We start from the raw sequence: 144,179 nt of genomic DNA, 5'->3' as shown, positions 1-144,179 counted from the left end.
TTTACTCTGCTAAGTCATTGGCTGAAACATGTTCTTTATTAACCAATAACAATAAAACATATTCACAGCATACACAGGGGATTCCATGTCCTCTCCCCTTTTTTAAAATTTAACATAGTAAAATTATATAAAAAAATAGGTTCTTTAGATGCATAGAGATTGTATTCTGCATAAATATACAATCTTCAAACACTTCAAAAAAACTGTAGAATATGGCATTTAAGTAGTTTAAGAAACTGTTGACATGAGTCACAAGGGCTGCTTGCAGCATCAATATAGTTCTGAGAAAATGTTGCTTAAGAAAGACATTCCACTTGGAGCTTGTTTTATTCTTGGCAAAATTGACCTTTGGGCAAAGAACTGCCCATGCCTCGATCACTGACAAAATACACAATGTTCAGACTGGAAAAGCAGGACAAAAGCAAAAAGACTGCCAAAACATGCCACAACAGAGTAGATGGTTTTTCAAATTTTTGGCTCAGAAAATGGTCTGACACTTACTCTAGGCCTTAGCCAAAGCTGGTGGACCCAATATTGCAAATGAGACTTTGGGTGATTGCACAGGTATCCCGTTGTCTCTGTCATTTCTTTTACCTTCTGGAAGTTGCTTGATTACACTTCCTTTTAACTCAAGTAGTATTATTTATATTCTCAGATTTTTGATGGGGTTGAAGAATAGATATTCATAGTTACTTTCCTTTCATGACTTTGCCAAACCATTTTTAATATAAATCTTAAACTCCTTAGGATAGGATAACTATTGAAACATTTAGCATGTTTCTTGTTTGATGTTGTTCATGATTGTTGTAACTCTAATTTTTATGTATGATTTTTTCTTTTCTTTTCCTGAACAATATTTGATATGTGTTCTTATTGTATATAGTTTTTATTAGGCTTAAAACTCTCTTATTTAGACAAAAGGGGGAGGTTCTGTGGGAACTCCTTCAGGGAATAGCCTTTAAGATACCAGCCCACTTTGGATGAGGCCTAATGTTCTATAAATGCAGATGAAAGGCAAGTATGAGCCTCTTCGCTACTGGATTTGGTTCCTGTTCCCAGTGCACACAGAGTACTGTTGATTGCTACTATTTCTGTGTGTTTATCCCCCAATAAATAAACATTTGTTATACTCCATTCAGGGCTATTTTGGAACTATTTTCTATGCCAACATTTTATTAGCAAATCAATTGAATTTTATTTAGATGTTTAAAATAAGGATCATGTGATTAGTCAAAGTGAATGTATTCGAAGCGAACTTCACAATATACAAGGCTTGAATCTTATAATATATTTATAAATATTTTGTTTAAAGATTGTCATATTGTCAATGACTTTTAGCTTAGAAGCAGGCAGCATTTCAAACCATTAGATTGAGTGTCCTAATGCTCTCTGCAGAGGAGGTTGTTTTTATACACAAAGAGTGCTTCCTATTTAACTCAAAGCAAAAGGTCTTGATTTTTCATCTGTCATACATTTCTGCCATAATAATATTCAGTATTGATCCTTTTCATTAAATGACAGGTGGTGAATACTCTCAATATGCATTTCACTCTAGAGTCCTAATACCAAAGGAATACTGACAAACCATGAGACAAGATGGTTAAACAGTTAATACAGCTTAACAACTGTTCATTCTGTGAAGGCCAAGTTACTCGCTAAGAACATTTGGTTGTCTTATATTAAACTTAAAACTAGGAATGAAAGCTAACAAAACCAATCTTTAGAGCATTTGGTATTTTAGAAATTGTTTTACATTTATTATTGGTAACCACGAGCTAATTTTCTTTCTGCTCTTATATTAGCTATATCAAGACCAGCATCATGGATTTGGAGCCTCAGTAAGAATCCTTAAGGCTACTCATGCTAATGTGGATGATGATCCTTTCTATAAAACTCGTGTGCTTAAAGCAAAGCAATTATGTGAATGGTGGATAATCAGGGTACCTCTTTCTGGATGAGGCCAAACTATAGATCAAACATTTAGCTGTTTCCCTATGTGTACATTTTTCTATTTGTCACAAGCTCTGACCTGGCTAGACCTATGTGACTTTTATGAATACATTTTCCAATATTATTTTCTATATACAATAAGAATGCCTGGAAAGAAGTTGTATCTGTATTAACTTATTGACTGATTATAGCTTCAATGATGTCAAGAGGTTAGAATGTTGCATGTCCAAAAACAAATTATCTTTGGGCATTTTTAGTAGTAGCTGTTGAATATGATTTTCTGTATACGACCTAACATCTCTGGTGACCAATAAGTAAATCATTTGAAATATAGAACTAGACCCCTAGTTACTCCTATCCAAAGACAAAGCATACTGTCATGTATCACCTAAGAGGTATAGCATAGTTTTCTCTGTTTGTTTGCTACCTCCCTACCTAATAAACCCAGCATATATAGGGAAAATGTGTTATTTTGTGACTTTTTTATTGTTGTTATAAAATGTTTGTGATGGGGGCCGGAGACTTGGGATATTGTTTAAGAGTTAATAGAGGATCCAAGTTCACTTCCTAAAACCCACATTGGACAACTCATAAGCACCTATAACTCTAACTCCAGTAAAATCCTATATTTCCTGGGCAACAACACTAATGTGTACATACCTACACAGAGACACACCTTTACCCTAACACATATATAATCAAAAACAGTAAATCTTTCAAAAGAAGTTTATGAAATGACTACTTTCTTGGAACACAGTATTTAGGTAAAACTAAATTTGTGCTTTTGGACCATGGCCACTCACATATGGCTCCAGAATAATGTATCTCTTTTATTACTTTGAAATGAGAGCTGTTTCTTTCAAAAGCCACTGAAAATGCTATGTATTGTTGCCTTGAAATCTTATTTAACAATGACCTCTTCATAGAATTCTCCTTTCCCAGAGAACTAATTGATTATTTCTTCATGTCTTTTCTGTCATTGATGAAACGTGTAATGCTTAAAATGGTCCTAAAAATCCTATATAAAATTATAGTTCATGTCTTCCTGATCATACCTCCAACTTTTGAATTCCATTACCCTTTCTATAATTGATATTATACATCCCCAAACTTCATCCATTATATTTAGTATTTGTCATTTTACATTGCATAGTGTAAGATATTGGCATTAATATTTATTGCTACACACATAGTATATAGAGCCATGCGTACTCAACACAGAGTAAGTAATCAATTATGTGTTAAACTAAGATAAATAACAGTGATATTTTTCAAGAAATAATACAATGAACAGATTATAATTAAAGACTTTTATATGGCACAAAATAATTTGTTTACAAATGAATCTCAAACACAATTTAAATATTATTAAATTAATGACATTCTGTTGTCCTCTCTGAGGTCAAGAATAATTGTTCATGGTTACACCAAGAGCTAGCCAGAAGTTTTATGTTGAAGATGAAAACATCTCCTTATGTAGTATACACTTTTTTTTTCTATTTTCAGTTTCCATAAATATGTCCTGTTACTTTAAGTGTCTTTCCCAATGAGAGAAAACCTTATGGCAAAAGTTCTAAGATGCAGCAATAAATTTACCAAAAAAAAAAAAAAAAATACTTAAAAGCTGTTTTCTTCATATGACTACTAGTCACAAAGATTTAATCAAAAGTCTTTTACAATCACTTTTTTTTGTTCCACAAGTACACTTCTTTTGGTTTTCTGAGGCAGTTATTTCTTACAGCAAGTTGTCATTTAATATGGTTGACTTCAGTAGGAAATACACTGTGAAGGAGAAGAGCCTTGCAACTATGGAGTTAATGACATGAATACTCTTACTTTGTTTTCTCTATCTTGTGAAGAAGACTGATTATATTTGCAAAAGGTAGTAAACAACTGCTGGAAGGAAAAAGGGAAAAATCAATTCTGACTCTCTCTAAAGAGGAAAGTAAATCTGAAAAACAAATGTTCATTCTGGGTTCCTAACCCAAAGAGGACACATGAGGGGAGTCCCAGTCAGTTACTTCCAGAGATATCAAGCCCACATAGTGAGAAATTCAAGCAGACAAGATTGAAAAGTATCTATCTACGTAAATTTCACAGTGAACAATGAAAAGAATGTTTGCTTTGAACTGCTTATTTGAAAGGAGACTTGTAAGTACTAATTCTATAAATACAAGAATGATCAAATGAAAGGTTAAAGGCTAGAAGGGCAAGAAATTGTCTGCAACTCCACAGTATTATAGAGACTATAATGTATTCCCCCTTCCTACTTTCCAAAGCCTTAATCTGAAAATTATCAGATAATATTATGATTAGTACAGAATCATTCAATGTGATATGCAAGAAATGAGACTCAGTTAGAAGAAGTCAAGCTACACAGAAAACTGTTTGGATTTCTACGAAGGATATTAGCAGTTTGCATGATTATGAAAAGAAAGTGGAGAACTAACTGTTTTTTTTTGTTTTGTTTTGCTTTGATTTGCATTTTTTAAGGAGAAAAAGACTTAAGGAGGTAAGAAGATAGGCAGCCTGTCTTTTATGTGTCAGTTTGCCCTCAAATATTCTGATTCAATGATTGTGTGGGTGATCTCTCTTACTTAAAACCAACTTGAGCCTTTTGAGGGTGAAATTGTAATGAAAATGAATGTGCCAGCAGTCATTATTTAATAGAATTACTTCTGTTCCACACCAGTAGTCTGGATTTTTATTACACCTATTTAGAGCCAGTATTTTCTGTGAAATCTTGCTCCTCTCTCTTTCACTGCATTATTTCAAAACATAGTTATTGTGGAATATTGATATGTTTAGAGAATAAGAAGATAGAAACACGTATCTACAGACTAGTTTCTTCCACAAGGGAGGTTAAATTGAAAAGGAGATAAAGAAAATAAACTAAACTAGTGAACATACCAACAAGCAAAATAAAGAGTGTAAAGGGTATACCCATGTTGTGTATTTGTAGATTTGGTCTAAAATTAAAAAAGCATCTTTGAGAAATTCATCTTGGGAGTAGAGGTGGAGACCTTAATGGTAAACAGGAAGTAGTCTTCTAAAGATAAAAAAGAATGAGGGGAAACAGCATGTTTACAGACCAGTAGTTAACTTGTATATAGTCTGCAATCCTAAACTTTGTTTTTTCCATTAATGTATTCTTATGTAGTCTAAAAACAAAATACTGATAACAAGAATATAAAGCATGACATTTACTCTAAATGGTATTCAATCAACTCAAACCAAAACTCATACTGGCTGTTAAGAATTTATTTTATATCAAGTCAAACATTCACAAGGATTTGTTAATCGTCTCAGATCACATTTCTCAGGCAGAAAACACTGGGCATAGGTGTGATGATTCATTTTTTCTTTCTGATTTGACCAAGGAATGATAATTGGATGTAATATGAGACATTTCACTTAGAGGTTAAGAGTCAGTACACTCGTATCTGGCTGACTATATTTGAATCTTGATGATACCACTTATCATATCTGTGACTCTGAAAAACTTAAACCTCTCTGATTATTAACGTTCTCATCTTTAATCTATGAAATATACCAGTTTCACTTTAGAGAGTCCTTGAAATGATTAAACTTTTTATATTTACAAAGCAAACAGAGTAACACACAACAGACACAACATGTTAAGTGAATTTGTTTAAAAAAAGTAAAATAAACTTGATGGTTATTATAGATAACTAAACTAAGTGTAAATATGACTAAAATATATTCATAATGCTTGCTTTGTTTCTGGAGACTTTGTACATCATTGATTATGTCTTTTTTATTACAAATCTATAACATCATTTAGTGATTATATCTTTGTTATTGCAAATCTAAAATATCTTTGTATAGACTGAAAAACATTTTTGGCATTTCACAGGAAGGATATGCTAATTATTAGCATAAAAATTGATTGTATATATTAAAATTTTGTAAGCATATTATGGTTTTTCCAAGTGGTTATAAAAGTTTGTAGATGCCTTGTGATATATTAAGAATTAGTTTTATTAATGCATATAATCTATTGAAATCATTCTATCAAATTTTACTTTATAGTAATACATAAAGACATTATGTAAGCATAAGATACATTTGTATGTATGTATGCATCTATGTATACATATACTATATACATGCCTTCCAGTATAACTTTGTTCCTTTTTCTATGTATTCTATTCTCATCATATTTTCATCTTCTATATAAAAAAATCACAAAATATCCCACATTATATAATTTCTATGTATTTTCAAAATAATATCCAGAATTTTTCAATCTATCTTTGTCCTTCTATTTTAGTCCCATACCGAAAAAAAAGACATATATTTGTCACCAATGTATGAAGCTAATTTATTATCTCCATATCTCACTTTCACACCCTGGTGTCACTGTCAGTTATCAGAGGACATTTGAGCATCTCGTACTGCAATATATCCTACATGAAAAACGGGAAATAAAAAATAAGGTGTTATTTAACAAAAACACTAAGTTAAATTACCTTGAGTATCTCTCTGTTTTTATGATATCATCTCATGCAACAATCATCATCATTACTGACCTTTCTTTCAGTAGTACTTTATATTCTTGAAGCACGATACTGAAAAGATTAAGAAGGCATATAATAACTCTTTCTTTCTATTATAGAGAAAGGATAGTATGATAGCTTCAGAGTAATTTATCCATACTTGTTTCTGTTATATCAGACATTCAAAGGAAGAGACAAAAATAAATAATAACTACAAGCTAATAAATATTTGTAATTCAATATAAAGGATATTGTTTGAAAACTAAAAGAAAAACCTATCAGATATTATAATGGAGTAGTAGAAAAGAGGAAAGTGGAGGTCTTGAATCTGCATAAGTGCTAAAAAGAATCAGACTTAATATCCTCCTACAAATTGTCAAAGCACTCTTACCAGTTTGTTTCTGAAATACAGTCTATGATATTTTAAATAAACCCATGGGCTTTTATTTCCAGGTCTCCAAATTATTGACAGGGCCCTTCACCCACATTCACACTTAGAGTTTAATCCCATAATTTCTCATACCTTCTAGGTTTTAACTGCATTGTAACTTTTCCTTTTGTTATTCCTCAACTAGAAGACAGGTACGTCTTTATTAAGCTTTCTTAACACTCCCATATGTTTATTTCATAACATATTGTTGCTATAATTTCATTTCATTTTATTTTGTATTTTATATATATTTTTCTCAATTAGAAACTCAATGAATTCAGAAGCCATTATATAGTCATGACATATCAAAAAAGGCTTGTATTTTGGGGATTTATTTAATCTAATTATATTAATAATTGACTCAAATTAATTTAAATTGTTATGTCAAAATTTTATAAGCATTCTTAGTGCTTGATAAACAGTTGACAGTTTGATTTTGGAGTCTGCTGTATGATTCAAAATTTTTGACAGGGACAGATATTTTACCAATTGCCTTTAGAATTATTGCATTTTAAACTGGATTATATTATTTATTTTATTTGACTTAATATATTTAAAATATCTTTGAAGGCAGATCCACTGGTTTTTAATTTGGGTTAAAATATATCATGTATTTTGTGTATTCATAATTTTACATAATATTAAGATTGGCTAAATTCAACTATCATCAACAGCTAGCATTGGTGGTCTCCTTTAGTGGAAAAGGTATCAGTCTTTCTAAATAGTGGTATGTATATTCAGTGTATCTGAAATTACTTTATTTAACATGACATACTATGACTCATCAAACTGTTTCATTTTTTAATATTTATTTATTTATTTATTTTTATTTTTATTATTCTTTTTTAATTAAAATTTACACCTGCTCCCCGTTTCCCATTTCCCTCCCCTCCTCCCAAATATTGCCCCTCCCCCCACTCCCCTCTCCCTATCCCCACTCCTCTTCTCCTCCCCCCACACCATTCCCCCTCCCTCTCGATACTGAAGAGCAGTCCAAATTCCCTGCCCTGCGGGAAGACCAAGGTCTTCTATCTACGTCCAGGAAGGTGAGCATCTAAACAGGCTAAGCTCCCACAAAGCCAGTTCATGTATTAGGATCGAAACCTAATGCCATTGTTCTTGGCTTCTCATCAGGCTTCATTGTATAGCTTGTTCTTCTTGTGGGAATCCTAACAGTGAGAACAGGGGCTCTTTAATTCATTTACTAGTTTTCAGCAATGTATTTTTCAAATTTGCTTTGCTCAGCCTTAATACAACGGGAGGAAATTAGTCCTACTGCAACTTGATATGTTGTGTTTTGTTGATATTCATGGAAGGCCTGCTCTATTGTGAATAGAAATAGAGGAGAAGTATATTGGGATGGAGGAGGCAAAGGAGAGGTGGGAGAGGGAATAGAAAGACAGGAATAAGAAGAAGCTGCAGTTGGGATGTATAATAAGTAAGTAAATAAATAAATCACTTACTGGATGCTTATTAGGAAGAGCTCTTCCTGTTCTCAAAAAAAAAAAAAAACTATACCTTGGTTTTGAACGTGAAGCCCTCCCCCAACATGATTTTCAACAGTTGTTAACAGTTGTTCCCTAGCTTGTGGTACTATTTAAAAATAACAACAAAAATGCAAAAAATATTTTAGACATAGTGACTAACTGACATTGGACATAGATATTGAGGGTTATAGAGTAGCTCCTCTTCTGGCTTGTTCTCTCATCTTTTTGGTTCAGCTGCCATCATGTTTCTGGTATAGAGATGAACCAATCCTATTGATATCTATTTCCCACTATGGTGGACTACTTGCCTTTAAAAGATGAGCTAAGAGTACTTAAGAACACTTAAGAACACTTGCTGGTTGTCCAGAGGACATGAGTTTGATTCCTGATAGCCATGTGAGACAACTTTCAACCCCCTATAAATGCAGCTCTAAATGTATGTTGTTTTCTTCTGTCCTATACACACAAACACACACACTCACGTTATTTTTTTAATGAGAAAAGATATCTTCTCCTCTCTTAAATTTTGTCTTTATTATATAACAGTCAAGAGAAAGTTACCTAAGATATCTGTTATTATATGAGATTGCAGTTTGTTCTCCCTATTGATGATGTAACTTATTTGAATCAGATTAACTGATAATAAAAGCTTAGCTCAACAAGTCTGTCAAGTTGTATATGTTAGAATAACAGAATGTTCCTGTGGTGGTTGTGTAAGTTCCCAGAATTTGTGTTAAATTGAAGTTACAAATTTAGCATATTTTTTCGTGGTTATATATAATATTTCTTGTGATTGGAAAGGCTCACTCTCCCATTTTAATTGTTTGGTGTGCTGTATAGTTCAGTGGAACTGCCAGCTAGATGTTATTGTCATGTCAACCATGGACTAATTCTTGCCATTAGGTGGGGCTCATGATCAGTTCCCATAGTAGAACTGATCACAGGTCATACTTTGCTGTTCTAAGCATTTCCTTTATCCAAAATGGCTACAAACTATGATGTACAGTTTGGTGAATTGCTTGCTTGTGTGTGTGGCCAGATCAAACTAAAGCCAAGATTTCTAGCCAGTCTGAACTGCTGAACATGGTACTTGGCCATAGAGGATCGCCAGCTTGGATCTGCAGGAATTTGGAGCCATTGGCTGGCCTCTCTTATTGGACAAAGCTTCCAGCAGGGATAGAGCACCACTGCCAATACATGCATGCGGCTTTCTGTGAATTCTGATTTCTTTTCATGGTAGTAATTAATTACAAATATTTTGCCTTGTGTAATACTCTAACATTTAGAGTGAGGTGAAATAGAAATGCTACTCTTGAACTGATAATGCTGGAGAATCTGGGAATGAGTTCCAGGTTATTTGTTAATGGCTAGTGGACTCAGGGACTAATGTAGTGTCTTATATGAGGAAGAGCAAAGTCAAAGTAAGAGTGATACAATTACCATATAAATTATTGGTGGGGGTCAAAGTCAGTTCTCTTATGACCACAGGGCCAACTCTCCCACCTGCCCCCAGCATTGATGGGTGGCAGGGTGGAAGGGCATCACTCCCCAGGCCATATCACTATGTGATAATGAGGGTTGGGTCTATGATATGGGAGTCTTCTGTTTTGTGTTGATTTCATTGGTTAAATTAGGTAGGTGGAGTAAACAGAACAGAATGCTGGGAGAAAGAAGCCGAGTCAGGCAGTCGCCATGATTCTCCCACTCCAGACAGATGCAGGTTAAGATCTTTCCTGGTAAGCCACCTTGTGGTGTTACACAGATTATTAGAAATAGGTTAGATCAATATGTAAGAACTAGCCAATAAGAGGCTGGAACTAATGGGCCAGGCAGTGTTTAAAAGAATACAGTTTCCGTGTAATTATATCGAGTAAAGCTAGCTGTGTGGAGCTGGGCAGGAATGCAGCCCACGGCAGCTCCTATTACAACAGGTCTAGGTCTCTTCTGTTCACATTCTGTGCTTTCATCAGTAGGGTCATCTCTGTTGTGCTGGGCTAAGTGCAATACTAAGTGCAGGGCTCACTTTCCTGTGCATTGTCACTGGCCAAGGGTTCAGATCTGTCACCATCTCAGTCTGTTCCGGAACTTCTCTCATCTCTAAAGATGTGCCTCTACCTACATTACCTGAACCATTTTGCCTCTGTCTCAGTCTCTGCCTCTCTCTCCCATAAGACATCATACCAATACTGTACTTCTGCTCACTCTAATAGAGGTGTTCTGTCTGGTGCTGCAGGATATCAGGTGGGTCCGTGCTTTCTCTTTGGAGCTTGGAATGGGCAGCCCCAGGCCCGCAGGTGGGTCTCTATGATACTGAGCTATGGTTCCTCATCCACCACAAAGAAATCTTTATAGTGCCCAAACGTCCCACACATAGGTGCCTAACAGGTTCTTGGTTGATGCGTCCTCACCAACATCCAACCCATCTATGATCTGCTAGAGCACGTAAGGGGGCCAGACCCACAGACCCAAAGCTGCAGGATCTCTACAACATGATAGCAGCAGGATGTCCAGAAAAAGACCTAGTGGGCTCCAGCATCAAACATGTATTAGAGACTAGATATCTTAAATAAGACCAATGACGTTTTGCAATGAAAACTTAAAAGTGGAGATTTATGGACCAAGGAGTATACAGTGTGACTTGTTAGGTCACACTGCATCTTCCATGCCAAGACTTTTAAATTCCTTTCCTTTTCTTTTTTATTTTTCTCATTTTGTTTTCTTAAATTTTCTCTGGAATTTTGTTTCATTCTGTGGGTGGGGGTGCATGGGTGGAGGGCAGATGTGAAGGTACAATGAAGGAATGAGATCAAGTCACATGACTTGAAAAATGCATGGAATAAATAAATTTTATTTAAAAAGAAATGACTTATAGATTTGTTTTGTTGGTGTTTTGTTTTTCTTTTGTTTGTTTTTGCATTGTCATACCAAAAAGGTGCTTTAGTACAACTTCCAGGTTCTTAGATTTTCACTAAACATTCTAGACTGTTAGTCGATTCTAATTAGTATTTCTATGAGTAGTCAGGAGCCTGAGGCTTCCTTTTTGTTTACTTGCTGATTTTACTCACTTAAGACAAAAGTTTTCTTATACAATAGAAATATAGAAATCCTTAGCATGAGTTATAAGATTCAATTTTCTCTGCATGGTATGAAAGTTTCGTGAAATTTTCTGGATCTCTATTTTCAGATTTTTTTGGAAACCTTAGGAAAATCGCACATGGGTATCTGTTATGTTTTGTAACTTCATATGTGAGTTTTACCTGTGTTTTAAATGCTATTTTTATTTTAATGGTATTCTTTGGTTGTTAAATTCATAAAAAAATTTTCCATGGTCATAGAATTTATTGTCAATCAGTTACATTTTCAGTAGAGTACTATAATGAATAATTCTTAATGAATATACAGAGAAAACACATTAACATGAACAGCTCTGTGTTTTTACCATTTATCAAAACTCAACATTAGAAACATATTCAGTTATGAGGGAAGACTCTCCTTATTTGTTCATCATGCCCAGCAAGATGATGAATGCAGAATTACTGAAAATGACTATTCCTTGAATTAAACCTATAAATAATCACCACTAAAAGATTAATGACTCTCACGATGTAAATGAATAATCCTACAAGTGACAGTTTCTCAAAAAGTGATTTAAAATTTTCATTCTTCTCAAAATGATAGAGAGTTTGATTACTTTTATGTCTTTCATTATCATTTTTGGGGAATGAAATTTTGTTAGCAGATTCCACCTGATCAAATAAAGTTATAGAACCATTTTGGGACAAAACATATTGAAGAAGGAAAATATATATTCTGGATTACTCTCAAGGTTAGAGACTCTAATAGAGAGAAAATGCACCAATAAAAGGGTGAGCAGCTAATGCCCTCATGTATAGCCCTGAATGCTAGCAAACAACTACTTTCTAGAATTTTTATCTTAAAATTTTGTTTCCTGTCCTTTAATGTTTCCTTTCACCAATCATTCTTTTCTAGAAGTTTTATTATGTGGCAAATTTGAACCTACATTTAGGTGTTCCTGTAAAATAGTTGTTAAAAAAGGCTATTAAGTAGAATATCTTTTCAAAGTTAAATCAGAATAAGTATACATTCAAGTCTAAATAAAAGCAGTAACAGAAAGACCTTAGGGGAGGAGTCTAGTAGAGCATAGACAATATGTAAGGGAGAGAGAGGAATAATGAAGATTGATATTTAAGTGGGGACAGGTATGGAATGGATGAAAAGAGAAGGAGGTTGAGGGAGGGAAGCTACAACTAAGGACTATTATGAATTCATATGAAAATCTATTTTATGAGCTATGTCTCAGATATACAATTTAATTTTAGCTGTCTAGCACAAGTGGTTATTGCTAATGACACTATGTACATTGGTCACAGGACATGGAAAAATGAAATTGACAAAGATAAGGAAATTTCCTCTCTACTTGCTAGATCTCATGATTTGGGAAGCTTCTATATAGTCTCTCAGAAATAAAATATTTAGCAGTCTTACCCAGCTATGATCTTGTAAACTATAATCATGACCAAATTGACAAAATAAATTCATGATTATAATAGTGACATGAATATTATGAATTGTAAACACCCAGACCTGAAAAATCACACAGAAACTATATTAATGACAACACTGTTTGGTCTTTTAGCTCAGGATTCTTATTAACCTATTCTTACATCTTAAGTTAACCCATTTTTATTAACCTATTTATCACCATGATGTTGTGGTCTGCCAGAAAGGTTCCAACGTCCTTCTCCTTCAGCAGTTGCATAGCATCTTCTTGACTCCTACTCTTTCTATATATCTCTTCTTATCTGGCTATATTCTGCCCTGCCATAGGCCAAAGCAGTTTTATTCATTAACCAAAAAAGCAATATATACACAGAAGGACATCCCACATCAAAGGATGTAAAGGAGCATCATCAGATTGGACTGAAGGCATAATCTACATGAGGAAAGATGCTTAGTACTATAAATCTGGTCTAGGACCCAAAGTTAGGTAGTCTTTAGGCCCGAAGGTTGAACCTACTATTTTTATTCTGCCAAATCAATGTAGTTTCATACTTCTAATTTCACTCCTCTCTAACTCTCTACTTATATATTAGAATCAGTCCCAGACCTTATATGAGAAATCATTGGCAGTGGTTGGTGGTTAATGCAGCAACTCACAGTTGATCATTAGGCAGAGAATATATGTCAGTGGACTACTGAGTTACAAGTTGGGAATCTATATCACATTATCTTCCCAAAGCTTGGGAATCATGATAAAAGAGGGAACAGAAAGATGCAAGGGTCAGAGACAGGGAAACACTGAAGTAAAACTGTATGTAACTTGAAAAATCTCTTTACTCATGAAGTCCCAGAACCATGAGTAAAGAGTAAAACTGCAAAAATAAAGTCAGTTGACATTCTAGCATAGGGTAGGAAAGGGTTCATGAGACATCATACCTAATAAGCTATATACAGAGTTCTTGATTTCTTAGAGGAGAGTCAACATTTTAATGTTGTAATCCCTAGTCATTTGACCATGCTTTACTGAATGCCTATATACCCATAAATATATGAGTAACACAAATTACATTTGATGAATTATTTTTCAAAAATAAAATAAAGTTGGGTGATTAGACAGAAGGCTAAATTTAAAGAACAGACTGCCATAAGTCATGTTTGTTTACATGTTCACATTTATGTTATATGAAAATCGTTTTTATAATAATGAACCTAGAAATTAATTTACTTACTTTGAGAAAGTCAGCTTCCTTCTTGTGTAGCAGCTATCAAATCAGTGCTTGAAGACATTCCCTGTGATCTAAGAATATACTCTAACTGACAAAAAAATAAGTCAAAAACCCATTGCCATTGTTCTTGAGTTCTCAGTAGTCCTCATTGTCCATTATTTTCAGCAAGTCCGGTTTTATCCCATGCTTTTTCAGACCCAGGCCAGCTGGCCTTGGTGAGTTCCTGATAGAACATCCCCATTGTCTCAATGCGTGGGTGCACCCCTCGCGGTCCTGAGTTCCTTGCTCGTGCTCTGTCTCCTGTTCTTGATTTGGACCTTGAGATTTCAGTCCGGTGCTCCAATGTGGGTCTCTGTCTCTGTCTCCTTTCATCGCCTAAATGTTTTTCTTTGGGTTCACCTTCTTAATTAGCTTCTCTAGGACCACGCATAATAGGCTCAACGTCCCCTATTAATGGCTAGAAACCAAATATGAGTGAGTACATCCCATGTTCCTCTTTTTCGGTCTGGCTCACCTCACTCAGGATAGTGTTTTCTATTTCCGTCCATTTGCCTGCAAAATTCAGGAAGTCATTGTTTTTTACTGCTGAGTAGTACTCTAATATGTATATATTCCATACTTTCTTCCATTGAAGGGCATCTAGGTTGTTTCCAGGTTCTGGCTATTACAAACAATGCTGCTATGAACATAGTTGAGCATATACTTTTGTTGTATGATAGGGCATTTCTTGGGTATATTCCCAAGAGTGGTATTGCTGGGTCCAGGGGTAGGTGGATGCCGAAATTCCTGAGAAACCACCACACTGCTTTCCAAAGTGGTTGGTTAGAGATGTACACATCAACCAACGCCCATATCCACAATCATGTATTACCTATGAGTATAACAATATACAAACTAGCAAAGATAACATATGTTATGCCATAATCTTATCTCTTTATGTGGGAAATGCTATGTCTTTATTCATCTAGAATTCATAAATGAGCACAAATACTTTCATATTTGAAACATACACATATTAGAATCCACCAAGTTAAGTTCATTAAATAAGTCTTATTTAAATTTATACATGGAAAGTTCTACTAATGACTTATCTCTACTCAGGTAGGCTTATGTGAAGAATAACAGCATGTGTTACTTACAATAACTAATCAACAATGTAGAAGGAAACTGCTCATTCATTTCCTGCATTCTCAGATGCTAACAATCACACAGGAACTATTTTAATTACAACACTGTTTGGCCAATGACTCTAGCATATTCCTAGCAAGCTCTTATATCTTAAATTAACCCATTTCTATCAATCTTCATATCGCCACAAGTCTGTATCCTACCAGCAAGGTTCTAGCATGTTCTTCTCCTTTGGAAGCATCTCCTTGACACCCCCTCCTTCTTTCTATATCTCTGTTTGGACTTCCTGCCTAGCTTTTCTCTATCTGCTAAGTCATTGGCCAAAACGGCTTTATTCCTTAACCAATGGTAATAAAATATATTCACAGCATAAGAGGGGAATCCCTCATTGCAATAATACTGCAATGCCCCTTATCCAGGGCTATGTATATAGGTTATATATCCACATACTCATAACACAGGATTTCACAAATTGAAACATACAACAAAATATGTTTATACCAGCTTAAGTATGATTTTGATATTTTATTCAGGCAGAACTGTGAACATAAGTATTTTATAAGCAGAATACTTGCAGGAAATAACTGTATATTTTTTGAGAAGTTACAAGGACCATGCACATCTCTTGGTCAGATCATCCTAGGTTCTAAATCCTGGAACAGAGGAATGAAAATATGTGTTATGTTTTGAGAGATTATGAGTAACAAAATGCTAACATACAATGCTATAAGAGTCAATGCAGATATTGAGTCAATAATTTCATCTTTTTGCATAGGATTCAAAGAGAAGTATCAGAACTGAAAGAAAGATGATAGTGGTTGTCATAACATTAAGATTGAATATTACATTCATGAAGAGTTTGTGTTGCTCTTTTGTTAGAGGGAAACCCCTTGTTTGTTTCCCAGCTGCCAAGACTCCCAAAAGAAACTGTTTTAATTAAATAACTGCTTGGCCTATTAGCATTAGATTCTTATTTGGTAACTCTTACATATTAATTTTACCCATTTCTATTAATCTGTGTATCACCACGTGGCTGTGACTTACCAGCTAAAGAAAGTTTCAGCATCTGTCCCGGGCAGGGCTACATGGCTTCTCTGACTCCATCCATCTTTTTCCAGCATTCACTTTAGTTTTCCCCACCTACCTCTATTACCCTTTAGCTCTGCTATAGGCCCAAAGCAGTTCCTTTACTAAAAATGGTATTCACAGCATACAGAGGAGACTCCCACATCACTCTTTTAGAAGACTCAGATTCAATTGCTAGAACCCACATGGCAGTTTACAATCACCTGCAACTCCAGCTCTAGGAAATACAATGCCTTTCCCTGGTGTCCATGAACACTAGGCACACATGTGGAGTATAGACATTAATGGATGTAAAATGAATAAAGCAAAAATAAATAAACAATGAGACTGGAGTTTGCTTTTGGAGACAAGAAGACCACAAAAGTAAAAGGAATGGCAACTGTGAATAGTGAATAATCAGAGCTCTCTTTAAGGTATACAGTGATTAAACTGGTAGAAAGTTGGAACATTTGGAGACCCGAAGCCTAAATTCTCCTTAAGCCTTCTGAAATAAAGCAAATAGCTTTTTATTTCTGGTCCTATTAATTTATTAATCTATCTCTGTTTAGCAACTTTTATGTTATAATCAAATTTCAAGTTTCCTCTTATTACTGGCAAGTTTTAGTAATAATTTACTATAATTGTTTCAATAGCACTATTTATAATTTTTGCTTATTTATGACTTTCTGAGTTCTGGAAATCATACTGATGATTATTTTAATTTATCATTTTCTCTTATCTCTGCAACCATATTGATAAGATTTTAGTATATTTCTGATTTTCAGCAGAGAAAATTGAGGCAGTTACTTAACTTACCTGGATAACATGGAGGAGACATATGTGGCAAAAAATTATCCTTAAAACCGTGGCTGTTTTGCTTTGGAATTGAGATTTTATCAATGTATCTATAGTTATCATGCTAAATTTTTTTCTTGAGCCCAGGTGTCCTTCACATCTTTATTTTGACCATCTTTGTATTCACAGAACAAGCACAATGTATAACACATAGCAATTATCCTAAACATTTTAGAATAATGTGCTACTTTTATTTTTACCTTTAAATTGTGAAATATTTCATATTTTCTATTCTATTACACATTTAAAAAATAATTTACAACTTAGGGTAATAGAGATGCACTAATGCTACACAAATAAAAACAACAGTGATTTGTAGAGCAAAACAACCAAACTCATGGTCAAAAATGAACCCAGTTTTCATTTTTCTTGGGTTTGTTCAACCCATCACAATTTCTGTTCTTCCTTTGTATTTTGACTACTAGATCTTAAGTCACTATTTAATTATCTTGTAGAGTGATTAATAATTCATGTTTGTCAAATGGGTTCACATTGTTAGATTCCATGTATTCATTTTACACAAATATTACAAAACCCTGTTATAATTTTTTCACAAGCAGGGACAGTACAAGTATATTCTATATTAATGATGACTTTAATTGCATAAGTAATACCTGACAACAAATTCCAAATCATGAAATATATGTTAAACATAAAAATATTTATGTTCTTAATCAATTTAAGAATACATTTTAGAATGTAGTATATATTTACCTTTTTAACAATTTTTTTCTAAGCACCAATCTTCATACGGTATTAGATACTTGAAAGATGTGTTTTATAGTGAGAATTGACAAAGAATGAAACACTTTCAAAATCTTAGTCATCACAAAATTAAAATTGAATTTTTTGCTTGTCAAATAAAAATATTCAGAGAATTAAAGTTTTTAGAGTTTTTGGTATATCTATTTTGACACAGAGGTACCTCATTAAGAGTATAAATTTGTCAGTACAGTCCATGTTTATACTACCTCAATCTCTGTGAGTTCATATGTGCATCAGTCATGTTGATTTAGAGAGCCTTATTTTATTGGTGTTCTCTATCCCCTCTTGATCTTACAATCTTTCTCACTCTTTTTATACTGGATTCCTGGAGATCTGAGGAGAGGAAACTGGGATGATTATAGGGAGGAAATAATCATAAATCATATTCAGAATATATTATGTAAAAAATATTTTTCCAATAAAAAAATAAGAATGGAAATTTAGATAGGAATAGAAAAGAATGCTAGTATTTGCAATGAAACTTTATGTGTTATTTTATTTTATATTTGTCTAAGGAAAGTTTGAAATTCTCCTACTCCACTAAAAAGTTGTGTACACAGGCACTGGTTTTGACTTGAAATATCTCTTGAATTTTATTGTGGTTTCCTACTTCATAAAAGATCACCATAAAATCAAGATGATTTAGTTACAACAAAAACTGGGGAATTAAACAATCTGCATTTTTGGATTGGAACACACATGACTCATTAAAGTTTAAAATAGTTATTTGGAGCACCACTAAGGCAATTATTATTTTTCTTATATTAACTAAATAAGGAAATCTAAGAAGGATTTTATCATAAGAAGAGCAGCAGTCTTGAGCACATATTAATATATATATATATATATATGCATGCATGACAGAACTATTTCATATAGGATAGTGATTGAGTTCATATAGGAAGTTCTGATCCCAAACCTGACATCATAGTATGTTAACTGTGAGTTATCTGTGAATGCTTTTCACATCCTCTTTTTATTCATGTGTACAGCAGGGGTGATTACAATATCTTTTTCCTAGGTGGTTTTGAGTGTTGAATGAGTTCATAGATACATAGTAGTTATAAACATCAATAATATTTGTTAGTACTTCTGGAAGCATGATGGCTATTCTTGGTTGTCAACACTACTATATCTAGAATGAGCTGCAATCCAGAAATGTAGGGTACACCTGCAATCTACATCTTGAGAATGCAATACACAGGCTTTTGATTCAACACTTGAGGTGAGAATATATACATCTCTGATCCAGATTTTCAGGTTAGATGACACATCATTAATCTGGACCACATCGTCTTCTGGAAGAACATATAAGGACAATGGAAGAGGGAAGGTTTTCTTCTTTATCTCTTTGACCTCACATTGCCAGTGCATTCATTCCTTCACTGGAATTAGAGTCAACTTCTTTGGTTTCCAGCCTATACAGAAGACTAACTAAGACACCCAACCTTGCTTGTAGGACTGAAAAACTACTAGAATTTTGGACTCTCTATTCATAGCTATACATTGTTGGACTGCAGCCTGTAAGTCATTCCAATAAATTCACACACACACACAGAGACACAGAGACACAGAGACACACATATATGGAGAGAGAGAGAGAGAGAGAGAGAGAGAGAGAGAGAAGGACAGAGGGACAGAGAAGAGCAGGTACTCATTCCATAAGTTCTATGACTCTAGAAAACTCTGACTAATACAGAAGACAAAATTAAAGAAACTCTACACATATATGTGTGTCTACGTGTGGAAATCAGATGGTTCGACAAGATGAGTAGAGATTTAGAAGCATGATGAAATCTTGATAAATATTTAAAATGAGTTATTTTTCAAGGGACAAGGAGAAAGTATTCTAAACAGAAGCTGCTTTGTGACAATATTAGCCTCCGTGGTTTGACTATAGTGAAGTACAGTTTTTTTTTTTTTTTTTTTTTTTTTTTTTTTTTTTTTTTTTTTTTTTAAGATGCATTCTGGTAGTGTGGGCATAGTTAGCTTTGATGAACATCTCATGTCCTTGTCTTAGATTATTCCAGTTGCTGGGGCTATTCAAGAATGAAAGGAAAACTTGAAGGGTATTTTAAAGGCACTCTTCTTGGAGTTTATATAGTAGGATCTGATATACGAGATGGCTAAAACAAAATCAGTTTTAAGATAAAGATCTACCTATATTTTAGTGCTATACTAATCAAACCTTGGTCATGGGTGAGAAAGGTACTTCAAAAGTCATAACTATGACTGTCATTGAAGTTTATTCCCGAGCATCTGAGCTTCTTATCTGTGATAATAATAATCCAACCTCAAGTTTTTGGCCTGTCCAGAAATGTGCAAATAAATAGGTACACACTTCCATGGTAAGGTACCAAACAATTGAATACAATTTCTAAAGGAATCAGATATTGCTTTTCATTCCAGATTTATGAAGGAATTCTATGCAGATCATTTGGATGGCTGTCTTCCTTACACAGCAGAAAATGCTTTTGCCATAGATGCCAAAGTTTCAAATAGCTATTTGTATAAAAAGAAGCAAAGCAGACCATTATGTAATTGATGTTCATAAATTATGGTAGATGGGAGAGTCAATGTAAATGTTCATAGTGCTGAACTGTCCTTTGGATGGTACTCAATTCTAGATTTGGATTATACTCTGTAAAAAATAGAGTGAAAAATAGAATGCCTAGATTCCTTTACTATAATAAGCATTTACACACCCCCCCTTGAATGATTTGCACATACACAGTTTCTGAAAGCAAAACTGTGGACCCTCTACTAATTTCCCTTTATAATCTATTCTTTTCTTTATAGTCTATTTTAAATAAATGAAATGCACCATAACATTTTAAGATAAATTAGAGCTTTCTTGGGAGTGGTGTCCCATGCTTTTAATTTTAGTGCTCACTTGGGAGGCAGAAGCAGATGGATTTATGTGTGTTCAAAAACAGCCTGATCTACAAAGTGAGTTCTCTGACATCCAGGGATATACAAAGAAACCCTCTTTCTAAAAGCAAAGCAATAGTAATAATAATAACAATAATAATAATAATGAGTAAATGATAGATGATAGATACATAAATTACAGATGGCACATAATCATATAATTATTCTGTACATATCTCTTAGCACAAACAAACTTTCTCCCTAGTAAGAGATCGCTTTGTTTCCTTGGGTTTAATTTGTCTAGAAAATTGAATAGTCAGTCTTATCTCAGGTTCCTTGTGCCTCAGTATCTTGAATACTTTTGATTGATATCCAGAAAAGATTTAATGTATCCTTGGTATGCCATTAATATGAGTAGACTTGAGGATAGAGACATTTGTAAGAAGAATATGGATTTTTAAAGTATCATTGTTTCCTTTTAAAAATATATTGGTTGTTGTTTCCTGGATGCCTGCTCCTTTCTGAAGGGAAACAGAGGGAAAGTTGACCTGGGAGAGAGGGGATATGCTGGGAGGAGTGGAGGAAAGAAAACTATGGTCAGAATATATTGTATTAGAGAAGAGTCTATCTTCAACAACAACAATGAAAAGAAAGTAAAATCAGGGTCATCAGGCAGTAAAGAAATGCAGTGTAAGCAAATAAGTCCCACACAGTTGTCTATATACAGAATGCCCAGATTAGTTTACAAATAACACTTCATATTCAGGGTTAACACCCAATGAAAGGTTTCTTAACACCTAAGCAAAACATTTGGCACTTAGCGAACAAATTACACTAATCATTTTCTCACAATCATGTTACATTTTATTAAGTAACATCTATTAAATAAAATTGGAAAACTGCTGTGTTTGGTCAGGAAGGATCACTCCTAAAAGCTTGTGTGTACAAAGCTTGGTTTTCAATGTGGGGCTTTTGGAAAGAGTATGAGATCATGAGTTCTCTGATTTCATCAACGGATAAGGGCAATGATAGATTTATAATTTGACTATATTACTAAAAGGTCATAGAAATGTTAGGAGGTAAGGTCAAATTGATAGAAACAAAATACCATGGTGTGTCATTGAAAATTATACTTCTACTTGTCCTCTTCATTTCTGTGCCTCCTTGTTGTTTCTTACCTGCCATGAAGTGAACTGCTCTGATCTAGAGTGTCTCCCACTGCCTGGCCATAGATATAAAAGCATTAAATTCACTGGTATGTGAAACTTCTGGGACATGAAGCAGGATAAATTTCTATTTCTTTTACTTATTTATTTTTATTTCTTAGAATGTATATGTGGTAAGTGTATATGTGGATGTGTTTGTGCAAGTGTTTGCTTGTACATGTTTCTATGATCAAGTGGTGTATTTGCGTGTGTATAGTGTATATATGCCTGAATACTTATTTGTGAATATATCTTTGAAGGCCACAGAACTTCAAGAGGAAAGTAGAAATAAAAACAAATCATATTATTAATATTACTAAATTTTTCTAGTTTTATATGCATTTAAAATATGTTTTAAACAGATTCCCTATTAAATGTCAAGGGTTATTTGAAGTGTCATTCATGTTTATATACTTACTTGTACATATACCTATGGGGACAATAGAATTTTATTAAATAAGTAGACATAAAAACAAATAAATTATTTTATCACATAAATAAATTCACCCATTTAAGGGGTACAGCTGGCCAGTTGGATTTTAATACTTGTGTAGCTATCATCATTATCTAATTGCTAAAATATTATCATCAACCTCAAGATAAGATATTCTTTAACCCAATTAGTATATCTCTATCCTGGGGAAATTGAACTGCTACTTTATTTTCATAACAGTTTTTGAGGTATCTAATTGATGGATCATATTTTTTATTGTTACTAGAATTGTACAACTATTACTAATACCTAACTTCAAAACTGAGAGGATCACAGAAGTGAAGGCAGAAAAAAAGACAAAAATATCTCCAATTTAACAAAATTCAAGGATTGTCTTGATTAAAATTTCCTCAGATTTTTGTCTAACCTTGGATAATTTCTAGAAGTCACAAAATTATTTGAAAATTTTTCTCATATATTTGTAGAAACATGGAGGGCATTTTGAGATTCGCATACTCCATTATTTGGTAACATTTTGTACAAATAAAACTACAACTGTTCTCTGATGTTCCAGGTTCAATTTTAAACTACAGGCTATATCATTTTCAAGGTAATAGCCTTCCCTAGATCAATTTCTTAGTTTAAAAACAAATATACCATACTATTTTACACTATATACTGTATTAGGAATTTTTTTGTTAGGCACATTGTTCCTATCACACACACACACACACACACACACACACACACACACACACACATATATATATATATATTGAACATTGACTATGTATTAGGATTGTATTTATATTGGGGTAAAAAATTACATTAGAGAGGCCTAGGCAGCGGAGGCACCGGCGTGCAGGCAGGCCCAGGCGACGGAGGCACCGGCAGGCAGGCCCAGGCGGCGGAGGCAACAGCAGGCAGGCCCAGGCGGCAGAAGCACCGGCAGGCAGGCGGGCCCAGGCAGCGGAGGCACTGGATGCGGGATAGTGCAGGCAAGAAACAGTGAAGCCGCACTGAGAGCAGATTGCCCCGCTACAATTAAATCAAACCCATTAGACATCATCGATAAAAGGAGATGGGCAGACGCCAAGGCAAGAATTCACCCAACAATCTGAAAAACAACATGAAAACACCAGAACCCAATGATCTTACAACACAAGGACTTGAACAACCTAACACAGGAGAAGAGGAAAAAACTGACTTTTTGAAAGCAATAGAGTCCCTTAAACAACATGTAAAAAATGCCCTCATAGAAATGGATGAGAAGTATAACAAAAAGTTTGAAGAAATGAGTAAATACGTAAATGATACCCTGGGAAGCCAAGAAAAAACGATCAAACAGGTAATGGAAACAGTCCAAGAATTGAAAACTGAAATGGAAGCAAGGAAGAAAACACAAACTGAGGACCAGTTGGATATGGCAAATATAGGTCAACGAGCAGAGACTACAGAAACAAGCATAATCAATAGAATACAAGAGACAGAAGAAAGAATCTCAAATTCTGAAGACACCATAGAGAAGATAAAAGGACTGATCAAAGAAAACACCAAAACCAACAAATTCTCATCACAAAACATTCAGGAAATATGGGACACAATAAAAAGACCAAACCTAAGAATAATAGGGATAGAAGAAGGGGAAGAGGCACAGCTCAAAGGTCCAGAAAATATTTTTAACAAAATTATGGAAGAAAACTTTCCCAACATAAAGAAAGATATTCCTTTGAATATTCAAGAAGCATACAGAATCCCAAACAGACTGGATCAAAAAAAAAAAAAAAAAACCGTCCCCTCACCATAAAATAATCAAAAAACAAAATATACAGATTAAAGAAAGAATATTAAGAGCTGCAAAGGAAAACGGCCAAGTAACTTCTAAAGGTAAACCGATCAGACTTACACCTGACTTCTCTATGGAAACCATGAAAGCCAGAAGGTGCTGGATAGAGGTACTACAGAAACTAAGAGACCATGGATGCAAACCCAAACTACTATACCCAGCCAAGCTATCGTTCACTATCAATGGAGAAAACAAGACATTCCAGGATAAGAACAAATTTAAACAATACGTTGCCACAAATCCAGCCCTACAGAAAGTAATAGAAGGAAAATCACAACCAAAGGAATCCAACATTGCCAACACTGCCTACAATAACCCAGGCATCTAGTGACCCTTCAACAGCACAACTCAAAGAAGGGAGACACACAAACTCTTCTACCAAAAGCAATAAGAATAACCGGAGTAAACAACCACTGGTCATTAATATCACTTAATATTAATGGTCTCAATTCACCTATAAAAAGGCACAGGCTAAGAGATTGGATACGAAAACAGGATCCAACAGTCTGCTGTTTGCAAGAAACTCATCTCAACCACAAAGACAGGCATCTACTCAGAGTAAAGGGTTGGGAAAAGGTTTTTCAAGCAAATGGTCCTAAGAAAAAAGCAGGTGTGGCCATACTAATTTCTAACAAAACTGACTTCAAACTAAAATCAATCAGAAGAGATTGAGAGGGACATTTTATACTCATAACAAAAACAATTCAGCAGGATGAAGTCTCAATCCTGAATATATATGCCCCTAATATAAAAACACCCACTTATGTAAAAGAAATATTGCTAAAACTCAAGGCAGACATCAAATCACACACACTAGTAGGAGGAGAATTCAACACACCTCTCTCACCAATGGACAGGTCAATCAGACAGAAAACTAATAGAGAATTAAGAGAATTGTTGGAGGTAATGAATCAAATGGACTTAACAGACATCTATAGAACACTCCACCCAAATAGGAAAGAAGAAACCTTCTTCTCTGCCGCTCATGGAACCTTCTCGAAAATTGACCACATACTTGGAAACAAAGGAAACCTCCACAAATACAAAAAATATCAGTGTCCACCTGTGTCTTATCAGATCACCATGGATTAAAGTCAGAAGGCACCAACAATGCTACCCCCAGAAAGCTGACAAACTCATGGAAACTGAACAGTCAACTACTGAACCACACCTGGGTCAAGGAAGAAATTAAGAAAGAAATTAAAGTCTTCCTTGAATTTAATGAAAACAAAGAGACAACATATTCAAACCTATGGGACACGATGAAAGCAGTGCTAAGAGGAAAGTTCATAGCACTAAGTGCCCACTTAAAGAAAACGGAGAAAGCATACATTGGGGACTTAACAGCACACCTGAAAGCTCTAGAAAAAAAAGAAGCAGACGCGCCCAGGAGGAGTAGAAGACTGGAAATAATCAAACTGAGGGCAAAAATCAACAAAATAGAAACACAGAAAACAGTCCAAAGAATTAATGAAACAAAAAGTTGGTTTTTGGAGAAAATCAACAAGATTGACAAACCCCTATCCAAACTAATGAAATGACAGAGAGAGAACACACAAATAAATAAGATCAGAAATGAAAAGGGGAACATAACCACAGACACAGGAAATTCAGAGAATCATTAGATCTTACTAGAAAAGCCTGTATGCCACAAAACTGGAAAATGCAAAAGTAATGGACACTTTTTTAGATAAGTACCATATAGCAAACCTAAACCAAGACCAGGTGAATGATCTAAATAGACCTGTTAGTCGCGAAGAATTAGAAACAGTTATCAAAAATCTCCTTTCTAAAAAAAGCCCAGGACCAGATGGTTTCAATGTGGAATTCTACCAGAACTTCCAAGAAGACCTAATACCTATACTCCTTAATGTATTTCACAATATAGAAACAGAAGAGTCATTGCCAAATTCTTTTTATGAAGCTACAGTTACCCTTATACCAAAACCACACAAAGACCCAATCAAGAAAGAGAATTACAGGCCTATCTCACTCATGAACATCGACGCAAAAATTCTCCATAAAATACTGGCAAACCGAATCCAAGAACACATTAGAAAAGTTATCCATTATGATCAGTAGGCTTCATTCCAGAGATGCAGGGCTGGTTCAACATACGCAAATCTATCAATGTAATCAACCATATAAATAAACTGAAAGAAAAAAACATATGATCATTTCATTAGGTGCTGAAAAAGCATTCGACAAAATTCAACACCCCTTTATGATAAAGGTCTTGGAGAGATTAGGGATACAAGGGGCATACCTAAATATAATAAAGGCTATTTACAACAAGCCGACAGCTAACATTAAATTAAACGGAGAAAAACTCAAAGCCATCCCACTAAAATCAGGAACACGACAAGGATGTCCACTCTCTCCATACGTCTTCAATATAGTGCTTGAAGTTCCAGCAATAGCAATAAGACAACATAAGGGGATCAAGGGGATCCATATTGGAAAGGAAGAAGTTAAGCTTTCGTTATTTGCAGATGATATGATAGTATACATAAGGGACCCAAAAAATTCTACCAAAGAACTCCTACAGCTGATAAACACCTTTGGTAATGTGGCAGGTTACAAAATCAACTCCAAAAAATCAGTTGCCTTCCTATACACTAAGGATAAGGAAGCAGAGAGGGAAATCAGAGAAGCATCACTTTTCACGATAGCCACAAATAGCATAAAATATCTGGGGGTAACTCTGACCAAGGAAATGAAAGATCTATTTGGCAAGAACTTTAAGTCTTTGAAGAAAGAAATTGAAGAGGACACCAGAAAATGGAAGGATCTCCCTTGCTCTTGGATTGGGAGGATCAACATAGTAAAAGTGGCAATTCTACCAAAAGCAATCTATAGATTCAATGCAATCCCCATCAAAATCCCATCAAAATTCTTCACAGATCTGGAGAAGACAATAATCAACTTTATATGGAAAAACAAAAAACCCAGGATAGCCAAAACAATCTTATACAATAAAGGATCGTCTGGAGGCATTACCATCCCTGACTTCAAACACTATTACAGAGCTACAGTATTGAAAACAGCTTGGTATTGGCATAAAAACAGAGAAGTCGACCAATGGAATCGAATAGAAGACCCTGACTTTAGACCACAAACCTATGAACACCTGATTTTTGATAAAGGAGCTAAAAGTATACAATGGACAAAAAGAGAGCATCTTCAACAAATTGTGCTGGCAAAACTGGATGTCAATCTGTAGAACAATGAAAATAGATCCATATCTATCACTATGCACAAAACTAAAGTCCAAATGGATTAAAGACCTCAATATCAGTCCAAACACACTGAACCTGATAGAAGAGAAAGTGGGAAGTACTCTACAACACATGGGCACGGGAGAAAACTTCCTACGTATAACCCCAGCAGCACAAACACTAAGGACATCCTTGAATAAATGGGACCTCCTGAGACTGAGAAGCTTCTGTAAAGCAAAGGACACTGTCACTAAGACAGAAAGGCAACCCACTGACTGGGAGAAGATCTTCACCAACCCCGCAACTGACAAAGGTCTGATCTCCAAAATATATAAAGAACTCAAGAAATTAGACCATAAAAGGTTAATCAACCCAATTATAAAATGGGGCACTGAGCTGAACAGAAAATTCTCAACAGAAGAAGTTCAAATGGCCAAAAGACACTTAAGATTGTGCTCAACTTCCTTAGCAATCAGGGAAATGCAATCAAGACAACATTAAGATACCATCTTACACATGTCAGAATGGCTAAAATCAAAAACACCAATGATAGCCTCTGCTGGAGAGGTTGTGGAGAAAGGGGCACACTCATCCATTGCTGGTGGGAATGCAAACTTGTGCAACCACTTTGGAAAGCAGTGTGGCGGTTTCTCAGGAAAGTCGGGTTCAACCTACCTCTCGACCCAGCAATACCACTATTGGGAATATACCCAAGAGATGCCCTAACATACAACAAAAGTATATGCCCAGCTATGTTCATAGCAGCATTGTTTGTAATAGCCAAAACCTTGAAACAACCTAGATGCCATTCAATGGAAGAATGTATGAAGAAAGTATGGAATATATACATATTAGAGTACTACTCAGCAGTAAAAAACAATGACTTCTTGAATTTTGCATACAAATGGACGGAAATTGAAAACACTATCCTGAGTTTGTTAAGCCAGACCCAAAACGAGGAACATGGGATGTACTCACTCATATTTGGTTTCTAGCCATAAATAAAGGACATTGAGACTATAATTCGTGATCCTAGAGAAGCTAAATAAGAAGGTGAACCCAAAGAAAAACATATAAGCATCCTCCTGAATATTAACCTTCATCAGGCGATGAAAGAAGACAGAGACAGAGACCCTCATTGGAGCACCAGACTGAAATCTCAAGGTCCAAATCAGGAGCAGAAGGAGAGAGAGCACGAGCAAGGAACTCAGGACCGCGAGGGGTGCACCCACACACTGAGGCAATGGGGATGTTCTATTGGGAACTCACCAAGGCCAGCTGGCCGGGGTCTGAAAACGCATGGGACAAAACCGGACTCGCTGAACATAGTGGACAATGAGGACTACTGAGAACTGAAGAACAATGGCAATGGGTTTTTGATCCTATTGCACATAATGGCTTTGTGGGAGCCTAGGTAGTTTGGATGCTCACCTTAATAGACCTGGATGGAGCTGGGTGGTCCTTGGACTTCCCACAGGGCAGGGAAACCTGATTGCTCTTTGGGCTGAGGAGGGAGGAAGACTTGATTGGGGGAGGGGGGAATGGGAGGTGGTGGCGGGGAAGATGCAGAAATCTTTAATAATTAAATAAATAATAAAAAACATAAAAGAATAAAAAAAATTCCAATAGAATAAATCTTTTTATTCTCTTGGATTTTAAAATATTTGGGGTCGACATTAAATCAAATATACAAAAATCCTGTATTAACAGGTACAAGAGAAACAAAAATAAATAATACATAATATACGTATGTTAAAATGTGAAAGCTTGAGATTCATAGAAGGTGGAAATGTTATAAATCATGATATTGAAAGACCCAAGAATGAAGAAAACAAAGATATGAGAGACGAAAACAAAATGTAACAATTGGAAGGAGTAAATAAATGAAAAAATGATGGTGAATGACTCAGCAAGCAAGAGAGCAAGTGAGAGAGGTATGGGAAGAATGGAATAGGGAAAGAGTGCAGGGAAGGGGAGGAGAAGAGAGAGGAGAAAGTGTGGGTAAGCCAAGAGGAAATCAAATGATGGAAGAAGAGAATCGTTCTTTCTTAGACCTATTTTTCACCCTTTGGTCTCCTACCATCAACAAATTGGATGGTTTTCCACCACGTTGATAAAAGATAATTTAGTCTGCCAATTTAAATATTAATATTTAAAATATTCAAACACATGCATCTAGGTTTATATGCGTTACCATATTTCCATATTTCTAGGGACCTCATATATATATATGCATAGAATTACTGGGTAGTAAGATAAAGAAACTGGTACTTTTCATTTAAGCACCAATGGCATTGTAAATCTGTACTCATTCATCCAACAGTATATTGTATGTGTTCTACTACACTGAATTCTTAAAAGGCATCACCAAATAAATCTGGCATTGTCTTTGAATTAATGAAGCATATAAGTAAAGACAATTCACGGAAGTACCCAAAACATCTGATATTAGGTAATATATTAATTTATCACAGTTAAGAAAATTTGGCAGTTTTTAAGAAGAAATATTACAAATATAAAATATTGGGATATGTGAGAGTCATATAAGAAGCCTTGCTTTAGGATGTAAACTGTGATTATCAAGAAGGGAATGGTCATCCCAGCTTGCCTAAACCTTCTTAGTAACACTTATTTTTAAGAAAACATTTTATATATTCTAGGCTGGCCTCCAGTTCGCTATGTTGTTGAGTGTTACCTTTAAGTTCTGATCATCCTTCTTCTACTTCCCTATATGCTGAGATTTCAGGCATGTGTAACATCATACATGAATTATGTAATGTTGTGGATCAAATGTATAACCTTCTTTATATATGCTAGGCAAGCTTTATTTACCATCATATCTTCCATTATAGATTCATTGTATAGAATTATAATTTTAGTGTGATATTTTTATTCATGTGCAAAAATTACTTGTCTGTACTAGCCCTTCTCTCCTCTTGACCCTCCTACATCTCCTCTCTTCTTCCATCTATTACTCCTCCATTTCCATTTAGAAAAGGTCCACCCCCCTGGAATATCAATATCAAGCTTCAGTAAGAGTAGGTTCCCAAATAATAAGACTGGACAAGGCAACTGAGTAGGAGTATGATCCCAAAAGCAGTTAGCAGAGTCAGAGACATCCATGCTCCCACTGTTAAGAGTCCCACAAGAAAACCAAGTTAAACAGCTCTAGCATATATAGAGAGAGGTATATATATTTTTAAGAAGTTCAGCATTAAAAAATGTTCAGAATTTTCTTTCTTTAATCTGGAGCTGCTATTTAAAAAAGACCTCTGTAGTACTGAACATATTAATAGCAACATAGTGCTCATAGAGGTAAAGTATAATAAAAGCAAGGGGGCAGAAATTAACTTCAAATATTAAACAGCCACATTTAGCACAACAATTAGAAAATTTGCAAGAGTACCCTAAAGGGGAGTTATAGAGATTTTGGAAGATTGTATAACTGAAAGCAAAATATATGTTGACATTAAGGGTATTGATTAATATCTAAAGCTACAGAAAAAGGAGTTAGATAAAGGATACGCGAGTCACCCATCTGATGTAGGATTCCCATCTGTATATTATGAATATGTTTTATTACCATTGGTTTTGAAAGAAACTGTTTCAGCCAATGGTTTGGTGGAGTAAAGCCAGGCAGGAAATCCAAACAGAGATATAGTCAGTAGGCAGAGAGAGACACCAATGGCCACCCAGAAACTTACTGGTAGGCCACAGCCTCATGGAAATAGACAGATTAATAGAAATAGATCAATTAAAATATAAGAGTTAGTTAATAAGACGCCTGAGATAATAGGACAAACGGTGTTGTAATTAATATAGTTTCTGTGTTGTTATTTGGGTTGAGGCAGCTGGAAAACAAATGAGCAGTCTCCATCTACACCCATCTTAGCTAGTAACCAGGCTGTGCACAATGTAACTGCAGACAATTAAATTTCCTGGTACACATTGGGAAGCTGCCCACCGTGTTTGTTAATTAATATTTGTAGTATCATGAATAGACAGATTCAAGAGTGTGGTGTTTGGCTCCTAAACATGTCAACATATTTATAATTACATAAAATTATTGAATAACAAAATATCTGTTTGATTGAATTACAAATTCAGCATTGTGAGGTCAAGTCCCTTGTACTAAAAATATATAAATATATATTCATCAAAGTTGTTCTGGTGTATCTCTTCAACTCTGCTACATTTGAAATCATGCTTCCTAGAATCATTCCTTCTGTTAAAGACGCTATTGCCTAAAACTGAACCATGTCAACTGAGATACAAAAATGTAGCACTTGCTATTATATTCTGAAGGATTTAAATATTCAGATGTGGTAAGAAAAGGATGAGATTCTGACTAATTTATTTTACATCTGTCATTTTCATTCTACTCCTTTTCTGATAACCAAATTTTCTGGACAAGAAGCAAAAGAGGCTGACCACAGGAGATTTTCTGGGAATATTGAGCCATTAGGAACAAAGGGTAAACAATTTACATAAATTTCAGTATTGGATACTTTTACCAGGTAAATCTAGATTTTTTTAAGAAACTCTTTTCTTCTATGTTCTGACAAGTTAGTGACTTCATTCTGATATTTTGAGTCCCCATTCCAGGTGAACACATTCACTCAATCTTTACCCAAGGTTACACATTGTCTATTTCTTTAATGAAATAATTCACTAAATTAAACAAAATGGATTATATGAATTCAAGATCTGAAAGCTCATTCTTGTGCAAAATGATGTTTCTGCTTTATTTTTAAATTGACATGCTTTTGATTCACATATAAGTTTGGAATTGTTCAAGGTAATTATCATATCTGTGACCTTAAACTTTTGTAATTTATTGTGAGTACAATTAAATTTGTGTCTTCTAACTTGTTTAAGATGAATAATGCTCCATTTTTTACTATATTCACACTATTTTGTCAGAGAGCACTAATAATTGTTTCAATGCTACTCACTCTTTCCAGGTACCTTAATATCCATCACCCTGGAACCACTGAGGTATACTTTATTACTAATTAAACCTGCTCTAATCTTTCCTTTTAATAATAGTGTTATGCATCTTCATTTTACCTTGCCTTCCCCCAACACCACTATCAGCTAAACCACAAGCCTAGTTCCAGACCATGACCCAAACCATTTTTATGCCTGAGTCACTTTTGCTAGGTAAGTTGACTCTTCCCTTTTCTGTCCCCTACTTAACCTCCAAATGTGGCCACTTGTACACCCACAGACCTAATTCCATATACATGTTCTGCTTTGTTCAAGAGCTACCTTTATTGATGAGATGCTCTTTGACTCTCTATAACCTCCCTTTGACTACTGCCATCTCTGCATACAGAAGCCTAGATCCAGACCTTTCATTTAGGCATCATCATTGTTGCTGAGATTTTTTTTGTACTCTTAGTGTTTTGGGGGGTAGACAATCCAGCTCCCAAATAAATACATAGACTTATTCCTACTTTAAAATGCATGAACTTAGCTTAGCTTGTTTCTAGCCATCTTTTCTTGACTTAAATTTTCATGTTGCCTTTTGTCTCTCAGATTTTACCTATCTCTATTGTATATATCTTTCCTTCTTACTCTGTTGCTGGCTTTGTGACTTGGTGGCTAGCCTCTGGTGTCCTCCTCTTTTCTCCTTCTTTCACTCCTCCATCTTCTCATTCTTCTTGCTATTTATTCTCTCTGCCTGACATACCCACCTATCCCCTTCCTATCTAGCTATTGGTTGTTCAGTTCTTTATTAGACCAGTCAGTTTTTTTTTTATTGAAAAAAAAATTTTCCGCCTCCTCCCCGCCTCCCATTTCCCTCCCCCTCCTCCCGCCCTTCTCCCCCTCCCCCCACTCCTCTTCTCCTCCCTCTCCAGTCCCAGGAGCAGTCAGGGTTCCCTGCCCTGTGGAAAGTCCAAGGTCCTCCCCCCTCCATCCAAATCTAGGAAGTTGAACATAAAAAACTGTCTAGGCTCCCACAAAGCCAGAACCTGAAGTAGGATCAACACCCCATGCCATTGTCCTTGGCCTCTTGTCAGCTCTCATTGTCCACCATGTTCAGAGAGTCCGGTTTTATCCCATGCTTTTTCAGTCACAGTCCAGCTGGCCTTGGTGAGCTCCCCATAGATCGGTCCGACTGTCTCAGTGGGTGGGTGCACCCCTCGTGGTCCTGACTTCGTTGTAAATGTTCTCCCTCCTTCTGCTCCTCATTAGGACCTTGGGAGCTCAGTCCGGTGCTCCAGTGTGGGTCTCTGTCTCTATCTCCATCCATCGCTAGATGAAGGTTCTATGGTGATATGCAAGATATTCATCAGTATGGCTATAGGATAGGATCATTTCAGGTTCCCTATCCTCAGGTGCCCAAGGAACTAACTGGGGACATTGCCCTGGGCATCTGGTAGTCACCCCAAGTTCAAGTCTCTTGCCAACCCTTAGGTGGTTCCATTAACTAAGATATGAGTTTCCCTGCTCCCCTATCCAACCTTCCTATATCCCCAATCATCCCGTTTCCCCAAGTTCCCCTCATCTTCTCCTTCATACTTTTCTTTCTCCATCTCCCCTTACCCCCATCCCACCCTACCCCCAAGATTCCAATTTTTTGCCCGGCACTCTTGTCTACTTCCCATAGCCAGGAGGATAACTATATGTTTTTCCTTGGGTTTGCCCTCTTGTTTAGCTTCTTTCGGACCACATATTATAGACTCAGAGGCCCCCTATCCATAGCTAGAAACCAATTATGAGTGAGTACATCCCATGATCTTCTTTTTGGGTCTGGGTTACCTCACTCAGGATAGTATTTTCTATTTCCATCCATTTGCATGCAAAATTCGAGAAGTCATTGTTTTTTACTGCAGAATAGTACTCTAATGTGTATATATTCCACACTTTCTTCATCCATTCTTCCATTGAAGGACACCTAGGATGCTTCCAGGTTCTGGCTATTACAAATAATGCTGCTATGAACATAGTTGAACAAATGCTTTTGTCATATGATAAGGAATCTCTTGGGTATATTCCCAGGAGTGGTATTGCTGGGTCCAGGGGTAGGTTGATCCCAATTTTTCTGAGAAACCGCCACACTGATTTCCAAAGTGGTTGCACAAGTTTACAGTCCCACCATCAATGGATGAGGGTACCCTTTCTCCACAACCTCTCCAGCAAAGGCTATCTTTGGTGTTTTTGATTTTAGCCATTCTGACAGGTGTAAGATGATATTTCAAAGTTGTTTTGATTTGCATTTCTCTGATGGCTAAGGAGGTTGAGCATGACCTTAAGTATCTTTTGGCCATTTGAACTTCTTCTGTTGAGAATTCTCTGTTCAGTTCAGTGCCCCATTTTTTAATTGGGTTAATTATCATTTTAACGTCTAGTTTCTTGAGTTCTTTATATATTTTGGAGATCAGACCTTTGTCTGTAGCGGGGTTGGTGAAGATCTTCTCCCAGTCAGTAGGGTGCCTTTTTGTCTTAGTGACAGTGTCCTTTGCTTTACAGAAGCTTCTCAGTTTCAGGAGGTCCCATTTATTCAATGTTGCCCTTAATGTCTGTGCTGCTGGGGTTATACATAGGAAGCGATCTCCTGTGCCCATATCTTGTAGGGTACTTCCCATTTTCTCTTCTATCAGGTTGAGTGTGTTCAGATTGATATTGAGGTCTTTGATCCATTTGGACTTGAGTTTTGTGCATGGTGATAGATATGGGTCTATTTTCATTCTTCTACAGGTTGACATCCAGTTGTGCCAGCACCATTTGTTGAAGATGCTTTCTTTCTTCCATTGTCCACTTTTAGCTCCTTTATCGAAAATGAGGTGTTCATAGGTTTGTGGGTTAAAATCCGGGTCTTCTATACGATTCCATTTGTCGACTTCTCTGTTTTTATGCCAGTACCACGCTGTTTTCATTACTGTAGCTCTGTAATAGAGTTTGAAGTCAGGGATGGTAATGCCTCCAGAAGTGTTCCTTTATTGTATAAGATTGTTTTCGCTATCCTGGGTTTTTTGTTTTTCCATATAAAGTTGATTATTGTCCTCTCAAGATCTGTGAAGAATTTTGATGGGACCTTGATGGGGATTGCATTGAATCTTGGTAGATTGCATTGAATCTTTGGTAGAATTGCCATTTTTATTATGTTGATCCTCCCGATCCAAGAACAAGGGAGATCCTGCTATTTTCTGGTGTCCTCTTCAATTTCTTTCTTCAAAGACTTAAAGTTCTTGTCAAATAGATCTTTCATTTCCTTGGTTAGAGTTACCCCAAGATATTTTATGCTGTTTGTGGCTATCGTGAAAGGTGATGATTCTCTTATTTCCCTCTCTGCTTCCATATCCTTTGTGTATAAGAGGGCAACTGATTTTTTGGAGTTGATCTTGTATCCTGCCACATTACTAAAAGTATTTATCAGCTGTAGAAGTTCTTTGGTGGAGTTTTTGGGGTCGCTTAAGTACACTATCCTATCATCTGCAAATAACGCAAGTTTAACTTCTTCCTTTCCAATTCGAATCCCCTTGATCCCCTTATGTTGTCTTATTGCTATTGCTAAGACTTCAAGAATATATTGAAGAGGTATGGGGAGAGTGGACAGCCTTGGCGTGTTCCTGATTTTAGTGGGATGGCTTTAAGTTTCTGTCCATTTAATTTGATGTTAGCTGTCGGCTTGCTGTAAATAGCTTTAATTATATTTAGGTATGGCCCTTGTATCCCTAATCTCTCCAAGACTTTTATCATAAAGTGATGTTGAATTTTGTCAAATGCTTTTTCAGCATCTAATGAAACTATCATATGTTTTTTTTCTTTCAGTTTATTTATATGATGGATTACATTGATAGATTTGCGTATGTTAAACCAGCCCTCCATCTCTGGGACGAAGCCTACTTGATCATAATGGATAATTTTTCTAATGTGTTCTTGGATTCGGTTTGCCAGTATTTTGTTGAGGATTTTTGCGTCGATGTTCATGAGTGAGATTGGCCTGTAATTCTCTTTCTTGGTTGAGTCTTTGTGTGGTTTTGGTATCAGAGTTACTGTAGCTTCATAAATGGAATTTGGCAATGACTCTTCTGTTTCTATATTGTGAAATACATTTAGGTGTATAGGTATTAGGTCTTCTTGGAAGATCTGGTAGAATTCCGCATTGAAACCATCTGGTCCTGGACTTTTTTTGGAAGGGAGGTTTTTGATAACCGCTTCTAATTCTTCACGACTCACAGGTCTATTTAGGTTGTTTACCTGGTCCTGGTTTAACTTTGGTATATGGTATTCATCTAAAAAAGTGTCCATTTCTTTAACATTTTCCAGTTTTGTGGCATACAGGCTTTTGTAGTAAGATCTAATGATTGTCTGAATTTTCTCTGTGTCTGTGGTTATGTCCCCCTTTTCATTTCTGATTTTATTAATTTGCAAATTCTCTCTCTGCCGTTTGATTAGTTTGGATAGGGGTTTATCAATCTTGTTGATTTTCTCCAGGAACCAGCTTTTTGTTTCATTGATTCTTTCAATTGTTTTCTGTATTTCTATTTTGTTGATTTCAGCCCTTAGTTTGATTATTTCCAGTCTTCTACTCCTTCTAGGTGAGTCTGCTTCTTTTTTTTCTAGAGCTTTCAGGTGGGCTGTTAAGTCTCCAATGTGTACTTTCTCTGTTTTCTTTAAGTGGGCACTTAGTGCTATGAACTTTCCTCTCAGGACTGCTTCAATAGTGTCCCATAGGTTTGAGTATGTTGTTTCTTTATTTTCATTGAATTCAAAGAAGACTTTAATTTCTTTCTTTATTTCTTCCTTAATCCAGGTATGGTTCAGTAGTTGACTGTTCAGTTTCCATGAGTTTGTAGGCTTTCTGGGGGTATCTTTGTTGTTGAATTCTAGCTTTAATCCATGGTGATCTGATAAGATACAGGTGGTTACAGATATTTTTTTGTAACTGTGGATGTTTGCTTTGTTACCAAGTATGTGGTCAATTTTCGAGAAGGTTCCATGAGCAGCAGAGAAGAAGGTATATTCTTTCCTATTTGGGTGGAATATTCTATAGATGTCTGTTAAGTCCATTTGATTCATTACCCCCAATAATTCCCTTATTTCTCTGTTAGGTTTCTGTCTAATTGACCTGTCCATTGGTGAGAGAGGAGTGTTAAAGTCTCCTACTATTAATGTGTGTGGTTTGATTGCTGCCCTGAGTTTTAGCAATGTTTCTTTTATGTACGTGGGTGCTTTTATATTAGGGGCATAGATATTCAGGATTGAGACTTCATCCTGATGAATTGTTCCTGTTATGAGTAGAAAATGTCCCTTTCCATCTCTTCTGATTGTTTTAAGTTTGAAGTCAACTTTGTTAGAAATTAGTATGGCCACACCTGCTTGTTTCTTAGGTCCATTAACTTGATACGGCTTATCCCAACCCTTTACTCTGAGTAGGTGTCTGTCTTTGTAGTTGAGGTGTGTTTCTTGTAAACAGCAGAATGTTGGATCCTGTTTTCGTATCCAATCTCTTAGTCTGTGCCTTTTTATAGGTGAGTTGAGTCCATTGACATTAAGTGATATTAATGACCAGTGGTTGTTAACTCCGGTCATTTTTTTAGTAGTAAATTTTGTGTGTTTCCCTTCTTTGTGTTGCGCTGGTGAAGGGTCTCTAGTTGTCTGAGATATTGTGGTCATTGTTGGACTCCTTGGTTAGTGATTTTCCTTCTATTACTTTCTGTAAGGCTGGATTTGTAGCTACGTATTGTTTAAATTTGTTTTTATCCTGGAAAATTTTGTTTTCTCCATTTATAGTGAACGAAAGTTTGGCTGGGTATAGTAGTCTGGGCTTGCATCCACAGTCTCTTAGTTTCTGCAGTACATCTATCCAGGACCTTCTGGCTATCATTGTTTCCATAGAGAAGTCAGGTGTAAGTCTGATAGGTTTACCTTTATAAGTAACTTGGCCTTTTTCCTTTGCAGCTCTTAATATTCTTTCTTTGTTCTGTATGCTTTGTGTTTTGATTATTATATGGCGAGGGGATTTTTTTTTTTTTGATCCAGCCTATTCGGTGTTCTGTATGCTTCTTGAACCTTCATAGGTATATCTTTCTTTAGGTTGGGAAAGTTTTCTTCTATAATTTTATTAAGTATATTTTCTGGACCGTTGAGATGCGCTTCTTCCCCTTCTTCTACTCCTATTATTCTTAGGTTTGGTCTTTTTATTGTGTCCCATATTTCCTGAATGTTTTGTGATGAGAGTTTGTTGTCCTTGCTGTTTTCTTTGATCAGCGTGTTTATTTTCTCTATGGTATCTTCAGAATCTGAGATTCTTTCTTCTATCTCTTGTATTCTGTTGGTTATGCTTTTTTCTGTAGACTCTATTCGTTTACATAGATTTTCCATGTCCAGCCAGCCTTCTGTTTGTGTTTTCTTCTTTGCCTCCAATTCAGTTTTCAAGACTTGAACTGTTTCCGTTATCTGTTTGATTGTTTTTCCTTGGTTTCCTAGGGTATCATTCACTGATTTACTCAATTCTTCAAACTTTCTGTTATACTTCTCATCCATTTCTATAAGGGCATTTTTTACATGCTGTTTAAGGGCGTCAATTACTTTCATAAAGTCAATTTTTTCTACTTCTTCATGATTAAAGTGTTCATGTCTTCCTGATGTGAGGTCGCTGGGTTCTGGTGGTTTCCTATTATTTTTCAGATTGTTGGGTGAATTCTTGCATTGGTGCCTGCCCATCTCTTCCTCCGAATGCTGTCCTATGGATCTTCTTTTACAGGATCAGGTCTCCTTGCCTATTGATGTACCTTCCCAGTGATGGCACTCCCCAGTGATGGCTCTCCTGGTGCTCCAGTGATGTCTCTCCTGGTGACAATATCAGATCTCCATGCCCAATGATGGCTCTCCTGGTGCCAAGATCCGCTCTCCTTGCTGGTTGGGTAGTTTGTAAACAAAGCGCCTACCTTGCTTGGTGCAGGCAGGCCAGTGAAACAAAGGAACTCCCGTCTGCCTGTTTGCCCTGAGGATTCGCCCTCAGCACCCAGACAGGCCAGTGAAACAAAGGAACTCCCGCCTGCCTGTTTGCCCTGAGAATTCACCCCCAGCGCCCAGACAGGCTGAGCTAGGTGGTGTTATGTGCCCAAAGAAGGAAGGGGGCAGAAGGAAGAAGGGTTCTGGATGCAAGCTGGGTGGGATAGGAACAGAGAGGCAGTCTGCATGGAGTAGAGTCTCTTCAGGGAGCCCAGGAGGGATGGGGGTGGGTGAGGAACTTCTGAGTTCCCTGTCTGGGGCTGCTGCCGCGTCACAAACTCACCCCAATGATGTCTCTCCTGGTACCGAGCTCAGATCTCCATGCTGGTTGGGTAGTTCGTAAACAAAGCACCTACCTTGCTTGGTGCAGGCAGGCCAGTGAAACAAAGGAACTCCCGCCCTTCTGTTTGCCCTGAGGATTCACCCCCAGTGCCCAGACAGGCTGAGCTAGGTGGTGTTATGTGCCCAAAGAAGGAAGGGGGCAGAAGGAAGAAGGTTTCTGGATGCAAGCTGGGTGGGATAGGATCAGAGAGGCAGTCTGCAGGGAGTAGAGTCTCTTCAGGGAGCCCAGGAGTGATGGGGGTGGGTGAGGAACTTCTGAGTTCCCTGTCCGGGGCTGCTGCCGCGTCACAAACTCACCCCAATGATGTCTCTCCTGGTACCGAGCCCAGATCTCCAGTCAGTTGTTTTAAACAGACAAGGTAACACAACTTTTCAGAGTTAAACAAATGCAATATAAAAGAATGCAACATGTGCTGGTGATGGTGGTGCACAACTTTAGTCTCAGTACTTGGGAGACAGATTCAAGCAGATCTCTGTGAGTTTGAAGGATAACCTGGTGTGGAAAGTGAGTTCAATGAGAGTCAGAAATATTACACAAGCCGGGCGGTGGTGGCACACACCTTTAATCCCAGCACTTGGGAGGCAGAGGCAGGTGAATCTCTGTGAGTTCGAGACCAGCCTGGTTTACAAGAGCTAGTTCCAGGACAGGCTCCAAAACCACAGAGAAACCCTGTCTCGAAAAACAAAAAAAAAAAAAAAAAAAAAAAAAAAAAACAAAAAAAAAGAAAAGAAATATTACACAGAAAAAAATACAGACCCCAAAAAAGAACAAAAAATCAACATAACACATCTTTGTATCATTAAATAATTATACAGCATCAACAAATATTACACATCTTAAACTAATATTCCACATTGTTACCTAATTCTATTAAAAGTCTCAAACCAAAGCTTTCTCTGGCTTAGATAAGGTCATGATTCTGCACTGATTAAAACTAAAGAAGTTCAAACTGATGTGATAATCACATCATATTATCAAATCAAGCATATGATCTAAGAAAAAATTCTGGGTAAAATCATAAAAACATAAACAACATTAATGTTTTTCTTCAAACATACTAGTTCTATGGAAGTTCTCTCTAATGAGAATTAGCTAAATGGATCTCAGGATACAGAATTTAAAAGGATTTTTTTATACATTTTATCAAATAAGTCAAGAAATTTAAAGAAAACATGCACAAACACTTCATTGAACTACAAGAGACTAACAAAACCATCTGAATGATGCCCAAGAAAATCGAAACAGAACGCTGATAGAAATGATAAAGACAATCCAGGACTTGAGATCAGAATTCAATAAAGAAATAGAAACATTGAAGAGAACTCAAGCTGAAAAGATGATGAAACTGACATATAAACTAACAAACCAACTAGAAACACCAAAAGAAAACTTTACAAGTAGCACAAATCAAGCAGAACATAGAATATTGTGACCCAAACATTAAAGAAAAAATCTAGATAAAATAAGTAAATAATATGAAAAAAAAACTAAAAGCACAAGAAAGGAAAAGGTAGGAAATGTGGGACACCAACGAAGATCAAATCCTTCACTTGTAGGCATAGATTAGAAAACAGAATCACAAATTAATATCAGAAATCAAGCCTATAAGAAGATATTAGAAAAGAAATACCCCAAACCAAGGGAAATCACAATCATACAAATTCAAGAAATATATAAACCCTAACTGTAGTAAAGAGAGGAATAATGTTAGCAAAAAACACTTTAGAAAGAAAACAAATGAAGTTATAACATAAATAAATGTAAAGCACAACTCAACAAAAACCAGGACAAAATAATTACAGTTTATATTCATTTGAAATTTATCCTTTTCCAAACCATTCAAAATCTCTGTCATCTCTAATGCCTTCCTGTTTGGGTCAACCATCATTCTACTTTATAGATTCATTTATCAATAACTGAACATTTGACATAAGAATTGGCTGGGTGTCATTTATTTTATTGTGCTTAGCTCATTTTAGTTGGTATATTTCTTGGATTTTATATGTTCTTATAAATAATATCCTTTCTTATATTTTATGGAAAATGATAAAATTTTGTGTACACATATTTTCATTACCAATTTATCTATGAAGTCACATTTAGATTGATTCTATATGCTTGGTATTATTAACTGAAGTGCAGTATTCTTATTTCATTTTTTGTATAAGTCTCTAGTAGAGACATTGCTAGGTAATATAATAGTTTTACTTTTTATTTTTTGGGGAACCATATTTACCATGATTTTTTACTAGCTCAAATATTTATTCCAACACTGTTTAAACAATTTCCCTTTATATATGCATCAGTATGCTACTTTTGACATTTAAAGATATAACACATAGCGATTTTTATTTACATTTCATAATAATTATTGATACTGGGGAAGTTGAATGATTGTGGAAATAATCTTTCCCTCAATTCATACAAACTAACAAAACTGAATCATAAATTTGAAAACTTGAGCATATCAAGAAGGACCAAATCAGTGAAACAAATTCCTGTCAGAGAGAAACAGAAATTTGATTTGTTTACTACTGTGTTCTGTGAAATATTTAAAGAACTTATAACAATTCAATGAGGTTTTGATTAGATCCTGTATCTTGTCTGCTTGTCAATCACTAAATATTAGTTCTGGATTTTATGTTTTGCATTAGGATGTTGTTTATCCAACCTCTGACATATGTAGCAATATGTCATACACTTTCATTTCTTTCATCTTTTTGACTAATAGTCTTAAATACAATTATTATAATTATAACATTATTTAATCACACATTAGCTACTAGAAAGGCTAATAAGCACTTTACATGTGTAACTTCTTAATTCTTCCTAATACACCGATTATGTATGTGTATTGATAATTCTTTAAAGGTGTTAATTTAAATATTCTGAGATTTTAGACAATTGGCTCAAAGTTATCTAACTAAGCAGTCTTAGGGCAAGAATCAAAACTCATGGATTTAGCATAATCAAAACATTCATTGTAAAATATGCACATAGTTGCAGACTGTTGTTTCTCTCTACAATAGAAGCTCATTGTGCATTCAAACACATTGTGGATACAAAACACTTCTTTGTGGCTTTTATATGACTATTTAGTACTTGATGGCCCTCTGTCCAAGATACTGGAAGTTTTAAGACTGTGTCACCACTATCAGGAGAAAGTAGAGGCTTGTCATGTGGTGATGGTTACTTTGGTTTCCAGCTGGAGTTGTTTGCTTCCTGATATTCCAAGACATGAAAAGTTATTTACTCATGCTTCTGCCACTGTGAACAAAGCAATACTTGAACCTGTGCCTTACCTACCATGATAAACTCTCACTTGAAACCATGAGCCACACTAAACCTTTCCTCATTTAAGTTGTCTTGGTCATACATTTCTGTCGTGGTGTAAATGAACGGCAGAAGGAAATTATAATAAAATATTCAGCTTTAATTAGGGAAAGACTCACAGAACCGAAGTTCCAGCGGAGAACAGGAAAACAGAAGGGGCGGCTGGGAGCATGCCCTCAATCTTTATAAGTAAAAAATATCCTCGGGGGACCCCGCCCCCTGCTAGCAAGGTGATTGGCTGGGTCTCCCCTACACATTTCTATACAACACAGAGGTAAATAAGTAATAAAGTTGGATGGTGTGTTAAAACCTAATTTTTACATTAAAGAAAATTCTACACAATACATATGGTATGAATGAGGCTTATTTATAAACTAACACTAAGGAGAATATTGCTACAATAAAAGTGGATGTCTGGGTTAGGTAAGTTGTCATATATGGTGAGGTATACTCTGATTTCTCTTCAGATCGTATAAATCTTTACCTTTTACCCATTGTGAGCTACCCTTAAGATGTTTTTCTTAATGTATATTTCATGCCACATTATTATTCCAAGTATTTCAAATACTCCTAAGAACTGTCATTCTTAAACTTAGAATCTATCATTCACTATCACTTCATCTACATTTTGCCTATGAACTTTGGCAAACAACCAAACTTTACTGCATAATCATCAGCTGCTCAATGAGAGAAAACAGGGATGAAGCTAAGAAGTTGTTATCTTGAAGTTGTTTTTTTAATAAGAAAATACAATGAAAAGACAGCTAAGACAACTTCCCGCTCTGGCTATTTGTTATATAGTGGCATGTATATGATTGTTGTTACTTGGCAGATGCCATTTTGATAGGTTTATGGAATTCTTTTGTATGCACCAGATTAACATTTTCTGACATTTCTTTGAATTATTTTTAGTGGCCTCACCAGTGCTTTAGATAAGACCTCACTTGGCAGAATAACCTATATATGTAAGCCCGTCTTAATCTTGAATACTTTGTTTTTGTGTTGGATAACACCAAATTTCTGAAGAATTCTGAAAATATCAAACAAACTATAGGTGACCCAACCTTAAAAGAAGATTTCAGTCCAGTGGCTATTGTGAAAATAATCACTTTGTAACTCCATCATCAGCTAAGTAGAGTTGGTTTTTCATTTCACAGTATGAATAACCTAGTGCTATAGCCACCTGATAGGATGCATATCAAGATGGGAATATTGGTAATAAACAGTTAATGTTGCTCTGTCTAGCATAGGATTATTTTTGTCTTGGATAGGAATTTCCAGAGACTGACATGTTGGTCAAAGATAATTACCAAATTTATTGTTTACTCCATCACCATATTGTTGTCATTGGCATTTGATACCCCTAGAGTACCAGAGACTTTATAGTAAGTACTTCCCTGCTCAGGAAATGCTTTAGTTTAGACTGATTTTTATTCCTTATCTGTGACCAAGAATTCCTTGATATGACTCAGGATTTAGTTAATTTGATTTTATTAAAGATAGATATATCAACCACTACTAATTAATTTGTGAGAGTTAACATTATATATGTAATTTATCATGATCTCTTCTTTTGCTTTATATAATGTGATTAAGTGTCTACTGTGAGAGAAAAAAGAATTCAAAGCACAAATTAAATTAAATTGTCATTTGACTCTAAAATATCATAGAAAAAATGTATCATACTGGTCAGATGTTAGTTAATAAACTTATATGAAAAAAAAGAGACAACCCCTGGGTAAATGTTTACTTTAGCACTTTTTGATGTCACAATACTATGAAATTGGTACACATTTAAAAAAAAACATAATTTGAATTTTGGTTATTTCCCCAGATATATCTTTTTCTATGTATCTATAAATATACATAGAAATTTATAGATACATAGATATATGCTTGTACTTGTTTTCATTGCTGGACAATTATAGTGAGTTACAACCCCAGTCAGCCACACAACCATGATGACTGTGCATATAAGTTGCTAAATTGTTTTTGGTCAGTTAGGTATGTTAAATATATTTTAATTTCTAATATTTTAAACATAAAATTGTGGTAATCAAAACAATGCAGTCATAAATTGAGGAACATCAGTGTATAAAACTTTAAAGAAATAAATTAAGGAATATGGAACTATCAAAGTTGTCCATTCTGGGATTGTAAAATAGCTTGTGGATAAATGCACAATTGCTTTCTTACTTGGAAGTTTTATGTAATGAAAAAATAACGAGGTCAGTGGCAATATGTCACTTTTTTATTTACTTTTGTGAGGTAAAAAAAAAGAATAGCAGGGTTGAATCACTGATGGAAGCCTTCAAAATATAGCTCACTCCCATCTTGATTCCTACAGATGGGTCATGCTAGTTGGCAGGTGTAGTTTGTAAAGCAACAGTATAAGAAGACATTCGTATGAAAGTCCAACAGAACTTTAACTCTTCTTTTCAATTCCTTGTGAACCCAGGGGTGGGTAAAATATTTTTGGAATGTGCCACAGGCATCCAGGCAGGATGGTGATTTTATTCCAGTCCATATCTGTTCTCAAATAATGAAAGGAGCAGCAAGAAATTGTAGCTGTCAAATTTGTCAGAGAGTAAAAGCAAGAGGATATCATTTTGACAGTTTTCAGCATCCATTCTGCTGATCATCTATGTACTCTGTCACTATGTTCCTATGGAAGTGATCAGTGAGCAGAGAATTGTGTGTTTTAGAATTAACTCAAAAGGATTTTTCAAATGTATTTGTTATATTTTGACAAGTGTTAGAGGACTGAATTTATATCTTTGAAATGTTTGTATTTGAAAAAGAGAAAGAAAGCGAAAGATGATTAATATATATTTGGTATTTAAAGAGCAAACAATGTGATTGTATTCTTTCTAGTCTCTCAGTTAATGTTTCTTCCTGAGAGTTTTACTTACAAATGGAAATTATGACAAAAATATGGAGTTGGAACACACTTGATTCCTTTCATATTTCAGTGTAGGGAAAACAAAGTGAAACAAATAATATTGGACAAATGGAAAACAAGTGTTTCATCCAAAATGAAATTATGGATATGCAAAGATTTCTTAAGAGGGGTATTTGCTGTTCTCCATATTAAATTTATCTATTTATTATTTAGAAATTTGTCTTAGTATTTTTTTAATTAATTAATTTTTTATTGAAAAAATTTCTGCCTCCTCCCCTCCCCCCACTCCTCTCCCTCTCCTCCCACTCCACCAGATCTCTCTCTTCCAGTGATATTAGGACCAAAGGTTGTTATCAGATCAGGTTTCCAATTTATGGGAAATTAATTAGTATCTTAAAATTAGTATTCTGTGAAAACAATTATATAAAACTACATTTACACTCATAATTTTCAGTGAGTAATATAAATATTATTTCAAAGGGGAAAGTTTTAAAATATAAATATATTAGTTCCTTAGAACATTCTTTCCAATGCATATTTTCTGCCTTATTATTGTGTCACTTAAGCTCTGTTTACAAGATAGGTTAACCTGAGTAGGAAATATATCTCTTAATTATATACTTTCTAATTGGTACATGAAGACTTCAACTTGAAAAAGTTATCCAACTTGAGAATAAGGCATGTTAATTAATATCATATTTTAAATGTAGTCCTATTATTTTAATCAAATAATTTTATTGATTGATGATTAGAAATATAAACTGTGAATTAATTATTAAAGATATTTACAAAATATGTCCAAGACTCCATACTCTAGACAAAGGTTAGAACAAATTTTATGCCTCAAAAAATGAGACTTTATGAGGTCTGACCAAGAAATTATAAATAGAACTAAGTTGTCATAACTCCTAACTCCAGGAATCCTTCTAACTGAGGTGAGATCCATGCCAAAAAATACAGAACATATTTAATGTGTGCGTTTTATGAATCCTTCTAATTGAGGTTAGATTTATGCAGAAAAAATGCAGAACATATTTAATGTATACAATCCAGTATGAGGCAAGCATATATCATCACATTTCCACCTGTAGGTATGTTCATTGGCTTCAAAAATCCCATCCTGATAAGAGTAGATTATTAGAATAATTTAATTTATTTTATACTTATAAAAGGCTAAGAAGTATTTATAAATTAAAAAGCAACCAAAATTATGTTATGTTATACAAAAAATATATATAGTGAGCTATTATTAAAATGTCTGAAAGCTAATTTCTCTAGGTCCTAAAGGATGCAAATTATACTAATACTAGAAATGTATATTTGTGGTAAAGATCTTTTAAATATTTATAGCAGTAATATGTGATACCACTAAAGTTAATCAAATAGCAATAGCATTTGAGAATTGTTTTATTAATACAATCAGAGCATAATAGAGCCTGTGCAGATAATTACAATGTTTTTTGTCTTTCAAGACAGACTTTTTGATAAAAGCTATACATATACATGCATTTGAAGTTTAATTTTGAATTATAAATTTTATTCTTTTTCAGATCAGTGATATGTTATACAATGTTCTCTTGAAAGTATGGACAACAATATTCAATCATACACTTGCAAATGATAACAGCCAATACTCCACAATGCACTGTTTTGCCAAGCTCAAATGTTTGGTAATTAAGGAAGATTAAATGCCTTTTTCACTGATGACATTGTCAACTGTCAGACATGTACTAATCACAATTCACTGAACACATTCAAAACAGATCTCCAAATGCCCTTAAAATATTAATACAGCCACTATTGAAATCATAGTGGAGATTCCTCAATATACCGAAAACAGATCTACCATATAACTCAACTATATACCATTACTTGTTATTTATCTGACGTGCTCTAAGTCAATGTACCAACCACAGCAACGTTTATTTAATAAAGCAGTATTCACAATTGCAAAGTTATGAAATCAGCCTAAGTATCCAAGAAAAGATCAATAAAGAAAACATGGCATGTATATACAATAAAATTGTTGCCACTCACAAAGAATTAAATTAAGTTGTTCACAGATTAGTGAATATAACTGGAGATAATGATTATATTTATTAAGTCAGACTAAGAGAGACAATGCCTTATGTAGTATCTCAAATGTACACCCTAAAATATATATTATTATATTTAGATCTATTGGGGACTAATAGGAGAAGATAGGGAAAGGGGAGGACAACAGGGTATGATGTTGAACATAGTGAATGTGTATTATATACATGTATGAAAATGTCTGTTTGAAACTCAGTACAATTCAAAATTTATATTTGCAAATAAAAATGAAAATATTTTTATAACCCAGTAGAAGAACAGAAAGAAGTGTATGTTGATCATAAATACATGAAGATATAACATCAACTCTCTTTATTCACAAAACATTAAAAATATAATTGCTTTATTTTGGGGGGTTTCAATTGCTGTGATTAAATATTACTAAAAGAAATTTTAGGAGACAATGCATCATTTGACTTGCATATCTTCAGTCACAGTCCACTGAAGGAATCCAAGGCAGGTACTCAAGGTTGTAATGCAAGCAGCAGCTGATTCAGAGGCCATAGGTAATTTTTCCTTACTGGCTTGCATCCTAGTCCAGGATGTTTATTGCTGTGAAGACACTATATGACAATGCAACTCTTATAAGGAAAATATTTAATTGAGGGTGGTTCACTTATAGTTTTAGAGGGTCAGTCCATTAATATCATTTCTGGGAGCATGGCAGCAAGCAGACAGTAACGATGCTAGACTAATAGCTGAGAATCCTACATCTAGCAGACAACAATAAGTCAACTGACAAACATGGCAGCATCTTGAGCATAACAAACTTCAAAACCTGCCCGTACTGTTACACACTTCCTCCAACAAGGCCATATCCACTCCAACAAAACCACACCTCCTAGTAGAGTCACTCCCTATCAGATTATAGGGGTCAATTACATTCAAACTACCATAAATCCGGGTACCCATAAGCATGTAACAATATCATAATGTCAAATGCATTTAGTCCAACTACAAAAGTCCCCATAGTGTATAACAGTCTAAAAATATTTAGGAGTCCAAAGTCTCTTCTGAGATTCATGAAATCTCTGAGTAGTTAAAAATATATATTACGTGCCTTGTAGTATTTTTAGGTTTATTTCTTTATGCCTGTAACCAGGTATTTCAGGCAGTATTCCTAAATCAAATCTTTTTTCCTTCTACCATAAATAATTCCACAGTTTTTTATTTTCTGTAGGATCAAAAGCATAACCTCTTCCCAAAAGTAACACATCTACTGAGGTACATTCTGAAGTCAAGACATACTTAAAATATATTGGTTTGTTTAATCCCACAGTCTTCATAATCCAATATCATTTAGCACCTATTATTCATTTCCTAGCAATCACAAAAACAAAATATGGGATCCAAGCTCCCCTTGCTCTTTCCATTTACATAGCTTTTTGAGTTTATATTATTTTACACTCTTTTACAAACTTTATTTTAAAACTATTATATTTCTATTACTATACTCTCTTATTTTTATTCTCCGAAGCCTATGTACATTTTAAAAGAAACTAACTTGTTTATAGATTTTTTCTATCTGGATCTCTCTTTACTGTGTATCTCTACTCTTTTCTGTCGGCATTAGCAAAATATTAAGATGTTGTGCAGCTTAGTTCATGGAGTGCTGGCAACCAACATCTTCTCCCTTGGTTCCCTGAGAGCATAGTCTTATCATAGAATGGGAATCATGTTAACTTCTAGTTCTTGAAAGTTTTTGGTTTTAGGCTACTGTAGGTGTTTCTACCTAGTTTCATGCCATTGAGTAATATGCTGCCTGCTGCTCATAAACCCCATAAAAGTGCTTGGTAGCATGACATCTTAAATGGCCTTTCTTTGCCACTAGAACTCAACCTACCTGGGAGAAGGTGATTACCTGGAAGCCATGTGTTCCAAATTTTTTTTTTAAAAAAAAAAAACTTTCTCAGTCTTTATGTGGATATATGTGCCAGATGTTGGGTTGTTTAAGACTCAGGTGCCAATTTGTTGTAGTGAGCTGTTTGTTTGTTTCCTAGCCACCCAGCAGCTCAGACCCAAAGTAATCACACAAAAATCATATTATTTAAAACACTTCTGGGTTAAAAACTCTAGCATATTTCTGGCCAACTCATATCTTAATTTAACACATTTCTATTGATTAGTGTATCATCACATGGCTGTGATTTCAACATGTCTGTCTCTGGCAGTGGCTCCATTGCTTCTCCAGCTTCTTTTCCCCATCATTCAGTTTAGTATTTTCCACCTATCTCTATTCTGTTACATCCCACATCACTGGATAATATTTTTAGGTGAAATTTTTCTTCAAGAATGCTAGCTCACCAAATAACCACAGCCAAGACTTTTTATTAATTGTAAATAATCAGCCAATAGCTTAGGCTTATTATTAATTAGCTCTTTCTACTTAACCCATATTTCTTATCTATATTCTTCTTAATGGTCATACTTTTTTCGGTATGGCTGATTCATCTTCTGCTTCCTCTGAATCTGGGTGAGAAATCTGCCCTTCTTCATCCCAGCATTCTCTCATTCTGGTTCTCCCACCAAACCACTTTTTGCCTAGCTATGGGACAATACGTACTTTATTAAATCAATGAGAACAAAACATCTTCACAGTATACAAAAGGATTATTCCACAGCAACTAGGTATGATGACACAAACCTGTAATCTTAGGAGGTGGAGGCATAGAGATGTGCATTATAATATTATTCTCAGATACATGTTGAGTTTGAGTACAGCCTAGACTACATGAATTCTTTTCTGCATAAATAAGAGTGTAATTCTGCTTAAGAGAAATAAACGTAAGTCAAAAAATATAGTCAAGAGAAGAAATACATAAGCTGCTCTGCCACAGCTTCAAAATACTTCTTAACATCTGAGTTCCTATGCAGAGTTAGCTGGACAAGGCATTGCCAGAGCCACCTGTTAATGACTATAACTATTGCTAATAATAATAATAATAATAATAGTAATAATAATAATAATTAGTGTTAACACTGATACCAAAAGCAAACTCTGAGAGTAGAGTGGAGTAGGCTAACAATTAGAGTGGATTGCAGAAGTATAGTCCAGGATCTTAATCTGAAGCAATTACTGATATAATATGGCAATAAGTACTTCATATTAGCAGGAGTGAGCTACAAGGGATTTTAGAAAGTATGCTGTGGAACCCAATGTTGGCACAAAAGGATTGAGTCTTTCACAAACCTTTAGAGCCTATGTAAGAGAAAGCCCTGCCTATGAAAAACTTCATCTCTAGTTTTCTACGGACAATGTTGTCAACTTAATGGAGATAAAGAAGAGGATATTATTGGAGAAACTTCTCTGCTCCCACACAAATCTTTCTTATATGGAAGGGCATACTGACTTACCTCCTTTGAATTACTGAGATTAGCAACCCCTCCCCATTATAACTAAAGAGCTCATATATATGACAAGTAAAGGGAGGCATAAAACAGTATAATATCACTGACAATAAAGAACTTGAGTGAATGACATATGTCTTATACTTCATGTTATTGTCTCTTTTTACATGTATTCTTTTAAATTTTTTTCTATTTTTATTTTCAAATTTATACATTAATTATTAAGCTACCAAGTTTTATCTAATACTTAAATGTCTCTTTCTTGTACATACAAAAAACTTTTTTACATTTCTATTTTCTCAGTAGCCTCTCTACTTCCTCTGATAGTTACAAAATATGTTCTTTCTGGATTCTAATTATCCACTCTCTCCCTCCTTTCTCAATTTCTTGATTACTTCCAAAATATTGTTATACTTATCTCTAAAAATAATATGCAACCTACATTTTTTCCAACAAACTTCCTGGTATTGCTAATTTTTGTACTTTATTGGGTATGCAAGTTAAGTGTACTGGTATGTTTTTCTGCATATCAATGCTCAAACTGCTGGTAAAACATTGTGGGGCAGTGATACAGTTGACTTCTCTTTAAATAGAGGCAGAAATCATAGTTATTTACAAATACAATCTTCTATGAATACACTTCCAAAAAAGAAAGGGTGGCAAATGAAGCACATACATCCCAACAAATGTCATATAAAAACAAGGAAGCAACATAAACAACAGATAACAGTGAATCATGGCACATCAGCAACTTTACAATTCTCAACTAACAGAATCTAAAGATATTGTGATAGTCAAAATGCTATAAAAATATTCAGATGCCTTAAAAAATATCAGCAATCATATAGAGCAATTATATTGCAATATAACGAAGTAATGGAATTGAAAATATAAAAGGAAAGGTTACCAAAGTAAGTGAAATTGTCAGTGGCTGGGAGGAGAGATTAAAAGAAAAAAATGACAAAAAATAACTGAACAAAACAGCTGCAAATAAAAAGGGACCAATAAAAATTCTGCAAAGGATAGAATTAAAAGTAAGCATTTAAGTAAATTTACATGGAATAAGAAAATTGTATTGTGGGAGTCTGTATGTGTGTAACATCAGTGAAAATAAAAGACCCGAATATAGTGCCTTGTCTCATTGATCACCTGAACAGGACTCTGGTGTTTAATGTTCTCATTTCTTTCAAGTGTGTATTAACTCAACAAATGGACTCCAAAAATTTCTGACAGAGAAGTAATTGGTGATTCTTCATTAGTAAATATAGCAAGGAAGATTTTCTGGCCAGCCAGCGGGGAGTGTTCCTGCTGCTGAATATTCCCCAGCCCAGCCTACCCCCAAGCCTGCCTTTTCCTTGGAACCCTGAAACATAGCCTTCTCCAGCGTTGAGTGTACTAGAGTGGTGAGTCAGCAGCCATAGGGACAGACAGCTGAACTTGCCACTCTCCGCGACCTTCCGAGTGGGACAGAACCTGCAGTAGTGTTCCTGCTGCTGGGCCTTCCCCCAAAATACCCTGTCCCAAAGCCTGCCTTTTTACCTGCAATGTCCTTGGAACCCTGCAACAGAGCTTGTTGCAATACTGAGGGGTTCTAAGAGAGGGCAGAGCAAGAAAAACTCCCAAGTACTCAGAGAGCCACAGCAAAGATCGAACCAAGATGCCAAGACACTGCTGGCTTCATTTAAAGGAAAAGATGGGTAGGCACCAATGCAAAAAATCCTCCAACATCCTAAAAAGCAAAATGGTGACATCAGAATCCAGTGGACCCACAACAGGAAGACTTGATCATCCTAACCCAGAAGAAATAGAAGAAAACGACTTTAAATGTAACTTTATGAAATTGATGGATCCATTTAAAGAGGAAATGAAAAACTCCCTTAAAGAAATGAAAGAGAAGACAAACAAAAAGGTGGGAGAAAATCAATAAATCCCTCAATGATACCCAAGAAAATCAAAAAAAGAAAAGAGGTGAAGGAAAGAGTTCAGGACTTGAAGACCGAAATGGAGGTAATAAAGAAAACATAAACCAAGGGAAGGTTGGATATGGAAAATCTGGGTAGACAAACAGGAACTACAGAGACAAGTATAACCAACAGAATACAAGAGATAGAAAAAGGAATCTCAGACACAGAACATATTATAAAAGAAATACAGTCATTGGTCAAAGAAAACAATAAATCCAAAAAATTCTCAACCACAAACATCCAGGAAATCTGGGACACCATGGAAAGATCAAACAAAATAATAATAGGAGCAGAAGAGGGGGAAGAACTCCAGCTCAAAGTCACAGATAATGTATTCAACAAAATCATAGAAGAAAATTTTCACAATCTAAAGAAGGATATCCCTATGAAGATACAAGAAGCTTACAGAATGCCAAATAGACTGGATCAAAAAAAAATCCCTTTGCCATATAATAATCAAAACATGAAATATCCAGAATAAAGAAAGAATATTGAGAGCTTCAAAGGAAAAAGGTCAAGTAACATATAAAGGAAAACATATCAGAATTACACCCAACTTCTCAATGGAAACCATGAAAGCCAGAACGTCTTAGATACATGTGCTGCAGACACTAAGAGACCACGGATGCAAGCCCAGCTACTGTATCCAACAAAACTTTCTTTCACAATCAAGGAGAAAACAAGATATTCCATGGCAAAAACCGATTTAATTATTACATATCCACAAACTCAGTCTTACAGAAAATGTTAGAAGGAAAATCCCAACCCAAGGAAGCTAAGAACACCCACAGTAACACAGACATTTGATAACTCTCCACTGATGGGGGAGAGTCTTCTGTTTTGAATTAATTTCATTGGTTAAATAAAGTGATGGAGGTGGGTCATCTTTCTATCTGTTGTTTCATTGGTTAAGTAATAAAGAAACTGTCTTGGCCCCTTTAATAGGACAGAAAATTAGGTAGGCGGAGTAGACAGAACAGAATGCTGGGAGAAAGAAGCCGAGTCAGGAGTCGCCATGATTCTCCCACTCCAGACAGATGCAGGTTAAGATCTTCTCTGGTAAGCCAACTCGTTGTGCTACACAGAATATTAGAAATGGGTTAGATAAATATGTAAGAGCTAGCCAATAAGAGACTGGAACTAATGGGCCAGGCAGTGATTAAAAGAATACAGTTTCCGTGTAATTATTTCGGGGCATAAGCTAGCCATGCGGGTGGCTGGGTGCCGGGGACGCAGCCCCACCGCTCATAGTACAACAATAAAGAAACTGCCTTGGCCTTTTAATAGGACAGAAAATTAGGCAGGCAGAGTTGACAGTATAGAATGCTGGGAGAAAGAAGCCGAGTCAGTCAGTCGCCATGATTCTCCCACTCCAGACAGACGCAAGATAAGATCTTTCCTGGTAAGCCAGCTCGTGGTGCTACACAGAATATTAGAAATGGGTTAGATCAATATGTAAGAGCTAGCCAATAAGAGGCTAAAACTAATGGGCAAGGCAGTGTTTAAAAGAATACAGTTTCCGTGTAATTATTTTGGGTAAAGCTAGCCGGGTGGCGGGCCGCAGCCTGCTGCTCCATACAAAACCTCCACCAACACAACCCAAAGAAGTGAAACACACAAGCACTACCACCCAAAAACAACCGGAGTTAACAACCACTGGTCACTAATATCACTTAATACCAATGGACTCAATTCACCTTTAAAACGACACAGGTTAAGAGAATGGATACAAAAACAGAATCCAGCATTCTGCTGTTAAAAGAGGAACACACCTCAACCTCAAAGGCCGACAGTACTTCAGAGTAAAAGGTTGGGAAAAGGTTTTCCAATCAAATGGACCTAAGAAACAAATGGGTGTGGCTATCTTAATATCTAAAAAAAATGATTACAAACTAAAATCAATCAGAAGAGATGGAGAAGGACACTTTATACTCATAACAGGAACAGTTTATCAAGATGAAGTTTCAATCCTTAATATCTATGAACCTCATATAAGAGTATCCATATACGTAAAAGAAACATTACTAAAATTTAAATCACACATCAAACCCCACACACTAATAATAGGCAATTTTAACCCTCCTCTCTCACTGATGGACATGCCAACCAGACAGAAACTTAACAGAGAAATAAGAGAACTAACAGATGTAATGATTCAAATGCATGTATCAGACATCTATAGAACATTCCACCTAAACAGAAAAGAATATACCTTCTTCTCAGCATCTCATGGAATCGTCTCAAAAATTGATCACATGCTTGGTAACAAAACCAGCATCTGCAGATACAAAAAAATTTGAGTAACCCAACTGTCTTATCAGATGACCATGGAGTAAGGTTAGAATTTAACAACAATGTTACTCCCAGAAAGCCTACATACTCATGTAAACTGAACAGTCAACTACTGAACTACCACTGGGTCAAGGAAGAAATAAAGAAAAAAAAATAAAGTCTTCCTTGAATTCAACAAAAATGAAGGCTCATCATACCCAAACATATGGGACACTATGAAATCAGTGCTAAGAGGAAAGTTCATAGCACTATGTGCCCACATAAAGAAAACAGAGAAACCTCACATTAGTGACTCAATAGCACAGCTAAAAGCTCTAGAAAAAAAAGAATCAGATGCACACAGGAGGAGTAGAAGACTGAAAATAATCAAATTGAGGGCTGAAATTAACAAAATAGAAACAGAAAATAATACAAAGAATCAATGAAACAAAGAGCTGTTTTTTTTTCTTGAGAAAATCAACAAGACTGACAAACCCTTTTCGAAACTAATCAAAAGGCAGAGAGAGAACATCCAAATTAACAAATTCAGAAATAAAAAGGAGGACATAACAACCAACACTGAGGAAACTCAGAGAATTATTAGGTCTTACTACAAAAGTCTGTACTCCACAAAATTGCAAAATGTAAAAGAAATGGACAATTCCTAGATAGGTACCATATACCAAAATGAAATCAAGATCAGGTGAGAAATTTAAATAAACCTATAAGTTGGGAGGACATAGAAGCTGTCATCAATAAAACCTCCCAGCCAATAAAATCCCAGGGCCTAATTGTTTTAGTGCAGAATTCTATGAGAACTTCCAAGAAGAGCTAATACCTATAAGCCTCAGAGGGTTTCACATAATAGAAACAGAAGGGTCTTTTCCAAACTCTTTATGAAGCTATAGTTACACTGATACCAAAACCACACAAAGACTCTCAACCAAGAAATATAATTACAGACCAATCTCACTCATGAACATCAATGAAAAAATTCTCAATAAAATAAATACAAGCAAACCGAATCCAAGAGCACATCAAAAAAAAATCCATTATGATCAGAGAGTCTTCATCCCAGAGATGCAGGGTTGGTTCAACATATGAAAATTTATCAATGTAATCTATCATATAAATAAACTGAAAGAAAAAAAAAACATATGATTATTTCATTAGATGCCAAAAGAGCAATTGACAAAATTCAACATCCCTTCATGATAAAGGTATTAGAGAGATTAGGGATAAAAGAATCATCTAAATATAATAAAAGCAATATAAAGCAATCTGACAGCTATCATCAAATTGAATGAAGAGAAACTCAAAGCAATTCCACTAAAATCAGGAACAAGACAAGGCTGTCCACTCTCTCCATATCTCTTCAACATTGCACTCGAATTTCTTGCAATAGCAATAAGACAACATAAGGAGATCAAGAGAATTCAAATTGGAAAGAAAGAAGTCAAACTTTCTTTATTTACAGATGATATGATATTGTACATAAGCTATCCCAGAAACTCTGCCAGAGAACTCCTACAGCTAATAAATACCTTCAGTGATGTGGCAGGATACAAGATCAACTAAAAAAAAAATCAGTAGCCCTCCTATACACAAATTATAAAGAAGCTGAGAGGGAAATCAGAGATACATCACCTTTCACAATAGCCATAAATTTCATAAAGTTTCTTGGGGTAACACTAACCAAGGAAATGAAAGACCTATTTGACAAGAACTTTAAGTCTTTGAAGTAAGAAATTGAATAAGATACAAAAAACTGGAAGAATCCCCCATGCTCTTGGATAGGTAGGATCAACATAGTAAAAATGGCAATCCTACCAAAAGCATTCTATAGGTTCAATGCAATCTCCATCATAATCCCAACACAATTCTTCACAGACCTTGAGAGAAAAATAATCAACTACATATGGAAAAACAAAGAACCCAGGGTAGTCAAAACAATCCTATATGATAAAGGAACTTCAAGAGGCATTACCATCCCTGACATCAAGCCCTATTAGAGAGCTACAATAAAGAAAACAACTTGGCATAAAAACAGAGATGTTGACCAATGGTATCAAATTAAAGACGTAGATATTAATCCATACCTGAGTTTTGACAAAGAAGTTAAAAATTTACATTGGAAAAATATGTAGCATCTTCAACAAATGGTGCTGGCCTAACTGGATGTCAACATGTAGAAGAATGAAAATAGATCCATATCTATCACCATGCACAAAACTCAAGTCTAAGTGAATTAAATACCTCAGTATAAATCTGACCACACTGAACTTGACAGAGGAGAAAGTGGGAAGTAGCATTCAGTGCATGGGCACAGGAGACCACTTCCTAAGTATAACCCCAGTAGCACAGACACTAAGAGCAACAATGAATAAATGGAACCTCCTGGAACTGAGAAGCTTCTGTAAAAGAAACAACACAGTGAATAGGACAAAACAGGCAGCCTACTGAATGGAATAAGATCTTCACCAACCCCACATCAGGCAAAGGACTGATCTCCAAAATATATAAATAACTCAAGAAATTAGACATTAAAATTCTAAATTATCGAATTAAAAAATTATCTACTGAAATAAACAGATTTCTTAACAGAAGACTTTCAAATGATCAAAAGATACTTAAGGACATGTTCAACTTTATTAGATATCAGGGAAACACAAATCAAAACAATGTTGAGTTAAAATCTTACACCTGTTAGAATGGCTAAGATCAAAAACTCTAAATGATAGCTTATGCTGGAGAGGATGTGGAGTAAGGGAAACATTCATCCATTGCTGGTAGAAATGCAAACTTGTGCAATCACTTTGGAAATCAGTATGATGGTTTCTCAGAAAATTAGGAGGCAACCTACATCAAGATCCAGCAATACCACTCTTGGTAATATACCTAAAAGATGCTCAATCACACTACAAAAGCCTTTGTTCAACTATGTTCATAGCAGCATTATTTGTAATATCCAGAACCTGGAAAAAAAACCTAGATGCCCCTCAATGGAAGAATGGATAAAATGTGGCACATCTACACATTAGAGTACTACCCAGTGGTAAAAAAAATGAGATCTTGAAATTTGCATGCAAATGGATGGAATGAGAAAAAAAAACTATTCTGAGTGAGATAACCCAGACACAAAAATATGAATATGGTATGTACTCACTCCTTAGTGGATACTGGCCATAAACAAAGGACATTGAGCCTAGTTCATGACCCTAGAGAAGCTAAGTAATGAGGTGAATCTAAAGAAAGACATATATAGATCCTCCTGGAAATTGGAAGCAGACAAGATCTCCTGAAAAAATTTTGGAGCCTGGGGGCAGGGGGTAGAAGGAAGGGGAGAAGTGGAAAAGGAGGGGGAATGGGATAGTTAAGATGGAGGAAGTACAGATATGAGAACAAAGAGATATCTTGATTGAGGTAGCCATTTTGTGGTTAGCAAGAAACCTGGCTCTAGAAAAAGTCCCAGGAATCCACAATGATGACCCCAGTTAAGACCCTAAGCAATAGAGGAGAGGGTGCCTGAACTGGTCTTGCCCTGTAGTCAGACTGATGATTATCTTAAATGTCACCATAGAACCTTCATCCAACAACAGATGGAAACAGAGGCAGAGACCCACATCTGAGCACTGGACTGAGCTCCCAAGGTCCAGTTGAAGAGAGGAAGGAGGTATAGCATGGGCAAGGAAGTCAAGACCATGAGGGGCTCACCCACTGAGAAAGTGTGCCAGAGCTAATAGGAACTCATAAACTCCAGCTGGACTGGGAATGAACCAGAATGGGAAAAAAAAAACTAGTCCCTCTTAATGTGGTTGAGAAATTGGAAAGACTAAGGGGCCAATGACAACGGCACTGGGATTTGTCTCTACTACATGTACTGGCTGTTGGGGAATCCTATTCTCTTTGGATATATATCTTACTCAACCTGGATGTAGTGGGGAGGGTTTTAGACTTTCCACGGGGCAGGGTGACTTGCCCTCTTTTAAGATTGAGGGGTTTGAGGGGAAAGGTGCGTGAAGGGAGTGGGGAGAGGAGTTGGAGGAGAGAAGAAAGTGGGAATTTGGAGGAATAAAATAAAATAACAACAACAACAATAATAATAATAAAGAATATGATGAATAAACCTTTTATATCATCTCTGAATAAAGAGACATAAAAATAAATCTCTTTTAAAAGAATAAATAAATTTAGCAAGGAATATTATTAAACTCATCGATAGCAATTAAAATCTAGTGCTTACATTACTTGGTTCAATTATTTAACATTTTTGAAGCACAATTTTCTTATACTTTCTTATATAATACTCTGTTTCCTTGACAATTAAAAGAAAATTAATGTGTAAAGTTATCAGCATTATTAGTATGTTGGTGTATTAAGTAAATATTTATGTTTTCTTATGACTTGTACTTTTTCTTCTATACTTATAGAGTCATTGTCATTAAATAAATAGGGCTTTAGAGGTATAATGTATGACAGCACATGTCAATAATTTACTTAATAGATTATATCAAAACTGTGGCTTTGAAAGTACAGAAAGATAGTCTGTGGTAGGGTCTTGATTATTCAATTATAATATGTGGGAGAATTCAAAGCATTTGAGGGGGAGTGAAAAGTGAGAATGAAAATCAAGCTCTTGAAGGATTGTTTGGGATACTTTGAGTGCTAAACAAATTGTGTACTTTTATAAGTTGTAACATTCACTTCAGTTTTGTAGTGAATAAAATCAATGTGAAATGATTGTTTAAAGAACTGGATAAGGTGTGGAATATTGTGTTAATTTATAAATATGACTGTGTTCCCTGGTGGTTACTCTTTTTTTTTCAAAACTGTTCTTAAAATTGTCTCTAGATTTTATTATCTAAAGAAAGAACAAACATTTCCAGAAAAATAGAAAATGTGATAATTCATTCAATATGATAAAATTTATTTAAAACTTTATAGATAGAATCATAATTGTTAAAAACAAGAATCATTCCCACTAACATCAACAATAAATCAAAGATGTATATTCTATCAATCTTTCTAAATATTACTTTGGAGATCCTAGCTACAGGCAATAAAAGGATACTGATATAAATAATACTGGTTAAACAGAAGAAACAACAATATATTGGTATACCTAAAATATACATGTCTGTGTTTAAAATCCGAAAACAAGAATTTAAAAAATGAATTATTTTAATCAATGAGTAATGATATTGAGGTTTTGAGATATATTGTTTAATATATAGGAATAAATTTATTTCCTATATACCAGCAATGAACAGGTACAATTAAAATTTAAAAAACCTATTTTTTCTAATCCACATGACCTTATTCTGCAATGCACAAATCCAGCAGAGTTTGGACCTGACAGATGTTGCCCCAATGTGTGACGACAACAGATGTGTTCCATGTGTGTGGCCAGTGGCAATAGGGGACATGTGGTGCATACTGCACCTGAATAAGACACTGCTGGTGTAAAATTAAAAGGTGAATACTCAAATAGATATAGATAATTAATGTAGAAAGACAGTAAAAAGATATCTGGAGTAAAAGATTTGTAATTAAATAATTGCAGATATGGGAAAAATACAAGACAACTATTTATACATTTGCTTGAGTATATTCTGAAAGCAGAGGAACTGGAGTGGAAAAGAAACAAATGCAGAGATTTTTAGAGTTTGTAGATAGTGTAAATATTCTACTTCTTCCCTCATGCTGGTGGCATAGCCAAAACCACCTGTGGACTGCTCCAGAACTTGGAAAATCCAAAGTGCAGCCCAGCCTCTGCTCTCTGCAAGCTCCTAGTAAATTGGTCTAGGAACTGCAGCCTCTGACTTTACTGAGCACACTGGGGTGCACAACCTAGCAAAGGCTATAGGCCTGTGCACGAAGATGGTTGCCACCTGTGCACACACATTGTAGCCAGTTGAGCCTGGGTTTAGGTCCTGAGGTGGGGAAGGAGCATTGGTGTGAGGAAATTCAGTAGTGACCTATCACCAGATGAGTTTCACCCAAGTGGCTGCCTCCAGATAGCTCAAGTTGTCTTTATAGTTCAAAAACAATTACATTTTCCCACATGAACTAACATGTTTTTCCCATCCTCCAATGGTTACCTCAAACAAAACTAAATACACCAACTATGGGGCTTTTTTCTTACAGCTTTTACATAAAAGCATCTTTTAAACTAAAGCAATATTTATTATTTTGCTAGCTTGGCCAAATATCAAGCCAGGTACATCCTGTCATTACAAAACTAAAATGTGATAAGCAATGTCACACATTTTCAATAACAGTAGTATCATTTAAAACTTAAAAAAAAACACACATATCTACAGAGATAGGGGTGAATTGCCTCTGCTCCTGTAATCACTGAAACAGAACAGCTCCCATGTTCTGGAGTGACAGCTGGCATCCCTAGACAAGAAACCTGAAAAGCATCATCTCTCAAGGAACTTTAGGGGAAAATGTTGTAGAAAAAATGGGGTTTCTGGGAAGGAACACATCCATCTCATGCATGACTGAAAAAGTGACACTAAAATTCACCAAGAGAATTATCAATATTATGAGAAAGAAGAGAATTTGCTGGTCATACTGTTTCAGCAGTAATCTGCCTTGTCGCAAAGCTCACTGATTCTTGCCAAATGAAAATATCCCTGCTTTCTTTGTCTCATGGAAATCTGTTGTACAAGCACCATATATTGGTCTGAAACTAAGCTTTGCGGATCCCAATAAAATGTGGTGATATTGCATATATATTCATAGTGTGCAGGTAGAGACTGCTTGTTTGTTTCCCAACTTCTCAGACCCAAATAATGACAGAGAAACTGTACTAATTACAACAGTGTTGGGGTAGAGATTCAGATGTATTTCTAGATAGCACTTACATCTTGAATTAACCTATTTTTATTAATCTGTGTACTGCTGAGAGGCTGTGGCATACCAGAAAGTTTCCTAGTCTTTCTCCTTCAGCACCTGCATGATATCTCCTAGAATCTACCTATGCTGTCTATATATTTCTGTTTGGATTTCCTCCCTGGCATTGCTCTGCTGAGCCATGGGCAAAACGAGCTTTATTCATTAACCAATGGTAATAAAACATATCTATAGCATACAGAGGGGAATCCCACATCAATAGGTTATACAAAGTCTTACCACCTTGATTCAAAGACTTAATATAATATCTATTAAAAGTTGACAATGTGAGTTTTTGGTCATTGACAACTTGAATCTATACATTTTATGGATAATAAAAGATCTAAAATATCTGACACAAAAAGAAAAGTTAAGAACTGTTGTAGGAGGTTCTTCTGTTCATGTGTTGCTTTCATTGGTTAATGAATAAACTGCTTTGGGCTTAATAGGGCAGAAGTTAGGTAGGTAGAGAAGACAAAACTGAATGCTGGGAGGAAGAAAGCAGAGTAAGAGAGAAGCCATGGGTCCTCCACCTCAGGCAGATGCTGGTTAGAAACTTGCTGGTAAGCCACAGCCACATGGCAATACATAGATTAATGGAGATTAGTTAAACTAGTATGTAAGATTTAGCCAATAAGAAGTTAGAGCTAATGGCCAAACAGTGTTTTAATTAATACAGTTTCTGTGTGGTTATTTTGGGGCTAAGCAAGCTGGATGGCAGGAATAAGCAAGGGGCCCCACTCATTGTAACAAAGAAGAAATGATGCTACGTGACTTTGTGTTATTAAGAAATCATACTATTCAGCATAGTGCATTATTGGAATATAATATTCAAAGAGATCAATGGAACAGATTTCAGAGCCAAGAAATTAATAGATCCTCAAAAATACAATCAGCATATATTTTAGCAAAACTACAAAGGCAGTAAAGTAAATAAACTAAAATAATTTAACAAATGATGCTAGAAGAATTGGACAGTGTATGCAGCAGTATGAAATCTTGACACAGAGAGCATAATTTACAATCCCCTAAGTATTAATCATGAATCTAAATATATCAAACAGGAATATAAACTAATAGAAGACATTAAAGAAAATTTGCTTGTAATTGGGTATGATAATAACTTTTTATGTATAATAACAAATGCAAAATCCATTCAGAGAGAATGATTATACTTCACTTAAAGTAAAACCTGCAAAATTACAGTGCAATCTGTAGCACATATACGCATACATACTTACAAATAACCATACATACTTTAAAAAATACAAGAAAAATGTAACAAATACCTATGAGATTAATGACTCATCCAATATATATATATATATTATAGGTGTGTATATAACATATGACCTGTATAATCATGTGAAGTTCAAAAATGACAGTAAAATTCAATTCAAAAGAGGCAAAACACATTAGTAGCTACATCAACAAGGAAATATGAAGACAATAAATAAGGGTATAAAATTATATCTTTGTCCATGATTTGTAAAATGATCATTCTTTTTTTTTTAACATCCCAGGTCTTAGCATTTTTTTAATTAATTTATTTATTTATTAAAGATTTCTGCCTCCTCCCCGCCACCACCTCCCATTTCCATCCCCCTCCCCCAATGAAGTCCCCCTCCATCGTCAGCCTGAAGAGCAATCAGGGTTCCCTGCCCTGTGGGAAGTCCCAGGACCACCCACCTCCATTTCGGTCTAGTAAGGTGAGCATCCAAACGGCCTAGGCTCCCACAAAGCCAGTACGTGCAGTGGGATCAAAAACACATTGCCATTGTTCTTGAGTTCTCAGTAGTCCTCATTGTCCGCTATGTTCAGCGAGTCTGGTTTTATCCCATGCTTTTTCAGACCCAGGCCAGCTGGCCTTGGTGAGTTCCTGATAGAACATCCCCATTGTCTCATTGTGTGGGTGCACCCCTCGCGGTCCTGAGTTTCTTGCTCGTGCTCTCTCTCCTTCTGCTCCTGATTTGGACCTTGAGATTTCAGCCTGGTGTTCCAATGTGGATCTCTGTCTCTGTCTCTTTTCATCACCTGATGAAGTCTAATATTCAGGAGGATGCCTATATGTTATTCTTTGGGTTCACCTTCTTATTTAGCTTCTCTAGGATCACAACTTATAGACTCAATGTCCTTTATTTATGGCTAGAAACCAAATATGAGTGAGTACATCCCATGTTCCTCTTTTTGGGTCTGGCTTACCTCACTCAGAATAGTGTTTTCTATTTCCGTCCATTTGCATGGAAAATTCAAGAAGTCATTGTTTTTTACTGCTGAGTAGTACTCTAATATGTATATATTCCATACTTTCTTCATCCATTCTTCCACTTAAGGGCATCTAGGTTGTTTCCAGGTTCTGGTTATTACAAACAATGCTGCTATGAACATAGTTGATCATATACTTTTTTTGTATGATAAGGCATCTCTTGGGTATATTCCCAAGAGTGGTATTGCTGGCTCCAGGGGTAGGTTGATCCCAAATTTCCTGAGAAACCGCCACACTGCTTTCCAAAGGGGTTGCACAAGTTTGCATTCCCACCAGCAATGGATGAGTGTACCCCTTTCTCCCCAACCTCTCCAGCAAAGGCTATCATTGGTTTTTTTTATTTTAGCCATTCTGACAGGTGTAAGATGGTATCTTAAAGTTGTCTTGATTTGCATTTCCGATTGCTAAGGAAGTTGAGCATGACCTTAAGTGTCTTTTGGCCATTTGAACTTCTTCTGTTGAGAATTTTCTGTTCATCTCAGTGCCCCATTTTATAATTGGGTTGATTAGCCTTTTACGGTCTAGTTTCTTGAGTTCTTTATATATTTTGGAGATCAGACCTTTGTCAGTTGCAGGGTTGGTGAAGATCTTCTCCCAGTCAGTGGGTTGCCTTTTTGTCTTAGTGACAGTGTCCTTTGCTTTACAGAAGCTTCTCAGTCTCAGGAGGTCCCATTTATTCAATGATGCCCTTAATGTCTGTGCTGCTGGGGTTATACGTAGGAAGTGGTCTCCTGTGCCCATGAGTTGTAGAGTACTTCCCACTTTCTCTCAAAGCCAACAAATTCTCATCATATAATAAAATGATTATTCTGTAGCCTCTTCCAAAGGTAGCGTGGTAACTTGGGAATTAAAACAACCATTAATTGTATAATACCAAGAAAATATCCATTCTTTTTAAATGTTGAATGTGTATTGTGTGATGGAGGAAGGTCATTGGCTAATAAAGAAACTGCCTTGGCCCATCTGATAGGGCAGAATTTAGATAGGTGGAGTAAACAGAACAGAATGCTGTGAGGAAGAGGAAGTGAGCTCAGATGCAGGGCAACTCCTCTCAGAGAGAGACGCGATGAAGCAAGCCACCAGGTCAGACATGCTGAATCTTTCCCGGTAAGACTGGTGCTACACAGATTATTAGAGATGGGTTGATCGGGATATGAGAATTAGCCAGTAAGGGCTAGAGCTAATGGGCCAAGCAGTGTTTAAAAGAATACAGTTTCCGTGTAATTATTTCGGGTATAAAGCTAGCCGTGCAGGCGGCCAGAAGCCGGGCAGGATGAAAAGCAGGCCCGCAGCTCCCACTACAGAATGGCGCCCAAGTGGATAACTGCATCCACAAAAAGCCTGAGAAAGCTTGGGAAAGAATAAAGTAAAGCATGTTTTCTAGGTAGCAGCAATTTCTTGGGTCTGCTCTTCTTGCTTGAGGCAAACAAGTGCTCTCATCTAAGAGAGGCTTCCTGACTCAGCTTTAACTGCAAAACCCTGCACCTCATTAAGAGGTCCTGCCACGAAACACTTAAATGGTATTGATAAAAGCTGACTGAATGCTTGTTTGTTTTCAGCCGTAGCAGGAAAAAAGTTGTGCTGTTTTAAAATGCTGGCATTCTGGTCCATCCTGCCAGGGCAAACTCTGACTCTGAGGCAGGAGGTCAGCTACAGAGAGAGCATTTGAGTGTTGTAGCTTGTTTGCTGGCAAGGACCTTGAAACGCCACAGAGTTGTGGTGATAAACATGGCTACAGCCGGTACCTCAGCCATGAGGCTGGAAAGCTAAGGAATGGGTGGATCTAGCCATCAAAGTCACAGCTTTAAACCTACCCATATTGCTCAGTAATTTCAAGGCTCGTGTGGTCAGAAAAAGAGATATACAATAAAAGAAAGATTCAATGTCAAAGAAAATGTTTAAATGATTAACAGTGATTAAAAATATATGCAGGCTGAAAGTTAAAGTTCTTAAAAGGTAAAAAAAAACAAAAATAAGGAAGTAGTCGGGTGTGGTAGTACACACCTTTAATCCCAACACTTGGGAGGCAGAGGGAGATTGACCTCTTTGACTTCAAGGTGTGGCAGTACACACCTTTAATCCCAATGCCTGGGTTGCAGAGACAGATAGAACTCTGAGAGTTCAAGGACAGTTTGGTCTACAGAGTTATTCCAGGACAAATATATACAGAGAATATAAAACAAAAGTAAAATAAACAAAATAGAGTTAAAATAAAGCTGCACAAAGATAGAAAATACACAGAGAATCTTGATACTGTATGCTATTATGCTCTCTTTGAATCGTTTGAATGCTGAGGAAGGAGCAACAGATGCTAAAAGATATTTGTTTATAAATGCTGCTGAACTAATCCAAGATAGATATTTTCAAAATACCTTGACTTCAGAATTTGGATCTAAGGATATGATACTTTGGAAAAGAGTTTCTTCTTTTGTCTTCACAGAGGATGAGACCCTGTGGATTTCTTCTATTTCAATATGGTATGATATACCACGCCCTCCTGAAAGGTTGCTGTGAACACCTTCAGAAAATTACTTTGCTCAACTGCCGACTGAGATGAACCTAGCAGACAGGTTATCCCATAAAAGACCCGAATAACAGCGCCCCCATTCAGCAGGAAGCAGTTTGGAGAGAAATAACTATGTCCATATTCCCAAATATTGTTTATAAATGTTCTTTTACATTTAAAGGGGGAGATGATATAGGTATGAATAATTTGCATTGTTATAGATTTCAAGGTCAATTTTGTTATAGGTATATGTATTTCTGACCTTGATTAAGGTATTGTGATTGTGTAGTTCATTTAAAAATGTAATGTATGTAAGTTGTTAATGGATAATTATCAATAATAATCAAGCTTGTAGTCATGTTAGTTAGATTTTCTAGATGTACATAGATATATTTTACATAGGCATTCTTCATATCTTTCAAAGATTATAAAATATGGCATTTTAAGTGTTTTAATAACTTAGGGTTTTTCATGACAATGAGACATGTCTGCTCCTGGCAGCACCAATCTACTTCAAGAAGAAAGAAAATGGGCATCGAAGAGGTACCTTATGGAATTTGATAGCCATTTGGGCAAGAAACTGCTCTTGCCTGGACTGTTGCATAAACTGGACACAGAGATCCCACAGAGAGAGGACAGCTGAACTTGCCTAAAGGTGAGATGATCTTTCGGGGTTCCTGATTCATGAAGGAGTCTGCGAGACATTCTGCAGGACACAGAAGATAGTGACTGAACTGCCTTTGAAATTTCCCGCTTCATGGAAAGGTCTCTGGATACTATGGACCTGTAGGCCGAAGATGGATGCCCCAATGGTACAGAGAAACTTTGGGTTACTGTCAAGGCAGCGAGATGTCTCTGTCATTTCTAGAGTTTGAAAGTTTCTTATTTATTGTTTGCTTAGGTAATATTATATCCTTCTGGAGTCTTTGATGGAGTTGAAGAATAGATAGATAGTTATAGTTTTTCTTAGTTATGATAAAGATAAAATAGATGTAAATATTGTAACTGTAATTCTTACTTGATAACTGTTTTGCTATATGTAATTTTGCTATGTTAAAGCCTTTCCTTTTTGTTTAAACAGAAAAAGGGGAAATGATGGAGGAAGGTCATTGGCTAATAAAGAAACTGCCTTGGCCCATCTGATAGGGCAGAATTTAGATAGGCGGAATAAACAGAACAGAATGCTGGGAGTAAGAGGAAGTGAGCTCAGGTGCAGGGCAGCTCCTCTCAGAGAGAGATGCGATGAAGCAAGCCACCAGGTTAGACATGCTGAATCTTTCCCGGTAAGACTGGTGCTACACAGATTATTAGAGATGGGTTGATCGGGATATGAGAATTAGCCAGTAAGGGCCAGAGCTAATGGGCCAAGCAGTGTTTAAAAGAATACAGTTTCCGTGTAATTATTTCGGGTATAAAGCTAGCTGTGCAGGTGATCAGGAGCCAGGCAGGACGAAAAGCAGGCCCGCAGCTCCCACTACAATTGTGAATGATAAAATGTGGAGACCCAGTTTTGAACTACACAGAAACTCTGTGCAAGGGTGACTTCAGGTAGTATTCTTGTTGATATGCTTGGCAAACCAAGTCAGGAGGAGGCAAGAATAGAGTGCCTTGCAAATTGTCAGTCCTTGAGAACACAGATGTGCACTGTAGTTCAAAGGCTATGATTAGGTTGTCTTCTGATGAGGTGTTTTTACGTATTATATAACAGCAAAAGTTATTCCCATAACACCAGGCTTTTTGTTTAGATTAGCTAGGGCACAAAGCTCTTAAAATTATTTGCAGCAAAGTTATTAGTTTATGTAACTATTTTCAAGTACTATGGGAACCTAGTTTGAATTGTGATTTGAGTATAATAAAAGAGCACTGGCTTTGCAATAAAATATGCAGTTGTATCTCCTACTCTGCATCCCCTGTGTCCTGATTTCTGTGGCATTACCCAGGGTCATCCATAACCCAGGTAGTCGGGGAAGGGTCCCCAGCAATAAATGATTCTCATCATGATTCAAAACATTGTAATTTTGGATGTTTTAGAAATTGATATTTTCTAATTTCCTTGAGTTTATTTTTTCATTGTTTAATTAGAAATGAGAATCCTGTGTGTGATAATTGACCAGAACCAGCACAGGACTTGCAGTAAGAAGAGCAAATAGTTCTAACACAATTTAAGGTCTCTTCCTTGAAATGGTAAGATGATTCCTTCTAGTTTCTGGCTTGCAAACGTAAATGGGGTATAGAAATCAATGCTTTGCAAGGCATAATTTATGTGATAAGTTTGCTATTCTGTAAAATAAAGAGTATTAAAAATGTTTTATGTTAATAAATACAACTTAGCTCAAAACCTGAATTAATTTTAATAGAAATTAGGAAACATTGACATCAATTCATATGCTTGTTTCTTTTCAAAAATTCTTTTCTCAAACATTACATCATAATAATAACTTCCTCTCCCTTCACTCCTCCCAGCCACACACACAACCTCTCTCCCCCAGATATACTCTTTTTCTGTTGTGCTTCAGAAAAAAAAGCAGGACTTCCAGAAATATTAACTGAACACAGTATAATAAGTTACAATAAGACAAAGCACAGAGGCCTAGGCGGCGGAAGCACCGGCGCGCAGGCAGGCCCCGGAGGCGGAGGCACCGGCAGGCAGGCCCGGGCGGCGGAAGCACCGGCCCGCAGGCAGGCCCGGGCGGCGGAGGTACCGGCACGCAGGCAAGTCCGGGCGGCAGAGGCACCGGCGTGCAGGCAGGCCCGGGTGGCGGAGGCACCAACAGTCAGGCCCGGCAGGCAGGCCTAGGCGGCGGAAGCACCGGCGCGCAGGCAGGCCCAGGTGGCGGAAGCACCGGCAGGCAGGCCTAGGCGGCGGAAGCACCGGCGCACAGACAGTTCCGGGCGGCGGAGGCACCGGCAGGCAGGCCTGGGCGGCGGAGGCACTGGATGCAGGATAGTGCGGGCAAGAAACAGTGAAGCCTGCACTGAGAGCAGATTGCCCCGCTGCAATTAAATCAAACCCAATAGATAGCATCGGTAAGAGGAGATGGGCAGACGCCAAGGCAAGAATTCACCCAACAATCTGAAAAACAACATGAAAACACCAGAACCCAATGATCTTACAACACAAGGACTTGAACACCCTAACACAGGAGAAGAGGAAAAAACTGACTTTTTGAAAGCAATAGAGTCCCTTAAACAACATGTAAAAAACGCCCTCATAGAAATGGATGAGAAGTATAACAAAAAGTTTGAAGAAATGAGTAAATACGTAAATGATACCCTGGGAAGCCAAGAAAAAACGATCAAACAGGTAATGGAAACAGTCCAAGAATTGAAAACTGAAATGGAAGCAAGGAAGAAAACACAAACTGAGGACCAGCTGGATATGGCAAATATAGGTCAACGAGCAGAGACTACAGAAACAAGCATAATCAATAGAATACAAGAGATAGAAGAAAGAATCTCAGATTCTGAAGACAACATAGAGAAAATAAACGGACTGATCAAAGAAAACACCAAAACCAACAAATTCTCATCACAAAACATTCAGGAAATATGGGACACAATAAAAAGACCAAACCTAAGAATAATAGGGATAGAAGAAGGAGAAGAGGCACAGCTCAAAGGTCCAGAAAACATTTTTAACAAAATTATGGAAGAAAACTTCCCCAACATAAAGAAAGATATTCCTTTGAATATTCAAGAAGCATACAGAACACCAAACAGACTGGATCAAAAAAAAACGTCCCCTCGCCATATAATAATCAAAACACAAAATATACAGATTAAAGAAAGAATATTAAGAGCTGCAAAGGAAAAAGGCCAAGTAACTTCTAAAGGTAAACCGATCAGACTTACACCTGACTTCTCTATGGAAACCATGAAATCCAGAAGGTCCTGGATAGAGGTACTACAGAAACTAAGAGACCATGGATGCAAACCCAAACTACTATACCCAGCCAAGCTATCGTTCACTATCAATGGAGAAAACAAGACATTCCAGGATAAGAACAAATTTAAACAATACGTTGCCACAAATCCAGCCCTACAGAAAGTAATAGAAGGAAAATCACAACCCAAGGAATCCAACATTGCCAACACTGCCTACAATAACCCAGGCATCTAGCGACCCTTCAACAGCACAACTCAAAGAAGGGAGACACACAAACTCTTCTACCAAAAGCAGTAAGAATAACCGGAGTTAACAACCACTGGTCATTAATATCACTTAATATTAATGGTCTCAATTCACCAATAAAAAGGCACAGGCTAAGAGATTGGATACGAAAACAGGATCCAACAGTCTGCTGTTTGCAAGAAACTCATCTCAACCACAAAGACAGGCATCTACTCAGAGTAAAGGGTTGGGAAAAGGTTTTTCAAGCAAATGGTCCTAAGAAAAAAGCAGGTGTGGCCATACTAATTTCTAACAAAACTGACTTCAAACTAAAATCAATCAGAAGAGATCGACAGGGACACTTTATACTCATAACAGGAACGATTCAGCAGGATGAAGTCTCAATCCTGAATATCTATGCCCCTAATATAAAAGCACCCACTTATGTAAAAGAAATATTGCTAAAACTCAAGGCAGACATCAAATCACACACACTAGTAGTAGGAGACTTCAACACACCTCTCTCACCAATGGACAGGTCAATCAGACAGAAAACTAATAGAGAATTAAGAGAATTGTTGGAGGTAATGAATCAAATGGACTTAACAGACATCTATAGAACACTCCACCCAAATAGGAAAGAATACACCTTCTTCTCTGCAGCTCATGGAACCTTCTCGAAAATTGACCACATACTTGGAAACAAAGGAAACCTCCACAGATACAAAAAAATATCAGTGTCCACCTGTGTCTTATCAGATCACCACGGATTAAAGTTAGAAGCCACCAACAATGCTACCCCCAGAAAGCTGACAAACTCATGGAAACTGAACAGTCAACTACTGAACCACACCTGGGTCAAGGAAGAAATTAAGAAAGAAATTAAAGTCTTCCTTGAATTTAATGAAAACAAAGAGACAACATACTCAAACCTATGGGACACGATGAAAGCAGTACTAAGAGGAAAGTTCATAGCACTAAGTGCCCACTTAAAGAAAACGGAGAAAGCATACATTGGGGACTTAACAGCCCACCTGAAAGCTCTAGAAAAAAAAGAAGCAGACGCGCCCAGGAGGAGTAGAAGACTGGAAATAATCAAACTGAGGGCAGAAATCAACAAAATAGAAACACAGAAAACAGTCCAAAGAATCAATGAAACAAAAAGTTGGTTCTTGGAGAAAATCAACAAGATTGACAAACCCCTATCCAAACTAATTAAACGACAGAGAGAGAACACGCAAATAAATAAGATCAGAAATGAAAAGGGGGACATAACCACAGACACAGAGGAAATTCAGAGAATCATTAGATCTTACTAGAAAAGCCTGTATGCCACAAAACTGGAAAATGCAAAAGAAATGGACACATTTTTAGATAAGTACCATATACCAAACCTAAACCAAGACCAGGTGAACGATCTAAATAGACCTGTTAGTCGCGAAGAATTAGAAACAGTTATCAAAAATCTCCCTTCCAAAAAAAGCCCAGGGCCAGATGGTTTCAATGCAGAATTCTACCAGAACTTCCAAGAAGAGCTAATACCTATACTTCTTAACGTATTTCACAGTATAGAAACAGAAGAGTCATTGCCAAATTCCTTTTATGAAGCTACAGTTACCCTGATACCAAAACCACACAAAGACCCAACCAAGAAAGAGAATTACAGGCCTATCTCACTCATGAACATCGACGCAAAAATTCTCAATAAAATACTGGCAAACCGAATCCAAGAACACATTAGAAAAGTTATCCATTATGATCAAGTAGGCTTCATTCCAGAGATGCAGGGCTGGTTCAACATACGCAAATCTATCAATGTAATCAACCATATAAATAAACTGAAAGAAAAAAACCATATGATCATTTCATTAGATGCTGAAAAAGCATTCGACAAAATTCAACACTCCTTTATGATAAAGGTCTTGGAGAGATTAGGGATCCAGGGGTCATACCTAAATATAATAAAAGCTATTTACAGCAAGCCGACAGCTAATATTAAATTAAATGGAGAAAAACTCAAAGCCATCCCACTAAAATCAGGAACACGACAAGGATGTCCACTCTCTCCATACCTCTTCAACATAGTGCTTGAAGTTCTAGCAATAGCAATAAGACAACATAAGGGGATAAAGGGGATCCATATTGGAAAGGAAGAAGTTAAGCTTTCATTATTTGCAGATGATATGATAGTATACATAAGCGACCCCAAAAACTCTACCAAAGAACTCCTACAGCTGATAAACACCTTTGGTAATGTGGCAGGATACAAAATCAACTCCAAAAAATCAGTTGCCTTCCTATACACTAAGGATAAGGAAGCAGAGAGGGAAATCAGAGAAGCATCACCTTTCACGATAGCCACAAATAGCATAAAATACCTTGGGGTAACTCTGACCAAGGAAGTGAAAGATCTATTTGGCAAGAACTTTAAGTCTTTGAAGAAAGAAATTGAAGAGGACACCAGAAAATGGAAGGACCTCCCTTGCTCTTGGATTGGGAGGATCAACATAGTAAAAATGGCAATTCTACCAAAAGCAATCTATAGATTCAACGCAATCCCCATCAAAATCCCATCAAAATTCTTCACAGATCTGGAGAAGACAATAATCAACTTTATATGGAAAAACAAAAAACCCAGGATAGCCAAAACAATCTTATACAATAAAGGATCGCCTGGAGGCATTACCATCCCTGACTTCAAACTCTATTACAGAGCTGTAGTACTGAAATCGGCTTGGTACTGGCATAAAAACAGAGAAGTCGACCAATGGAATAGAATAGAAGACCCTGACTTTAGCCCACAAACCTATGAACACCTGATTTTCGATAAAGGAGCTAAAAGTATACAATGGAAAAAAGAGAGCATCTTCAACAAATTGTGCTGGCAAAACTGGAAGTCAATCTGTAGAAGAATGAAAATAGATCCATATCTATCACCATGCACAAAACTCAAGTCCAAATGGATTAAAGACCTCAATATCAGTCCAAACACACTGAACCTGATAGAAGAGAAAGTGGGAAGTACTCTACAACACATGGGCACAGGAGACCACTTCCTACGTATAACCCCAGCAGCACAAACACTAAGGACATCATTGAATAAATGGGACCTCCTGAGACTGAGAAGCTTCTGTAAAGCAAAGGACACTGTCACTAAGACAGAAAGGCAACCAACTGACTGGGAGAAGATCTTCACCAACCCCGCAACTGACAAAGGTCTGATATCCAAAATATACAAAGAACTCAAGAAATTAGACCGTAAAAGGTTAATCAATCCAATTATAAAATGGGGCACTGAGCTGAACAGAGACTTTTCAACAGAAGAAGTTCAAATGGCCAAAAGACACTTAAGATCGTGCTCAACTTCCTTAGCAATCAGGGAAATGCAAATCAAGACAACATTAAGATACCATCTTACACCGGTCAGAATGGCTAAAATCAAAAACACCAATGATAGCCTCTGCTGGAGAGGTTGTGGAGAAAGGGGCACTCTCATCCATTGCTGGTGGGAATGCAAACTTGTGCAACCACTTTGGAAAGCAGTGTGGCGGTTTCTCAGGAAAGTCGGGTTCAACCTACCTCTCGACCCAGCAATACCACTATTGGGAATATACCCAAGAGATGCCCAAACATACAACAAAAGCATATGCTCAACTATGTTCATAGCAGCATTGTTCGTAATAGCCAGAACCTGGAAACAACCTAGATGTCCTTCAATGGAAGAATGGATGAAGAAAGTATGGAATATATACATATTAGAGTACTACTCAGCAGTAAAAAACAATGACTTCTTGAATTTTGCATACAAATGGACGGAAATTGAAAACACTATCCTGAGTGAGGTAAGCCAGACCCAAAAAGAGGAACATGGGATGTACTCACTCATATTTGGTTTCTAGCCATAAATAAAGGACATTGAGACTATAATTCATGATTCTAGAGAAGCTAAATAAGAAGGTGAACCCAAAGAAAAACATATAAGCATCCCCCTGAATATTAACCTTCATCAGGCGATGAAAGAAGACAGAGACAGAGACCAACATTGGAGCACTGGACTGAAGTCTCATGATCCAAAGGAGGAGCAGAAGGAGAGTGAGCACGAGCAAGGAACTCAGGACCGCGAGGGGTGCACCCACACACTGAGGCAATGGGGATGTTCTATCGGGAACTCACCAAGGCCAGCTGGCCGGGGACTGAAAAAGCATGGGACAAAACCGGTCTCGCTGAACATAATGGACAATGAGGACTACTGAGAACTGAAGAACAATGGCAATGGGTTCTTGATCCTATTGCACGTAATGGCTTTGTGGGAGCCCAGGTAGTTTGGATGCTCACCTTAATAGACCTGGATGGAGGTGGGTGGTCCTTGGACCTCCCACAGGACAGAGAAACCTGCTTGCTCTTTGGGCTGAGGAGGAAGGAAGACTTGATTGGGGGAGGGGGAGGGAATGGGAGGTGGTGGCGGGGAAGAGGCAGAAATCTTTAATAATTAAATAAATTAATTAAAAAAAATTAAAAAAAAAAGAATGTTAAAAAATAAAAAAAAAAAAAAAAAAAAAAGACAAAGCACAGACCTTAATAACATGATGGATGAGAAAACTAGACAACTAACTTAGTAGGAGGAAAGGGGTCCCTGGAACTGATGAAAGAGTTAGATATACTTCCACTACTCCCAGATGGTTAAGTCATTTAAAATCAGGCTCACAGCCAAAAATTATTGTATTTTTACACACACACACACACACACACACACACACACACTGAAGTTATCCATTCAAATTGAAGTCCCAAACAAAAGAGAAAAAATGTCTCACAAACACAGGAAATAAATACTAAAGTTCATCAGTACTAAATCATAGTGCCTAATAATTGGTGAGCAGGACATTACTGAAAATTCTCCAAAGTGGAGGGGATCATTCTCCTTTCTCTTTTTGAAAAGATTTTATTTCTTGATAAGCCTCTAAACTAATGCAATAATCCAAATCAGACCAAATCAAACTGAATTAGAAAAAGCCCAGGTTTAATGGATACCAGTCCTCCTGAGTAGCCTTCCAGGGCCCCTGGTGAGGAAGATCTGGAAACCACTGAGAGGGGAAAGGGAGATCAGGAAGAAGACAATGTGTTCATTCTCTGGGGGGTAGTTTAAATAGCCTGTATGTGTGGTCTTGATCCTCTCTGGAGAGGAGTCATCATTTGTTGAGCTTTCTTGGAGGTGGAGTCTGGACTGAGGTAACTCCCAGGGGAGGGGGCTTGAAATGGAAATTTCCACCCAGACATTCCAAAATGGATGCCAGGGGCTGGGGTGAAGTCCCACCCAAATACTTTCCTTTTTTTTTTCCTTTTCTACTTTCCTTCCATCCTCTCCCTTTGCCTCTCTCTTCATCTGTCATTCATGTATAAGGCAAAATATTTCAGTTAAAATTGTCAGTAAAATTTTACTTTCCATTTTAATTTCAAATCAGGCCTTTTTGTCCAAACTTTTTATTTGAAGTTCTTTTCCTTTGCTATATTATATTGTAGCTTCTAGCACTGTTATTTACACATCTATTCATTGGGAAATTCCTTTCATAAGTGTTGAAATATAATCGTCTATAGTTATGTTCAGTGAAGGTTTTACTAGCTAACTCTGATGACAGACAGTTTTCATCTGACTCCTTTTTTGTAATTTTAGAAATTAATAGTTATTTTTTTGAAGAGTTTGAGACAAGGTTTTATTGTGTAGCCATATCTGTCCTGGAATTCACTCTGTTATTCAGATTGGCCTTGAAGACACAGAGATCCACCTGTCTCTGCTTCCCAAGTGCTGGGATTAAAGGCAGGTACCACGACTGCCCAGCTTAATCAATAGTCCTAATGTCACCACTTATTTTGTTTTCAGTTATATAATAATGGATAAATCTCTATAGGTCTTTACAAAGCAAGTTCTTTAAGCTGTTCTACCAAATTTGTTGATCAGTGCAATAAATATACCCAATTGATACCTAGTAGTTAATTTCTTTCACCTTGGTTCAATATACTATGGCTCTATGAGTATCATGTACCCATTAATGAGCTCAGTACTGTGGCTGCCTTTCAACTAAAATTAAAAAAGAAAGGAATCTGGGTATGGTATCGGAGATCAGCTTTGACAAAAATACCACTTACTAGGGTAGAGGCTTGGAAATTAGAAAGCTTAGTAAAATATACCAAGACATAAGTAAAAATAATAAAAAAGAAAACAAAGGACAGAGTTTCAGTGAATACTGAACTCTGCTTGTATTTAATGTTCCATACACTTTTATACCCCAATACAACAAGGGGAAGAAGACGAAAGATTGTTTTAATATGATAAAAAGGATAACTGGAACAGTTATTTGCTTCACAATACTTTGAGCCATCAATCCATAAGTATTCTGTTGCTCAGGCAGTGAAACCACCCTAGACCAAGTATCCTAAAGGAACCACTCCCAAGGTCAAACCTCCTATTTCAAAAGAAGGAGCAGAAGTAAACTTGAATATCTTGATCATTGGTCAGGGTAGAATGGATTTACCTGTAATGGGCTATCTTAATGTCAAAAGGACCAAGTAACTACACACTGGGTCAGGATGTGTAGCCACACTTTTTGTCAACAATTTTTAGTAATCTAAAACTTTCTGACCTTTAGGCAAGGTGGAAAATGGGTTCACATTTTTGACCTCCACAGTATAATGGTACATAAGGTTACACAGAGAAACCTGGTTTCAGGAAATAAAACAGAGCAATTGCTAACATTTCACATTTTATTTTAATATATGCATGCATAATTTATATAAAATTAGAATTCATGTTTTTCGGTGTGATATTTTCCTATATATACAACATGTATTTGTTTATATTAGTGCTTCTGTGTTCTTTCTTTCAGTTTCCTGTTGGTAACCTTATTTTCACCCAATATTCCCTCTTATATTTATATCTTATGATATACAATTTTTTAGATTATTTTATTTTATAGAATCTATCAATGAAAGAAAACAAATTCATCTCTCAGAGGATTTTAATTAATTCAATCTAATGATTCTATCTATACCTATTTTTCCAGTAAAATATATAATTTTATTTTTCTCCTTGATTATGTATGCATACAGAAAAATATATATTCTGTATATTTTATTTCTTTTATTAATTCATCATTTTATAAGACTATTTATTTTATAAGACTATATATTCTGTAGAGTTCTTGCTAGGTTTCATGCATTGAAAAATGTAATCAAATCAGTATTGTGGCTGTGGTTCTGTTGGTGGAATGCTTACCTAGCATATATAAGGATGGCAATGAATTTGACACCCAACACTAAATAATCCAAATATGGTGTCATATGCTTGCAATCTTATCATACAGATAGATAGATGTATAATAATCAGAAATTAAAGGTCATCCTCAGCAACATGATCAATTGGAGGTCAGCCTAGAATACATGAGATCCTGTCTCAAAATTTATTGTAAACCAAACAAAACAATCTTCATCTCACCAAGTAGTCTTAAAACACAAACCTGATGAATGTCCCTGCTTCCAAATGGCATATCACATATAATTACTATAATTTTATCTACACAACCATTTGATTTTCTTATCTATATCATTTTTTCCCACACTCATACTATGCGGGACTTAATTACAGTTATATGTTTTATAGCCAAGAAAATAATGAGTGGCATATACTAAAGATGATTCTTCTGTATTTTGGGACAAAGGATTTTATAATTTCAAGAATAACAGGAGACAGTCAACCCACAACATTACATGGTATTTCATCTACATTGGCCCTAGTATATTTATTTATTTGTGGTGTTTGAGAATACCGTAAGGTAAGTATCCTCCTGAGAGCCACCTAGATACAGTCTTTCAATTTTTCAGACTACTAAACTATTTTCTTCTAGGGTCATGACTTCCTCATAGAATAGCTGTGTTGGAGTCTATTGGGTTCTACAACTCTCACCCTGACTTCTTTACTCTGCTGTTTGATTGTGTCTGGCCTCTTGTTATAGGTAATTAGGGTCTTTTTATATTCTACTATTGACACCCTCCAGCTTATTCACTAATATTCACTAAGCTATTAACTAATTGTTGACAAGTTCAACTCTCATTAACCATATGCACTGTGTCAAAACAACCTAACAGGAAACAGCCAACTTTTCTGTATTTTCATATATCCTTTCCTATATATTTTCTAAATGACTGCCTCCTTGTGTGTGTTATAGAATTCTATCACAAATAAATTTTCCAAGGATGCCAAAGATAAAATATTTAATGATGTGTAATTATTGTGTGCTAATTACTGTCCGTGATACCATCATGATTGTGTCAATTTCATTTTGAGATTGAAGTAGTAGAGATGGAAGAGTGAGTAGATTCATTTGAAATTTTATTTTCAACAATTTTGAGGATTGTTTTTTAGTTATAGTTCCTCTAATAAGCAGAATTTAAAATAAGATTTAATGTGTCAGTTAATGTAAATACATTTATACAATCTGATACAGCTGTCTATTCTTTATGTACATATCACCCAGAGAGATGAAAAACAGTTAGGTATAAACAATTTGCAATCTGGCAAATGCTAATAGAAAATGATGGGACAAAAAGAGATGTCTGGAAGCAAACAACTAACGTCCTTATCACTACCATCTCCAGATATATAATTGTGTCTCACATGACCCCAATTATAGATGAAAAGCTAATGGTAATTTTTGAGCTCGGAGGGAGAAGTGCTCTGTTCCACGAATGTGCTCCCTAAGAAGTTATTCAGTAAAAAATTGTCATCTCCAAAATCAGCATATAAGCAATACAAAATGGACTCTATATGTTGTATTTCTATATTTATCCATTTATATTTGCATATACTTGTACCAAGAATAATTAAATAATAAGAAATAATGGCTTTGAAATAAGTTTGGGGACACATGAAGAGTTGAGGTGAGAGAAGAAATTATATAAATATATTACCAATATATGAAATTCACAATAAATAAAGTATAAATTCCAAAGTGATAAGTATTCAAATGACACTTCTCTTAAGAACATTTTGTAGCCATTTGCATCGCATACACTGTCTAATAATACTATACTTTGCATTCAAAACATTTTTATACTTTTAGCACTCTATTTTTTTATATTCTTCTCTAGTTTTTATTCTTTCCAGACACCTCTCAGTATGTATTAATTCATCAGTCAATATACATTTAACTTAAAATCAAAATTATACCTGATTGTCTGTCATTTAAAAGTGTTTTCTCTTTCTTTTAGCCATTGAAGTTCTTTTTTTTTTCACAAAAGAAAGGAATCTGTATTTTCAGTGTGAATAGGGCAGCCAGCCACTGTTTGCAGGAAATTTCCATTGTCTGTGTCCAACAGGAAGGGCCCTGCTACATGCTGTCTCCTCAGGGATATTTAGATGAGTCCCTTCCCTACATTTGAAAATGCTCCATCTTTCTGCTTTAAAATCCAGACTCTCCTGAGCTGACTTAAAAGTTAAGAGCATTGGCTACTCTTCCAAAGGACCTGGATTTGATTCTCAGCTCCCACGGGGTGACTCACAACTCCCCCGGAAACTAGTCCCAGGAGATCTTAACACCCTCTTCTGGCCTCCCTGGGCAGCAGGCACACATGATGCATAGACACACCTGCAGGCAAAACACCCATATGCATAAAATAAAATGAAATTTATTTAGAAATTTCTGGTGCTGGGCCTCCTGCCTTGAAGAAGAGAGAAGATCATTTCCATGTCTTACCTTTGACCAAAGGGAAGTCAAGGGCAACTATGGTCTCTCTCCTGCTGTTGTTTGTAGTGCATGTCCCCCATAACAGGTCAGCAAACAGGTGAACAGATGTCACTGTGCCAAACAAAGAAACAAAAGGCTGACTCCCTCTTAGCGCATCCTACGGCAACGTTTTTTCCTGGATGTGTGTTGTGTCATCAGCAGTGTTTGTCCTAAAAGTTGTTCCTGATCATTTGATGCTTGAGATGAGGGGGTTAATCCCTCTTGCCAGCAGGCTCTGGGAAGAAACTTTCATGTACTGTGTGGTGGTTTGGGCGTGTGCTCCAGTGTGAATGTTGCAGGTATGCCCTCCCATGTCCGTGATCACCTGGGGTATTTGGTTTTTATTTATTTATATTTTTATATTTATTTTTATTATTTAATTAAAAATTTCCACCTCCTCCCATTTCCTTCCAGCTCCCCCCATCCCCCTTCCCCTCCCTCTCCAGTCCAAAGAGCAGTTGGGATTCCCTGCCCTGTGGGAAGTCCAAGGTCCTCCCCCCTCCATCCAGGACTAGGAAGGTGAGCATCCAAACAGACTAGGCTCTCACAAAGTCATTACATGCAGTAGGATCAAAACCCAGTGCCATTGTCCTTGGCTTCTCAGTCAGCCCTCCTTGTCAGCCATGATCAGGGAGTACAGTTTGATCACATGCTCCATCATCCAGCTGGCCTTGGTGAGCTCCCATTAGATCAGCCCCACAGTCTCAGTGGGTGGGCGCACCCCTCACTGTCCTAACTTCCTTGCTCATGTTCTTCCTCCTTCTGCTCCTCATTTGGACCTTAGGAGCTCTATACAGTGCTCCAATGTGGGTCTCTGTCTCTAGCTTCATCCATCGCCAGATAAAGTTTCTATGGTGATATGCAAGTTATTCATCAATATGGTTATAGGATAGGGCCATTTCAGGCTCCCTTTCCTCAGCTGCCCAAGGATCTAACTGGGGACATCTCCATGGACACCTGGGAACACCTCTAGAGTCAAGTCTCTCGCCGACCCTAAAATGGCTCCCTTAATTAAGATATATACTTCCCTATTCCCATATCTACCCTGCCTCCATCCCAACCATCCCATTCCCCCAAGCTCTCCCCATCCTCTCCTTCTCACTTTTTTCTCCCCATTTCCCCTTACTCCCACCCCATACCCTCCCCCAAGTTTCCAATTTTTGCCTGGCAATCTTGTCTCCTTCCAATATCAGGAGGATGACTATATGTTTTTCTTTGGGTTCACCTTCTTATTTAGCTTCTCTAGGATCTCATATTATAGGCTCAATGTCCTTTATGTATGGCTAGAATCCACTTATGAGTGAATACATACCATATTCATCTTTTTGGGTCTGGGTTACCTCACACAGTATAGTGTTTTCTATTTCCATCCATTTGCATGCAAAATTCAAGATGTCATTGTTTTTTTAACCGCTGAGTAGTACTCTCATGCGTATATATTCCACACTTTCTTTATCCATTCTTCCATTGAGGGGCATCTAGGTTGTTTCTAGGCTCTGGCTATTACAAATAATGCTGCTAGGAACATAGTTGAACAAATGCTTTTGTAGTATGATAGAGCATCTCTTGGGTATATTCCCAAGAGTGGTATTGCTGGATCCTGGGGTAGGTTGATCCTGAATTTCCTGAGAAACTGCCACACTGATTTTTAAAGTGGTTGCACAAGTTTGCATTCCCACCAGCAATGAATAAATGCTCCTCTTACTCCACATCCTCTCCAGCAAAGGCTCTCATTGATGTTTTTGATTCTAGCCATTCTGACAGGTGTAAGATGGTATCTCAAAGTTGTTTTGATTTGCATTTCCCTGATTGCTAAGGAAGTTGAGCATGACCTTAAGTGTCTTTTGGCCATTTGAACTTCTTCAGTTGAGAATTCTCTGTTCAGATCTGTACCCAATTTTTTAATTGGGTTAATTAGCATTTTAAAGTCTAGTTTCTGGTGTTCTTTATATATTTTGGAGATCAGACCTTTGTCTGTTGCGGGGTTGTTCTCCCTGTCAGTAGGTTGCCTTTTTGTCTTCGTGACAGTGTCCTTTGCACTGAAACAGGGATGCTGGGTAGCCCAAGGACATCACGCACAAAAGGGCGAACGTGGGGGGCAGGGCAGGGTCGAGTAGAACACAGGATACCCTGTAGCACAAACTGAAGGTGCCCATACTCCCTTGCAGGGAACTTCAGGCCTACCCAGCAGGCAGACACACACCCCTCTGGGTGGGTAGCCTTAGTGCAGGAGCAGGAAACTGTTCCTGAGCCAAGGACCTTGCAGAAAACAGGGCAGGCTTAGGGGAGGCTGGGTTTTGTGTAACAAAGACACTCCTGAAGCAGGAGCTGGGGGAGGGGGGGTTGTGCTCTCCTCCGGCACAGGCCGCCCAGGGATAGCACACACTCACCCATCCAGATGGAACTCCTCAACACTGAAACAGGGACGCCTGGTAGCCCAAGGACACCATGGACAAAAGGGCTAATGTGGGGCGCAGGGTGGGGACAAGCAGGACACAGGAGACCCTGCAGTACAAGCTGAAGGTGTCCGCAATCCCTTGCAGGGACCTTCAGTCCTGCCTGGCAGGCAGACACTCACCCCTCTGGGTGGGTAACCTTAGTGCAGGCGCCATTGAAGTTCTTTGTCCTCTTTGCTCTTTATTCACATACTGAAACATGTCATCTCTGATTCTACTAAATTATTAAAATTTAACATTTATAACTTTATATTTAATAATGCTGGTGAAGGCTATGCTTCAATGCACATCTTCATCACTATAAATTCATAACCTCTAAAATCATCTCTAACATCAGCATAGTTCCTGATTCACTAAGAAAAGAATTTAGTGAGTGAGAATATCTCATAATATCTCAGATGCTTTCAACATGTCACTTGTAACTATCCACAATCCCTTTCCTTTACCCTCAAAGGACATTTACCTTTCTTCTGTACAGTTGCAAATGCCATTTTTAGCACAATTTTTCTCCTTCCTTTTATTCACTGTTATGTTCCACAAAACATTAAATTTTTAGAAACATCAGTTTATACATTCAGTTTCTCTTGCTTTGTCTTCATATTAATTTCTAATTCAGTAGAAGATAGTCCTCCACTCCATCAGTCCACTAGTATTATTTCAATAATTTCAAAGCATATCTTTAGTTTCTAACATCAAAAGAAATTGTTTACTCTCAAATCTTTGATTTGTGCTAATGGGGTATATAGATTGTACTTGCTAACAAACTAGAAAAAAATGATTTTTTCTAAACTTAAATTTCAAGAGGCATTGGCATTCCTGTTGTGGTCTTTTTTGCACATTGTAACAGTTTGGATGAACTTGAACTAACTTCCTCAAAAAGTCATGAAGAGACAGAAGCTAGACAACCATTCAGACCCGGGTGCTTGAATGCCCACTAGGGGTTAAAGGAAAGTAGCTGAGAGCGTGCCTGTTGCTCAGCACCCCTGCCAGGGAAAGAAGCTGGATTGGGTCTCCTAGGTGTGCAAAGGCAGGATAGCATGACAGATTCCCGCTGCCATACACTGAAACATTTCCAGGCTGCATGGCAGATTTAGCTTTTATTCAGACAAAAAGGATTTATATGCTTCATCATAATTCCCAGAGTTGAGGCTGTGAGTATGGCTCGCACTCAGCGGTATCAGTACTGCGGGTAAATGTATATCTGAAAAGAGAGGTGGAGCCAGCATCCAGGGATGCTGCATCACACTCCTAACCATTTTAAAATGCTCCTTTTCAGAAAGGGGTTTCAGATACACAATTGGACATATTTACATATAAAAGACCTCTAAATGAGATTCAGTGTGTTTATAAAATGTATGTAGTCTTGGAAGAGAGATGAAAAAAGTATAGACAGCTATAAAAATGAGTAAATGTTTTAAAAATAAGGAAAGTCTTTAAAGAGAGTAAAAGTAATATAAAATAATACAGTAATAGATTAAAGGGTTAAAGAAAAATAAGCCACTTAAAATGGAAAATACACAGAGTGTTGATTATACATTGTATTCTGTTTTCTTTGAACACAGAAAGACATTTGTTTCTCGGGGTTGCTAAGCTAAACAAACATAAAGGTATCTTGACTTCAAAATTTGAGTCTAAGGATATGTTACCTTGGAAAAAAGGTTCTGCTTTTGTTTAGACAGGAAATGAGAGTCTGTGGATTCCTTCCAGGCTAATGCGTTTTGATGGACCAAGACCCTTGCAAGATTTCAATGAACTCTAAAAATACTTTACCCAACAAACAGGAGGAAGCCTTTTGTAGAAAATGATGCCCAAATTCTCAAAATGATAGTTTATAATTTTTAAAAAAAAATTTAAAATAGGCTATGATATAGAAATGAATACTTTGCATTGGTGTGGGCTTTGGTTTATTAATACAAATTTAAGGATAATTTTGTTATGTGTCTATTTCTACTCTTGTTTAAGGTATTATATGTTTGTTCAGCTCATTTAAAAATGTAATGTATAATTTAAAATTTTGTATTAATAGTTTCTGGCTTCTTTGAGCCTCTAGTTGCTAGGTGTCGACTGCCTTGACAGGTTACTCTGTCTAGGGTCTGTAACCCGCCTGGCTGGTCAGTTATTCCAGGGTCATGGAGAGGTACCACCTGAAAGACATGGGCCAAGAAGAGGAATGAGGCTAAGCATATTTGTCAAAGCCTCTTTTTATTAGAGTCATGGTTACAGCTTATATAACCCCTGGATGAGGAGCTTGGGGACTGGGGCATGGGATCTTGCCACGTGGTCCACGCCCATCACATAGGCCAAGAGGTTACGATTGGTCAGGTCACGATTCCTTGGTCAGGAAGTCACAAGTTGACACACCTAGTTCTCTAGATAGTTTGGAATGTGAGGCGGGTTCCATTAACAGATAGCTCTCTATTAACAGTTAATTTGGGTGTGGGATAGGCTTTGTCAATAAGACTATTCTCAATACAATTGGGAAGTGGGGCTCTCTGCAAAACTCCTCACGGCGGTGATTCCTATAATAATTTGGGGGGGACATGGCTCCTGACTGCTAGGCTTCTCAAGCCTCTGTATTCCCCTAGTCATTGCTAGGTTTCCTTATTCTCCAGGGAAATGTGAGTGTGCTATCTGCCCATTCCACAACCCCATGATGCAGGACATCAGAAGCAATAGGGAGTTGATTCAAGCAGGAACTCAGTTTATTACTGTGAGTGTCAGCTTATATAGCTTAAGTGACATGTTGTGATGTGGGGGTAACTTTATCCAATTAGAGTCAGCCAAACCTACCTTATGGCTGGAGGGACATCTACCTAATTTTCACTGTCTCACCCTCCCTCAAACTCAAGCCAGGCTTTTCTCTGTTCTATAGGCCTTGAAGTACTCAAGCCAGGCTTTTTTTCTGTCCTATAGGCCTTGAGGTACAGGTCCTGACATAATTTTGGCCCAAAAATAGTCATCTATTAAAGTCAAACTGTAGTCATGTTAGTTAAGTTTTCTAGATGTGTAGAGATATATTTTAGATTGATAGGTATTTTTCAACCCTTTCAAAAACCTACAAAATATGGTATTTTGAAATTTTAAGAAATTATATTTTAATGGACAATGAGACATGTCTGCTTCTGACAGAACCAATTACGTCAAGAGGATGATGAGTATCAAAAAAGCTTCTTATGGAGTTTGTTAGCCATTTAAGCAAGAAACTGCTCTTACCTGGAGTGCTGGTGGTATGTTGTATGAACTGGACATGCAAGACCCACAAAAAAGTGACTGCTAAACATTCTAAAATATATAATGGTCCTTCAGTGTTCATGCTTCACAGACGAAATTTCCAGAAATAAGCAACTGATGAACTTTGACAGTACAAGGCAGAACAGATCTTCAAGTTTCCTGCTTGATAGAAAAGTCTGTCAGATACTATAGGCCTATAGGCTGAAGATGGATGCCCTGACATTACAGAAGAACTTTGGGTGACTGTCCAGGAAGCGAGATGTCTCTGCCATTTCTAGAACTTTGGAAGTTGCTTACAATGTACTTCCTGTTTAATTAAGCAATATCCTTCTGGGTCTTTGGAGAGTAGAAGACATATAGTTAAATTTTTCCATAGAGATGATAAAAAATAAATTATATATAAAGCTTTAGACTAACAAAGGTAGGACAGATGATAGAGTATTTTTCTTAATTTTCCAAATGTAAATGGACCAAATATTATAACTATAATTCTTGTTTAATAAATAACTCTTTTGTATATATAATTTTATTATATTAAAGTTAAAACCTTCCTTTTTAATTAGACAGAAAAGGAAAGACTACATGGGATGTCCTTCTGTATTATATGTTGCTTCTAATGGTTGATGAATAAAGTTGTTTCAGCCAATGGCTTAGCAGAATAAAGCCTGATGGGAAATCTGAACAATGATACATATAGAGAGTAGGCAGAGTCAAGGGGATGCTATGAGGCTGCCAAAGGAGACAGACTCTGGCATCTTATCTATAAGCTACAGCCTTGTAGCAATACACAGATTAATAAAAATGTGTTAATTAAATATATAAGCGGTAGATAGAAATACACCTAAACTATTGGCCAAACAAAGTTGGAAGTAATATAGTTTCCGTATGATTATTTAGATCTCGGTGGCCATGAAACAAACTAGCAGTCTCTGTTTATAAAGATCCATGAAGCCTCATAAACAAGCACTAAACATTTGACTGCAACTAAAATGAAAGACACAAGCAAACTCAGGAGAATAATCATGCATATAAGCCACCCCAAGGTATTTCCAACATTTCTTTAATGGTTTTTATTTTAAGCAATTAACTTTTAGAATGGTTCATTTCACGGCTAAATTCAATTGAAATAAGCACTAATGGTATATCCTGCAACATATTAAATATAATATTTTACTGAAACATTAAAATAATTATGAACAATTGTACTATTTTCTTTGCTTTTAGAGATAAATTAATGAAGCATAAAGTAGTGATATAAGTTGAATAATGTACACAGTTATCATGGAGGAGCCAGGATTTTTCATGAAGTTTCACATGTAACCTCACTAAATTTCTGACCACTTTACTTTTATTTAAAGATATTACTGTTGTGATGAATTTATTCTATTCTCTTCAAACTGATATTGCTGTAAACCACACAGATAATTCAACCTTTTTCTTTGCCTTCTATAAAGCATATAGGAATCTATAGTTATCTAAAATCCAATTGAATGGCCAAGCAATTACCCCAGTCTCCACTATGTCTTACCAATATTAACCAGGTTTGAGTTGAAGTGAATTTATAATAGGTTTTTGAGAAATAAATAGAATTATATTGTATTCTACTGTATGTTTTTGAGCACCAAGTCAATGTTAAATAAAATTGATTGATACATGTGTTTACACAAAAGAATGTTGGTCTATAGTGCTAATAAATAGCTTGGAATACCTTAATAACTGGCTAAGTTTTGTTTTTGATTTTGTTTTTAGTTTAAGCTAGCAATCAGAAATTGTAGACACCTGGAGAACAGAGAAGGTAAGAGTTCCAGTAGATTTTACTGTTTTATAACATTTTGTCATGCCTGATTGAAAATTTGCATCTAAAATATTTAATCTTTGCTGCATTTTCTTGAAGACAAAAGAGTACAAAACAATTGAGTTTTCTATGGTAGCATAATCAGTACAGTTATAAAAAATTTTAACTAACTATACTTGCTTTTCATGTTTGAATTTATTCAGTTTTTAATCTTAGTTCAGTGAAAAATGCCATGGGAGAAGTAAAGAATCAATTATTTCAACTTATAATCTGGAGTATATACTTTAGAATATCTTTTTATTCTCTACTTGAAAGGACTAATTTAGTAGAAATCATGCCTCAGACACTTGCTCCCTCTGGTTCCTGCAATTTTTCTTCCCCCTCTTAAATGATGATTCCTGAACATTAACTACAAGAGAATGCATAATGAAGATGTTCCATTTAGAGCTGAGCATTATACAGTCTCTAATTTTACTCATGTTTACTGGTTATAGGTGTCTATGTTAATAGCTATCTACTCCAAAAATTTATGAAGATCAAAAGATTCAATAATATATGTGTACAAAGACAAGAACTTCCTAAACTCATTGAGGAGAATAATGAAACAAGGATCTCACATAGTACTTGTAATCTAATAAGCCACGAGTTTTTGGTCCAGTTACCAGTTTCATCCTTGGATTCTATCTTATGAAGTGGACTTTAAACAAGAGAAAAAAAGTGGTTGGTGACTCCCATAACATTCGTGCCAGCATCACAACAGTGAACATATTCTGGCATGCCAATCATTATCATATCTCACAGGGTTTATGGGATGGTTAAGACTTGATGACTCTTATCTCCTGGTAGCATGAATTGAAACTTCAAGCACTATGAAAGCTATCACAGATGAAGCTTTCATGTTTCTATCAGCTTAAAGTTCTTATGACCTATTATTCACATACATAGTATTTTCAGCAATAGTTTATTATCAACAGATCTCTGAGAGTTCCAAGAGCAAAGAAAATATAATATTTGGGTCTCATTTTCATACCGAGATCTAAAACCTCAGAAGAAATAACTCATATCTGGCACTGGGCTTTTTATTCGATATTTTGTGTTATTTAAGAATTGTTCCTGTGTAACAGGGTAATTCAATTCAAACATTTTTTCTACAAATGTATATTTTAAGAAATTTCTATAGTAGCAATTGCATATGTCATTTTCAAAAGTCTTCAGTGTACTGTGAATACTTCAATTTAACTTATATACATATATCTAAAAGTTTTTACCCAGCATCATCATATGGGAAAGAAAAAGGACATTTGTTTTTCTGGGTCTGGTTTTCTCACATGATGTAATTATTTAGATCTACCCATTAACCTGTCAATTTCCTAATTTTAATTTTATTTGCAGCTGAAATCTATTACATACACACACACACACACACACACACACACTCACACATATATATGGGCATTAAAATCAAATTTTCAGTTCTTTGGGTTTACTCTTTTAAGAAATCTCTATGTAGTTAAATCCTTCAATTATTAACTATTTTTAAGTTGGGTGGGTGTTTAGTTTTTAAATGTTTTCATATGATCTAGAAACCAATTATTTGTCAGATGTTTAGATAGTGTCCTTTAAGTTTTATTTTTTTTTCTATTCTGTAGACTTTCATTTTGCCAGATTGATAGTTTTATTTGCTGCCCAAAGCATTTTAGTTTCATGAAGCTTTATCCTCATATTTTGTTCTTAATGTCCATGCTACCAGAGGCTCTGTTCATCATATCGTTTTCTTTGTCAGTGCATTGAAGTACTTCCTATATTCTCTTCAAAAGGGTCAGGGTATTAATTCCTAAATTGTGGTTCTTAATCTATTTGGAGTTAAGCATTGTTCAGAATAGCAGGAAAGTATTGGTTTACTTTTTCCACATGTAGCTATTCAGTTTAGTCACCATCATTTGTTGACGACGTCATTATTTTCTAAATAGTGTATTGTTGGCTTCTTTGACAAAAATAAGGTTGCAGTATGAGCATAATTGTATATTTGGGTCCTCAGGTCTAGTTTATTGATTAATGCATTTGTTTTTATGCAAACACCATATTGTTTTTATTACTATAACTGCATAGAATACCTTGAAATCAGATTCGGTGATACCTCCAGCCCTGTTTTTATTCTTAGAAATTGCTTTGGCTGTCCTGGACCATTTGAGTTTCCATATGAATTTGGAGATTGTTTTCTCAGTTGCCATGAAGTGGGTTGGGCATTTCATGGGATTGCACTGAATTTCTTAATTTATTTGGGAGGATGGCCATTTTCACAATATCAATCCTACCAATAGAGGAGCATGGGAGGTGTTTTCATCTTTGGATATTTTCTTCAATTACTTCATTCAATGTTTTAGAGTTTTCATTGCAGAAGTTTTTCATTTTCTTTCTTAGATATATAATATGATATTTCAGTTTTGAAGGTATTGTGACTGCAATTATTTCTGTGACATCTTTCTCAGTATTCTTTTTGATAGTATATGGTAAAGCTAATGACTTTTATGTGTAAATTGTGTCATCATGATACTTAGCTGAATGTGTTCATAAGTTTTAGGAGAATTTTGGTGGTGACTTTAGAATCTTTTATATATAGAATCACATTATATATTTCTAAGGGTATTTTTATTTCTCCCATTCTTATTTGCATTTTATTCATGTCCTGATGGTTCAGCCAAGAGTTCAAGAACTATGTTTAAATGGATGGAGAAAGTAGACATACTTGATTTATTTCAAAATATAGTAAGAAATTCTTCATGCTTCCTTCTATTTAGCATAATGCTGACTCTGAGCTTACTGTTTATTGCTTTTATCACATTGAGATTTGTCTACTGTATTTCTAGATTCTCTAAAAAAGATTACATGGAGGGATGTTTAATTTTATGAAACTACTCAGTTTTATCAAAACCCTGGTTTTATTTGCATATAATGAGGTTATCATATGGTTTCAGTTGTCTACATCAAAATGTATTGTCAACCATTGACCAAATCATTTTAAGGTGGTCAGTAATGGTATTTGTATCAGAGGATGCCATGAATTTGTATTCATAAGTCACAAAGGGTAATGCAGACATGGGAGGGACCTACTGTTGGAGTTAAAAAAGATCTTATCATCCATGAATCATGCCTCTTTCAGTATAGGAAACTGGCATAAACTATGCATTATGTCCCAAATAGTGCCTCAGGAGCAACTGACTGAATTAGTCTTTTTTGTTGTTGTTGTTTGTTTGTTTGTTTCTTTCTTTCTGTCTAGCATTCTCTACCACTATCACAATGAGAAAAAAGATTCGAAATTAGGAACTGGAAGCATTTCAAAATCATTCATAAAATGATTTTCCTTATAGTGATTAGTATATACCAGGAAAATCTAGGGGAGATGAAGTATAATGTATGATGGAATTAGAGAGCAAGGAACATGTTTCTTTGTTGTTTGCACACTGCTTTGAGAGGGCGTTCCTCTCTATTTCTTCTCCTATTTATTCTCTCTGCTGCCAGCCCCACCTATCCCTCTCCTGCCTAGTTACTAGACATTCAGCTTATTTTGTTTTATTTTTTTAAAAAATCTTTTTCTTTTTTATATTGCATAGCTATCCCAGTTCCCTTACTCTCCCTTCTTTCCACTCCCCTTACCTTCCTCCCATCGCACTCTCCATTCACTCCTTAGAAACAGTGAGGTCTCCCATGGAAAGTCAACAAGGTCTGTCACATTACACTGAGGTATGACCAAGACCATACCCGTATCTGTATCTAGCCTGAGCAAGGTATCACATATAGGCAATGGGCTCCAAAAAGCCAGTTCACACATTAGGGAAAAATGCTGGTCCCACTGCCAGTTGCCCAGCAGACTGCTTGAATGATACAATTGTCACCCACATTCAGAGGGTCTAGTTCATTCCTATTTAGGTTCCCCAGCTATCAGTCCATTGTCAGTGGGACTGAGCTCCAGGAGTCCAGTCTTAAGACTTGGAGAAATGATAATAAGAGTAAAGGAGACACGAAAATGATAGTGAAACCCAAAGAAACAACTTACCTGAACTAGTCTGAGATCACTGACTTTGGACTGACAGATGGGGAGTCATTCAGTTTTTTATTAGACCAATCAGATTTCTTAGCCAGGCAAGGTCAAACAAATGCAACACATCTTTACATAATTAAGCACACATCCTTACGTCATTAAACAAATGCAGCATAAACAAATGTAACACACCATTACACAGTTAAAGTAAATATAACACCTCTTTGCCTAGTTAAAATAATACTCCAAAACAATTTGGTAGATACCATTAAGGACCCACGATAGATTCGTAGTTATGGATGGGAAATGAAAACAGCACAGTTGTGGGGGCTTTATAGAGCTAACCTATGCTATATTGGTATAAGTGAAAACTATGAGACAATTTATTATAATTACATCGAATCTCTTCAGGAGAGTAAAAATGAATTGGACAAGCCGGGCGATGGTGGCGCACGTCTTTCATCCCAGCACTCGGGAGGCAGAGGCAGGACTATCTCTGTGAGTTCGAGACCAGCCTGGTCTACAGAGCTAGTTCCAGGACAGGCTCCAAAGCCACAGAGAAACCCTGTCTCGAAAAACCAAAATAAATAAATAAATAAATAAATAAATAAATAAATAAATAAAATGAATTGGACAAACAATTGAGAATATATGGGAAAGGGATGGTACATGATAAAAACACATGAAACTTTTACTTGAAGGAATTAATGGATCCCGAACTTTTGAATTTAAAGAAATAAAATTTATTAACCTAATAAATTGCTAACTGCTAGAACTAAATAGACCTTTACAGTCTGGTTTAAAAAATGAATACATGGAATTTGGCTATGTGAGTCCATCTAATCTATAATTTTATTGCGCAGCATATTGACAAATACTAATATTATATTTCTAGGAATTGAGCATGATATGCTGATATGTCTGTCAAATGGGATGATTGAGTTATCTTCCTAAAAATTCATAAATATCTTTATTTAAAGATAATTTCACAATCTGTACAAGAGAATATTATTTAGTTAACATGTAATTAGCATTTTGTTAAACTTATCAATTCCAATGGTATTACACTATTTCTAATGCTTTATTAAGTTAATTGTTGGCTAAATGAATATTTTATCAATTTAAAAATTACAAAAATTATATTTGCAATGCAACTAATTAAATTATAAATATAATTATTCATATATTAACTTAAGAATCTATAATAATTAATGATAATAATAGGATAACTAATCATACATTGAGATGCCTAATCTATGTGAATCAAATATTTACATTTATTTCACATTGGAAAGTTCTAGGGCAATGATTCTACTGCTAGGCCAAGTATAGAGAGTTAGAGCTAGAGACAAAGCATTCATGATTGTCCATGCCATTGTGCACAGAAGTTAAAAGCAACTTCTTTGAGTCTGTTCTTTTCTTCCACCTTTATATGTACAGGCATTGAAATAAGGTACTAGTAATTTCCCATCAACTGTCTTTACCAACTAAGTTATCACATCAACAGTATATTGGTGATTTTAATGTTATTATATACTATATTTGTTTGTATTTCTTCTTGGTTAATATTATAGAGAAATATAAGTGATTTCTGAGTTTTATGAACTGCCAATTCACATTTCTGTATAGTTATTAAAAATAAAGTTTTCAGTTTTCTACAATTAGTGAATGATATTAGCCACCTAATTATAATTATATAAATTATGATTTATATAATACTTTAAAATTAAAATTATATATTGTATAATTATAAATTATATATTTACAATATATAATTATATAAATGGCATACACTATGTTGAAATACTTTCCTAAGTAATATTTGTTCAGTTTTTTAATATTTAAAGGATATTGAATGTTTTCAAATGTACTTTTTGCTCTCATTAAGACAATAAAGTGATTTTCTCTTATACTTTTGGTAGGATTGCCATTTTTACTATGTTGATCCTTCCTATCCAAAAGCAAGGAAGATATTTCCATTTTCTGGTATCTTCAATTTCTTTATTCAAAGACTTAAAGTTCTTGTCAAGTAGGTCTTTAACTTCTTTGCTTAGTGTTACCCCAAGATATTTTATGTTTTTTGTGGCTATCATGAAAGGTGATGTTTCTCTGATTTCCTTCTCATCTTCTTTATCATTTATTTATAATAGTTTCTATTTATATTTTTGAGTTGATCTTATATCCTGCCACATCACTGAAGGTATTTATCAGCTGTAGGATTTCTCTGGTAGAGTTTTTGTGGTCATTTATGTACACTATCATATCATCTGCAAATAGAAAGTTTGACTTCTTCCTTTCCAATTTGAATCCCCTTGATCTCCTTTTATTTTCTGATTTCTATTGCTAAAACTTCAAGAAATATGTTGAAGACATAAGGAGAGAGAATGGACAGCCTTGTCTTCTTCCAGATTTTAGTGGAATTATTTTGAGTTTCTCTCCATTTTATTTGATATTAGCTGTCAGCTTGCTATATATTGCTTTTATTATATTTAGATATGCTCATTGTATTCCTGATCTCTCCAATACCTTTATCATGAAGGGGTGTTAGATTATGTCAAATGCTTTTTCATCATCTTATGAAATAATCATTTGGTTGGTTCCTTTCAGTTTATTTATATGATGAATTACATTGATAGATTTTAATATGTTGAACCAACCCTGCAGAAATGAAGCTGACTTGATCATGGTGTTTTTTTTTTTTTGTGTGTGTGTGTGTGTGTGTTCTTGGATTCAGTTTGCCAGTATTTTATTGAGTATTTTTGCATCCATGTTCATGAGTGAGATAGGCATGTAATTCTTTATCATGGTTGAATCTGTGTGTGTGTGTGTTTTAATCAGGGTAACTGCAGCCTCATAAAAAGAGTTTGGCAATATCTCTTCTCTTTCTATTATGTGGAATACTTTTAGGAGAATAGGTATTAGGTCTTTTTGGAAGTTCTGGTAAAATTTTGCACTAAAACCATTCAGCCCTAGGTTTTTTCATTTGGTTGGTAGGATTTTGATGACAGCTTCTATATCTTCACAGCTTATTTTAATATTTAAAGGATATTGAATGTTTTAAAATGTACTTTTTGCTCTCATTAAGACAATAAAGTGATTTTCTCTTATACTTTTAGTAGGATTGCCATTTTTACTATGTTGATCCTTCCTATCCAAGAGCAAGGAAGATATTTCCATTTTCTGGTATCTTCAATTTCTTTATTCAAAGACTTAAAGTTATAGGTCTATTTAAATTGCTTACCTGGTCTTGATTTAATTTGGGTATATGATATCTGTCTAAACTTTCTCCATTTTTTACATTTTCCAATTTGGCAGAATACAGGTTTTTGTAACATGACCTAAAGATCCTCTGTATTTCCTCAGTGTAAGTTGTCATGTCTTCGTTTTCATTTCTGATGTTAATTTGGATACTCTCTTTCTCTGCTTTTTGATTAGTTTGAATAAAGTTGTGTCAATCTTGTTGATTTTCTCAAAAAACCCAGCTCTTTGTTTCATTGATTATTTGTATTGTATTTTTGTTTCTATTTTGTTGATGTCAGCCCTTAATTTGATTATTTTTGGTCTTCTACTTTTGCTGGGTGAGTCTGCTTCTTTTTGTACTAGAGCTTTCAGGTGTGCTATTAAGTGACTAATGTGAGCTTTCTCCGTTTTCTTTTTGTGGGCAATTAGTGCTATACACTTTCCTCTTAGCAATGCTTTTATATTTCCCCATAGGTTTGGATATGTTGTGTCTTCATTTTCATTGAATTCAAGGAAGACTAGTTTATTTATTTCTTCTTTGACCTAGGGGTGGTTCAGTAGTTGACTGTTCAATTTCCATGACTTTGTAGGATTTCTGAAAGTAATATTGTTGTTACATTATAACTTTAATTACTGGTGATCTGATAAGACATGGGGTTACTCCATTTTTTTTTTTTTTTTTGTATCTGTGGAGGTTTACTTTGTTACCGAGTATGTGATCAATTTAAAGAAGGTTTCATGAGGTTCTGAGAAGAAGTTGTATCCGATTCTGTTTGGATGAAATGTTCTATAGATGTCTGTTAAGTACATTTGTTTCATTCCATCTGTTATTTCTCTTATTCCTCTGTTAAGATTTTGTATGGTTGATCTGTCCATTGGTGAGATTGGAGTGTTGAAGTCTCCTACTATTAGTGTGTGGAGTTTAATATGTGATTTAAGTTTTAGTAATGTTTCTTTTACATATGTAGGTACTCATGTATTAGAGGAACTGATGTTCAGGATTGAGACTGCATCTTGATGAATTGTTCCTGTTATGAGTATAATGTGTCCTTCTCTATCTCTTCTAATTGATTTTAGTTTGGAATTAATTTTGTTAGATATTAGGATAACTACACCCACTTGTTTCTTAGGTCTGTTTGGTTGGAAAACCTTTTCCCAACACTTTACTCTGAGGTAGTGTCTGTTTTGGGGGTTGATGTGTGTTTCTGGTATACAGAAGAAAGCTGGATTCTGTTTTTGTATCCATTCTCTTATCCTACCTCTTTTATAGGTGACTTGAATCCATTGATATTAAGCAATATTATGACAAGTGGTTGTTAAGTCCACATATTTTTCAGTAGTTGCATTTGTGTGTTTTCCTTCTTTGGGTTAAGCTCGTGGGGGTTATCAGATGCCTATGTTTTTGTGGGTGCAGTTAGCTTCCTTGGATTGGGGTTTTCATTCTATTACTTTCTGTAAAGCTGGGTGTGTGGATATGTACTGTTTTTGTCACAGAATATCTTGTTTTCTCCATCAATGGTAAATGAAAACTTTGCTAGGTATAGTGTCTGGGCTTGCATCCATTATCTCTTAGTGGCTGCAGTACATCCAGTCAGGACCTTCTGGCTTTTATGGCTTCCATTGAGAAGTTGGGAATAATTCTGATAGGTTTACCTTTATATTTTACTTACCCTTTTTCCTTTACAACTCATAATATTCTTTATTCTGTATGTTTTGTGTTTTGATTATTATATGATGAGCAGACGTTTTCTTTCTTTTATTTTTTTAAGTTTCTTGTACCTTCATAGGGATATCTGTTTTTAGGTTGGGAAAGTTTTCTTCTCTAATTTTGTTTAATATATTTTCTGTGCATTTGAGCTGGAGTTCTTCTCCCTCTTCTACTCCTATTGTTTTTACGTTTGGTCTTGACATGATGTCTCAGATTTTCTTGATGTTTTGTGTTAAGAATTTGTGGCATTTAATGATTTCTTTGACCAATGAGTCTATATCCTTTATAGTATCTCCAGTGCTTGAGGTTCTTTCTTCTGTTGCTTTTATTCTGTTGGATATACTTGTCTCTGTAGTTTCTGTTCATTTACTAAAATTTTCCATATTCAGAATTTCTTTTGTTTGTATTTTCTTTATTACCTCTATTTCAGTCTTCAAGTCTTTATCTGTTTCCTTCACGTGTTGGAATTATTTTTCTTGATTTTCTTGGGTTTCTTTGAAGGATTTATTAATTTCTTCCAATTTTTTGTTTGTCTTCTCCTCCATTTCTTGAAGGAGTTTTTCATTTCCTCTTTAAAGTTTTCCATCATTTTCATAAAGTTACATTTAAAGTCATTTTCTTCTGCCTCTTCTGGGATAGAATGATCAAGTCTTTCTATTGTGGAACTACTGGGTTCTGGTGTTAACATGTTGCTTTTTAGCTTGTTGGAGGAATTCTTGAATTGGCCCCTACCTATCTCTCACTTCAAATGTAGCCTGCAGTGTCTTTGTGTCTTTGTCCCCTCAGTATTGGAACAAGCTGTGTTTCAGTGTTCCACCAAGGTTGCAGGAAGATGGTTGGGAGCAGTATGGTTCTTTACAACAGGCACTGAATTTTCTATTTTTCCTAAGGTGGCATATCCTCCACAGTGGCTGGGAATGACTGAACTACTTTTGGCCTGGAGACCAGTGAGAGTACCCTCAAAGAGTTTTCTGATAGTAATCGGTTGCCTTGATTGTCTCTCTTTGCTCTACACTCATTGACACAGTGTCAGGCTTTGCCACGTCTTCTACATAATCCAGAAGATTGGAGTCTTCTATTTGGGTCATTCCCAGAAGAAACATTATTTCTAGCAACTCCCTGTAACAATCCCTTCTCAGATGGCCTATTCTACCACAATTAAAACATTTGGTATGTAGATGGTCTCCTCATACCTTTGGAGATAGCTTCCTCCACACTAACCTCAGTGTTATACCAGAAGAACTCAACATTGTAGGATCTATTTGTCCATTGGTGTGTATTTGAATTTTAAGGACCCAAGTATCTCTTTGCATGGTAAATCAGCATTTTCAAAAACAAGAGATTCAATGAATAAATGTCTAACTTCTGAACCTTCTACCTCTATTTGCACAGGTTTAGTTAATCTTTGCATGAAGTCACTAAATGTTTCTTTGGGGCCTTGTATAACCTTAGTATATGATTCAATTCTATTTTGTAGTTCTTGAATCTTGTCCCAAGCTTTCAAGGCTGCTGTATTACATAAGAACAAGATGTGTTTATTGTATATAGCTTGACTATCTTGATCAGACTAATATCCCTCACCAAGAATTTTACCTTGGGAGGCCTCAAAACTTCTGAATCTATGTTGATGTTCAAGGGACTTAGCTTCCCTTGTCCAATAACTCTTCCATTGCAGCTGTGGACGAATGTCTAATACAGATGAGATTAACTGAAGCCAATCATGTGGAGTAACCTTATTTCTTTAAGCCCATGTATTTACCAATTGCTTTACATATGATGAATGCATGCCATAAGAAACTACTGCTTCCTTAATGTCCTGTAGATCTTTCATATGTATAGTCTCCCATTTACATTCTGTATATCCTTTTGGGTATTTACTGTTTGTGGATTTTCAGAAATAGTAACAGGTTAAGTAGCTAAAATACTTCATAAGTCATCTCTGACTCTGAGAGATACTGGAGATGTTAAGTCTTTTCTATTGTCTTTTGTCTGTACCTTATCTCTTTGATTTTTAGTTCTGACAAGTTCTTCAATGGTCTCAAATCTATGTATCACTGTCTTTTGTAGAGACTGAATTTCTTGACCTGGGAATACTTCTAACAATTTTATCAAGTCAATTAGTTTCTGATTCTCATCATGTACATAAAATTTCAAGTATTTAAGTTTCTTTTTCTTTAGTAATATCTTATTATCATTAGAGATTATTTAAATGGCATGTAGATTGCCTTCCAGGAGAAATCTTCTATCAGCTAGTTTGTCATATTTTTATATCAGATTTTGATTGACAATTTCAACAGTATGAATCCTTTCAGATGTCTTTGTACCATTCTGTAAGGTTGCATAACCTGTTGACCTAGAGTGAATTTTGTTGGTCAAATTATGGTTATTATTTTCAATGGTATGAATCCTTTCAGACAACTTCTCATTACTAGTCTATAAAGTTTGCATCATTTCTAAAAGTTTCTCAATCTTGGCTCTATTATCAAATCATTTCTTGATGGATATAATATGAATTATTAAACTAATAGCATCTATGGTTAAGAATGTGAAGGTCCCAGGTAGGTCATATATCTTTTCTAAAATTCCCTCCACAGTAGAAATGAAAAGGTTTTCAAATTCCTGGATGGTGATATTATCTGCCATTATTAGATAACTTACCCCCATTCAAATCTCGGTTCATATGGGAATTTTACGTTGTAATAACAAGGTGGACCAGTAGGTATCACTGTTATTTTGTTAAAATAGTCCAGAGATGCTAAAGCTCTGGTCTTACTTGTTCCAATGTCATTAACCTGTACATTTTCTAAGTAAAATGGATATTTGTTAAAGCGACTCTGATCAGGGCAGCTGTGCAGTAGGTGTGCATAGGTCATGGGAACCTCAGGAAGCCACAGAAGCTGTGTGGGAGCCACGTGTGGGTTTGGTGGCAAACTGCATTCCATGGGAGCCACGGGAAGCTTCAGATATCTCTTGGGAAGTTATGTGTGTGTGTTGTGGGATGGCAGTAAGACACCATTGCTACAAAAAGCTGTGGGCTGATAGAAGTGACAGGAGGGGAAACTAAGCTTGGGAGATTGGGAGTTGGGAGTGGTTTATTTTCTCCTGAAAGCAGGTAGCTAGGGTTTTTGTCCAACTCTGGCCTGTGCTGGCAGCTACAAAGCCAATGGGAAAATGTCTTTTTTTTTTTTTTCATAAATTTACACCAGAATTTTTGGGCACCAAAGTTATTATGATTAATAAAAACCCAGAGACATATTGGAGTTCAGCCTGAAGATCAGAAAAACAGAAAAGTCAGTCACTTGCTCTTACCACTACCTTAGTCTGAAATGATAATTTTGTCTCCAAGAATCCATAGAATAAAGCTTAGAGCTGTCTCCTCCATTGCATAATATTCTGTTCTAGTCATGGAATTAAAGTCTACCACCCAGTATCTATGGCAAACTAGTGTGGCTAGTGTCATTACTGCCTGTTCTGTAAGGCTGCACAGTAGAACATTTTTACTCTCTGATAGGTAGGGAAACTTTATTTATTAAAAAACAAATGAAGTATTATTGCAGGGGGGAAGTATGACTACTTTTAAAGTACAAGAAATTTGTGTGTGGAAATAATTTTCTGAAAGTTGTAACTATGTATAATGAATATATGCCAACAAAAACATTATTTCTATAAAAGGAAGGTATTGCCTATTTATTTGTTTTACATACCAATCAAAATTCACATTTCCTCCTCTCCTCTCATTACTTTCCCCCACTTTCCTTCTACCCCACTCCAATCTACTCTGTCTCCATTCAGAAGGGTAGGACCTCTCTGAAGCTCAATAAAGAGTTACATATCAAGTACCAAGCTCCTCCCCTTGCATCAAGCCTGGGCAAGGCATTCCTCCATAGTGTATGAATTCCAAAAGCCAGATCATACATCAGGGACAAGTACTGTTTCCTCTGCTAGAGGTCCCACTAAAGACCATGCAATACAACTGTCACCCACAAGCAGAGGTCTTATGCCAGTCCCATGCTGACTCTCAAGCTATCAATCCAGAGTCCATGAGCTTTCACAAGCTCAGGTCAGCTGTCTCTTAGGATATCCTCACTAAGATCTTGACCCCATTTGCTCATATATAATTCTTCCTCCTTTCCTTCAACTAGACTTCCAGCACTTGGCCCTGTGCTTGGCTGTGGATCTTTGCATCTGATTTCTTCAGTTACTGGATTAAAGCTCTGTGATGGCAATTAAAGTAGTCATTAACCTGTTTACAGGCACTATCTCCACTATTTCTAGGAGTCATCCTTGTGGGTTCCTTGGCTTCCCTGGCACCAGGTTTCTCCCTAACCCCATAATAACTCCTATCAAGATATTTCTTTCATTATTATCTCCCACTGTCCCACCCTCAACTCAACCATCCTGATTCCTCATGTTCCCATCCCTTCATCCTGTCCCTTGTATGCCACCATTCTCAATTTATGCAGTACTTCTCATCTATTTTCTTTTTCCAGGGAGATCCAAGTGTCTCTCATGGGGTCCTCTTTGCTATCTAGTTTCTGTGTGGCTGAAGATTGTATCTTGGTTATCCTTTGTTTTCCATCTGATATCCACTTATGAGTTTGTCTTTCTGGGTTAAGGTTACCTCACTCAGAATGACTTTTTCTAGGTCTGTACATTTGCTTACAAACTTCATGTTTTCATTGTTTTTTTTTGTTTGTTTGTTTTTTCTGCTGGGCAATAATCTATTGTATGAATGAACCATATTTTCTTCATCCATTCTTCAGTTGAGGGGCATTTAGATTTTTCCTAAGTTCTATTATGAATAATGATGTTTTAAATGTAGGTGAGCAAGTGTCCTTGTAGTATGATTGAGCATCCTTTGGGGATATGCCCAAGAATGGTAATATTGGGTTTTGAGGAAGATTAATTCCTAATTTTTTGAGAAATTGCCATACTGATTTCCAAAATAACTTTACAATTTTACCTCCCACAAGCACACTAGAGGAGCGTTCCTCTTACTCCATATCCTCTTTAATATGGACTGTCATTAACATTTTTAATTATATATTTTATTTTCTTTTATTAATTTTTAATCATTTTTTTAATTTTACATATTAATCCCAGATTCCTATCCCTCCCATCCTTCCACTCCTCTACATTCCCCTCCCCAACTTCCAATTCACTCCTCAGAGAGGGTGAGACCTCACATAGGGAGTCAACAAATTCTATCACGTCACTTGAGGCAAGACCAAAGCCCTCCTTTGTGTGTTTAGGATGAGCAAGGAATCCTTCCAGAGGAAATGGTCTCCAAAAAAACAGTTCATACATTAGCGATAAATACTGGTTCCACTGCCAGTGGTTCAACAAACTGCCCAAACCACACAACTATTACCTACATTCATAGAGCCTAGTTTGGTTCTCTGTAGGTTTACCAGCTGTCAGTCCAGAGTCAGTGAACCTCCCACTAGCTTGCATCAGCTGCTTCTGTGGGTTTCACTATCATGGTCTTGACTGCTTTCGTGATATTATCACTTCTCCCTCTCTATTACTGAACTCCAGGAGCTCAACTAATTGCTTAGTTATAAATCTCTGCACCTACTTCCATCACTTAATGGATGAAATTTCTATGATGACAATTAAGGTAGTAATCAATCTGATTAATGACGTAGGTGGGTCTTCTATCTATCTGTTGTTTCATTGGTTAATTAATAAAGAAAACTGCTTGGCCTAATAGGTCAGAGCATAGGTAAGTGGGAAAGACAGAACAGAATGCTGGGAGGAAGAAGGCAGTGAGGCAGACCATATAGCTCTCTTCTCCAAGGTGGACACAGGTTAAGATCCTTCCCAATAAGCCACCACATTATGGTGCTACACAGATTATTAGAAGTGGGTTAATCAAGATGTAAGAATTAGTCAGTAAGAGGCTAAAGCTAATGGGTCAAGCAGTGTTTAAAAGAATACAATTTGTGTGTTGTTATTTTGGGGCATAAGCTAGCCAGGTGGCCAGGAGCCAGGAGCCGGGCTGCAGCCCACCACTCTTACTATAGATTGCAGAGGAAGGGCAGTTAAGGCACCATCTTCACTATTGTTTAGACACTTAGCTGGAGTCACCCTTGTGGATTCCTAGGTATTTCCCCTAATTCCAGATTTCTTGGTAACCCCATAGTGACTCCCTCTATCAAGATTTGCTTTACCTCTCTGCTTTTCCTTTAACTTGAACTTCCTGAACCCTCATGTTCACCTTTCTCTCCCCCCTCCCCAACATTCCCAATCTACTGAGGTGAATTTGTCTATTTCTTCTTCCAAGGGGGTTCTATGTATGACTCTCTTGGGGTCTTCATTGTTTCCTGATTTCTATTGGGTTATAGAATATAGGATGCTTAACCTTTGATTTATGTCTAATATCCATTTACAAGAGATTACATACTGTGTTTGTCTTTCTAGGTCTGGGTTACCTCACTCAGGATAATTTCTTCTAGTTCCAACCTACAAATTTCCCAATATTATTGCTTTTTAATCACTGAGTAGTTCTCCATTGTGTAAATGTACAACATTTTCTTTATCCATTCTTCAGTTGACAGGCATCTAGATTATTTTCAGGTTTTGACAAGTATAAATAATGCTGTTGTGAACATAGTTGAACATGGAGAGAAACTCAAAACTGATATACTATCTTAATCTACTTAACATTTTGATCTTAGCCATTCTGACAGGCAATAGATAGTATCTAACAATTATTTTGATTTGCATTTGCATGATAGCTAAGGATGTTGATCGATTCTCTAAGTGTATCTCAACCACTTGTGATTTTTTTAAAAGAATTCTCTGGTTAAATCATTTTAAATGGTATTATTTAGAATTATGATGTCTAGTTTCCTGAGTTCTTTATACATTTTGGTGATCAGTGTTGTCATACGTAGGGTTGGTGAATATCTTTTCTCATTCTGTAGATTGCCATTTTGTCTTATTGACAGTGTACTTTGCCTTACAGAATTTTTTCAGTTTCAAGAGGTCCCATTTATTTATTGTTGATCTCAGTGTCTCTGCTTTCAGATGTAGTCTCCTGTGCCTATGCATTCAAGGCTACTTCCTACTTTCTCTTCTATCAGCTTTGTATTGAGTTCTTATATTGATGTCTTGATGCACTTGGACTTAAGATATTTGCAGGGTGATAGATATAGGTCTATTTGTATTCTTTTACATGCCACCATCTATTCATAACAGCACCATTTGTTTAAGATGCCTCCTTGTCAAAAATAAAGTGTTCATCATTCATGGATTTTTGTCAGGGTCTTCCATTCGATTTCATTGATCCGTGTGTCTGTTTTCATGCCAACATTAGACTGCAAAAGCATAATTTTTAAGGAAAGAGGCAGTGTAGCAGATTCTACCTAACAGATTCCAGAAAGAATAAGACCTGCGAAAAATTGAATTATCTCAATAGAATTGCTTTTATATTTCTTATCCATCAATACTGTATGAAAATTAAAGTGTTGTTAGTCACAAAGTTCCTAGTAATATTTAATAACAATACAAAAACAATGTATACTACAATTATGCATATACATTTTGCAGTTTGGCAAGTGGTATATATTTTCACAGAATTTAACTTTTATTAACCATTCTCTGATTGGATTGAAGGTCCAGTATGTGTGATGGAGCCCATGCCAGACAGTGCTTGGTGACTCTATTCCAAGGTGTTGTATCTGGGAGAATGGAGACAATAAATGAGGAGGACTAAATGTCTCATGCAAAAGCCATTTATTCAAAGGAGCAGATAATTTATACTCTGATTGTCAAGAAAGGTTATATATGTAAAGTTTGTACGAGTTACAGCTGCATACAATAACAATGATAAACTGTACATAACAAAATTATGTTTTTCCAAAGAAGCATATAATGGAAATAAGCCCACTCTTTCTTCTATGCCTATAGGGAGCACAGAAATTCACAAGACTTTTTTCTGTCTTTTTGAGTTTTTCCCATGAACAAACAAAATTCTTTTCACAGGATTCTATTCCTGAGCTTTGTTCTGACAGCTTGGGTTTCCAAGAACCTTAGACTATATAGGTTATGGGACAGGGTTATGATAAAGGAACATAGCATATAATTATTCCTAATGACATTTGGCTTTGGCTACATAGGTCAGTGCCATGCTCAGCTACCACCAGTGAAGGTTACTCTTTTGGTAAATGGTAACTAACACAGAAACCCACAATTGGAAAATGTGACGAAAGTAAGAAAATTTATAATACCCTATTCTAAATGGGATGTTTTTATCATACCCTTCACCTAAGGAATAAGGGAGCTATATGGAAGATGGGAAAGAAAATTTATAAGAGTCAGATGAATGTGGATGAACTCCAAGGAAACAAAGCCTTCTAAATATAGTTGGACTATTTGGAACTTGAACTAAACTAAAAGAAACTATAGCAACATGCACAGGGTACACATAGTTTTATATCCAGTGCTGAAAGTGGAGTACACAAGCTCCTAATACCAACCACAAGCGTATCTCCAACTGACATCTGCTTACAGAAAAAAACATAGTTTTCTCCAGTGGAGGAACACTGGGTATATTAAACATAGTTCAAGGTAGGCCCCATGCCCCATGATGTGGGCTTTCCCTCTGTATGCTGTGATTACCATTGTTAATTAAACAGAAAAGGGGAGGTGATGTGGGATTTCCCTCTGTATGCTGTGAATATCATTGGTTAATAAAGAAACTGCTTTGGGCCTATAGCAGAGCTATAGGGGTACAGAGCCTGGTGGGGAAAACTAAAGTGAATGCTGGGAAAAAAAAGGGTGGAGTTACAAAGTAACTAGGAGCTGCCCACTGGAGACAGATGCACTGAAATTTTGCTGGTAGGCCACTATGTCATGGTGATTGTAGTGAAGAGGTGAGCAGGCCTGCATTTTGTCCCACCTGCCTCCTGCATGGCTAGCTTAGCCCCAGGAATAACAACACACAAATTGCATTCATTTAAACACTGTCTGACACATTATTTTTAGCCTCATGTTGGCTAATTCTCACATCTTGATTAACCCATTTTTAATAATCTATGTACCAGCACGAGGTGGTGGCTTACAGGGAAGATTCTAACCTAAATCCATCTTGGGTCAGAGCTTCATGGCATCTACCTGACTCTGTTTTTTACCCAGTATGCTGTTCTGTCTACTCTGCCTACCTAATTTTTTGCCCTATCAAAAAGCCAAGGCAGTTTCTTTATTTAACCAATGAAATCAACATAAAGCATAAGACACTCCTACATCAGGTGATACACAGATTAATAGAAATTGGTTAAATTAAGATATAAGTATTATCCAATAAGAAGCTAGAGCTAATGGGCCAAGAAGTGTTTTAATTAAGACAGCTTCTATATGATTATTTTGGGGCTAAGCAGCTAGGAACCAAAAAGTGGCTCTCTCCTTCTACAAATTGGTACCAATGTGGTTGAATAAAATCCACTTAAAACCTGAGAGGGCTTAAAAAGGAATTCTAGACTCAGAAATACAGAGTTTAACATAGCTTCTTTCTGTTTGCTGGTGGCATGCTGCAGATCTTTTAAGAGAGGTTTTTTTTGACTCAGCAGCAGCAGAAAAAAAGACATGCCATTTTGAACTGCTGGATTTCTGGGCCAAATTCCCAGCATGACTTCTGGCTTTTTCAGCAGATCAAGAAATTTAAGGGGGTTTGTGAGCAATGTGCTAAGCCTTGCTTTGGAGCAACACGGATTTACTGTGTGCCTAGAGATGGTGCATTGTGTCTGGTTCTCAGAGGTGGTCAGAATCTCTGTCATGCTGGACTGGGTGGGGCAAGCAGGCAGTGTCATATTTCCCTTAGCAAAGGCACGGTTTAAGTTTTTAAGAAGCACGTACAACTTTAAGAAGCACTCCTGGACAGTAAAGAATTACAAATATACATAAGGACAGATTCAGACAGAAAAAAGACATCTAAATGGTGCACAGTCTTGAATAAATGTACATAGGATTTGGAGAGAAAAGAAAAAAATAAAGTACAGAGAGCTATAAAAGGAAGTAAGTGGTTTAAAAATAAAACACAGTCTTTAAAGATACAGAGTATATATTAAAATGTAATAGAGTAAAAATAATCCACATAATCATTGACTATACATAGATAGCCTGGATTATGTATATTATTGTGTTTTCTTTGAATTTTTGACTGTGAAAGAGCTAAGTACAGAGAGACATCTCATTGTATGTGCTGCTAAGCTAAACCAGCATGTATATTATAAATATATCTTGTTTTCAAAATTTGGGTCTAAGGATATGTTGCTTTGGAAAAGAGGTTCTTCTTTCGTTTCCACAGAAGTTGAGAACCTGTGGATTTCTTCCAAATTAATGTGGTTTGATCGACCAAGATCCCCTGAATGATTGCCTTGAACACATCTCAAAAAATTCCTTTGCCCAATAAAAAGCAGAAAGCAGTTTGAAGAAGTATACACATATTCCCAAATATTGTTTATAATTGTTTGTTTACATTTAAAGGGGGGATATGCTATAGAGACTTGCATTGGTATGAATCTTGATTTATTGTTACAAATTTAAGGTCAATTTTGGTAATATATACCAACTACTTCAAGAGGAAGATGGGAATCGAAAAGGCTCCTTATGGAGTCGGTTAGCCAATTGGGCAAGAAACTGCTTTTGTCTGAAGTGCTTGATGAACTGGACATGTGAGACCCACAGAGAAATGACTGCCGAACTTTAATAAAGTTGAGATTATTCTTCAGGATTCCTGCTTCATGAAAGAGCCTGCCAGACATTTTGCTGGACACAAAAGAAACTGACTAACAAATTGTCAATATAGGCAGGACAGTCTTTGGAATTTCCTGATTTGTGGAAAAGTCTTCTAGATGCTATGGGCCTGTAGGCTTAAGATAGACGCCTGAATGGTAAAGAAGAAATTTGGGTGACTGTCCAGGCAACAAGATGTCTCTGTCAATTCTAGAGTTTTGGCAGTTGCTTACAATGTACTTCCTGTTTACTTAGGTAATAATATATTCTTTTGGAGTCTATGATGGACTTGAAGAATGGACTGTAATAATATAGTTTTTCTTAGTTATGATAAAAGATCAAATAGATATAACTAATTTTTGCTTGAGAATAATTTTGTGTAATTTTACTATGTTAAAGAAAGTCTTTCTTTTTTATTTAAACTGAAAAGGAAAGGTGATGTGGGATTTCCCTCTGTATGCTGTGCTTACCATTGATTAACAAAGGAACTTCTTTGGGCTTATAGCAGAGCTATAGGGGAACAGAGCTAGGTGGGGTAAACTAAGCTAAATGCTAAGAGAAAAAAATGTCAGAGACAGGAAGAAGCCATGTAGTCCTGCTGGAAACAGATGCCAAAAATTTAGCTGGTAAGCTGATATAGGTGGGTCTTCTGTCTATGTGTTAATTTCATTGGTTAATAAAGAAACTGTTTTGGCTTTTTGATAGAGCAGAACTTAGACAGGTGGAGTAGACCAAATGGAATGTTTGGTGAAAGAAGCAGAGTCAGGCAGATGCCATGCTTCTCCCACCCAAGATGGATGGTGGTTAGAAAATTCCTGGTAAGCCACCACTTCGTGGTAGTACACAGATTATTAGAAATGGGTTAATCAAGATGTGAGAGTTAGCCAATAAGAGGCCAGAACTAATGGACCAGGCAGTGTTTAAATGAATACAATTTGTGTGTTGTTATTTCAGGTATTAAGCTAGCTGTTCGGGATCCTGGCGAGACAAAAAAGCAGGCCAGCTCACCACACCACTACAGTAAACCACAGCCACCTGGCCATACACAGATTACTAGAAATGGGTTAAATTAAGTTATAAGTATTAACCAAAGTTATAAGCTAGAGCTAATGGGCCAAGCAGTGTTTTAATTAATAAAGTTTCTATGTGAATATTTTGGGTCTAAATGGCCAGGAACCAGCAAGTGGCTCCTCTTACAGTCTAGTAGTAAATCACCAAGCTAAAATGAACTCAATGGTATTTACATAGATTTACTGACTCATATTGCTTTGAGTATTTTTTGTCTTATTTTCCTTTTGCTTGAATGTTATGGTTTCTGATTTTGTGCTTTTATGATGTGTTTTTTCTTATTAGCATGTGTGTTTCTTGTGTTTTCCCATTTTCTTTTTAATTACTTTTTGTTTGCTGTCAAAAGAAAAGAGAGAGTAAATGGCTTTAAGTTGGTTGAGTTTGGAGGACAACTGTATTTGGGAAAAGGTCAAAGAGAGGAAACCATTTCCAGAATATATTGTATAAAAATAGCTTTGAATAAAAAGAAATTAATTAAAAAGAATGTAACTTTCCTATATATACAATCAAGATGAAGTTTAAACAAAATATACAATATAGGCATTTTTCAAGCAATTGTATAGAAATGTAAAAAATTATGTACCAAGAAACACATGTAGATATTTGTAGATTTTTCTGGGATAATGCAAGAAATGCAATTTGTAGCTACATCTAGGGAGGGGAATGGGGTTGTAGTAAGTTTAGTAGTTGCTAACAGTTTATCATTTTTTTTCTTTTTTAATTAAAATTTCCACCTGCTCCCCGTTTGCCATTCCCCTCCCCCTCCTCCCACATATTGCCCCCTCCCCCAACTCCCCTCCCTCTATGCCCACTCCTCTTCTCCTCCCCCCACTTCATTCCCCCTCCCTCTTGATACTGAAGAGCAATCCAAATTCCCTGCCCTGCGGGAAGACCAAGGTCCTCCCACTTCTATCTAGGTCCAGGAAGGTGAGCATCCAAACAGGCTAAGCTCCCACAAAGCCAGTTCACGTATTAGGATCGAAACCTAGTGCCATTGTCCTTGGCTTCTCATCAGCCTTCATTGTCCACCATGTTCAGAGAGTCCAGTATCAACCCATGCTTATTCAGTACCAGTCCAGCTGGCCTTGGTTGGCTTCCAATAGATCAGTTCCACTGTCACAGTGGGTGGGTGCACCCCTCGTGGTCCTGATTTCCTTGCTCATGTTCTCCCTCCTTCTGCTCCTCATTTGGACCTTAAGAGCTCAGACCGTTGCTCCAAATTGAGTCTCTGTCTCTACCTCGATCCATCGCCAGATGAAGGTTCTAAGGTGATATGCAAGATATTCATCAGTATAGGACAGGGTCATTTCAGGTTCCCTCTCCTCAGTTGCCCAAGGTACCAGCTGGGGACATCTCCCTGGACACCTGCGAGCCCCTCTAGAGTCAAGTCTCTTGCCAATCCTAAGATGGTTCCCTTAGTTACGATATATACTTCGCTGCTCCTGTATCCACCCTTCCTATATCCCAACAATCCCATTTCCCCAAGCTCCTCCCATCCTCCCCTTCTCACGTTTCTCACCCCATTTCCCCTTAGCCCCAAGCCACCTCACCTGTAAGTTCCCAGTTTTTACCCGGCAATCTTGCCTACTTCCCCTATCCAGGCGAATGACTATACATTTTTCTTTGGGTTTACTTTCTTATTTAGCTTCTCTAGGATCACAAATTATATGCTCAATGTCCTTTATTTATGGCTAGAAACCAATTATGAGTACATCCCATGTTCCTCTTTTGGGTCTGGCTCACCTCACTCAGGATAGTGTTTTCTATTTCCATCCATTTCCACGCAAAATTCAAGAAGTCATTGTTTTTTACCGCTGAGTAGTACTTTAATATGTATATATTCCACACTTACTTCATCCATTCTTCCATTGAAGGGCATCTAGGTTGTTTCCAGGTTCTGGCTATTACAAACAATGCTGCTATGAACATAGTTGAACAGATACTTTTGTCGTATGATAGGGCATCTCTTGGGTATATTCCCAAGAGTGGTATTACTGGCTCCAGGGGTAGGTTGGTCCCAAATTTCCTGAGAAATCGCCACACTGATTTCCAAAGTTGTTGCACAAGTTTGCATTCCCACCAGCAATGGATGAGTGTACCCCTTACTCCACAACCTCTCCAGCAAAGGCTATCATTGGTGTTTTTTATTTTAGCCGTTCTGACAGGTGTAAGATGGTATCTCAAAGTTGTTTTAATTTGCATTTCCCTTATCGCTAGGGAGGTTGAGCACGACCTTAAGTGTCTTTTGGCCATTTGAATTTCTCTGTTGAGAATTCTCTGTTCAGTTCAGTGCCCCATTTTTTAATTGGGTTAATTAGCATTTTAAAGTCTAGTTTCTTGAGTTCTTTATATATTTTGGAGATCAGACCTTTGTCTGTTGCAGGGTTGGTGAAGATCTTCTCCCAGTCAGTGGGTTGCCTTTTTGTCTTAGTAACAGTGTCCTTTGCTTTACAGAAGCTTCTCAGTTTCAGGAGGTTCCATTTATTCAATGTTGTCCTTAATGTCTGTGCTGCTGGGGATATACGTAGGAACTGATCTCTTGTACCCATATGTTGTAGAGTACTTCCCACTTTTTCTTCTATCAGATTCAGTGTGTTCAGACTGATACTGAGGTCTTTAATGCATTTGGACTTGAGTTTTGTGCATGGTGATAGATATGGATCTATTTTCATTCTTCTACAGGTTGACTACCAGTTCTGCCAGCACCATTTGTTGAAGATGCTCTCTTTTTTCAATTGAATACCTTTAGCTCCTTTATCAAAAATCAGGTGTTCATATGTTTGTGGGTTAAAATCAGGGTCTTCTACTCGGTTCCATTAATCGACGTCTCTGTTTTTATGCCAATACCAAGCTGTTTTCAATACTGAAGCTCTGTAATAGAGTTTGAAGTCAGGGATGGTAATGCCTCCAGACGATCCTTTATTGTATAAGATTGTTTTGGCTATCCTGGGTTTTTTGTTTTTCCATATAAAGTTGATTAATGTCCTCTCAAGATCTGTGAAGAATTTTGATTGGATTTTGATGGGGATTGCATTGAATCTATAAATTGCCCTTGGTAGAATTGCCATTTTTACTATGTTGATCCTCCCAATCCAAGAGCAAGGGAGATCCTTCCATTTTCTGGTATCCTCCTCAATTTCTTTCTTCAAAGACTTAAAGTTCTTGTCAAATAGATTCTTCACTTCCTTGGTTAGAGTTACCCCAAGATATTTTATGCTATTTGTGGCTATCATGAAGGGTGATGCTTCTCTGATTTCCCTCTTTGCTTCCTTACCCTTTGTGTATAGGAAGGCAACTGATTTTTTGGAATTGATCTTGTATTCTGCCACACTACTAAAGGTGTTTATCAGCTGTAGGAGTTCTTTGCTGGAGTTTTTGTGGTCGCTTATGTACACTATCATATCGTCGGCAAATAATGAAAGTTTAACTTCTTCCTTTCCAATTTGAATCCCTTTGATCCCCTTATGTTGTCTTATTGCTATCGCTAGAATTTCCAGCACTATATTAAAGAGGTATGGAGAGAGTGGACAACCTTGTCGTGTTCCTGATTTTAGTGGAATAGCTTTGAGCTTCTCTCCATTTAATTTGATGTTAGCTGTCGGCTTGCTATAAATAGCTTTTATTATAGTTAGGTAAGACCCTTGTATCCATAATCTCTCTAATACCTTTATCATAAATGGATGTTGAATTTTGTCAAATGCTTTTTCAGCATCTAATGAAACCATCATATGGTTTTTTTCTTTCAGTTTATTTATATGATGGATTACATTGATAGATTTTTGTATGTTGAACCAGCCCTGCATCTCTGGGATGAAGCCTACTTGATCATAATGGATAATTTTTCTAATGTGTTCTTGGATTCAGTTTGCCAGTATTTTATTGAGGATTTTCGCATCGCTGTTCATGAGTGAGATTGTTCTGTAGTTCTCTTTCTTGGTTGTGTCTTTGTGTGGTTTTGGTATCAGAGTAACTGCAGCTTCATAACAGGAATTTGGCAATGACTTCTCTGTTTCTATATTGTGAAATACATTAAGGAGTATATGTATTATGTCTTCTTGGAAGTTCTGGTAGAATTCTGCATTGAAGCTGTCTGGATCTGTGCTTTTCTTGGTAGGGAGGTTTTTTATAACAACTTCTAATTCTTCGCAACTAACAGGTCTATTTAGATTGTTCACCTGGTCCTGGTTTTACTTTGGTATATGGTACTTATCTTAAAAAGTGTCCATTTCTTTTACATTTTCCAATTTTGTGGCATACAGGCTTTTGTAGTAAGATCTAATGATTTTCTGAATTTCCTCTGTGCCTGTGGTTATGTCTCCCTTTTCGTTTCTGATCTTATTAATTTGCGTATTCTCTGTCCGCCGTTTGATTAGTTTGGATAGGGGTTTATCAATCTTGTTGATTTTCTCCAAGAACCAGCTTTTTGTTTCATTGATTCTTTGGATTGTTTTCTGTGTTTCTATTTTGTTGATTTCAGCCCTCAGTTTGATTATTTCCAGGCTTCTACTTCTCCTAGGTGAGTCTGCTTCTTTTTTTTCTAAAGCTTTCAGGTGGGCTATTAAGTCTCCAATGTGTGCTTTCTCCATTTTCTTTAAGTGGGCACTTAATGCTATGAACTTTCCTCTTAGCCCTGCTTTCATAGTGTTCCATAGGTTTGAGTATGTTGAGTCTTCGTTTTCATTGAATTCAAGAAAGACTTTAATTTCTTTCTTTATTTCTTCCTTGATCCAGGTGTGGTTCAGTAGTTGACTGTCCAGTTTCCATGAGTTCGTAGGCTTTCTGGGGGTAGCATTGTTGTTGAATTCTAACTTTAATCCATGGTGATCTGAAAAGACACAGGTGGTTACTAATATTTTTTTTGTAACTGTGAAAGTTTGCTTTGTTACCGAGTATGTGGTCTATTTTCGAGAAGGTTACATGAGCTGCAGAGAAGAAGGTATATTTTTTCCTATTTGGGTGGAGTGTTCTATAGATGTCTGTTAAGTCCATTTGATTCATTACCTCCCTTAATCCTCTTATTTCTCTGTTAGGTTTCTGTCTGATTGACCTGTCCATTGGTGAGAGAGGAGTGTTGAAATCTCCTACTATTAGTGTGTTTGGTTTGATGACTGGCTTGAGTTTTAGTAATGTTTCTTTTACATAAGTGGGTGCTTCTATATTAGGGGCATAGATATTCAGGATTGAGACTTCATCCTGATGACTTGTTCCTGTTATGAGTATAAAATGTCTTTCTCCATCTCTTCTGATTGATTTTAGTTTGAAATCAACTTTGTTAGAAATTAGTATGGCCACACCTGCTTGTTTCTTAGGTCCGTTTGCCTGATAAACATTTTCCCAGCCCTTTACTCTGAGTAGATGTCTGTCTTTGTGGTTGAGGTGTGTTTCTTGTAAACAGGAGAATGTTGGATCCTGTTTTCATATCCAATCTCTTAGCCTGTGCCTCTTTATAGGTGAGTTGAGTCCATTGATATTAAGTGATATTAATGACCAGTGGTTGTTAACTCTGGTCATTTTTTCTTTCTTTCTTTCTTGCATTTTTTTTTTTTTGGTAGTAGAGTTTGTGTGTTTCCCTTCTTCAAGTTGTGCTGGTGAAGGGTCATTAGATGTCTGAGTTATTGTGGACATTGTTGGACTCCTTGGGTTGTGATTTTCCTTCAATTACTTTCTGCAAGGCTGGATTTGTGGCTACGTATTGTTTAAATTTGTTTTTATCCTGGAAAATTTTGTTTTCTCCATTTATAGTGAACGAAAGCTTGGCTGGGTATAGTAGTCTGGGCTTGCATCCATGGTCTCTTAGTTTCTGCAGTACATCTATCCAGGAACTTCTGGCTTTCATGGTTTCCATAGAGAAGTCAGGTGTAAGTCTGATAGATTTACCTTTATAGGTAACTTGACCTTTTTCCTTTGAAGCTCTTAATATTCTTTCTTTATTCTGTATGTTTTGTGTTTTGATTATTATATGACGAGGAGATTTTTTTTTTGATCCAGTCTATTCGGTGTTCTGTATGCTTCTTGGACCTTTAAAGAAATATCTTTCTTAAGGTTGGGAAAGTTTTCTTCTATAATTTTATTAAATATATTTTCTGGACCATTGAGCTGTACTTCTTCTCCTTCTTCTATCCCTATTATTCTTAGGTTTGGTCTTTTTTTTTTTTTTTGCGTGCTAAAGAGGTTTTATCTTAATTTAATTTGAGCTTTCATTTCCTGGCAAAGTTTTATTCCCATTGAAGGGGAGAGGAGAGTCAGGGAGGGGAGCAGAGAAAAATGTAGACCTCAATAAAAATCAAAAAAAAAAATTATTCCTGTATTTCTATGTAAAGCTAATCATCCCATAAGTGTCTTAGTTACTTTTCTTTTTATTATTATTATTATTATTATTTTCATTCTTTTTTAATTAAAATTTCCACCTGCCAGATTTCCTGAATGTTTTGTGATGAGAATTTGTTGGTTTTGCTGTTTTCTTTGATCAGTGTGTTTATTTTCTCTATGGTATCTTCAGTGTCTAAGATTCTTTCTTCTATCTCTTGTAATCTGTTGGTAGTATTTGTCTCTGTAGTTCCTGTTCATTTATCCAAATTTTACATCTCCATCCTTCCCTCGGTTTGTGTTTTCTTCATTAGTTCCATTTCATTCTTCAAGTCTTTAACCATTTCCCTTACCTGTTTTATTGCTTTTTCTTGTTTTTCTTGGTTTTCTTGGGTATCTTTGAGAGATTTATTCATTTCCTCTACCTTTTTGTTTGTAATCTCTAATTGATTATGGCAGTTTTTCACCTCCTGTTTAAGGTCATCTATTATTTTTATACAATTTACTTTTGAGTCGAATTCTTCTAATTCTTCTGGAATAGGGTGTACAATTCTTTTTATTTTGGGATTCCTGGATTCTGGTGATATCACGTTGCCTTTCAGGTTGTTGGAGGAATTCTTTCATTGGCGTCTGCCCATCTCTTCCTTCAAATGGAGCCAGAAGAGGCCTGGTGTCTTGGTCCAGTCTTTGCTGTGACTAACTCTCTGGGAGTATCTCCTCAGTGTAGGGGCAGGAACCGTTCCCTTCCAGATGGACTCCTCAACACCAAAACATGAACGCCTGGTAGTCCAATGACCTGCGGACAAAAGGGCGAATGGGGGGGGTAGGGCGGGGTCGAGTAGAACACAGGCGACCTTTCAGCACAAGCTGTAGGTGCCTACGCTCCCTTTCAGGGGTTCTTGATGCCTGCTGGCCTAGTCAGGCCCTCTCTGCTCTGGGTGGGTAGTCTTAGTGTAGGAGCAGGAAGCTGATCCTCAGCAAGGGACCTTGCAGAAAAGGCAGGCTTGGGGGGAAGGGGGGCGCGTGTGTAGGAAAGAAAGCCCTGCAGCAGGGGCTGGGGGAGGGGGTTTATGCTCTCTTCCGGGACAGTCTGCCCCTGGATAGCACACACTCACCCTTCCAGATGGAACTTCTCAGCACCTACACAGGGACACCTGGTAGCCCAATGAGCCAGGGACAAAGGAAGAAGGAGGCAGGCAGGGTGGGTCCAGGAGAGCACAGCAGACCCTGCAGCCCCAGCAGCAGAGGCCCCCAGTTTATTGTTTTTTCAAAAATAATATTATAATAACAAACCATTAAACTTTTCTAAGCTTGACTGACATTATTTTCTAAATAGATCAATGTGTTTTATGGTTGACATATTTTAAGAAGCTGACTTTCCTTTCTCTAAATATATTTTTTTTTTCTTTCTTGTGTAGGTCATCTCTAAAAAATTTCAGAAAGTCTTGTATTTTTCTTCATGTACAAATCTTAATATTCCTTGCTACTAGAATAACTAATTAGGTATTTTGTAAGATTTTTCCTGAAATGCAATATTAAATGAAAGTTATTTCTAATTTCTTGATTCTAATTTTCTTACAGTTACATTAATCTAGACATTTTTAGTATTACGTAGAAAAAATAGCAAGAGTGAGGTGTATTTATATTTCAATTATATTTTAATGATTAAAACTTGCCTGAAGATCAGAGAGTAAAACAGCCCCACCAGTCAGCCTTACATACAGGCAATGGTGACTCACACCTTTAATCCTAGTAGCCACACTATTTTGCCATAAAAACTGGGCATAGTGGTACATGCCTTTAGTTCCAGCCCTAGAGGAGAATATAAGATGAAAAGAGGCATCACTCAGACAATCTCATTCTGAAATTTCTGGAGACAGAATAACCATTTCAGACTGAGGCAAAGGTTAGAGCCTCTGGCTGGCTCTTGCATTTCTCACCTTCAGATAGAATCCCAATATCTGCACCTTGGTTTTTATTAATCTCACTACAGTGAGTATGTACATGTGTATTTGTGTGTGTGAACATACACAAATGTGGGCCTGCACATACCTGCAATGCATGTAGAAATCAAATGTCAAACTTGGTATCATTACTTAAGAGCCCCTGGAACCTTAAAATCACCCAAAAACCTAGGCAGGCAGTCCAGAGTTTGAGGTATCTATATACCTCCACTTTCTCATTCTGGGATTACAAAGTATGAGAGATAAAATATAACTTTTATGTGGTTTTGGGAAATCAAACTCTGTTCCCATACTTGAATTTGTAGAGTGAGCTATCCGCCCTACTCATAATTGAGAATTCTTGTCTCATTCTGACATGAAAGCTGAAGTTTGGCACTATACATATATTTTTTAAAAATTTTTTGTAGGCATATTATATAAATTTTTAGATTTTCAGTTTTTAAAACTAATGTCCTCTCCTTGGGATTTCCAAACTTACAGAAAAAAAGTGTTTTTTCATTACAGATTCTATATTTGGCCTTTACTGTAAGAATATTTGTATTTATGTTTTCTACTTCTTTTGTATCCATCTTGGGTTAATTATACAGTCTAATTTCAATGTTCTTATTTTTTTTGGAGTTTCCACAGACTATTATTACTGTAAAAAATAAGAATCCCCATGATGTCTAACTAGGTGTGTTTCCATTCCTCTAACCATGTACTACCATGTACTTTGTAACTAGTTTGCTATTTTTATTCACTCTCAAAGAACTGATGTTAGTGTTTGCTGAATCTTTCACTTATAGTTTCCTTCACTAATCATTACTCTTGTCTTCCCTCTGTTTCTGTGAGATTCTTCTGTTAGTCTTTATCTAACGTTTTTAGTATCCCATTGATCTTCATTTGGTTGCTTTATAAAATGAGTGCATTTGTACTCAGACATTCCACAATGTGTTATTTTGATTATACAATGCAGATTTTGATGAACAATGTTTTCTTTTCCTTTCAGATGTAAATATTTTGTAATGTCCATAATGGTTTCTCATTTTATTTGTGTATATTATATTATTTTCAGAGGATTAATATTTTATCCAGAGATTATTAATGTTATTTTGTATTATATTGAAAATATCTACATCCATCTATAAACAAAAATATAATTTCATTAGCATTATATATTCATAAAAAGAATGTAAAATTTCTATACTCTGAATATAAGTTAAAAGCAACCTCTATTTTGATGTTTCAAACATTAAGTGCTCCTGAAAATTTTTCTTCTTAATTATGATTTTCTGAGAATAGTAATTTAAGTTGTTTAGGTAGTAAGAGATTTATTTATCTCTATGATGATATCTGTGAATTGAACTACCTGGTTGGAGGCAAATTTCATGAGGTAGTATCATTGAAGTAGATATTATATAAATACTGTTATATAAAACATATTTTGTCACCTTCAATTCAAGTGTTAGGATTCTAATTTCAGTTACATCAGAATGTGACTGCATGTTGAGGACTTTCCCACAGTGATTAAATTAAAATGTAGTTGTTAGATTAAACTTAACCTCTTGGTCTGAAAATTCTGATACACAAGATACAAAAGAGATATAAAAAGGACACATAAACATAGAAAAAATTGACTGAGAATGTACTCAGAAAACAAACACCTGAAAGGATAAAGGGCCCAGGAGAAAGTTTATCTTGTATACCTTATTCACAAATTTCTTTTATTCAGAGCAATGAAATTATTTTTTCTTGTTTGAAACAGTCTGCTATACTTTTCTGTTAAGTCTAAGAAGACTAATAATGTATTCTAGAAATAAAGGATGGGAAGAATAGGAAACATTAATTAAAATCTATTTGTACATATGGAGAATATTGTTCTCTCAAAAAGAAAATGAATGTATTGTAATTTATCTGTTACTAGTAAACAGGTAGTTCATTCATCATTATGTCATATAACGAGAACTGGGTGTTATTCCTGGAATACTGACTTACTAATATGGTATGTATCTTGATTATTAAGGTAAAGAAAAGTCTACACTGTTTAGTAGTACTTAGTGTCTAATGCAGTCATCAATGTTACTTTACTTGTGAGATCATTGAAATATATAGATAATTTTCATGATCCCCCTGCAGACTTTATAGCAGTCAAGGAAAATCAGTAATCCACAAAAATACAAAAACGAAACTTTGCTCAGTCTGTTTTCTTTATAAACAGTGCTAAACCAGAATTTCTGTAATCTGGCCCAGATCATTTTATTTTAGCCATATTTAAGCACAACATAATTTTTGATAAAAGTATTCAGATAGCTATTAATTCCCAAATACACAACAATTTAAGACACATTTACATTGATATTCCATACACAGTTTATCTGTTTTTTTTTTTTTTTTCATAAAATGGGTACTGTTGACTCAGAGGTAGTATCAGATGTGGGGCCTAGGGAGTTTGACTTAGGTAAACATAACACCTCTGGGTGTCAGGTTTGGCCTGGCTCTAAGATAACATAAAAGTCTCTTACGCTCTGTAAAGTACAAGTTGCATCACTCATAAGAGTGGGGTTCATGGTATAAAATATGCTCAAGATTTAGGGAAAAGGGTCTTAAATAAGTAAAAACATAAATTCTGGGAGATACTGGCAGAGCTTGTTTTATCAGACAGCAAAGGATCACCAGTTTATAAAATACATCATTCCTAGTGTTCTTGGAAAAAAAAATACACACCTCATTCCATTGAAGTGGTAAGCTCTGTGTTGATGTGTAATTCCCCTTTGTATTCTGTGAATATGATTGGTTAGTTAATAATTGGTTCATTAGCAAAGAAAATTGGCTTGAACTGATAGTGTAAAAGAATAGGGAGGAAAAACTAAGCTGAATCCTGGGAGTAAGAATGGCAGAGTCAGAGAGAAGCCATGTAGTCCTGCTGGAGCTAGACAGAACTTTACCTGGTAAGCCACTGTCATGTGGTGATACACAAATTAACGGAGATGGGTTAAATTAATATGTAAGAGTTAGCCAATAAAAAGCTAGAGTTAACGGGCCAAACACTTATTTAAATAGTATAGTTTCTGTGTGATTGTTTTGATTCTGCACAGCCAGGACAAACATGCAGCTTCCCTGCTACAGTATGTTTAACTTTCCTGGCTTCTTTATTGCCTATCTGTGTGCACAAGGCCCTTTTTTGCCCTTTAAACATAATTAACAAAAGTATTTATTATATTTCAAAAAAAATTTCAATATTCTATTGTTTATTGTCTTGGTTTTGTGTGGGAGGTCTATGTGTTGCTTTTCTTGGTTAATGAATAAAGAAACTACTTTGGGTCTGTTGATAGGTAGGGCAGAAGTTAGGTAGGCGTGGAAATATAAATGGAATGCTGGGAGGAAGAAGGCAGAGTCAGTGAGACACTATGGAGTCACTGGAGATAGAGAGGCTGAAATTTTGCTAGTAGGTCACAACCTCATGGTGATGCACAGAGTAATGGAAATGGGTTAAACTAAGATGTATGGGTTAGCTAATAAGAAGCTAGAGATAATGGGCAAAACAGTGATTTAAATGATATGTTTTCAGTGTGATCATTTTGGTTCTGGGTGGCTGGGAGGGACAAGCACTCCTTGCAACTTTGGTTAGGTTTTCTTGTCAACTTCACACAAACTCAAATAAACTAGGAGAGAGAATCTCAGTGGAAGAATCAGCTGTACCAGTGTGTCCAGCAGGTCTATCTGTGAGAGATTATTTCAACTTGTAGTCAATATAGAAGGGTACTTCTCACTGTAGAAGATACCATAGCTAAGCACATGGACATGGGCTATATACGACAGGTAACTAAACTGAAGACAATGTAAAGGAACAGCTTTTCTTGATGGTTTCTGCTTCTGGTTCCTACATGACTTCCCTAAAAGATGAACTATACCTAGAAATATAAGTCAAAATAAACACTTTATTCTCCAATTTCCTTTTAGTCATTTTGTTTATCACAGCAATAGGGAATCAAACTATAATATTCACTGTTCTTGAACAGGAATATGGCTTATTTTCTATAATTAAATAGTAGACATTGTTCTGATCAGATGATCAGAGACTTAGAAAGAATAAACTTGATGGATCATTTATAGTAGTGTTTACAAGTACTGATGGGAAGATGAAAATCAAACAATAGTTTTATCAAAGGTAATAATTGATCACAGACTGGTGACATAGCACCTTGTTGTCTTCTGCAAGCCTGATCGATTCTTTTCAGAACTGTATTCATACAAAAGAAAAAAATCTTGATTTTGCACATAAAATAATTACAGAATTATTCAATATGTAGTTGAGCTAGTGTTTATTACAAAAAGATTTTATCAATATGTTTTGCACCTTTGACTTATGTGAAAAATGGACATTCAAGTTAAGGACAACACATAGATAAGTATACGTGTGGACTTCTCAACAGGGTCCTGCTTAGTACACTTTGGAGTAGTCAGTCCCACCCTAGTGTTATTCCTCCATCTTATTATATTTTAGTTTTAGACATTAAGGATTGATTTTCTCAAATTCCCCTATCACCACAGAATAGGGACCACCTAGCCTTTACAGTCTGGAAGCCTAACATGCATAAGACAGCCAAGAGATATCAGTGTCAAATTTTACCTCAGGGAATGAAGAATAGCTTACAATCTGATAGTTATATGTTTCTCTGGCCTTAGTAAATATTTCCAAGGTTGTCTGCTTAATCTTTTACATGGATGATCTCATTACGGCACATTTGGTGGGAGTCTATCTGCAAAGGACAGCCCAAAAGGTGTTAAAAGCTATGGTATCATTACATCTGATATTGGTGCCAGATAAGATTCAAATGGTACCCCCTTTGCTATTTTAAACTTTTCCATTGCTAAGCAGGTTCACTGTCTTTCCTTTCCTTTAAATTGAAAAATAAAGAATTATACACATTCTCAGAATTATAACAATTATGTGGCATGGTTAATTGGCTTAAACCCTTTCTGCCCATTCGATATCAAGAGATGAGACACCATTTTTTCATTGTTGGAGGGCCCTACCTTCCAATCTGTCAAGGTTAGGATTTCTCATGAGGTTCGATATCTACTACAAAAGATTGTGACCATTGTAGTTGCCTCCAGCATGCAATGCCACCACCCTCAGTGTATACTTATGTTTTTCCTCAGGTAGCCGTGATAACAATATGGGTCCTGGTAAGATATGTGCTCACCCATGGATAAGTCTGCTTCCACCAAGGAAGGAATAACCCAGGAAGTTAAGGTCGACCAGGACAAGAAGAACCAACTTGGAGTATGCCTGGCACTGTCAGAGGTCCTGATTGTGTCCAGCCAATGAAGGGCTACTACACAAAGCTGCTTGAGGGCCTAGCAACAGGCGTTTCCAGAAGTTCTGATTGTGCCTAGTCAATGAGGGTGTGACCAACAATGCTGCCTGAAGGCCTAGCAACAGGTAATGTCACAGGTCCTGATCATGACTAGCCAATGTGGGGCAACCATGAGATATCAAGGGATACGAACATTTCAGTGCTGGGAAGGTATACAAGATTTTCTCCATTGCTAAATAAATGTCTTTTGTATTTCTTTCACTGGACTCCCAGCATCTATGTCTTTGACATTGCATATTTTCTCCCCTTCCCCTAAGAAAGACGTTAGGGCTCAGCTACAATCAAGGATTGTTGAAGGAATTTAATGACTTAAATAACTCTTAATATTCATTAAATACTATTATAGTTGCTTCAGGTTTATAGATAAAAGAGGAGTAAAGCATATCTGCTTATATGTTATATTACTATTCTAATGTTTACCTAAAACATCTTTCTATGAAATGATTCATGTATTATTATTATATGGACAAACTTCTCAACAAATAAAACTATGCTGGATTATTTCTCTGCTCAGCCAGTAAGAGATTTCTACTTGCTCCCTTTCCTTTCCTATAATCATATAAGTTTTCCTGTATTTCTATCCTGATTAAGTTTCAGAGCCTCATAATACATTTTAATACAAATGTTCTTTTAAACAACTGTGTCAAAATCTGCTTACTTGAATTTTCATTTTTATTGTCTTTTGGTGTCATTTTATAGTGAGTTTATAACATCTGATTTTTCTATTTTGGGTAATGCAGAGCATTCTACAAAAGGATCTGTGAACCATGTTCCAATAAATATGTTTCATATTCAGTTAACTGGTCATCTAAATTCTTCATGCAATTATGAGTGTTCACTAAACCAAGACATGGTTGTGATATGACTAATATCATTTAAAAGATTAAAATTCAGTCTTAAAAGTTATTTTTGCTTCTAAGGTCTGTAATTCCCATTTAATGATAAAATACTTGACATTCCAAATATGAGTGTATTTCTCACAGATAAAAGCTTCTTTATGATGATTATCATGTTTCCCTAGAGCTTTGTTTAGTCAGTGAAGAATGTACAAACTTGCTCAAGTTGTACAGATTTAATTCCAAATATAAAATTTCTCATATGTTGGTCCAATCTGTCTTGAATTTTATTTGAAATATTTATTTTTCTTTATATATGCATGTATTTATCTACATACATATCTTGCATTTATGTGCAAGTAACAGAGGTCAAAAGAGGATATCAGGAGCACAAGTGCTAAAGTTGCAAGTAGTTAAGTACTGCATAACATGGAAACTTGGACCCAAACTTCATTCTTTTAGAACAAATGTCAGATTCTTCACTGCTTAGCCATCTTTGAACATAGGGCTCTGTCATACTTTTCACAAAACAGTAAAAAAATATATCACTATAGTAGTGATACTTTACTTATATTTGCATCTGTGGTGCCTTATGTACAATTTGAAGTTCATCGAGAACTTATTTCCTCTCACAAGAAGATAATACAGCACAAGATGTTAAGTTATCCTAAAATACTGAAGACTAATGAGTTCTCCAATTTCCTTCTTAGGGACTATTTGAGATAGCTGTAGTGTGGAAAAAAAAGGACAGGAAAATAAGCAGAACAATGAGTAATTGTTATGGCTATGGTGGTGGATATTGAGCTGATAACACTATAAGTAGAAGGAAAAAGAGAACAAAACCCTGACTTGAGAGCACCTTAAGTTCCTTTTCTAGCAATCATCTTAGCTTCTGGTAATTTTAAGAGACCCTATAGGACACAACAGATTCCTTGAAAGGTCACTCCATGATGCAGCTTCTGTGGATTGTTATATATGATAGACTCGTGATGTAGTAGTTTCGGAGTCACCAAATTCATACAAGTTTCCCTTTTCTAGTGTTTCTGTAAGTAGGCCCAATGAAATAATTGGTTCACGATTTGGGTTTCTGTAGAATACTTAAGTTGACCTGTTCTAGGTGCTTCATCTGGAGTGAATTGAAGGCGAAGGCATAAGTCACAAACAATCCCATGCTAGTTTGGAATTATGATTAATATAATGGTTATTTATTTAAAGGGGAAAAAACTTACAGATCACCGTCCCAGACAACAGCCCTCTGCGGGGCTGGAGAGATGGCTCAGTGGTTAAGAGCATTGCCTGCTCTTCCAAAGGTCCTGAGTTCAATTCCCAGCAACCACATGGTGGCTCACAACCATCTTCAATGAGGTTTGGTGCCCTCTTCTGGCCTACAGGCATACAGACAGAACATTGTATACATAATAAATAATTATTTAAAAAAAAAGCCCGGTGGTGGTGGTGCCCGCCTTTAATCCCAACACTTGGGAGGCAGAGGGAGATTGACCTCTGTGATTTCAAGGTGTGGCAGTACCCACCTTTAATCCCAATGCCTGGGAGGCAGAGACAGAAGGATCTCTGAGAGTTCAAGGACAGCCTGGTCTACAGAGTTATTCCAGGTCAAAGATACACAGAACCTGTCTCAAAAAGCAAAAGATAAAATAAAAGCAAAAGATAAAATAAAGCGCACAAAGATGGAAAATACACAGAGAATTTTGATACTGTATGCTATTATGCTCTGTTTGAATTGTTTGAATGCTGAGGAAGGAGCAACAGATGCTAAAAGGTATTTGTTTATAAATGCTACTGAACTAATCCAACATAGATATTCTGAAAATACCTTGACTTCAGAATTTGGATCTAAGGATATGATACTTTGGAAAAGACATTCTTCTGTTGTTTTCACAGATGATGACACCCTGCGGATTGCTTCCATCCCAATATGGTATGATAGACCACACCCTCATGAAAGGTTGCTGTGAACACCTTCAAAAAATTACTTCACTCAATTGACGACTGAGATGAACCTAGCACACAGGTTATACCCTGAAATATCTGATTAAAAGTGCCCCCATTCAGCAGGAAGCAGTTTGGAGAGAAATAACTATGTCCATATTCCCAAATATTATTTATAAATGTTCTTTTACATTTAAAGGGAGATATGATACAGGTATGAATAATTTGCATTGATATGGATTTTGCTTTAGTGATTTAAATTTAAGGTCAATTTTGTTATATGTATATGTATTTCTGATATTGATTAAGGTATTGTGATTGTGTAGCTCATGTAAAAATGTTATGTATATAAGTTGCTAATGAATAGTTATCTATAATAGTCAAGTTTGTAGTCATGTTAGATTTTCTATATGTACATAGATATATTTTAGATAGACATTCTTCATATCTTTCAAAGACTACGGAATATGCTATTTAATGTTTTAATAACTTAGGACTTTCCATGACAATGAGACATTCTGCTCCTGGCAACACCAATCTACTTCAAGAAGAAGATGGGCATCAAAGAGGATCCTTATGGAGTTTGATAGCCATTTGGGCAAGAAACTGCTCTTGCCTGGACTGTTGCATAAACTGGACACAGAGAACCCACAGAGAGAGGACTACTGAACTTGCCTAAAGGTGAGATGATCTCTCAGGGTTCCTGATTCATGAAGGAGTCTGCGAGACATTCTGCAGGACACAGCAGATAGTGACTGAACTGCCTTTGAAATTTCCTGCTTCATGGAAATGTCTCTGGATACTATGGACCTGTAGGCCAAAGATGGATGCCCCAACGGTACAGAGGAACTTTGGGTGACTGTCCAGGCAGTGAGATGTCTCTGTCATTTCTAGAGTTTGGAAGTTGCTTATTTCTTGTTTGCTTAGGTAATACTGTATCTTTCTGGAGTCTTTGATGGAGTTAAAGAATAGTTAGTTATGGTTATAGTTTTCCTTAGTTATGATAAAGATAAAATAGATGTAAATATTTTAATTTTTACTTGATAACTGTTAAATGTAATTTTGCTGTGTTGAAGATAAAGCCTTCCTTTTTTTATTTGTTTAAACAGAAAAAGGGGAAATGATGGAGGAAGGTCATTGGTTAAAAAATAAAGAAACTGCTTGGCCCTCATAAGTTAGAACATAGGTGGGTGGAGTAAACAGAGCAGAATGCTGCGAGGAAGAGGAAGTGAGCTCAGACGCCATGCTCCCCTCTCCCAGGCAGATGCAGGGCAGCTCCTCTCAGAGCCAGACGCGATGCAGCCAGCCGCCAGGTCAGACATGCTGAATCTTTCCCGGTAAGACTAGTGCTACACAGATTATTAGAGATGGGTTGATAAGGATATGAGAATTAGCCAGTAAGGGCTAGAGCTAATGGGCCAAGCAGTGTTTAAAAGAATACAGTTTGTGTGTCGTTATTTTGGGGCATAAGCTAGCCAGGCGACCAGGAGCTGGGGTGGCAGGAATAGAGCCCGCAGCTCCCACAACAGTGAATAGATACCCTAACATCACTCCAGAAGAGGTTAATGAAAGATGAGCAAAATTGTCTTCTTCTGCATAAAAGCCATCACTCTAGAATTCAGATAAATGGATTCTCAAAAGTTCTATGAGAATTATTTTCCACAGATCTGCATGTTATTCCAAGGAATCTAAGGAGATTGTTTATTTCTTGACTTCTCAGCAAAATTATTAGTTTAATAGATCATCATGAATATTCTACAAAAGGGTGAGGCATTGAAGTAGGCATTAAGAAACGATATATGTACAAATTAGGCAAATGGCGAAGGTGCACTTAATGTTACCCCAAGACAAATTTTTTTATATTCTCTGATTATTGAATTTTTAAAAATTATTTAACTCCATTTAAATAGTTACATAAAGTACTATTAGTAGTTTTTCCTTGTAACAGTAAGTTGTCTATGCCCAGAATTGATACTATAACGCCTTTATTTGATGAGATATACCAACATGCAATAACATTGTCCAAAACCACATGTACTGTTTTTCTATCCAATAAGAAGTATAAATAGTTGATTAGAAGAGCCAGTTTATCCCAAATGTGATAGAATATGTATGTAATTCCAGTCTTCAGAAGGTAGAGGCATACATATCACTCCAATTTCAGACAAACCTGATCTATATATAAAATTATAAGGTAGTCAGGACAATATTGCAAGACATGGACTCCAAAATAAAATAAATAAGTAAACATAAGTTGACAGGTTTAAACATTTTGTTTTAACAATGGTATTAAATTTGTATTTCATTTCCCATAGTGTGTATACTATTTGGATGACAAGTTAAGTAATTAGATCAGTAGTTAGGAATTCAACATGGAATTCTGTCATCTATTGTGGAAATCTATCATATTTGTTACTCAGAAACAAGAGTGAATTAAAAATATAATTTTCTAATCAGATTAATGGATTAAAATTGAGGACAGATCAGCTCATTGTCCATATATAATCTTCAAGGGATATTTATCTGTATTATCTATGACATCATAGGAATTAGACTAAAAGTCTAATTTATACTAGAAGTAGAAAGTGAATGATAGTACATGGAAATATAGGCCATCATCTATATACAGCCTCTATTATCAGGGTACATACAGGAAGACAATATGGGTAATAATAATAATATATTTTATTAATAATTGTTTGACAGAGATCCAACCTTAAAATATCTGTATCATTTCCCATCTAGAATTTTTTGATTAATGGTCTTTACTTCCTAGGGGGAAACATTTCAGCCACTGTATATGTCCTGGTTGATATTGAATTATAGGTTGTGCATGGCTCCTTGATATTCCCAGCTTCAAAGAAAAAGAAAATAAGGAAAAATATGATAATTGACAATGATCTCCATGCACACATATAGTTACTATCTTACTTTGGCTTCTGTTGCTATGATAAACACCAAAACCATCATTGGGGAGGAACATATTTATTTGACTCTCAGGCTACAGTCCATCACTAAGAGAAGTCACAGCAGGAACTGAAGGCAAGAAACCTGAAATCAGAAACTGAAGTAGACATTAAAAAGGAATAATGCTTTATAATTGCTTGTTCCCTGTGGCTTTCTCTCCTAGCAAGATTGTACAACCAATGGTTCCTTGCCTAGGGAAGACATAGGCTCCAGTGGGGTGAGAAATCCCCCAAAAATAATCAATCAAGAATATGTCCCTATAGACATGGCCCCAGGACAATATGATTACTGAAAGTTTCTCAATTGAGTCTCCCTATTTCTACATAACTAGAGTTTTTGTCAAGCTGGCATAAACTAAGCAGCATAGTTACTGATATGCATGTATACAGTTCAGAATGTTTGTGCTCCCAAAGAAATTCTCTAGAGTGTCTGCTGTTATTCACATTCTCCACTCTGATGATAAATAGCAAGTCATTCTTGAAAAACATAGAGACAAAATAATCAGTCTTTGATCTTCACCATGTCACTAGACCGGTTCTATTTTTACATCAGAAGGAAAGTGGATAGGAAAGCCAGAGGGTTAAATATAATTCCAAAACTACCTATACTTCTTGGAGTGAAGTTTATTACAGCAACCTTCTTGAAAGTGATTTCCATGAGAATCCTAGAGAAATGGTTGTTATAGCTTATACATTTATGACATTCATGAAGTGAATCAAAGTAGCATATTTAACGTGGGGAGGCCCTGATGATCAGAGGTTGCACTTTACCATGACCTAGCAGATTTCTGAGTTAGGCAACAAACATGAAGGACTTTTTCTCCAATGACACTTCCTGCTCTCTACCTGCCCTTATTTGGGAAAGGTTTCTAGGCCTGGAGACCTGACCTTATCTAATAGCTGTCCCTAAAACTTCATGCCTTATTTATCTCTAATGTGACCACTGGTATAGTTCCCTGCTAGAGCTTTCCTTCTGCTGACCATATGGTAATTAGATATTGTGTTAGGTCTTTATTATAAGACTATGCTTCCATGTATGATAACTAAGACTTGTATTAGCAGCTTGATTATAGGAGCATGCTATGTAATGAAAATTATGTGGATCCCCAGGTACTGTCCCCAATCTTATACCTTCCCTATACTCTGGAATAAAGCTGAACTAAACCTGTCTCCTAGAGAGCTTTCTTTGTAGATCCACAAGCATTCTGACTGTGCTCACTTGTTTCTGCTCTCTCCTCCTTCATGGATTTGCAAAGATAATCCCTGATGAAGGAGAACCACAAGAGGAGTGGCAAAATATATTTCTAAGTTTCAAGAGGTATTTTTTTTTACTCAGACATAGGGCATAGAAGCCAACAATCTTGAACTTGTAACACATAAAAATTTTCTTTTTTTATTACTTATTTTTATTTTTATTTATTTATTAAAGATTTCTGCCTTCTCCACGCCACCACCTCCCATTTACCTCCCCCTCCCCCATCAAGTCCCCCTCCCTCATCATCCCTAAGAGTAATCAGGGTTTCCTGCCCTGTGGGAAGTCCAAGGACCACCCACCTCCATCCAGGTCTAGTAAGGTGAGCATCCAAACTGCCTAGGCTCCCATAAAGCCAGTACGTGCAGTAGGATCAAAAACCCATTGCCATTGTTCTTGAGTTCTCAGTAGTCCTCATTGTCTATTATGTTCAGCAAGTCCGGTTTTATCCCATGCTTTTTCAGACCCAGGCCAGCTGGCCTTGGTGAGTTCCTGATAGAACATCTCCATTGTCTCAGTGTGTCGGTGCACCCCTCGCGGTCCTGAATTCCTTGCTCGTGCTCTGTCTCCTGCTCTTGATTTGAACCTTGAGATTTCAGTCCGGTGCTCCAATGTGGGTCTTTGTCTCTGTCTCCTTTCATCACCTAAATGTTTTTCTTTGGGTTCACCTTCTTAATTAGCTTCTCTAGGATCACGCATAATAGGCTCAACGTCCCCTATTCATGGCTAGAAACCAAATATGAGTGAGTACATCCCATGTTCCTCTTTTTGGGTCTGGCTCACCTCATCCATTGCTGGTGGGAATGCAAACTTGTGCAACAACTTTGGAAAACAGTATGGCGGTTTCTCAGGAATTTCGGGATCCACTTACCCCTGGACCCAGCAATACCACTCTTGGGAATATACCCAAGAAATGCCCTATCATACAACAAAAGTATATGCTCAACTATCTTCATAGCAGCATTGTTTGTAATAGCCAGAACCTGGAAACAACCTAGATGCCCTTCAATGGAAGAATGGATGAAGAAAGTATGGAATATATACATATTAGAGTATTACTCAGCAGTAAAAAAACAATGACTTCCTGAATTTTGCAGGCAAATGGACAAAAATAGAAAACACTATCCTGAGTGAGGTGAAAATTTTCTTGACTACAGAGACTGGAATTTAAAGCTCATGGCCATTCTGCAGCATAATTAAATTTCAGTGCTTGTTGATACACAGTATCTGTGAATGTTGGGTAAACTTGAGACATTGTGAATAAGTAGTGGATCTCTAGAATAATTCAAATACTTGCCGGAAGTGGAGCTTGTATTACATTTTGACTTTTCTCCCTGCCCAATACGGATTTATTCTTTTTGTTGTTTTATTTTTATGTATTTTTTAAAAGAAAACAAACTATCTCTTTTTATTTTACATACCAATCCAAGTTCCCACTCCCACCCCTCTTCCCATTCCCTCCACATACTCTTCCACTCCACCCCTATCCAATCCTTGGAAAGAAAGTAAGGCATAATGCTTTGAAGAATATCCAAGGTCCTCTCTACTATATCTAGGCTGAGCAAGGTCTCCATCCAAAGAAAATAGGTTCCCAAAAAGTCAGTACATGCACTAGGGATAAATCCTGGTGCCACTGCCCAGTGGCCCCTCAGTCTTCCCCAGCCATACAACTGTCAACCACATTCAGAGGGACTAGTTTGCTCCTATGCTTGTTCCTTCCCACTCTACCTGGAGTTGGTGAGCTCCCATTGGCTCAGATAGACTCTTTCAGTGGGTCTACCCATCATGGTCTTGAACTCTTTTCTCATATTCTCATGCCTCCCACTCTTAGACTGGACTTTGGGAGCTCATTCTAATGTTCCAATATGGGTCTCTGCCTCTGCTTCCATCAGTAGCTCAATGAAGGTTCTATGGTGATATTTAAGATATTTATCAGGCCGGGCGGTGGTGGCGCACGCCTTTAATCCCAGCACTCGGGAGGCAGAGGCAGGCGGATCTCTGTGAGTTCGAGGCCAGCCTGGTCTAGAAGAGCTAGTTCCAGGGCAGGAACCAAAAAGCCATGGAGAAACCCTGTCTCGAAAAAAAATCAAAAAAAAAAAAAAAAGATATTTATCAGTCTGACTATAGGACAAGTCAAGATTGGGCCTCTCTCCTCTGTTGCTTTAGCTCTTAGCTGGGGTCATCCTTGTGGATTTCTGAGAATTTCTCTAGAGCCAGGTTTCTTGCTAACTCCATAATGGCTCCCTCAATCAAGATATCTCTTTCCGTGCCCTCATCTCTGTCCTTCCTGCATCTCGACTATCCCATTCCCTCATGTTCTCCTGAACCCTCCTTTTATCCCCTCCTCTTCCTCTTCTACCATCACTTCTCCCCCCACCCCTGCACTCCCAATTTTGTCAGGTGATCTTGTCTGTTTCCACTTTCCAGGTGAATCTATGTATGTTTTTCTTAGGGTTCAACTTATTACTTAGCTTCTCTAGGATGATGCATTATAGGCTCAATATCCTTTGTTTATAGCTAGTATTTATGTATGAGTGAGTACATACCATATTCATATTTTTGCATCTGGGTTACCTCACTCAGGATAGTGTTTACTAATTCAATAAATTTGCCTGCAAAATTCAATGTATCATTGTTTTTTACTGCTGAGTAGTACTCTAATGTGTAAATGTGCCAATTTTTTTTATCCATTCTTCAGTTGAGGGGCATCTATGTTGCTTCCAGGTGCTGATTATTACTAATAGTGCTGGTATGAACATAATTGAACAAATGCCTTTGTAGTATGATAGAGCATCTTTGGGGTATATTCCCAAAAGTCATATTGCTGGATCCTGAGGTAGGTTGATTCCCAATTTTCTGAGAAATGGCCATACTAATTTCCAAACTGCTTGTACAAGATGGCATTCCCACAAGCATTTGATGAGTGTTCCCCTTACTCCACATCCTCTCCAGCATAAATTAAAATTGGTAATTTTGATCATAGCCATTCTGACAGGTGTAAAATGTATCTCACAGCTCTTTTAATTTGCATTTCCCTGATGGCTAAGGATGTTGAACATTTCCTTAAGTATCTTTTGGTCATTTGAGATTCTTCTGTTGAGAATTTTGTTTAGTTCTGTCCCTAATTGTTAATTTGGTTATTTAGAATTTTGATGTCTAAATTCTTGAGTTCTTTATATATTTTGGAGATCAGTCATTCTTATATTATATTAGTTGACTGAATGTCATTAAAAACGCACACATACATACATGAATAATATATATGCATACATGCATGGGGGTCATGGAGGAAGAGAGGGAGGTAAAGGAAAGAGAGAGTGCATTTTAAATACACACATCCCACAAACCTTTTGCATATATCCTTCTTTCATCAGAAATCTTCACCTTCCCAAAATATCCCACTTTCATTTTTATATATTTTTGAATACTTACTGAGTTTAATTGAAGGTGTATAAATGAGCATGGTTATATTGAGTTATTTACTAGAGAATAGGCAACATAAAATGATCACACAACTGAAGAAAAATTAAACTTTCCCACTAGCAATCATTATTACCAATGTCTAGAGGACATGAGTTCTATTCCCAGCATCCACAAGGCAGCTCAGACTTTTTATAACTATAGTCCCAGTGTGTCTGGGATCCTCTTTTGGTCCCCGTAGACTCTAGTCATGCACTTGGGGCAGAAGCATGAATGTAGATAAAACACTCATATGCAGAAAATAAATAAAGGGAAAATCTATTTAAAACTTTAGTACAAGGCTTCCACCATCTGATTTGATCTCAGCATTTGTATGCCCTAAGTTCTTACAGAAGAGCTCATTAAGATTTGAAAACTAATGGTTTTTCCAGTCTAAAGTTCCCAATATTTCCACAGCCATCCCCAAAACATTTTTGTGCTCATTTTCAAGTTATAGTTTTGTTTTCTGCTACTGTGATGAAGGTCATGAATTATCTAGAACAAATTGGGACAGAAAAGAGTTTACTTGGTTTATATGTCCCAATCATGGTCCATAATTAAGGGAAGGCAATGCAGGGAATCAAACACAGCAAGAACATGGAGGAAAGAGCTGACTCAGAGGGACTGGAGGAATGCTGCTTGCTGGCTGACTCTCAGTTTCTAACTCAATCTTCTTTCTTATGTTATACAACCCAGAACCACCTAACCATACGTAGCACCACTTAACATGAACTATATCCTTCTACTTTAATAATAATCAAAAAATGTCCTACAGGCCAATCTGACAGAAGGATTTCCTCAACTGAGGCACTCTCTTCTGAGTGATTCTTGTTTATATCAAGTTGACTTAAAAAAATGCATAAACACCTAACTAACCAGCATAGTATTTAAAGCAATAGTATTCAACTTAAGCTTTCACAGCTATGTATGTGCTTTGAAAGTTTGAAATACTAGAAAGAAACTCACTACTATGAAAAAACTGAAATACAAACAGAATGCTGTTAATTATCCGCATAGCAGTCATTCCACTATCATATCCAGAGGCACAGCTTTCCTGCATGTCAATACTGTTGCATGCAGGGTATACTGCTGGGTAAGATCATTGACTTTTATCTTCCAGCTGTCTACATAGTTCCTTCTGGTACTGTGAAAGCTAGCCAGCAGGAAGGAAGTTTCAAGATCATTTACAGCTTGATTTCTCTGTGTCCTGAAAGAAAAACATGTGGTGTCTTCGGCAATAAGGTATTATTATCTATTATTATTATTGGCAACTGTCTTAATTTCTTTACTTGCTGTGATAATATATTCAACAAAAGAAACTTAATGGAGAAAGAATTATGTTAAATTACATTTGAGGCTTATACCATCAATGGTAAGAAAGTCAAGGGACTTAAAATATGTAGTTTCTTCACAATCATGAAACAGAGAATTATAAATGTATGTTGTTCTGTTTTCTATCTCTATTTTATATGATCCCTTGACTAGAGAAGAACACAACAAACAGTAGATGCATTTCCATACCTCAATTACTGCAATTGGATAATCTCCCAGAGGCATGCCCAGAAGCTTCTAAACCAGGTGATTCTAGATTCTGTCAAGCTGTAACTATCAGAGCAACCAAGGACAACGACGTTATTTTGGAGGCAGCTGGGACCCCTTAATCTTTAAAAATTATTTTTAGCTATTCCTTGATTATTCATTCTCGTTCCCCAAATCCTCTCAGACCCCCCATTTGTCTATGCACTCAACTTCATAAATATAAGCACACACACACATACGTGTGTGCACGCATGTGTGTGCATGGAAGTGTAGAGTCCAGTTTATGTTGAGTGATGACACATTAGTATAGGCCTGCCCTGTAGAGTAGTTCATATTCACTGTGTTACTCCATCGAACTAAACTGATTTTTCCCTTTCTTAAGAGTTATCAATTGCCAATCTTTTTTTGGGGGCGGGGGTAGAGATGGGACTTCATGACTACTTCCCATCCTCCATGGACTTTGGATTTTGATTTTACTGGTTGGTTTTGTGCATGCTCTCGTAGTCTCTGTGAGTTCACATGCTTATCTGCTCTGTTGTTTCTGCAAAGGACTATTACTTTGATGTTTTTAATATTTTCTTATATTTATATAATGCATTCTCATTATTGTTCCCACTCTCATTTATCTCTTTTTCAAACCCTATCTTCCCTTATCAAATTTCTTTTACATATTTACATACTGTTGTTTGTTTTAAGACCCAATGAATTTAACTAGGACTCCCTGTGACACTCCAGGTTTAGAGCTGTCTATTCATTAGAGCCTGGTGGGCTCACTTGTAGTTACACAACTGATAGTATTATCTCCACATGTGCCATAATCAGTCAGAGCTACTAGCTCAATAGTGTCTGAGCTCCTCCCCTATTTTTGGTTGTCTGTTGACATGCTCAGTCTTAGTCCGTTTGAGAGAGGGCATGTGTTCATGATTGGAATGGCTGGATTATGCCAAGAATTTGACAGCTTTTAGACTTTTTCTTTAATCTTCTGGTTCTGTATTAATACATCCTTCTCTTCTACAACACTCTCTGAGTAGTTATTTATTTTATTAATTATTTGAGAATTTTTCATTTTGTGCAATGAGTTTTAAGGATATTTACCCTCCTTATCTCCTACCAGATCCACCTAACTTCCATATCCACTTAACAATGTATCCTATTTTAACCATCAAATACAAACTTATGCTGCCTAATTATTCTTAATATATGGTCTTTAACTGTAGGATGGTAAATTTATCTGGGCATATACTCTTGGAGAAAACTCTTTCCATTTACCGGAGGCTAACATTTGCCATTCACTTCACAGATAGAGGTGGAAATGTGTGTCTGACTTCCCTCTTTGTGAGATGATTTGGTTTAAGACCTGCCCTCTGATCATTGTTTTCAACTATAGATAGACAGACAGACAAATACTTAGATATACTTTCAGTGGACTCATGATCCCAGGAACTCAAATAAAATTTTCCACATATATTTTGTAATTTGGCATTTTAGCATTCTGGGATTGCAGTGGATAACCACCTACATCCATCTCCGTATAAGCCTTCTCATGTCTCCCCCACCTAATTCCCTCTCAAGGCGTCTATTATCTTTAACAAACATATCACATGCCAATTTCCATTTAAAGATCATTTTCCTGAAGAACCTAAACCATATTATATATGCCTAATAAGAATGTGGTCTAAGAGTTTTAGAGACATTACTTTTTAAAAAAATGAACTTGAATGCAAAGTTAGCATGTGATAAGTTCTGAACTCTATGGTGGTATACCTTCTCTGTACTTCCAACATTCACCACTCACATTAGTACACTCTTATTGCATATAATGGTTATAACTTTGTCAGTTTTATAGACTTGTAATAGTTAGAAGTGTGTTTCCAAACTTGATTTTGCCTTTGAGCAATGTTAATTTATACACAAAAATAAGGTCAGCTTGTCAAAGGAATAGACTAATGTACTAAATTTTATTGTGTCTTAAAAAATAATTTGATATATACCTACTGTTCTGAAAAAAGTCAGCTTCAATTATCTTGTTTCAAATTAAAATCTAGTGGAGCTTCTTGGTTTCACAGAGTTGCACTTTCATTAGAGTCATAGTAGAATTCAAAAAGGTTTTTCCACACACCCATTACATAATTTGTAATTTTACAATTCTGGAATTAAAGTGGATATTTTTTTTTAAATTTTACTTTAATTTACTCTAAGAACATTTCAAATATATTATTTTGAGGGTGCCTTTATATATATATAATATATATAACTAATGTATATAATTATATATATATATATATAAAAAATTATATACATTAGTTTTTGCAAATTTGAAAAGAAATACTTTGCTGGAAAACCCAAATAAATGAGGTTTGGAAGAAAAATCAAACAAGTTTGGGAAGAAAAATCTAGAGTAAATTTAGAGATGTCTGTAACAGAAATTATTGAAGTGTCCTGCTATATGCCTTAAGAGTCTTGCCTCAGAAATATTCAAAGGACTTTCTCACTTCTTTTGTCCATATTTAGCTTCAGTCTTATATAATTAACCTAAGGCCAGATTTGTGTACATCTCTTGTCTTCAGTCCAGTGAAGAAAACAACAGCAGCAACAATGAAACCATCTAATAACTGTTTTCTGCAGTACTAAAGATCTTAGAAGCGACTAAACAAGGACTTTTAAAGTCTTTTTTACATATTAATTTTCAGTTCTTGTCTTTGTTGTGCTTATATTACAGAATTCTGCGAAAGATACTTTGATGTGCAACAAAGTGCTGATACTATAAGTTATACAAAAATATGTAAAAATGAATGTGTAATCTGGAAAGGAATATATAAAAGTATATATTGTTGCTACAATATAAGAAACATTATTATTCTTGGAGTTTTTATATATGTAATTATTAGAAGAAAGAGATTCCATCATTTTCTTCAATATTTTTTTTTCTTTACACGTTTATAATAGATTTAGCTCTACTCATCTCATGTGTATGTTTACTGCTTCAATAGTTTCAAGTCATACAAATGTAAATATAATTCCTAATTTAAGATAATTTTTTTTGCTATGTAAGTTGTATTTTGACATATGGAAACACCTGCTTTCTGTGGATTTAATAGTTTTAACTTGATACATCATTTTTCTTCATTGCAGTGATTTAATTTCTACAATTTAAAATAAATTGTAAACATATATGAAGTCTGTAAGTGTTCTGGAACATAAAAATTAAATAAGCATTTTGACATTTCTACATCACTGCTTTCATTCCTTGGTTAAAACTATTTTATCATTTACTCAATGTCTTCTTAAAATTTTATAAAATAGGTATCCACCAAGAGTTTTTACTTTTCCTTTTTGAAAATTATAGTATTTCATAAGTGTATTTTTTTACTTTTATACTAAATCTACTATTTTAACTTCAAGCAATAAACTTCATAGAGTTGTAGTTAAATTAACATTTCATGGTATAATATACAGTTTGTCAATGTTTTTGTTTTTGACACAAATTAATCTTTCCAGATTCTTTTCTATGTTAAATGGTAATGTCATGGTTATTATTGTTTCTATAAGCACAGTGTACTTATTCTTTCATTGATCTAGTAGGTTATAAAAGCTATGTAAATTCCATCATCATTTTCTTTCCTCTAATGAAAAATGAGAAACATTTTCTTATTGTTATTGCATGTTTTGAAAAAAATCTTGTTTATCATTTATTGTTTTGCTTGTGTAGATATGAATATATACAGTCTTAGTCATTATTCTATTGCTGTGAAGAGACACCGTGATTAAGGTGACTCATGAAAGAAAATATTTGATTGGGGATTTGTTTATAGTGTAAAAGATTTAGTCCATTATCACCAAGGCTGGGAACATTGCCACAGCAGAAAGGGATAGTATTGGAGAAGAAGTTGAGACATCATGATCAATATAAAGAAAGAGAGAACCTGAACCTGGCATGTGCTGTCTGAAATCTCAAAACACAGAAAGAGTGACACACCCTCTCCAATAAGGTTACACCTACCCTAACAAGGCCCCAACTTCTAATGCTTCTCAAATACTGCTATTCCTTAATGAGTAAACATTCAAACATGAGAGTCTATGAGGATCATTCTTATTCAAACTATTGCATACCTATATATGATGCTAACATTTTGCCATTATATTTGTGTGAACTATATTTTCATCATGTTTAGATGACATTTTTACACTTTTATGAAGATCATCTAGATGGCTAGAACTTTCTATTTTAATAGTCATATTTAAAATATTTTATCTTCATGTTTAGGGACTGGATTTTAAAAAGTTTATATGCTTACATAAAAATTCCACTTTCTAACCTTTTGAAATGGCATATAAAATAGAAGGTGTTACAATTTTGTCTAAAAGGTTTGAATTCAGATAAAAACCACATATTCACTAATAGAAAATTTTAGATAAGCTATGTCATACACATTATATAAAATATTGAAAATGTATTAAAATGAACATATCTGTGATACATGTATTGAAATATAAAGGGATAGCTTTACTATGATAAATTGGTTTAAAAGTAGTCTTGTATGTTTATAGGCTACAAGTAACATATCTATGATACATACATTTGTGTTTCTCTGATTAAAAATAAATCTAATCACATAAGAAGAAAGAATTTTAGTGATATGACCAACTTTTTATATACCACTGTATTTTCAATTTGCTATAATAGTGATGATAACTTATGCTTTCCCACAATGATGATACTTTTGTTTTATGACTATATGAATAATTCATTTTAGTTCTTTAAAAAGCCAACATTACCATAAATACATCTAAGAACACATTATCTGCAATTTTATCACATTAACAAAAGAGTAATTAACATTTTAGTGGTGACTACTCTGTTAAGTATCTACCCATGTACATGATATTAACTAAACAGAAAAGTTATGTCTTTAATCACCAGTAAGTACATAAAAACCAGTCTGTTATTTTAGTTAGAAATTCTAGATTTACATACTAATCACAGGTAATAGAGAATAAGCTGTGAGTATTTTAACTTTTACATTTTATTATTTTTAAGTCATTAATATGTAAGCATATTATTGTATTTCTCTATGATTTGCAATATAAGGAACAATTTAAATATCCTCAACAGAGAATATCTGTATATTTTCTACTATAATGGAATTGAGTATTTTAATATAATATTTTAACTGATTCATTAAAAATTCATACAATGTATTTTTTCTTCTATTCATACCCACTTCTTCTTAAATTGTCCCCCAGACACAATTTCTACTTCTGCCACTCTCTTCCTGACCTACTTTGTGCCCTATTCTTTGAAAAATAAATCACTGAGTCCAAATCCAATTTGTGTTGTCTGTATATTCATGGTTGTAGGACTATGCCCTGGATCCTGGTTGAACTGCCCAGTGCCATACCCCTAAAGAAAACTGACTCTCCATAGCCAAGAAGACATGAAATGTCAGTATCCCTCTATCAAGGAGGGGGACTCACAAGGCCATCCTCATTTAATTCTAGAAGGTTACCTGCTCTGGTCTTGTGAAGGCAACCACAGCTGTTGTGAGTTCATGAGGAGAGTAGTCCGGAAAACACTATTTTACTTTTCTCCTCCAGATCTCTTACAATCTTTCAGTGCTGTCTTCCATGATGGTCCCTGAGAATCTGGGGGTAGAGTAGTGGTTTTCAACCTTCTTAATTCTGCAATACTTAATGTACTTCCTCAAGTTTTGCTAGTCCCCAACATAAAATTAATTTGTTGCTACTTCATAAATAATTTTGCAAAACATAATATAAATGTCGGATATACAGAATATCTGATATGCAACCCCTGTGAAAAGGTAGTTTGACCTCATAGAGTTCTCGACCAATGGCTTGAAATCCCAGATAGTGTGATATAGGTATGCCATTTTGGGATGTGCACTCCAAAGTCATTCTCTGCACTTTTAACAAGTTGTGATTTTCCATATTAAGCACCATATACTGCACAAAGAAATGTCCCTGTTAAGCCTGAGCTAATGGGCCAATCAGTTTATATCTAAAATAAATAAATAAATAAATAAATAAATAAATAAATAAATAAATGGGAAAAAAAAGAAATGTCCCTGTAATTTATGAAAGCTGCACTTGTCTATAGGTAGAGAGATACAGATTTGGGGGCAGATTTAGACTAAACATAGCGTCTGACCTGGAGAGGAGAGGCATGGAGTATGGCGCACTTCCCTTTTTCCCAGCATTCTGTTCAGTCTACTCTGCCTATCTAAATTCTGCCCTATCAGGCCAAGCAGTTTTCTTTATTAATTAACCAATGAAAGCAACAGATAGAAAGAAGATACTCCCACATCAATTATTTAGTTTGAGTGTGAAGAAAAAGAATAATGTCCCAGATTTGATAAGAGAAGTAAGAACATTTCTCGCTAGTGTGTAAATATTTATCATTTCCAAGAATTCAGTTTATTTTATAAGGGCTGTCTGCATTTTGGAGGAAAAATTACTCAATCCACAGAATTTATTAACAATTTATTTATTCATTCTACTTATTTAAATGGGCATAGTGTCCAGAAACAGCATAACAGCATATGAAAGTATGCTTGACCATATATCTGACACCTCTTTCCTCAGTCAAGTTAACACATAAAAGTGTCTTTGTATATAAAATTAAGAATGTAACATATGTACATGTGTTTATAAATTCATATATATATATATATATATATATATATATATATATAATCAATAACATGTCTATGGTAGCTAAATTCAGGTTAAATTAGAAACTGAGAAAATTTTTATCTGAATGACAACCATTATAATATTCTTAGCAAAATATTTTTAAAACTGGGGGACCTTTATGAAAAATTATAAAACCGTTTGCTAATCATTCAAATAAATGAACAGATGAAACTGTAGAGTTGGCAAATCAAAATAATCACACTAATGAGATGCAAATGTAACTCATATTTAAAATTGTAATTTGAGTTACATTTATATACATGAATATAATAATTTAAAAATACATTTAGAATAAAATTGCATGCGAATTTCAGGAATGATGTGAGCAAATATATAAAAAGACACATTTTGTAGATTAAAGATATTCTATATGTAGTTTTCAAAATTTGATATGAATTCATTCAAGATAGAGTGGAACATCGGGCATTAGAGGTTATAATCCTCATAAATATTTTAATAAAAATTGAGATTTGTAACACACAATTAAAATAATATCAGTAGAAGGAACTTGTGTTATTTTTAGTAACTTACACTGTAAAATATCAAAATAAACAGAAAGTAGAAGAAATTATTAACACCCAAGAAAGTAATTTGTGAAAAGTATAATATTTAACAATCAATAAAATATAGAAATGTTAAAGAGAAATATAGGATTGAGCATGTGTATCAAATGAGACAGTAATAAATAGTAAAATAATATACATTGAAAATTACATTCATGCTTTCTGTCAGTTTGTAGTCTAATTAGTCAGTCTTAGTGTGACTCTGCAATGATAATCATTAATTTTTTCCTGTTAAAAATAGTTTTAGCTGGAAGAAACATAGAGAAAATTCTATAATTCATTTAATTCAAAATATATTTTAAAATTAAGTTTAAATTTCTGCTTTGATCAGAGATTTCTATCAGTCCCTTTCTTAAGTATAAACCATTTTTCTAACATTGGTTATTTGTTTGTAGATTTAGATTATTTCAATTTTATTTGGAATATTATCAGAAAATATCACTTAAAATCTTTTAAATTCATTAGTAAGATTTCTGTTAGTGCTAACCAATCATTTTAGATCTGTATGAATATGTTATATTTCTTATTCTGATAGTTGTGTGCATATTTGTGGTCCGTTTTAAGTTATCCCTGATATTGCTTTGAATAATGACAATTATTTATATGTGGAAATTGATTTAAAAATCAATTTGTGATTCAAGGTCAACCTGGTTTACAATAAGTAGTTCCAGGAAAACCATATGTATCAATTTGTCACTGTCCTCTAATTCTTATATGTGCATATCATTTCTAATCCATTACACATTTTCACTAACTTTCACCTATTTCAAATGTAAAGTGAGATGAATTTGTTTACTCTCTACAAGTGAATCACTATAAGATCTCAGTAGAAGAGTTTCATCATCTCTAAAAGTTTTCTCTTGCTCCTTTGCATTAATTTCTACCTCCATCCCAATTCTCATGCAACCACTGATTTGTAATGCAGAAATATGTTTTGATTTTTGCTTTGCTTTGATTAGTATTTTCAAAATGTTCTATAAATAGGATAAGCCTTCCTTGACTGCACATTAGTTCAAGCAAAACCCAAGTTCTTTTTTTTTTCCACATTTTTTTTTATTCTTTTTTAATTAATATTTCCACCTGCTCCCCGTTTCCCATTTCCCTCCCCTCCTCCCAAATATTGCCCCTTCCCCCCACTCCCCTCCCCCTATCCCCACTCCTCTTCTCCACCCCCCACACCATTCCCCCTCCCTCTCGATACTGAAGAGCAGTCCAAATTCTCTGCCCTGCGGGAAGACGAAGGTCTTCTATCTACGTCCAGGAAGGTCAGCCTCTAAACAGGCTAAGCTCCCACAAAGCCAGTTCATGTATTAGGATCGAAACCTAGTGCCATTGTCCTTGGCTTCTCATCAGCCTTCATTGTCCGCCATGTTCAGAGAGTCCAGTTTCAACCCATGCTTATTCAGTCCCAGACGAGCTGGCCTTGGTGGGCTCCCAATAAATCAGTTCCACTGTCACAGAAAACCCAAGTTCTTGTTGAAAATATCTAGGCTATGTACTTTTGCTCATGCAAGGGATGGTCCATTTGATAAAGATAATGGACTGAGCCTAAAAAGGAAGGCAGTAATAATATTCATATATATGATATTTTTTTCAACACAGGGTTTCTCTGTAACTTTGGGACCTGTCCTGGAAGTAGCTCTGGTAGACCAGGCTGGCCTCAGAACTCACAGAGATCTGCCTGTCTCTGTCTCC

Source organism: Chionomys nivalis, chromosome X, assembly GCF_950005125.1.
Source record: "Chionomys nivalis chromosome X, mChiNiv1.1, whole genome shotgun sequence".
In the NCBI taxonomy this organism is placed as follows: Eukaryota; Metazoa; Chordata; class Mammalia; order Rodentia; family Cricetidae; genus Chionomys; species Chionomys nivalis.
Note: the sequence above shows the minus strand (reverse complement) of the source record.